General features: G+C 38.1%; 1 protein-coding gene, 1 non-coding gene and 2 pseudogenes across 2 annotated transcripts, besides 4 other annotated features; 2 read left to right on the top strand and 2 right to left on the bottom strand.

The window, feature by feature from the left end:
- On the bottom strand, positions 48,621-55,141 carry RPL6P8 (ribosomal protein L6 pseudogene 8; annotated as a pseudogene).
- On the bottom strand, positions 64,936-66,629 carry KRT8P12 (keratin 8 pseudogene 12; annotated as a pseudogene).
- Positions 67,575-68,774: an enhancer, noted in NCBI's record as "P300/CBP strongly-dependent group 1 enhancer chr3:160283422-160284621 (GRCh37/hg19 assembly coordinates)". NCBI's record gives its function as "activates an origin of replication core promoter dependent on BRD2, BRD4, P300/CBP, MED14 and CDK7 cofactors, with strong dependence on P300/CBP, by STARR-seq in HCT116 cells {active_cell/tissue: HCT116}" and the evidence as "EXISTENCE:reporter gene assay evidence [ECO:0000049][PMID:35650434]".
- Positions 68,032-68,101: an enhancer, noted in NCBI's record as "active region_20759". NCBI's record gives its function as "activates an Ori minimal core promoter by ATAC-STARR-seq in GM12878 lymphoblastoid cells {active_cell/tissue: GM12878}" and the evidence as "EXISTENCE:reporter gene assay evidence [ECO:0000049][PMID:35858748]".
- Positions 68,792-69,361: a silencer, noted in NCBI's record as "silent region_14857". NCBI's record gives its function as "represses an Ori minimal core promoter by ATAC-STARR-seq in GM12878 lymphoblastoid cells {active_cell/tissue: GM12878}" and the evidence as "EXISTENCE:reporter gene assay evidence [ECO:0000049][PMID:35858748]".
- On the top strand, positions 68,837-139,401 carry KPNA4 (karyopherin subunit alpha 4). Its single transcript, NM_002268.5, has 17 exons — positions 68,837-69,194; positions 97,568-97,612; positions 98,511-98,600; positions 98,718-98,747; positions 98,843-98,895; positions 102,851-102,946; positions 103,468-103,553; positions 106,369-106,455; positions 108,301-108,470; positions 108,564-108,608; positions 112,498-112,629; positions 118,828-118,956; positions 120,227-120,331; positions 124,537-124,608; positions 126,139-126,301; positions 129,356-129,450; positions 132,206-139,401. Exons 1-17 carry the CDS (start codon positions 69,126-69,128, stop codon positions 132,302-132,304), a joined length of 1,566 nt encoding a protein of 521 aa, NP_002259.1. The 5' UTR covers positions 68,837-69,125; the 3' UTR covers positions 132,305-139,401.
- Positions 69,412-69,581: a silencer, noted in NCBI's record as "silent region_14856". NCBI's record gives its function as "represses an Ori minimal core promoter by ATAC-STARR-seq in GM12878 lymphoblastoid cells {active_cell/tissue: GM12878}" and the evidence as "EXISTENCE:reporter gene assay evidence [ECO:0000049][PMID:35858748]".
- On the top strand, positions 119,172-119,501 carry SCARNA7 (small Cajal body-specific RNA 7). Its single transcript, NR_003001.1, has one exon.
- Positions 139,402-144,179: the final 4,778 nt, after the last annotated feature.

Here is a 144,179-nt window from a genome sequence, read left to right as displayed (position 1 = left end):
GAGGATGCCAGGAGCTAGGAAGACACCCTCTGAAGCAGATACCCTAAGAGTTCTGTGAAGGGTCTGAGGCCTGGGGTCCCCATATTTTACTAATAAAGACTGAGCCACACATTGCTGTTTTGTCACGATGGCCCAGGGAAATGTGGGTTAGTCATATAACATAAAGGACAATGCTTGAATTCTCTTATTCGAATGAGGAAAATATCCTGCTTTTATTCTGAGATGATCTATGAATCATAGATGACATAAATTAAGTGGAAACAACATTGGGAAGAAAAAAACCATCTGTCACTGTATATTTTAGTGAGTTTGATGATCAGGCAACAGAAACGCTTACCTCTAAACTAAGCCAGGTAGAAAAAGAATGTAAAGATAGTATACGTTTAGATAATTAAATGAGGAGAAAAGTTATTGAGGCAGGAAAAACAAAAGCTTGGAGAGATGAGAAAGTGAGGTGGTATAAGGAAATTAAAGGCTAATTCAGAAGTAATAACCAATTTTGTGAAATGGAAAGTAAAATTTTGAGCTTAAAAGGATAAGATACATATATGTATTTGAGATACATATATGTGTACCAGTTTGAACAATGAATGACATGAAATACTGCAAGTGAAAGTGATTTTTAGAAAGTTTAGAAACTTTAAGAAAATGAGCAGAACATAATGTGGCCCAGCTTACCCAGACACACTGAGGAAATCATATCTAGGGATGTCATGGATCAGACACATTTCAGGTGGTTAAGAAGGAGACCAGTGCTGGCTCATACAGGTTGAATTTCCAGAACAGCCTGCTAGGTAGTCTCCACTGTCAAGCCACCCTGTCACTCCATCTCCTAACTAATCTGCTTGAAACAGGCCTTTAATCACCATAAAACCTTCCACACCTTTCCATGTCTTACTAAGTCAACTCTGAACGCTGCCTGGCTCTCCAGCCACATACTTCCTGTTCAAACTTCCATCTTAGTACTCTCCACTACCTCTCTTTTCAGGCCTGCCTCTCCAGTGTCCCGCCTCTGGGCCTTTGCCCAAGATGCTGCCTGGGTCTGACATGTATGCTGTCTTCCGTCTGATGAGTAAAATGTCATCCTTCTATCAAGGTCAAGCTTATAGTTTAATTCCACCATGGGTCTTTCCTAATTGTTCCTTTCTGTGAACACCTAAAACCTAATTGCTCAATTCTATTGTCATGTATTATTCACAATTGCTTTACATGTATTAGTGCCAAGAAATGAAAGAAAGGGAAGAAAATAATTAAGAAAGAGAAGAGTGAAAGTCAAGAGGTAACTCCCACTTTAGATTCCAATTTGGATGTAGGTGCTGCTGGAAGGATGAAGGAAGCACAGCAGAGCGGTCCTGGGAGCCTTGGGTGCAGGAAAGGAAGCAGGATCGGTTGTAATGAGCACCCTGCTTCCCATGTCACTTAGCAATACATCTTTCTTTTTTAATAGTTTTTTTTAATGCCAGTTTTAGGTTCACGGCAAAATTGAGTGGACAGTACAGGGAGCTCTCAAATACCCATTTCCCTGACACATGCACAATCTCCTCCACTATCCCATACCAGCTGCACTGTGTCTGCACTTCTGACCTACAGAAAACTGTGAGATAGTAAATAGGTGTTTCTTTCATGCTACAACGTGGATGAACCTGGAGGACATTAAACTAAGTGAAATAAGCCAATCACAAAAAAAGGCAAATACTGTACTATCTCACTTACATGAAGTATCTAGAGTAGTCAAATTTATAAGAGTCAGAATGTAGAAGGGTGGTTGCCCCAGACTCTGGTAACTACCATTTTATTGTCACTTCTATGAGTTCAGTTGTTTTAGATGCCACGTAAAGTAAGAACATGAGATAGTTATCTTTCTGTGCCTGGCTTATCTCACTTAGCATAATGTTCTCTAATTCCAGCCAAATGAATAATGCTACAATGAACATGAGAGTGCAGATATTTCTTTGACAAACTGACTTTAAATTTGGGGGGTAAATACTCGGAAGTGAGGTTGCTGGATCATATGATAATTCCGTTTTGAGTGTTTCAAGTAGCCTCCATTCAGTTTTTTATAATGGCTGTACTAATTTACATTCTCACCAACAGAGTACAGGGGTTCCCTTTTCTCCACATTCTTGCCAACACTTGTTATCTTTCATCTTTTTGACAGTAGCCATTGTTACAGGTGTGAGGTGATATTTCATTGTGGTTTCTCTAATGATTAGTGATTTTGAGCATATTTTTCACATATCTGTATGTCTTCATATAGAAATGTCTATTCAGGTCATTTTTTAAAATTTTTATTGTTTTATTTTTTATTTTAATTTAAAGTTCCAGGATATATGTGCAGGGCAGGGGGAACCACATAGCTGACATCAGGAGGGAAAATGAGGATGCCAGGAGCTACGAAGACACTCTCTGAAGCAGACACCCTAAGGATTCTGTGAAGGGTCTGAAGCCTGGGGCCCCCATATGCAGGTTTCTTACATAGGTAAACATGTGCCATGGTGGTTTGCTGCATCTTTCAACCCATCACCTAGATATTAAGCCCCATTGCCTAGGTATTAACTATTTATTCTGATGCTCTCCCTACCCCTGTGCCCCCACAACAGACCCCAGTGTGTGTTGTTCCCCTCCCTGTGTCCATGTGTTCTCATTGTTCAGCCCCCACTTGTAAGTGAGAACATGTGGTGTTTGGTTTTCTGTTCCTGTGTTAGTTTGCTGAGGATAATAGCTTCGAGCTCCATCCATGTCTCTGCAAAGGACATGATCTCATTCCTTTTCATGGCTGCATAGCATTCCATGCTGTATATGTACCACATTTTCTTTATCCAGCCTATCATTGATGGGCATTTGGGTTGATTCCATGTCTTTGCTATTGCAAATAGTGCTGCAATGAACATATACATGCACGTATCTTTGTAATAGAATGATTTATTTATATTCCTTTGGGTTTATACCCAATAATGGGATAGCTGGATCTAATGGTATTTCTGAAATCGCCTTTGCAAAATTATAGTTGAGGAAATTATGCCAGTGAAGGAAATCAGACCTAACCAACTCCTATCTTGCTTCTAACCTTTAAGCTGTCCTTGTTTATTCCTGGGCATAGACCAAACTAACTTTGGGAAGGAATTCAGCTCATGGTTTGACTCTGAAACAAAATGGATAACAGTCCTTTCCCAAAAAGACCCCTTTCTCACCTGAGGACCAGTCTGCCTTTGCAGGACTAACAAATTAGCTACAGGATTAGAAATTACAGTTCAGGGGTCATGCAACCTCTGGCTCCAAGAGTCTGAACCTCCCCAGATTCCTTCTGGGGAGAAAATCACCATTGTAAAACCTAAGATCAGTGCTTGAGATATTTTTCAGACCCTGTACTTGATGGATCAGCTGAGACCACCTAGACCGGTAATCTGGCTCAACCAGTTCTGCCATCCCACCCAGAAACAGAACACAGCAAGAAAAACTCACTTTGACCCCCTATGATTCCATCTCCAACCTAGGCAGTCAGCACTCCCCACTTCCCAAGCCCCTGTCCGCCAAATTGTCTTTAAAAACTCTGACCCCGAATGCCTGGGGAGACTGATTTGAGTAATAATAAAATTCCAGTCTCCTGCACAACGGCTCTGTGTGAATTACTCTTTCTCCACTGCAATTCCCCTGTCTTGATAAATCGGCTCTGTCTAGGCAGCGGGCAAGGTGAACCCATTGGGCGGTTACCTTTCTGGTTCTAGGTCTTTGAGGAATCATCGCACTGTCTTCCACAATGGTTTAACTAGTTTACAGTCCCATCAACAGTGTAAAAGTGTTCCTATTTCTCCACAGCCTCGCCAGCATCTGTTGTTTCTTGACTTTTTAATAATCGCCATTCTGACTGGTGTGAGATGGTATCTCATTATGGTTTTGATTTGCATTTATTTAATAATCAGTGACATTGAGCTTTTTTTCACGTTTCTTGGCCACATAAATGTCTTATTTTGAGAAGTGTCTGTCTATGTCTTTTGCTTACTTTTTAATGGGGTTGTTTTTTTCTTGTAAATTTGTTTAAGTTCCTGTCAATGGTAGTTTAATGGGAATAGGATTGAATCTATAAATTACTTTGGACAGTATGGCCATTTTCACGATATTGATTCTTCCTATCCATATGCATGGAATGTTTTTCCATTTGTTTGTGTCCTCTCCAATTTCCTTGAGCAGTGGTTTATAGTTCTCCTTAAAGAGGTCCTTCACTTCCATTGTTAGCTGTGTTCCTAGGTATTTTATTCTTTGTAGCAACTGTGAATGGGAGTTCATTCATGATTTGGCTCTCTGATTGTCTGTTGTTGGTGTATAGGAATGCTTGTGATTTTTGCGCATTGAATTTTTATCCTGAGACTATGCTGAAGTTTTTTATCAGTTTAAGGAGCTTTTGGGCTGAGATGATGGGGTTTTCTAGATATAGGATCATGTCATCTGCAAACAGAGACAGTTTGACTTTTCTTCCTATTTGAATACTCTTTATTTCTCTTCCCTGATTGCCCTGGCCAGAACTTCCAACACTATGTTGAATAGGAGTGGTGAGAAAGGGCGTCCTTGTCTTGTGCTGGTTTTCAAGGGGAATGCTTCCAGCTTTTTAGCAATATATCTTAAGTGTTCAGAATCATGAAAAATAAGAAACTTACCACATGATGTTCCAGATAATGGAAGCATGCAACTTCTCCGGTCCCCACTCCAGACCTACTGAATCAGAAAGTCTGGATGGAACCCAGCAATCTGTTTTAATAGCACTCCAAGTGATTAAGATTACAGTAATGTTAGAGAACCACTGCTTTAGAGCACTGGAACTTTTCTTAAAAAGTACTCATTATATGTCACTATTTCTATAATAAATTACATACTTCCTTACTTTCTGGAACAGAATGTACTAAACATAAAGTGCTCTTTTCTCGTGGGGCCAGTCACCATGATGGACATCATTTCTTGTCCAGTGCCATTGTAACAAGTAGCACCCCAGACAGAACACCCAGGCGCCATGCTGCCAGGGCCACAGTCCACCTGGGCAACTGACTGCAACTGTCAATGTGGGTCCACTCAGCACTGATTGTTATCTATAACAATATTGGAGGAGTTCTTCGGTTGGGGCTTTATAAAAACAATTCAAGGACCAATTGAAACTGGCCGAACCATAGTATAAAAGAAAACCCAAGCAGTTCACGAATTATACCCACACCTAATACTACAACAAACACTGCGCAGAGGCATTCTGGTGTCATATTCCATTGTCTCTTCGCAAAAGAAGTGGTGGAAATTCTTAGGTAATTCTTAGGAAATGTTTCTGTTCTTAACTGGATTTCACTTCCTAGATTATCCAGGCTTTACTGACCCTCCTCAAAGTAACACCCTCTTTTCTTGTCACATATCAGTTTGCCCAACAATGACTGCTTTCTTACAACTCATTTAAAAGAATTCTCAAAATCGCCATCTACAGTTGCTCAAAAGTTCAGAGTTTTAGCAAGACATCTCCCTGGTTCATAGGTTTAGCTTTTCTTGAATACATTGTGCTGAACCTGCAACCAGCTTCTTATGCCTTGAGATCAGCACTGTTTTCCACATTCACAGCTCTTTGTCTATCAGTACTTCTGTGTTCTCCCATACTGAGGCTTTCAGTGAGATTTGTATTCAGTTCCTTTTGGGAAGAAATAGCTTCCAGATTGAGTCCAACCTGAACAGGATTTCCATAGATCCATGGATCTGAGTGTAGATGCATATGAAAATTTCACAGATATTGCCAAAATGCCTCTCAGAGGAGTTATACCAATGTTTCCCAGAAGTGTAGAAGGTGCCTGTTTTCCTGTAGCCTCACTGACAGAGATGGAAATTTCTTTTTACTATAGATATCTTAGGGTCTTATGACACCCTCACATGACAGTCACCATTAGAACAATTTCTAGCTTCTCTCTTTAGATGTTGACCCTTTCTCTCCGGCGCAGTTTTCTTTTTCAATTTAATTCAAAGAATTGAATTGAGAACTTACTTTGAAACTAGTTCTCACAAGTGTAAAATCAAAGAACTTGTAACCTTGCTATGATATTTGTAATAAACTCTTTTCTTTTTTAACTTTGAAGACAAGTCAAGAGTTTTAAAACTGAGATTTTCAGAAGGAAAATCTCACCCATACCTGACTTACATGATATTGAAACAACACTTTGGAATTTGAGTTTAAACATTAGAGTTCATGCTGGAATTAGTTAAGACTTTTGAGGTTTTGGGGATGGGATGAATATATCTTACATGTGAGGACATGGATGTGGGGGGGCCAGAGGTTTTGGCTGAGTGTATGTCCCCCCAAATTCATATGTTGAAACCCTACCACTTAATGTGATGGTGTTTGGAGGCCATGTCTCTGCTGATTGGTAGGATTAGATGACATCATGAAGATGGAGGCCTCGTAATTGGGGCTAGTTTCCTGATACGAGTCCATAGAGAGCTAGCTTTGCCCTCCACCATGACAGGACACAGTGAGAAGATACCATTCTTTGAATTAGGAAGCAGATCCTCACCAGACACAGAGTCTGCCAGTGCTTTGATATTGGACTTCCCAGCCTCCCAAACCATAAGAAATAAACGTTTGTTGATTAAGCAAAATAAACCAAGCAATATCAGAAGGAAAAGAAAATTCGAAGTGATTCCACTCCTATTTGTTTTACAGAATTTGGAGTCCTATGGTATCTGTTTCCATATTCCAGGACATCTCTTTGCTTCCATTCACAGAAAAACACTTATTTATTGTGAGTCAAGAGGCTTCCTAACATGCAGCACAGTCTTATTCTTCATTTCCAAGACAGCTGATGTTCAAAAGTCAACTATCTAACCACTATATGACCTGGAAATTTATTTGTTTAAAAATTACCTCTCATTCAAATATTACTTTGAAATTCCACATCAACTAGACTCCCTTAATTATCAGGTTGAGTTCAGTTTCAAGGGCCTCACATTGATTGAAAGTCCTTCTCTTTATATTTATTCATAAAGTAAATCTGGGGTTTTTGTTTTTCATCATTTTACTTCTTAGACAAGAAGGGACTGTTTAAGTTATTTTAATTTCTGAAAACATTTATTAATTCAGATAATTACAAGTTAACTTGTATTCACTTTTTAGAAATAAAAAAATTACCTTATTATTGCAGTGGCCTCTTATATCAGAATTTAAAATATAATAAATCAGTCCTGGTACGGTGGCTTACACCTGTAATCCCAGCATTTTGAGATGCCAAAGCAGGTGGATCACTTGAGCCTAAGATTTCGAGACCAGCCAGGACAACATGGCAAAAACCCTGTCTCTACAAAAATACAAAAGTTAGCCAGGCACAGTGGGGCACACCTGTAGTCTCAGCTACTTGGGAGGCTGAGGTGGGAGGATCGCTTGAGCCCAGGAGGTAGAGGTTGCAATGAGCCAAGAGTGTGCCACTGAACTCCAGCATGGGTGACAGAGTAAGACCTTGTCTCAAAAAACAAAATAAAGTAAAATATAATAAATCAATGATTATTTGAGAAATACAAATTTAAGTAACAGTGGGATCTTTTACAGCTATTAGACTGGCAAAAATCAGAAAGCTAGATAACACAAGAGTGCAGAATGGTGCAGCCATGCTGGCAAGCACCCTGCCACTTCTTGATTTGATTAAGTATGCTCCATAATTCGGTAATTCCAATCTTGAGCATGAATCTAAAGAATTTTCATATAGATCCATGAGGGAACATGTATGAAGATATTTGCTTTAGCATTATTTGTGGTGACAAGAAGTTGGAGGCAAATTAGTGGCCTGTCACAGGGAAAGTGGACAGATGAACTTGCAGATGCACACTATGGAGGTCTATACAACAATTAAACCACAGATTAAATGGATACATAGGAAAACAGATGGATCCTAAAAACATAATGCCTTACTACTTCATAAAAACATTAAGGAATATAATAGAAAATAGATCTAAATGTAAAACACAAGCTATACAAACTGGGTGGGAGGAAGTGGGGATGGTTAATAGGTACAAAATATAGTTAGATAAAATAAATAAGATCTGGTATTTGATAGTGCAAGAGGGTGAAAGCAGCCAACAATAATTTATTGTACATTTTAAAATAATTAAAAGTATAATTGAATTGTTTGTAATACAAAAAAAAGATAAATGCTTAAGTTGATGGAGACCTTACTTACCCCAATGTGATTGTTATGCAGTGTATGCCTATATGAAAATATCTCATGTATCCTATAAATATATACACCTACTGTGCACCCACAAAAATTGAAAATTAAAATAAATACATAATTAGAAGCTCTTTTGTGTTTTTGTTTGTTTGTTTGTTTGTTTTTTAGAGATGGAGTCTCGCCATGTTGCCCAGGCTGTTCTTGAACTCCTGGGCTCAAGTAATTCTCCCACCTCAACCTCCCAAAGTGCTGGGATTACAGGCATGAGCCACCCTGCCCAGCCAATTTCTTTTTTTTTTTTAACTGCTAAAAAATAACATAGGCAAGGACTGGACATGGTGGCTCACACCTATACTCCCATTTCAGGAGGCCAAGGCAGGAGCATTGCATGAAGCCTGGAGTTTAAGACCAGCCTAGGCAACATATTGAGACCCTATCTCTACAAAAAAAATTTTTAATTAGCCAGGTGTGATGGCACAAGCCTCTAGTCCCAGCTACTTGAGAGACTGAGGCGAGAGGATTGCTTGTGCCCAGAAGTTGGAGGCACCTCTACACTGCAATCTTGGCAACAGACTGAGACCCTGTATCTATAAAAACTAAAATAAAATAAAAATTATGATAACAGGCAAAAATCTACTCAATCTTCTGTATGCAATGACTTTTAGATATAACAACAAAAGTAGAATCCATAAAAAAATTGATAGGTAGGACTTCATTAAAATATAAAATTCTCTTCTCTGTGAAAGATGCTGTTAAAACAATGAAAAAACAAGCCACAGACTGGGAGAAAATATTTGCAAAACACATATCTGATACAGGACTTGTGTTCAAAATGTACAAAGGACTCAAATTCAACAATAAAAAGCAACTCAATTGAAAAATGGACAAACAATCTGAACAGACATCTCACCAAAGAATATATGCAGATGGCAAATAAGCATATGAAAAGATTCTCAGCAGTCTATGTTATCAGGGAAATACAAATTAAAACAACAATGAGATACCACTACATACCTATTAGAATGGCTAAAATCCAAAACACTGACAACACCAAATGGTAGCAAGAATGTAGAGCAACAGAAACTCGTTCATTGCTAGTGGTAATGCAAAATGGTGCAGCAATTTTGGTAAACAGTTTAGAATTTCTTACAAAGGTAAATATACTCTTACCACACAATCCAGCAATAGCACGCCTTGATATTTACCCAAGTGAGTTGAAAACTTATGTTCCTACAAAAAACCTGCACACAAATGTTTATAGTAACTTTATTTATAATTGCCAAAACTTGGAATCAATGGAAATATCCTTGAATAGGTGAATGGATAAACAAATTGTGGTACATCCACACAATAATATATTACTCAGTGATAAAAAGAAATGAGCTAACAAGCCATGCAAATATATGGAAGAATCTTAAACGTACATTGCTAAGTGAAAGAAGCCAATCTAAAAGAATGACATACGATATGATTCCAATTACAGCAGGTCCTCTAATTACATCATTTCATTCAAAGACGTTTGGCTACAATGTTGATGAGAAAAAAAAATTGATTCCTGGCCTAGGCCACTGTCCATGTGGAGTTTGCAAGGCTTCCCCATGTCTGAGTGGCTTTTCTCCATGTACTCTCGTTTCCCCTCACATTCCAAAGACATGCGCATTAGGTGAAATGTTGTGTCTAAATGGTCCCAATCTGAGTGAGTATGGGTATGAGTGTGAGTGTGCCCTGCAATGAGATAGAGTTCTGTCCAGCATGGGCTCCTGCCTTGTGCCCTGAGCTGCTGGGATAAGTCCTGGCTACCTGCAACCCTGAACTGGAATGAGTGGGCTGGAAAGTAAATGAATGAATGAATGAATGAATGAATGAATGCAAATTATTGTAAAATAAAAATTTGTAAAGTATACAATAATTACACAAATGCACAACAATAAATGATTCAAGACAAAAGCTCTCAGCGAGCTGTCATTTTTGCTGTTGTTTGTTTTTGAACTGTGTGATGACAGGAGGTGCTCCTTACAATTTTTGCTTTGCAAAATTATTTAATTTAGCCCATGACCACTATGACTGCCATCACTCATTGATTCACCAAAAATTGGATAAATAATTATCTTACTTGTTTTTATTACTCTGTCTTAAGTGTATGTGTAGCTCACATTTATTTCTATGTTTAATATTAGAAGTGTTTGGAGTCTTTATTTAGAAGTTTAGTGATTTTTTTTTTTTGTGACCAGAAATATGCCTTAGGAACTTAACTCTTGTAAATATCAATTACCCTATGGTAAAACTGGTTTTGGTATAGGTCATTTTGCTTAAAGTCACAGTTTCCAAGAGCCTCTTGACAACATTAGGTGAGGACTTAACTGTATACAACATTCTGGAAAAGGCAAAACTATGGAGACAATAAAAAGGTTAGTGGTTGTCAGGGCTTTAGAAGGGGGAAGAGAGATGAAAAAGTGGAACAAAAGGGGAATTTTAGGGCTGTGAAACTACTCTGTATGAAACTGTGATGGTAAATACAAGATATACATTTGTCAAAACCCATAGAACTAAATAACACAGTGAGCCCTAATGTAAACTATGGACTTTAGTTAATAATAATTCATCAATATAGGTTTATCAACTATAACAAATTCACCATACTAATCCAAGATGTTAACAATAAGGAAAATTGCCAGAGGGCCAGGGTGGTATATTATATAGGATCCTTCTGTGCTTTCTGCTCAATTTTTCTATAAACCTAAAACTGCACTAAAATATAAATATTAATTTTTTAAAAGTAAAAACAGACTGAACTATATAACAAAGTGCTGTTTTTATAACTGAGAAAGACATGCACAGAAAACAACAAAACATATTTTACAAAAACACATAAAAAAGTTATTCATTAAATATACTAGAATTGTGGTCTTCAGGGAGGTGGAGTATGGCAATAAAATATAGTTAGCAAAATAAGAGAGGAATGTTGACATTGCATGAACCAATAATGATAACATACCATGAACTGAATATGACCAAATTTGTCCTGTGAATTTGAAATCCAAAAAGAAAAAAAAAAAAAAAAAAAAAAGCAATGGTTCTCAATTTGAGCCAGGATATAGAGCTTAGAGAAGCTTAAAAAGAATGCACATGCTTCAGCTACATTTCATACCTACCACATCAGAAACTCCAGACTTGGAGGCCAAGTTTGTGCATTTTGCAGAAGTTCCTATATTAGCCAGGACACTTTGAGCTACAGAAACCCAACTTGAATAAGTATAAGCAATGAAAGCTCAGGACTATACTGGTTTTTTCAGCTTGGAAGTCTGGGGCATAGTCCAGCTTCAGGGACAGATGAATCCAGGAACTCAGGCAATGTCCTCATGCTCTCTCTCACAGCTGCCTGTCTCAATCTCTTCTACTGAAGGCAGGTTTTCATCCACGTAGAGGAGAAAATGTTTACTAACATTCCTGGTCATGTGGTCATCTCTGTTCTCTGAGGGGAAAGAGAGGAGTGAAATGGAGTGCTGTAACTGACAACCGTCAAGAGCCAAGGGAATGCAGTAGGAGTTCCCCAAAAGAAAAGATAGATTAGGCACACCAAACTAGAGATAATCATCATATTCTCCCAGTTTAATTCAGAATGACTCAAACATTCACTTGTAGGACACACTGAATCTTCATGATTAAAAAAAAAAAAAAAAAAGAAAGAAAGAAAAATTGCTGGAAACATTTCTGTTTCCCACCCTCTCTTGCTCAACCTGGGCTCTGCTGTCATGTTCTGTCTGGGAACTCACACCATCCCCTGCCCTAGGAAGGTAAAACAAACATCTTTTTAAACTTGCTATGTGTCTGGCTTACAGCTTTCTTTAGTAGGCTTGGAATTTTTAAAATGAAGGTATTTAGGACACCTGGGTGTGCTGTGCTTTTCCATATATATTATCTCATTTAATTCTCATGATACTGATAATGGTCTAAGACAAAGACCAGATAAGTTAACTTATCCAAGGTCAGAAAATATAAAAGTGAGAATTGGAATTTAAACCCAGGCTTTAAATCTCCAAATCTCATGCTTTGTCCAATGTGCAACAGCTTCACAGATAACATTAATAATAAAAATAATTATTATAATAAAAATTGCTAATAGTTTTTAAGTCCTTTCTATGTGCCAGGCAATGTTTTATAAATATTATCTCACTAATCCTCACAATAGGCTATGAGGAAGATACTATTTCCCCCATTTTATAGCTGGGAAGACTGAAGCTCAGATAAGTTATTATCCTAATCACATAGCTACTAGTGCTGGAGCAAGGAGGTAAAACTAAGTGCATCTCAGAAAAAGGCCAATTTCAAAGGTCACATGTTGTATGAGTTCATTTATATGGTATTCTTAAAATAACAAAATTATTGAGATAGAGAACAAATTAGCAGTTGCCAGGAGTTAGGGATGGTAGAAGTGGAGGAGGAAGAGTGACTATACAGGGATGGCACAAGGGAGATCTTTGTGGCGATGGAATAGTCCTGTGTTTTGAATGTGGTAGTGGTTATATAAATCTACATGTGATGAAATGATATAGAATCCTGCACATACATAGCACCAATGTCAGTTCCCTGGCTTTGATATTGTATTATAAATACAAAAGATGTAATCAATGGCAATGAGGAAAACAAGATGGGACCTCTCAACACCAGACGTCTCTATACTAACTTTGCAGCTTCTTGTGAATCTATACTTATTTCATTATTTGAAGGTGAGACTAACAGTTGAGCCAGATATAATCCCTTGGAAACTGACATGCCTGTACAAAATAAGGAATTATTATTATTGATCATATTAATATGGAAGTGTCAGTTCTCTAAGAAGATAATTTCAAATATATTTTGCTTCCAGCTATTTATTTATTTATTTAGAGAGACATGGTCTCACTCTGTCACCCAGGCTGGAGTGAGTGCAGTGGCACAATTATAGGTCACTGTAACCTCTAACTCCCAGGCTCAAGCAATCCTCAGACTCAGTCTCCCAAATAGTTAGGACTACAGGCATGTTCCACCACACCCAGCTAGTTATTTTTTTTTTTAATTTTTATTTCTATAGAGACAAAATCTTGCTAATTGCTCAGGCTGGTCTTGAACTCCAGGACTTAAGCAATCCTCCCGCCTTGGCCTCCCAAGGTGCTGAGATTGTAGGCATAAGCCATCATGCCTGGCTGCTTCCAGTTTTTTAATGCATAATAAATGTAGGCAACTTGCTTTGCTCCATGTGTGTGTACTAGACTCACCGATGCACCTCAGTAAATTTGCATGGCCCCACCTTCTACCCCCTACTTCTGCTACTTGAACTACCATCACCTATCTCCTAACACTACTTACTCAGCCTTCCTTGGGAATGAGGGTTGAACCTCAGCACAGTCTCCATTAGAAGGAGCCAACAGATAAATTTCTTCTCCAGCCATGGTTTACCCTGGCCCCAAGGATTTTGTATGTCTTCTCCAGAGAAGTTCCATGTAACTGAGCAAGTTGTATTCTTTGAGAGTTTGTGGCCAGCTTGATAACATACCACGTTGTATTTACTTTCCTTCCTTCTTTGACTCATTTCCATCTTCTCTCACCTTTCCTACCCTGGAATTTTACTTTCAGTAAACTTTTAGCAGGTAAAGTTTGCCTCAGGTTTTGTTTTCTAGGGAAGCTCGGCTGAAACAGTGTGTTACTGAAAAGGTATGCGCAAATTAAATTTTGTTAAATTGAATTATATTTTAAGTGCACATAAAGAGATTTTCTGCTTAAGATTTTTTAATGGAACAAGAAGATTTTTGTTCTTATAAATAAATTATCCTGTGATACTTACTTTTTTTGTAAGGCTAGATTTTTTTTTATCTAAACTTGCTAGGTTACCTACCTCAGTTAGTTTTTCTTTCAAATGGGAAATTCATTTAACAGATAAATACTACACAGATTAACAGTGTAATCTACACAGATTTTAACCCATAGAGTAAAATATATGTGATTCCATCAAAATATTGTTACAGGTGACAGGCAAATAAATGGCTGGTACTGAAACAAACACAATTTCTATATATATACGTATATTTTAAATGCTCTTCCCAGTAAAAATGAGCACTCTCAATGCCCAAATTTTGAACCCTAATATCATTCTCTAGTAAATGGAATCAGGGCTCCTTAGAGAAATAGCTGATTCTAGGGCTGGGGCAGGGAAAATGCAAAATAGAGCATCCTATAATGCTCAAAAAACAAATCCATGAGGGCATTCAAAGATATGGGAGCAAATGTGAAAGTGCTCCCAAAACAAACCTGAAAAGATTTGAGGGCAAGACCAGCCTGATCAACATGGTGAAACCCCGTTTCTACTGAAAATACAAAAATTAGCTGGGCATGGTGGCACACGCCTGTAATCCAAGCTACTCAGGAGGCTGAGGCAGGAAACTCACTTGAACCCGGGAGGCAGAGATTGCAGTGAGCTGAGATCGTGCCACTGCACTCCAGCATGGGCGACAGAGCAAGACTGCATCTCAATAAAAAAACAAAAAACAAAAAACATAGTGTTGGATTATAATCCAAAGTATAGAATAAATGTCTAGAAGTTCATGCCGATTTAAAAAATGATTAAATAAATAAATAAACAAACAAGGGAGAAGAGATAAATCTTCCTTCCATTGGAATTCCAGACAATTTTTGTAGATGCTCTTCTTCTAGGAGGCGAAGCTGAATCCCTTTTTCCCCCCTTGAATATGGGCTGAATTTAGCAATTTGCTCCTAAAGAATGGAGTATGGACAAGGAATGAGAGTTACTTTACAGTGGAGAAGTTGGACAGACACTACCTTAACCAAGTGATCAAAGTTAACACAACCAGTGTTGAGTCAAATTGGTAATATTTATTCATGCTATGATACGATAAGGATGGTACTTCATCTCTGTGGTCATCCTCCCCAAAACCTATCTTTCCAGTCTGACCAGAGAAAAAATCAAACTGAGGGACATTCTACAAAATATCTCACTATTACCCCTCAAAACTGTCAAGGTCATGAAAAATAAGAAAAACCCAGATAAAGGCAGGCTAAGGAGGCATGACTACTAAATGTAATGTGATATTCTAGACAGGGTCCAGAACAGAAACAGGACACTTGTGGAAAAACTAGTGAAATCCAAATAAAGCCTGGGGTTAATAACAACGTACTAATGTTAGTTTCTCCGTTGTGACAAATGTACTTTGTAATGTAAGATGCTAAGATTACCCAAGAGGGATAACTCGGTGAAAGTTATATGGGAACTCTTGGTATTTTCTTGCAATTTTCTTGTAAATCTAAAACTACCATAAAATAAAAAGTTAAAAAAACAAAAAGGCTCAAACTTACCAGGTTCTTGTATCATTAAAAAAACAGAAACTAGAAAGGAGAAATGTTTCAACAGCTTCAGTAGGAGAGAAGAAAATATGTATTGCTTATTTTTCACTTTAATTATTGTAAACTTCCTTTTTAAGAATAGTTCTATGATGGCATTACTTAAATATTGTAAATGAGTAAAGAAGATAGAGAGGTAAAAGAGGATAAAAGGCACAGCCAGAGATTAGGGTGAAGGCTGAAGACGCCAGCATGAGGGTTCAGGGCTGCCGAGCAGGCATAGCAAGCTCAGGGAGCACACGGTGGGGCTGAGCAAACAACCTCCTCAGCCTCCTTCTCTGTCAACACCAACCTTGCCCAACACTGTAACCCAGTTGGCATGAGCTCAGTGATCCAGAAAGAGACATTTTTATGTAGCAGAGAAGTCATTAAAATCTGGAAATGTGGTGTCTGCTTCCTCTCCATATCCCAGATTATCCAGAACTGCCCGGGTCAAAATCTAGCCATTGGTGAGTGGGGAGAAGCTAAGCCACTCAGGGAAAAGTTCTGGCAAGATTGTTTGCCCTTTCCTCCTCCAGGGGCTCACCATGGTGCTGTCCAATTTTCTCAGATGAAAGATAGTTAGAAATATACAATTTGCAGCATAATTTTCCCCTCACGGATGGTGGTACTGATTCATATCCAAAACCTACCTGGGAAAAATAATTATTCCTACAGTTAACACTGATTTTAATAGATCCCTGTGGCTTAAGTGACTACAAATTCTACTCTAAAGGCAAACATTAAATAAAAATTAAAAACATCGCTCACATTTACTTCCACATTAGAAACCAATAATTATATAAAGCCTTAATTTAAAAATACATTAGCTGATTTAATTATATCAAGCCAGTGAGACAGAATAGATATTATTTCCATTTTACAAATGAGAAGTGAAGAACTGAGTAATTCAGTAAATGGTTAAAGAGCATACAACTAGATAACCCAGGTTATCTAGCCTCAGTTCTTGACACTACCTGCCACTCCCCCTGGCTTTCATGCTGGTCACTTCATACTTTCAGCCTGCCCGGCACTGTCAGGTCCCTTTATAAGCTCAAAATCCAGCTTGAATGGGATGAAGGTAGATTGTGGGAATAAGCTGTGCCTTTCCCTCCAGCAGGCGAGCTTAACCTTACAGCTCTCACTGTCCTCATCATGTGTTGTCAAGCAATGGGAACTGGCCTTTTTTGCAACTTTACAAAAAACACTCCATTTACAAAAAGCACTGAGTTCCAGGTGCTGGAATTCCTCCAGGTGGAGGAGGTTTCTTACATGACATTTAAAACTTTCCCCTAAAAATGATATGATGTTTGAGATTGTGAGATTTGCTTTAAAATAATCCATGAGGGAGCAGAGGAGGAAAGGGGTACCAGTGAAACAGGGATGGCTGTATGTATGTAGATATGGCATATATACATAGGATATGGGAATGGCCCTATAACATAAATGCCAAAGCCAAGTGATAAGTACATCAGGCTTCCTCTACTATGATATCTCTACTTTTGTATAATTGAAAATTTACAGAATAAACAGTTAATAAATTAACAAACAAACAAATGAATAAATAACACCAAGACTAGACTCTGGGGAGAAAAAAATCAAGTATCTAAAATTTGAAGAACATAACTGCCATCAGTTAGGGTAGGCTGACCCATTTTAATAAACAGACTTTAAAAAAATGATCACTCAAATGGAATAGAGGCTTATTTCTCTCTAACAAAATGGTTCAGAGTAGGTGTCCCAAACTAGGGGGGAAAGGCTGTGCTCCATGAAGTTGTTCAGGGACACAATCAGACAGGGGTTATGCCATCTCAATATGTGGCTTCCGAGGTCACTTTGTTACCATCCTGGACCGTGAGGAGGAAAGGAGCACAATGCCCAGTCTCCTGAAAGCACAGTTTAGAAGGGCATGTATTATTTCTGTTCACATTCCATTAGCAAGAGCTGAGTCACATGAAACATTTAGCTGCAAAGCAAGCTGGCCAATGTGGCTCATGGCTTGACAGACTAGTTACAGCTGCAGTGGAAGAAAGCACAAATTTTGGTGGAGAACTAGCTGTCTCTGCTAAAATAATCTAATAAATTTGCCTACTAACATAGGCAGAAATCAATTTGTTATAAAGCTTATGAAACTTAAATTTCAGGGCCTCTCACTTATATGGGTCTCTTCCAAGGGCCTGTGAGGGGTCTGTATTAGTCACCAATTTTTGTATAACAAATTACTCTAAACATACCAGCTTAAAACAATAGATGTATTCTCTCACACTGTTTCTGAGAGTCAGTAATCTGGGAGCAACTTAGCTGAGTGGCTCTGGCTGAGGATGTCTCAAGAGGTTACAGTCAGGTTGTCAGCCAGGGCTGCAGTTATCTGAAGGCTTGACCAGGACTGAAGGATCTGCTTCCAAAATGGTCCACTGACTTGGTTGTAAGCTGGAAGCCTTAGTTTCTCACCACACAGGCTTCTCCCCAGGGCTGTCTGAGGTTTCAGACAACATGTTAACTATGTTCTCCCAGAGTGGATGATCCAAGAAATGTAGAAGTCATCATGTCTTTTATAACCTAGCCTCAGAAGTGACATATCATCTCTTCTACTGTATTCCATTGGTCTCACAAACCAACTGCAATACAATATGGAAGAAGAACCACACAAGGGTGTGAATATCAGGAGAGGGATAATTGGGGAAAAACTTTATAATTGGAGGCTGGAGCACATGGTCATATGTTTTTGTAACATTTGCAAATGTTAAGATATTTCTATAATATTTTTCTTAACAACTGTCTTGCCCAAATTGTTTAAGCTTTTGGTCCTACAAAACATGAATTCTATTCTTCTGTTATATTGCTTGACACTTTTCAAATGGCTTTAGAACTCAGTGAAACTATTCCACAAACCAAAGTTATAATAACTAAATTCTGAATGGAATGAAGCACTTTTTAAAAATGTTTGTTTGGGTTACTGTTAATATTATCTAGGTTGTGCACTGTTGATTTATAAACAATGCCAGATGAGAACTTAGGAGATCTGGATTCTAATCCAGATTCTATCTCTAATAAGCTAGGTGGTCTTCCTTTCATAAGATGCAGTCTGCTTTCCAGTCTGGCTTTTTTGTCAGTAATGAGGGTTTCCATTCACTGATCTATATAGGTCAGCTCTTTAAAACTCTATGAATTAATAATATGTCTCTCTATGCCTCAAATTCCTCATCCATAACAAGAGGATAACAGTACATACTTTATAGAGCTACAGTGATGATTAAATAAGGTAATCTACATAAAGTGTCTAGAATATGCCCAGCAAGCAACAAATGCTCAATCAATGTTAGCCATTCTTACTATTTTACCACTGGAAACTCGCCAATCTCAGGAAGCCTATTTTGAATGCTTTTATAGTATCATAGTAATTTGTAATCTCGATTTTTATCTTGAATGATTGTGTACATTTTTGTAAGTTGGCAAAAGCCAATAGGAAGCAATGTCAAGGATATAGAACATTTAGAACTCTCATACATTTATCAATAGAATAAATTGTTGTAATGACTTTGGTAAAACATTTGGCAGTGTATCTACTTAAGCTAAACATATGCGTAGCCTATGATAAAGCAAATTCTCTTCTTGCTACCAACCTGAAAGAAATTGGTGCTTACATCTACCAAAAGACATATATAAAAATATTTATAAATGCTTTATTCATAATAAGTGAAATTATTCATAAAAGGTGACACAACCAAAATGTCCTTTTACAGTAAAATGGATAAAGTATAGTGTATTCATACAATGGAATGAATATAGCAATGAAAAAATACTAGTGTCACCAAAATGATGTTGAGTAAAAGAAAAAAGCACAAAGAAATTGCATACTTTATAATTCCATTATGTAGAGTTCAAAATCAGGCAAACAAATCTGTGCTGATTGATAGAGGTCAAAATAACCTTTACCTTTGGGAGGATACTCATTGGAAGAGGGGGCAAGGGAGACTTCTAGGGTGCTGGAAGTGTTCTATACATTGATCTGATGGGGGTTATATAGGCATATACATAAGCAAAAATCAATCAAGCTTTAGATTTAAGATTTATACTTTTTATTGTAAGTTGTATCTCAATAAACCTTTTTTTTAAGTTGATAATGGTATAAAGAAACACACTGCTGGAGAGTGATTTAGATTTATTCAACTGTTGCATTTTAGCTAATGCTAAATTGTTACAATTATGGCTACTGGGCAGCAAGTACTGAACAATTATTTAACTATTACTCTCCTATCATATGCTACCCTATTAATTGTGTCAATTGTTCACTCATTTTACAAATACTTAAGTGCCAAGTACTCTGCTAGGTGATGGGACCATTAACAATGAACAAAATAGTCATAGCTCTTGCCTCCACAATGCTAGGTGCATTGAGATGAAATAGAAAAGTAAATCAAGAGTCACAATTGCATGTCACAAATGCATTATAGGGACAGTGGAAGGTACCTTGCCTGCTATTGGAAGACAAAGCAGGAACAAAAGCCCAGAGGAGAAAGACTTGTTGAAGAAAATAATATCCAAGTTAAAATCAGTACCATTGGAGAGACATAGAGTGTAATTTTATGGCACACTCTTCCACAGGCTCAAGAGAACATGGCATATTCTAGGACCTGAGAAAAGTTAAATATGGTGGACATAAAGCATGCTGGACAGGGAGCAAGGAGTGCAATAAATGATGCTAGAGAAGCCAGCCCGTGGAAGACACTGCAAGCCCTGTGAAAAGGGTAAAGGTATTCCATGGACAGGGAAAAGACATGACTCAACACGTAATCTGGATGTATTAGTCTGTCTTCAGTGTGAAGAATTAACTAGAGGGAGGCAAGATTGAGGGAATAGAAACTGGTTGGCAGGCTGTGGCAGTAAACTAGACTGGAGATGACGGTATCTAAAACTAAGACAGTACAGGAAAACTGAGACATATTAATAGCTTGGAAGTAGAAACAGCAGGGCTTGAAGACTGACTAAGCAAAAAAGAGATTGACAGTTGATGTCCAGTTTTTGGCTTGAGCAACCCTATGGACAGTGGTGCCATTCACCAGTACAGGAAATACAATGAAAGAGAAGTTTGCTAATTTGAGATATTTTGAGGAGGTAAGAGTAGGAAGCTGATGAGTTCTGTTTCATCCATGCTGTGTTTAAAGTGCTTAGGAGCCATTGAGTTAGAGATACTTAGACTGCAGCTGGTGCTTAGGAGAGGTGACTATCCTGAAGAAATAAATTTGGAAGTCGGCATTGTGCAGGCATTAATTAAAGGCGCTTAAGTAGAGAAAATCTAAAATCACCCTGAATAATATGTAGAGTAAGAAGAGAAGCAGATTAATTATAGAACACTGAGGAATCCTCATTAAATGATCAGCAGCAGCAAAAGAGGGTCCCTTAAAGAATACTGAGGAGAAACACAGAGAACGAGGAAACCAGAAGACTATGTACACAGAAGCTAAAGGAAGAGAGAGTCTTCAAAAAAACAAAAGTATTAGGTGGGCAACAGGATCACATGGTGCCAAGAGGTTACACAAGGAATGTCTTCGTGACCTTCACAAGAGCAGTAGCAGAGGATGTATATGCCAAATTTGAGTGGCTTAAGGACAGAATGTGAGATCAGGAGATCTGATTGTCAAACATCCACAACATCCACTCCTGCCCACCTCAAAACTGGGGGGTCCTATTCCCCATGCTGTTGACTGGTTTAGAAACATGTTAATTAGAGTCCTATTTTCAGACAGAGCACATTCTCACTAGTTTAAGTGGAAAGGGATTTATTACAGGGTATTGGTTAGCTTAGAGCATGTCTGAGGGAGCCCAGAAACCAAGCTTGAATGTTGCATAGCCAACACAGCCAGAAGAAATGATCAACCACACCATGGGAACTTTCCAGCAGATACGTCCCTGCTGCCACCACCTGCTGCTTGATACCCATGAACCCAGGATCTGGTGGAACCTCTCCAACAGCTGCAGTAGAAAAAAGCCTCTACGACCATGCCTGCCAGAAGAACCATGTGGCCTCTGCATTGTGATGTTCACTTCTGCCTGCCAAGTCTGTTGGAGGATGGGGGTCTGCCAGCAGAAACCATGAGCAACCCCAGCTACACTTCAAGAAAGTCTTGGAAATATAGTCTAGCTTTCCAGCTTCTAAAGCCCAGGAAGCCATGTAACAATGGGATTGGAAAGGTGTCAAATGAGCCAATCAGTAATATTTGCTGCTGTCCATCCCTTTGACTCACCATCCATTCACCCTTCTTCCCATGTTAAAATTTCAAACCACAAATTGCAACAACATGTTCTTGCTTTTCATAATTTAAATATTTCTTATACAAAAGAAGCTACATTCGTTGTCTCCCTTTGAGATACAGAATCTCATCAATTACTCCATGTATCTTTGGGTAATGTTTTTTCCTTTTCATGCTAAGTCACAACTCAGTGTTGATATTCTGAAATCTGTAGACTAAATTGTAAAGTTAAACACAAATGAAAAGAGCAAGGGAAAAAAAGAACGCAGCAAGGAAGAAAATAAGGTAGGTACTACAGATCATGAGACCATAGCTAGGATTTATAACTTCCTTCCTCAACTACTTATTCTATGCTCCCTTTGCCTTCAGCCAAAAGCTTACATGAATCATTTACCTGATGAGATTATCTAAACTTCCTTCCTAAAAGGCCTTTTATGACTCTGACATATAGATTCCTAAGATTTTGCATTGGCTTTTGCCACTAGACTTGGTAGTAGCAGAAGGCAAATGATGCCCTAGATTCCAAATATACTCCTCCTGGCATTCATTGTCTGGTAGAAAGTCTTCCCATTTAAAATAAGAATCAAGCACCCTAGCCAATATATGCAATCTTTTTCTTCCCTTGTTCACGAAGCATTAGGAGTCCAAAAAGATCAGGTGTCAGTCTCAACCTCCAGTTCAATGTAACCACTTTTGTGTCTCCTGATGGACCCATTCTTCCCTTGAAAAATAAGACTGTTAGACAAGCAGAATTAAAAGTTACAGGGACAGGAAACAAGAATTTAGTGGGAGATGTCACTCCTACTTCACATCCATTTGCTCCTGAACCAATATATTGTGGCCATGGAAGATGATATGCATTTATTGCATCCGGAGTGCTAGCACTACAACCCTGCAAGGTCATATTTCCCGGCTGGTACCTAAACTGGGTCTCCCAATTTACCTTCTATCTTTCTAAATGCCTTTCCACTTCTGGGTGATGGGATACATGGAGAGATTGGTGAATTTCAACAGAATTAATTAGCTCAATGCTTTACTTCATTTGCCAATAAATAAATTACCAGGTCAAAAGCAATCATTAAGGGGATATCAGTGAATTAGTTAGTAGATCTATGGATAATGACGCAGGTAAGAATTTTGCATGCAGGGAAAAGAAACCTGTATCTATAGTATACACATGTTGCAGTGAGAAAAAACTGCTGCCCTCTCCATGATGGAAGACCTGTGTAATCAACCTGCCACTAGATGACTGGTTCCTATTCTGGGGCTTGGGGTTGGACCAGGGCCACGGATATTCGTCACTGCAGCAGATATCATTGGTACTCAGGAGTTGAACTAGCCATATAAGCCCCAATGGGGGAAGTCAATGTTGAATCTATGCATAAACTCCTTCCCTGCTACTGTAGAAACTTTTTAAATGAGCCTATTGAACACTTAGATGTCTGAGGAAAAACCTTTTGTCCACTTAGTCATTGAGAATCTCCTCTACTGAAGGAGTCGTTTGACAAGTATCCCCATGGTACCCTGTTATTTTCATACTGTGGGCACAATTTAAAAACGTCCATCTATGCGCTTCTTCCCCTGTATCTTCTTACCACAATCTTTCCATCTTGTTCTTTCTGTGACCTGACTTAACTCAGCCCATGAATCAACATAAATCCATGCCTCAGACCATCTCCTTTCATACAAAATCAACCACAAGATGTTCCTTCCAAAACTCACATGTGCATCTGCTTACCAGAAGCCTGTTTTGTGAGAAAATCCTGACAATGATTTCTTTTTCCCTGAGAAGAGGAAGCATGGTCATCTGCTGGAAGTGCAGAGGAAGGTGACAGGATCAGAGATTTGAGAATTCAGGTTTAAATTAGCCACTCATGAGAGCGGTTGATTTGGAGAACAAAAAAAGGATTGGTGGGGGCAGTTTTGAAGGTGCCAAATTATATGGTTATATGATTTTTCTCCAGAAGCCTACTGTAAGTCACTGAAGACACAAAAACCACCACAACAAACAAATGCAACATGTTTATTGCAACCTCAAGAAGAGTCATTCACCTGAGTTGAAAAATAATCACTCGAGGCCGGGCGTGGTGGCTCACGCCTGTAATCCCAGCACTTTGGGAAGCCGAGGTGGGCGGATCACGAGGTCAGCAGATCGAGACCATCCTGGCTAACACGGTGGAACCCCGTCTCTACCAAAAATACAAAAAATTAGGCGGGCGTGGTGGCGGGCACGGTGGCGGGCGCCTGTAGTCCCAGCTACTTGGGAGGCTGAGGCAGGAGAATGGCGTGAACCCCGGAGGCAGAGCTTGTAGTAGCCGAGATCACGCCACCACACTCCAGCCTGGGCGACAGAGCGAGACTCTGTCTCAAAAAAACAGAACAAAACAAAACAAAACAAAAAAATAACTCATTTACAAAGCAATTTATTGGTAATTCTTGCTAAATCAAAGTTATTATTTAGATGTTAGATTTTTAATAGCAGTTTTTTGTCTAAGGCATAATAGTAATGTATAAAAATTATTTTTCCAAGTAAGTGCTATTTGAAATAATCATTGTCTTAGCCTGTTTGTGCAGCTATCACAAATTACCTGAGGCTGGGTCCTTTATTTTTTAAAAATGTATTTCTTTACAATTCTGGAGACTGAGAGGCACAAGGTCAAGATGCTGGCAGGATCGCTGTCCTGTGAAAGATGGTTCCTCATAGATGGCGCTGTCTGGGTGCTGTCACATGGCCAAAGAGTGGATGAGAACAAACCCACTCCCTCAAGCCCTTTCATAGGGCCCCAATCACATACATGAGAGCTCTGCCCGTATGACTTAGTCATCCCCTGAAGGCTCCTTCTTTTAATACTATCATATTGGTGATTAAGTTTCAACATGTGAGCTTTGGAGGACATATTATTTATTCAGACCATAGCAATTATCTTACAAAATCAATAAAATCTCTTGATAACAATAGTTGCCTGTAGGGAGGGAAACTAAGTGACTGAAGGACAAGAGTGGAAGGAGATTACTTTCACTAAATACCCCTTTGTAACTTTTGAATTTTATGCCTATACATACAAATACCTATAAATAATAAAAATAATGTCTATAAAAAGCCCCTTGATGTGTCCTGTTACCCACAAGTACACCCCTCTGCCAGGTGCTGACAGGGCAAAGCTCTATGCAACTGTGATCCACCCTATACCTATACCAAATGACACCTAATTGGTGATTTTCTAAGCCATTTGCTCAGCATCAGCTAACCAGAAAGATATTTTCCAAAATATCTATGGTAAGAATACAGATTACTTATTTTTTCCTTGTATTTTCCAAACTTTAGATGATGCTCATAGTCAGGGAAAATCCATCATAAATCTTTTGTCATTTGTTTGTTCATTCATCTTCCCATGTATTTGACCAAATTTTATTGAGTGTTGTGTGTGGATGTGTTACAGAAATTCATACGTGCTGTGTTCTAGGAAATGCAGAGCTAAAAAGAGGAAGCCTCTCGTTGCCTTGGTCTCTTTTAAATGAAGCAGAGTGTAAATAAGGAATGATTCCTGCCCTCCAGGTATTTACAGACAGATATATGGAAAAGCACCTAATAAAACAGAATGATTTAAAAGCTATATGCAGCTAGCAATGTGCTATGGGAGTAAGAAGAAGAAACAATCCTATGCATATTGGAAAATGTTTCACTGGACAAAAAGGCATCTGAATTAAGTTTTGAAGGAGGATTAGAATTTTAGAGAAGAGAACAAGATGGAAAGTGCATTTTGCGTTGAGGAAACAGCATGTGCAAAGGCATGAAAATGCATGGCAAGTGCCTGAGTCTGTTCAGGGTGCTATAACAAAATATCACAGACCGAGAGGCTCATAACCAACAGAAATGTATTTCTCACAGTTCTAGAGACTGGGAAGTCCAAGATCAAAGCACTGGCAGATGCAGAGTCTGATGAGGGCCCACTTTCTTATTCATAGAAGACACCTTTCACTATGTCCTCACATAGTGAAAAGGGTGGCTAGCTCTGTGGGGTCTTATCTTTAAGGGCACTAATTGCAATCATGAGGGCTCCACCTTCATTACTTAATCAACCCCCAAAAGCCCCACTTCCTAATACCATCACCTAGTTAGGATTTTTATATATTAATTTTGGGGATATTTAAGAATTGCAGCAAGTTTGGGAAGATGGTTGCTACCCAGTGAGATAAGAATGCTGTGTGCAGCCTGGCATGGTGGCTTACGCCTGTAATCCCAGCACTTTGGGAGGCCAAGGTGGGTGGATCACCTGGGGTCAGGAGTCCGAGACCAGCCTAGCCAACATGGTGAAACCCTGTCTCTACTAAAAAGACAAAAATTAGCCTGGCGTGGTGGCAGGCGCTTGTAATCCCAGCTACTCAGGAGGCTGAGGCAGGAGAATCGCTTGAACCCAGGAGGCAGAGGTTGCAGTGAGCCAAGATCGTGCCATTGCACTCTAGCCTGGGGGACAAGAGCAAGACTTCGTCTCAAAAAAAAAAAAAAAATGCAGTGTGCATGGAAATATTTATGGGAAAGGATGCCAGAAAGGAATGGATGAATCATGTTGCCTTGAAGAGTGAGGCATGTACTGGGAAGACCCTGAAAGTTTGTGAAAAGAAAGAAACAACTTCCACTTATGTTTCAGGACAATGTCATGTTTTAGGCAGTATGATGACATTAAGATCATAGGCTTTGAAATTAAGCATACCTAAATTTTAATCTTTTCTTGTACTTGCTAACAGTGTCATTTGGGGCAAGTCACTTAACTTTTCTGTTTTTTAATTTCATCAGGTCAGGCTACAGTTGACAAATGAAAGTAATCAATACTCAAATAGCACACAGTAGATGCTAAATAAATTATAGGTATCACACTTTCTATGGCAATGTGGAGGGTGTATTATCAAGGTAAGAGATTGAATGCACAGGCTATTCCATGGACTGATGTGGAGTCTTGGTGAGAGGTGTTGAGGGCCCAAAATAAATAATGACTGTGGGAATAGAAACGAGAGAACAACCATAAGACATTGGCATCTAGTGGACAGAGCTAGGGATCCTACAATATATAGGACAGCCCTCAACAACAAAGAATTACCCAGCCAAAAATGGCGGTAATACCAAGATTGAGAATCCCTTTATTAATGGAAAGAGGTCAGAGAACAAGTTGTATGACCTTTCTTTCCTTAGGAAAATTGTTTTTTTGAGACAGGGTCTCACTCTGTTGCCCAGGCTGGGGTGCTGTGGCTCAATCTCGGCTCACTGCAACCTCCACCTCCTGGGCCCAAGTGATCCTCTCACCTCAGCCTCCAGAGTATCTGGGACTACAGGCACACACCACCACATCCAAATAAGTTTTTGTACTTTTTGTAGAGATGGGGTTTTGCCACATCGCACAGGCTGGTCTGAAACTCCTGAGCTCAAGTAATCCACCCGCCTCAGCCTCCCAAAGTGCTGGGATTTACAAGCATGAGCCACTGCATCCAGTCCAATAATTGTTTTAAATTATGAAATATTTAAAACATATGTGCAATATAATAAACAGACACCTACATGCTTACCACCAAAATTCAATGCATATTAATAACATAGTTCTTCTACATCAAGGAGAAAGAAATGGAGCTGTGAGTTTGGATAATCCTTGAGAAGCACTCCAGCCCTCTGTGACTGAGAATCAACTGTATCTGATGGAAGAGTACTTACATATCCTCAGGTAAAGATCTTTCATTTCTTCACAGAACCTTAAAAATGTAAATTTTCTGAAAGGAATAATTTGTTAAATTAAGAGTAAGAATTTTCTATTCAGCTCTTTAAACAACAATATTAACAAATATTATTAAGATAGCATAATATCTAGGAAAGAAAAAAAAATTGAAGTTTTCTATGACAAAAGCTTTCAATCAAAGGGGCTTAACACTTCATAGGGACTCCATGGTTTTTAATTAAATGGAAGCAGAGATGAGAACCCAGTCTACTCTCACAAGCCTTTCATAGCTCCATCAAAATCTGACATTGGGCTAGGCATGGTGGCTCACACCTGAAATCCCAGCACTTTGGGAGGCCGAGGTGGGCCGATCACTTGAGGTCAGGAGTTCGAGACTGGCCTGGCCAACATGGTGAAACTCCATCTGTACTAAAAATATAAAAATTAGCTGGGCATGGTGGTGTGCACCTGTCATCCCAGCTACTCAGGAGGCTGAGGCAGGAGAATCGCTTGAACCAGGAAGCAGAGGTTGCAGTGAGCTGAGATCACACCACTGCACTGCAGCCTGGACCACAGAGTGAGACTCTGTCTCAAAAAAGAAAAAAGAAAAATCTGACATTGGCAAATGATTCAGTTTCAGTGCCTGCAGTCTGTATATTTTGCCATGCATGTTATTTCCCCCATAAGATGCCACAAATATAAATGAAAAAATTAAGTGGCTCCTTCAGGCTTTTAGTGACCATTACTACTTATGAGATAAGTAGAGATGTACAGACACAGGGAGGTCAGACAGACTTACACACCAGCCAAGGCATTGTTCCTGTAGTAGGCTGCTTCAAATTCACACCACAGTCCAGTTACAAGACCTACATATCAAGATCCTTTGAGTCACTCTTGGGCAGATGGTACTACAGATGTAAAATCTGCATAAGCCAAGGATTCTTTGTGTCTTTATTAAATCGTAGCACCTATCGTGACTTCTGTGATGGGTAATTTTATGTGTCAATCTGACTGGGCTAAGGGATACCCAGATAGCTGGTAAAACATTTCTGGGTGTATCTGTGAGGATTTCTGGACGAAGGGCATTTGAATCAGTGGATTGAGTAAGAAAGATCCACACTCACTGATGTGAGCAGGTATCATCCAATCCATTGAAGGCCCAAATAGAACAAAAAGGCAGAGGTATTAGGCTGGCCCCAGTGGCTCATGCTCACATATAATCCCAATGGGAGGCCAAGGCAGGAGGATTGCTTGAGGTCAGAGTTCAAGACTAGTATGAGCAACATAAAGAGACCCCTGTCTCTACAAAAAAATTTAAAAAATTAGCTGCTTGGGTGGCTGAGGCAGGAGGATTGCTGGAGTCCAGGAGTTCAAGGTTGCAGTGAGCTATGATCACACCACTGCACTTCAACCTCAGTGACAGAGTGAGGTAGAGTGTCTCTAAAAAAATTTTTTTTAAAGAAAAGCAGAGGTAGAACAAACTCACTCTCTTTAGTTGAGACATCCATCTTCTCCTGTCCTTGGACACTGGGCCTTTGGACTCTGACTGAGACTTGTGCCATTGACTTCCCTGGTTTTCAGATCTTTGGGCTGAGATAGAGCACCACCAGCTTTCCTGGACCTCCAGTTTGCAGATAGCAGATTATGGGACTTCTCAGCCTTCATAAGTCAATCCCTTATAATAAATTTCTTTCTATACATCTATATGTATACTATTTGTTCTATTTCTCTGAAGAACCGTAATAGAGCTTCCTTCTTTGATCCACGTCTGCCTAGGTACTCAGATCTTCTATTTACATGTGTATTTGTGATATGCATTTTCAATCAGCTGCCTCAAGCAGATTTTTTTGTGGATTATTTTATATCTGTGGTTTAACATGCTCATGTAACTATCTAAAGCTGTACTGTCCACTACACTTGTCAATAACCCACATATGATTACTGAGCATGTGAGACATGGCTAATCTAAATCAAAGTGTGCTCTAAGTGTAAAAAAAATAGGATTTTGAAGACCCAGGGGGAAAAAGGAAAAAATATCTCATTAATTTTATTACATTGATTACGTTGAAATTATTTTAGGTATCTTCAATTAAATAAAATATACTACTAAAATCTGTCTCATCTGGCTTTGTTATTTTTTAAATGTAGCTTTTAGAAAATTTGTAAAAATGTAACTTGCATTATATTTCTATCTGTAGAGCTTACCCTCCACACTTAGGCATTTTAGGATCAGATACACTCCATTTCAGACATACTTCTGATATGATATACATGGTGTGGAACTGAACATTCAGACAACATTTTCTACAGAAATATCTTTAGCTATTACATTATTAACAGATGATATTGTGTTAGATTACCCTGTGCTAGAATGGGAGATGTCCTATTCATGAGAGAAGTTCTATCAAGGAAGAAGTAGTTGTATCCATATTTCCCTAGCCAGGAACTGATGGAATCAATTATTAAAGGTCTCACTTCTGAATGTGTACATACATATGACCCCTGGAGGTAGAAGGGATAATCATAAGGATTCTTAAGATAAAAGTCATACTCAATTTTTTTTTTGTAGGTAAATAATTACATGTAAGAAGAGGATGCCATAATATCTACTTTTTCACAAAGCTTTGACCAAGTTTTGTGCTGAAAGTTTTCTCATCCATAAATGGTTGGGAAAAGAGTGTGAGATAAAAGCACTTCAGTTAAGAATATATAACTTGGAATCAACCCAAATGTCCATCAATGAAAGACTGGATAAAGAAAATGTGGCACATATATACGATGGAATACTATGTAGCCATAAAAAAGGATGAGTTCATGTCCTTTGCAGAGACACGGATGAAGCTGGAAACCATCATTCTCAGCAAACTAACACAAGAACAGAAAACCAAACACCATGTGTTCTCACCCATAAGTGGGAACTGAACAATGAGAACACATGGACACAAGAAGAGGAACATCACACACTGGGGCTGTTTGGGGGTGGGGAGGTAAGGGAGGGATAGTAGGTGATGGGTTGATAGATGCAGCAAACCACTATGGCACGTGTATCACTATGTAACAAAACTGCATATTCTGCACATGTACCCCAGAACTTAAAGTATAATTTAAAAAAAGATGCATTAGTTATCTATTGCTGCATAACAATATTACTATAAACTTAGTGACTTGAAACAACACACATTTATTATCTCAGTATCTGTGAGTCAAGCATTCAAGCACAACTTAGCTGGGTTCTCTGCAAGACTAAAATCAAGATGTTGGCCAAGGCTGGATTCTCATCTCAGTTTGACTGGGGGAAGATCCACTTCCATACTCACATGGTTATTGGCAGTATTCAGTGCTTTCTAGGATGACAGACTAAGATTCTCAGTTTTTTACTAGATGTTGGCTGGAGGCTGCCTTCAGTTTCCTTGTTACATGTCCTCTCCACAGGGAAGCTCACAACACAGCAGCTTGCTTCTTTAAAGGCAGCAAGAGAGAAAGCCTCTCAGCAAGAAGGATGTTACAGTCTTAATTAACACAATCACATACATGTAACCAAGTATATCCTATCACCTTTCTGTATTTTATTGGTTAAAAGCAAGTCACAGGTCACATACACACACACTCAAGGGAAGGGGAAAGTGTGAAGGCCATGGGGTAGAGAGAATGAGGCCCCGTTAGAGTCTGTCCTACAGATAGAGAACTGGCTTAGGGATAAAAATTAGGCAAAAATGTCATGGTGGTGTCCGAAGTATCTGTGTTAGGGTCATTTTAATTAATATTTTTCAAATGATTTGGGGAAGAAGAAAAATAACAAGATTTCCCAGTTTCCCAACAGAAATAATTTTCTAAATAGTGACATGTTGTGACGATGGGAATAAGCAAAGACTGGTCAATGGAAATCATGAGCTGTGGCAGTAGCAACACCATTGACAAGTGGGAAGTGGACTTATGTCTGAGAACCAAGACACAGAAGCAATAACTAGAACTGCACAACCACCTTGGTGGAGTCAAAGATAAGCTGCATCAGGGACTGGGGGCATTCAGGAAATGCTACCGAATAGAGTTTAAGAATAGCAGAGAAAAACATGCTGGCCAGCCCTGTAGCAAAAGGAAAGTGGGTGCATGGTAAAGGTTCTCTTCTTACAGAGATTCAAAAAACCTTCCAGTGAAAGGCCAGAGAAGATATATAGACTCTGTGACTGTCTTAAAATAGAGAGAAAGGGAAAAACTTGCTAAACCATAGTATATGGTGTCAATGCTCAGAAAAGATAACTCATTAATTTTTTACAGGTTCTGAATTAATTAAAGATATTTTAATACCCAAGATCTCACACATTAAAACTAAACCATTCTATGTTTTAGTGAGTAGCTGCCCTCATTTGCTTTCAACAATTATTTACTGAGCAGTTATTGTGCTTGGAAACACACTAGATGCTTCAAATACAGCATGAGCAAAAACAGGTGAGGTCTCTGCTCTCACAGAGCTTACAGTAATGGGAAAGATGAACACTGGATGAATAATTATACAAATAATGACATAATTATTACTGGTAAGTATTATAAAAAATGAGAATAGAGTGCTTTGAGGAAAACATATTAGGGGGATCCAGGATTGAAGGCACAGTGACATTCAAGCTAAAACTTGAATGATAAGTTTCCTGCCCAGAGATGGAGAAAGCAGAGGCCGGCAGAGGAAACGTGTTAGAAGACCCCAAGAGAAAAGAGTTTGAGGTTCACTGAAGGAGGAGGGAAGGTGACATGGCTGGGTCATGGAGAGCAAGACCTCAAAATGACAGTAGCAATCACATAGAGCCATGTCAAGGATGTTTGAATTTCTCTTAAGAGCACTGAGAAGCCACTGAAAGTTTTAAGCAGAGAAATGACATAACATGATGTTTCCTTTAAACTGTCATTCTCGTAGTTACTGGGGACTAGACTGAAGAAAGGGCAACAGTGGACACAGAACAGCCAGTAAAGTTTTCACAGTCATCCAGAGAGATACAAGGGTGGTTTGGATTAGGCAAATGGCAATGAAGATGGAGAGAAGTAGATACATTTAATAAATATTTTAAGGTAGAAAGGTCATTGATTGGACATGAAGTACCTTTCACAGCGAGATGGAATTTTCAAGGATGACAACCAGGTTTCTGGCATGAACAATTGGGGAACAGTTACCATCTATTGATAAAAGGAAAAAGTAGATGGGAATAGATTTGGGGAGAAATTCAAGAGGCTTCAGTTAAAAGATGAAAGATGCTTCTTTCTCTTGCTTATGGTAATAAAAGAATGTTGTAATTAGGTAATAATTGCACTATATGACCTTTGTTTTTCCATAAAAATACACACCAAGCATTAGGAGGTAGAATATATTTGGTACAGAAACAGACCAGGATGTTACAGGGCTAGCTTTGGACTTTTCCTACTACTTACGAATAAAAATGCTAATGACATCAATTTATTTTGGCAATGTTCCCTCATAATCAATTCCAGCAAGTTAGTGCTAAGCAAACCAAGCATTCTCAGTTGACCAATCTTACCCCTACTGATTCAGTAGCTGCCAAAAAGTAAAACCTTTGGTACCAGAACCAAACAACTCTTTTAGAGTTTGTAGAACACAAATTAAAATCATGAACAACCAAATATTCTGAACTCCTGTCCAATAATTAATACCTGTGGGTAACAGGCAACTGTTTTTTATGCAAGAATAAAGCTTATTCTGTCAACGTTATTACTGCAATATTTTACCATCAAGGGGATGTTCAGATTATGAATGTATTTTCTGTATTAACATTTTATAAAACTGATTTGTCCAAGGTTGTGTATATATATATATATATATATATATATATATATATATATATATTTTTTTTTTTTTTTTTTTTGCTTTTCCATGTTGTTTGGCCTCTCAGATCTAACACTATGAGACTGTAAGAAACTGTGCTGTGTCTTATCCACCTTTGACCTGCAGTGGATATTCACTGAATATTTGCTGGTTAGAGAAATGAATGTTTATTGTGTGGATTGTAAACTACCATTGAGATTAACAATGACTCTAAAAATGTAAAAATTAGACAGATGAATTCAATATAACCATGTCAAGATAAATGAATTGGAAGAAAATAATTCAGATCACACTAATAAAATATTGGGTTCTGAGCTATTCAAATACAACCAAAAATAATCCAGAACATAAATAACTTTTTCACAGAAAATATCTATCCTATGTTCTAAGATAGTAGCTTAATGCAATGAACTGTAAAGGGAGATTGATTTTAGAATTTAGTATTCAAATATCAAAGACAAGTGGGTATTGACCATGAGAAGACAAGGAATTTCTTATATGAAAAAAAAAATCAGATAACAGTGAATACAAAGATAAACATTTACAATTAGGTTTATAAAACTAGGAAATGAATTTCTCTGGTAATACATCTAACTCTGAAAAATCCTATTTAACCAAAGACGATTACTTTAAACAGTCATTCAAATTATATGACATTGAGGGAAAAGGAATATTCCATAAACTATAAAGTAAACTCAAATTGTTTCAAATCTCTAATGATTGTTATACTTATTACCATTTGTTTCCATAGTTTGGTTTCTTTAGTTTGGTTAAATTGTAACCTGAGTGGTACCTATTCAATGATCCACAACAGAGAATTCTAATTTTTATTGTGCAATCATTTCTAAACCTTGGATCCTATCCATTTTACATGCAACATCAGTGAAGAGTCTTAGGAAACCAATGCTATGTGACCCTTTCCAACAGTGCAGACGTTTATAGCCCAATTTGTTTTATTTTGTTTTGTCTAATCTTTAAAGACTAAGATTGAGTTGCAAAAAGGATTAATTCGTCACCTCCTTATCAACCTTAGCCACAGAAACTGTGATAGCCTCTTCAGAAGGAAACTTGCAGATTTAGGAATAGGTCTGAATAGGTCTGAAAGGAAGATTTACTTTTCACTGGATAATCTTGTTTTTTGTTTGCTTGTTTGAGATGAAGTCTCACTCTGTCGCCCAGGCTGGAGTGCAGTGGTGCAATCTCGGCTCCCTGCAACTTCCACCACCCGGGTTCAAGCAATTCTCCTGCCTCAGCCTCCTGAATAGCTGGGATTACAGGCATTCACCACCACATCAGGCTAATTTTTGTATTCTTAGTAGAGATGGGTTTCACCATGTTGGCCAGGCTGGTCTCAAACTCATGACCTCAAGTGATCCACCCACCTCTGCCTCCCAAAGTGCTGGGATTACCAGCATGAGCCACCATGCCCGGCCTATTTGATTTTATGTATTTATTTTTACCACATGCATGTACTACCTTACAATCACCATAAATCACAATTTAAAAACAATAACAACAACAGAATTAGTTACATGAAAAACACCCAAAATTACATAAGCAGTTTTTTGTATCTCTTTTGGAGATAGTCCATGTTTTTTCCAAAGTTCTACAGAATGTACTGATATTCTAACTATAAAATTCTCTGTTACGTCATCTAAAAACAAAGCTGAATGTCTATATAGTCAACAGAAACAAGTTAATTCTCTGCATTCCCAGGGTCATGATGCCAAAAATAAACTAAACTCTCCAAAATTCAAATCTCTTTAATCAAAAGTTTTGATTGTACCCTAACGACTCTTTGTTCAAACTGCTAACAAAAATAAAATGGGCTGAGTTGAATTGAGTTAAATTGTCTCTTCTCATCTCAAACTCCAAAGAATGTACCATGAGTTGGGAAAAATGCATGTTTTTTAAAAAGCAGAGAATCTAAACAGGTCATGAAAGGATTGAGTCACCAGGTAAGAGAGGATGGCTACGTGTAACACTGAAGTTAAGGTGCTAGGAAAACAAAGCAGGTGAAACTCACCCTGGGTCTAGAGTCCAAATTCACCCAGAAATGAGCCTCAGACAAATTGGCTAATGCTATCTGCACTCATCTGTGGCTCGGTTGTACTAGCAAATTACCTTATTAATAAATAATAAGCAAACAGATCTAGGTCACCTACATTTCCTTTCTTGGTGAGGTAGGTCCACTTTAGGGTTCCAAAGTCCAGATCAGAAATTGTTTTGAAGATGTCTGAATCAGGACCTAGGACTTACACGGCCATCAAAATCTGGTTTAAAAATGTCCTATCAGCTCGATGTTGGTTCAAAGAAATGGCACAAGTTATGAAAAATTTTAAAACAACTTGCTGACAAAGCCACCCTTTTTCCCTTAAGATTTTTCAGCATTCATTTAACTTGATATTTTCTGCAAAAAATTGTAGGGATAGGAGAGTTTTCTGAGACTATCTATAGCACAGCCTCTGCGCATAGCTCAAATCTCTCTCCGATTGGCCTTAATATCCCGTATTTGTGGCTTTCAACCAGGATTGGATGGGCTTGGCCTGAGTACTATAGTTTGGAAAATCTGCCACAGTGATTTGAATACATGGAGTCGGCACCTATTTACCTCCAGTGTGCACACTCACAGATGCACACACACTCAGGATTTATGTCACTATATCTCAGGTTTTATCCTATTCCATTGTAGTGCCTTCTCACAATAGAATAACATATCCACCATGGAACAGACTTTATCGAGCTTGAATTTCTTTCTGAAAAAAGTCAAGATAGGATCTTTCTTTCTGTTGCCTAGGCTGGAGTGCTGTGGTGCCATCATGGCTCACTGCAGCCTAAAACTCCTGCGGACAAACAGTCCTCCCACCTCAGCCTCAAGAGTAGCTGCGACTACAGGTGTGTGCCAACCAAGCCCAGCTAATTTTTTTAATATTTTCTAGAGAAGGGTCTCACTACGTCGCCCAGGCTGTTCTCAAACTCTGACCTCAAGCAATCCTCCCACCTCTGCCTCCCAAAGTGCTTGAATTACAGGCATGAGTACAATGCCCTGCCAAGCTGAATTTTCTTGGTTTGTAAAACAAGTGATATTGAATAGGCTTTTTTAAATTACACATGCTCTCTCACCTTGAGAATGATTTGTTGTAAGTTTACCATTCAGTGTTTCTGCTAACAGCATCCTTTCTGTCACCCAAGCTGGAGTGCAGTGGCGTGATCTCGGCTCACCATAACCTCTGCTTCTCAAGCTCAAGCTATTCTCCCACCTCAGCCTCCAAAGTAACTGGGACCACAGGTATGTGCCACCATACCCAGCTCATTTTTGTATATTTTTTAGAGACTGTGTTTCGCCATGTTGCCCAGGCTGGTCTCAAACTCCTGAGCTCAAACGATCCACCAGCCTTGGCCTCCCAAAGTTCTGGAATTACAGGCGTGGGTCACCGTGCCTGGCCTGCTAACAGCATCCTTTTCTTAAACGTATTCCTCACATCTTTACGATGCCAAAATTCCAATTTATAATAATGTATATGTGACATTACAAAAGGTTGTTCTGTCTACTAAATTTGGGGTAAGTTTCTACATAAGTATAATGTCTCCATAATACATTGTGACATTTGTTGCCCCATATTAAATTCACTTTTTTGGTTTTGGCTTCCAAAAAATTGTATTCACTTTGCACCAAATCACATTTAACGTAGTAAGGAGCCACAGTCTTTGGATTAAAAGTGCAGGGCTTGAGATTTAAATTTTAATTTTCTACTGAAGCAGCCACAACATTCTAAAATTAATTTTTCATATTTTATTTAGTTATCTTTACTACAATCACTCAACAATATTTATTATTTTAAAATATTTTAAAGCCACTTTTAAAAGTAAAGAAACTCAGCTCCTTCATTAATAACACTGGAGGTAGCTCCAGTAGGGCCTGAGGTGTGGTTCTCAGTAGAGCCGGCCCCTCGAGTGGGAACCCAAATTCTGCTACTGTAATTTTTAATCCATTCTTGATTTCTGCCACTTCATTTTTGAATTTGAATTAATTTTATTCTTTCATTCATTATATAATTTTCTTAACGTCTTTTACTTCATTTTGAAATAATGCAGTACTTTGGACCTGTTTTTTGAGTATGTCTTTTTGGCATACTTTTATTGTATGTATAGATGTTATTTTACTCTTTTTTCTTTTTTTCTTATACATCCCTAATCCAAAAATCTGAAATCCAAAATGCTCCAATATCCAGAACTTTTTGTGTGCCAACCTGATGCCACAAGTAGAAAATTCTACACATAAGTACTTACCACAAACTTTGTTACCTGCACAAACTTATTTAAAATATTGTTTAAAATCACTTTCGGGTGATGTGCCTAAGGCATATATGAAACATAAATAAATTTTGTGTTGAAATTTGGGTCCCATTCCCAAGATATCTCATTATGTATATGCAAATATTCCAAAATCCAAAAGAACCCTAAATCTGAAACACTTCTAATTCCAAGCATTTCGGATAAGACATACTCAGCCTTAACAACTTTGTATGGAATCCGACCTCAATATTTCTCTGTTGTTCATTTTCATGTGAATTTAGTTTTCCAGAACTTTAAGGAGGAAGGTTGATTCAGACAGCTTTTATAACCTCGATTGTTTAAAATATGGCAGTTCATTCTCAGAGATTCCCTGACTCTATTCCCCTCTCCCACTTTAGTCTGGGCTTCTCTTTCCTTCCTCATTGTTCCTATCCTGCTACATTTTGACTGCAATCTCAGCCATTTCTTCTCACTATGAGGTCCTAGTCCGGAAGTGAGACTGGTGGGTCAGTTTCCAAAGTTCATGAGATTAAGCCACTCGGGATCCTATAGGCCTTACCTGAAGATTCCCGCAGTTTCTTAGCTCTTCCATCCACTAACTATGTGACCTTGGAAAAATTATTCTACCTCTCTGGGCCTCTATTTCCTCATTTGTAAAGTGGAGCTCAAATAATAAGATAATGAATTTTCATTTGAGATGCTTAAAACATTGTTCACATTAAGTGAGCACTTTCTGAAGGTTTGTTTAATAAGCAAAATATTCGTCTAATCCTTATCTATTAATTCACCTTGAAGTGTAGAAGCTCTCAGGTAAACTGATCTAAACCATCTGCCTCCTCAGTGCCTCAAGGAGCCTACTCAGGTGTTAGCCATAGTTAAAGCTTTAATTTACCCTATCAACATATTTCACATTATTGGGAGGATTATTTTTTATTAATAATTAAAATTTTTGTTTGTACCATACTATGAGATTGAGGCTAGAGATTGGGGCTATGGGGGTGTGTAGGTGTTTTTTGTTTATTTGTATGTTTTTAAATTTTTGTTTTTATTTTATTAATAACAGCAAAATTTAAGTGTATGATATAGTATTGTTAACTATAGGCACAATGTATATTTTTATTTTGTTTTATTGATGCATAACAGATGTACATAGTTTGAGGGTACATGTGACAATTTAATACATTCATATAGTTTGTAAAGAATATATCAGTGTATTTGGGATATTGATCACTTTAAATATTTGTCTTTTATGCTAGAAACATTCAAATTATTCTTTTCTAGCTATTTTAAAATATACAATAGATTATCATAGACTATAGTCACCCTACTGATCCCCTAACACTAGGTCTTATTTCTTCTATCAACCTATACATTTGTACAGTTTTACCATTAATCAACTTCTCTTCATCCCCCCCCCATTACCCTTCCCAGCCTCTAGTAACCATCAATCTACACTCTATCTTCATGAGATCCACTTTGTTTGCTCTAACATATGAGTGACCACATGCAATATTTGTCTTTCTGTGCCTGGCTTATTTCACTTAACATATGACCTCCAGTTCCATCTATGTTGCTGCAGATGAAAGGATTTCACTCTTTTTTATGACTGAGTAATATTCCATTGTGTATATATAGCACATTTTCTTTATCCATTTATCCATTGATGGGCACTTAGGTTGATTCTGAATACTGCCGCAATAAACATGGTAGTGCAGATGTCTCTTTGATATGTTGATCTCCTTTCTTTTGGATATATACTCAGCAGTGGAATTGCTGGATCATATGGTAGTTCTATTTTTAGTTTTTTGGGGAACCTCTATACTGTCTTCCACAGTGGCTGCACCAATTTACATTTCCACCAACAGTGTATGTCGGTTCCCCTTTCTCCACATCCTCACCAGCATCCATTATTCCCTGTCTTTTGGATAAAAGCCATTTTAAGTGGGGTGAGATGATATCTCATTGTGGTTTTGCATTGCATTTCCTTGATTATTAGTGATGTTGAGTATTTTTTCATATGCCTGTTTGCCATTTGTATGTCTTTGGAGAAAGTCTATTCAGATCTTTTGCTCATTTTTCAATCAGATTATTTGGATTTTTGCTAGTAAGTTGTTTAAGCTCCTTATGTATTTTGATTATTAATGTCTTGTCAGATGGGTGGCTTGCAAATATTTTCTCTTATTCTGTGTATTGTCTCTTCACTTTGCTGATTGCTTCCTTTGCTGTGCAGAAGATTTTTAGCTTGAAGCCATCCAATTTGTCCATCTAATTAAATTTAAATGCTTCTGCACAGCAAAAGAAACTATCAACAGAGTAAACAGGCAACCTACAGAATGGGAGAAAATTTTTGCAATCTATGCATCTGACAAAGATCTAATATCCAGCATCTACAAGTAACTTAAAAAACAAACAACCCATTAAAAAGTGGGCAAAGGACATGAACAGACACTTCTCAAAAGAAGACATCCATTCTCCCAACAAGCACATGAAAAAAAGCTCAACATTACTGGTCATTAGATAAATGCAAATCCAAACCACAGTGAGATACCATCTCATACCAGTCAGAATGGCAATTATTAAAAAGTCAAAAAATGACACATGCTGGCGAGGTTGTGGAGAAAAAGAAACACTTTTACACAGTTGGTGGGAGTGTAAATTAATTCAACCATTGTGGAAGACAGTGTGGCAATTCCTCAAAGACCTAGAACTAAAAATACCATTCGACCCAGCAATCCCATTACTGGGTATATACCCAAAGGAATATAAATCATTCTATTATAAAGACACATGCATGTGTGTGTTCATTGCAGCACTGTTCACAATAGCAAATACGTGGAATCAACCTAAATGCCCATCAATGATACACTGAATAAAGAAAATGTAGTACATACACTGTTCTACAATAGCAGCACTGTTCACAATAGCAAATATGTGGAATCAACCTAAATGCCCATTATTATACACTGAATAAAGAAAATGTAGTACATATACACCATGGAACACTATGCAGCCACTAAAAGAAATGAGATCATGTCCTTTGCAGAGACATGGATGGAGCTCGAAGCTATTATCCTTAATAGGTACTTAATCTTTTTTTTATATACTTTAAGTTCTAGGGTACATGTGCACAACGTGCAGGTTTGTTACATATGTATACATGTGCCATGTTGGTGTGCTGCACCCATTAACTCATCATTTACATTAGGTATGTCTCCTAATGCTTTCCCTTTTTAAGGAACCTCTAAACTATTCTCCATAGTGGTTGTACTAATTTGTATTCCCACCCACAGAGTACAAGTTTTCCTTCTTCTCCACATCCTCGCCAGCATTTGTTATTGCCTGTCTTTTGGATATAAGCCATTTTAACTGGGGTGAGATAATATTTCATTGAAGTTTTGATTTGTATTTCTATGATAATCAGTGATGTTGAGCACGTTTTCATATACATGGTGTCAGTTGTATGTCTTCTTTTGAGAAATGTCTATTCAGGTCTTTTGCTCATTTTAAAATCAGATTATTAGATTTTTTTCTATAGAGTTGTTTAAGCTAATTATATACCCTAGTTATAAATCCCTTGTCAGATGGGTAGTTTGCAGATATTTTCTCCCATTCTATGGGTTGTCTCTTCACTTCGTTGATTGTTTCCCTTGCTGTGTAGAAGCTTTTTAACTTGACGTGATCCCATTTGTCCAATTTGGCTTTGGTTGCCTGTGCCTATGGGGCAACCAAATACTCAAGAAGTATTTGCCCACTCCAATGTCCTGGAGAGTTCCACCAATGTTTTCTTTTAGTACTCTCATCATTAGATGTCTTAGATTTAATTATCTAATACATTTTTATTTGATTTTTATAGACAGCAAGATATAGGGATCTAGTTTCATTCTTTGTGTATGAATATCTAGTTTCCCCAGCACCACTTATTGAAGAGACCATCCTTTCCCAATGTATGCTCTTGGAAACTTTTTCAAAAATTAGTTCACCATAGATGCATGTATTTATTTCTCAGTTATCTATTATTTCCCACTGGTCTATGTGTCTGTTTTTATGCCAGTACCATGCTGTTTTGGTTATTATCCTTCTGTAGCATAATTTGAAGTCAGGTAATGTGATTCCTCCAGTTTTGTTCTTTTTACTCAGGACAGCTTTGGCTATTCTGGGTCTTTTGTCCTTCCACATAAATTTTAGGATTTTTTTTCTATCTCTGTGAAGAATGCATTGGTATTTTGATAGGAATTGCATTAAATCAGTAGATTGCTTTGGGTAGTATGAACATTTTAACAATATTGATTCTTCCAATTCATGAACATGGAATGTCTTTCCACTTTTTTGTGTCCTCTTCAATTTCTTGCATCAATGTTTTACAGTTTTCATTCTAGAGATCTTTCACTTCTTTGGTTAATTCCTAGGTATTTTATTTTATTTGTAGTGTTTGTAAATGGGATTACTTTCTTGATTTCTTTTCCAGATTGTTTGTTATTGGCATATAAAATGCTACTGATTTTTGTATGTTGATTTTATATCTTGTAACTTAACTGAATTTTTTTATCAGCTCTAATAGTTTTTTGGTAGAGTCTTTAGGCTTTTCCAAATACAAGATCATGGCTATTTGCAAACAAGGATAATTCAACTGCTTCTTTTCCAGTTTGGATGCCTTTTATTTCTATCATCTGATTGCTGTAGCTAGGACTTCTAGTACTATGTTGGATAACGGTGGTGAAAGTCAGCATCCTTGTCACGTTCCACAGGAAAGGCTTTCAGCTTTTTCCCTTCATTATGATGCTAGCTATGGGTCTGTGGTATATGGCTTTTATTATGTTAGAAATATACTCCTCAGTATATATCTAATATACCATGTTTTTTTTAGAGTTTTTATCATCAAGGGATGTTAAATTTTATCAACTGCTTTTCAGCATCAATTGAAATAATCATATGGTTTTTGTGCTTCATTCTGTTGATATGATGTATCACACTGAGTGATTTACATATGTTGAACCATCCTTGCATCCCTGAGATAAATCCCACTTGGTCATGATGAATGATCTCTTTAATGTTGTTGAATTCAGTTTGCTAGTATTTTGTTGAGGACTTTTGCATCAATATTCAACATAGATATTGGACTGCAGTTTTCTTTTTTTTTGATGTATCTTTGTTTGGTTTTGCTATCAGGGTAATACTACCTTGTAGAATGTGTTTGGAAATATTCCCTCCTCCTCTATTTTTTGGAATAGTTTGAGTAGGATTGGTATTAGTTATTCTTTAAACGTTTAGTAGAATTCAGCAGTGAAACCATTGGGTCCTGGGGTTTTCTTTGCTTAAAGACTTTTTATTATGGCTTCAATCTCATTGCTTATCATTGATCTCTTCAGGTTTTGAATTTCTTTATGGTTCAATCTTGGTAGGTTTTATATGTGTAGGAATTTATGCATTTCTTCTAGATTTTCCAGTGTATTGGCATATAGTTGCCCATAGTAGCCATTAATGATCCTTGGAATTTCTGTGGTATCAGTTGAAACATCCCCTTTTTCATCGCTGATTTATTTGGATCTGCTTTTTTTCATAGTCTGGCTAAAGATTTGTCAATTTAGTTGAACTTTTCAAAAAAGTTTCCTTTTTGTGTTGAAAAGTTGTTTCATTTATTTTTGTATTGTTGTCTTCATTCAAATTTCATTTATTTCTGCTCTGATCTTTATTATTTCTTTTCTTGTACTAATTTTGGACTTGGTTTACTGTTGCTTCTTTAGTTCCCTAAGATGCATTATTAGGTGGTTTATTTCAAGTTTTTCTTCTTTTTTGATGTAGGCATTTATAGCTATAAACTGCCCTCTTAGTACTCCTTTCACTGTATCTCATAGGTATGTTGTGTTTTCATTATCATTTGTTTCAAAAAATTTTTCAATTTCATCCTAAATTTCTTCATTGACCCACTGATCATTCAGGAGCATATTGTTTAATTTCCATGTATTTGCATATTTTCCAAAATTCCTCATTATTAATTTCTAGTTTTATTCCATTGTGGTCAGAGAAGATGCTTGATATTATTTCAATTTTTTGAATGTTTTAAGACTTGTTTTGTGACCTAACATATGGTCTATCTTTGAGAATGATTCATGTGCTAAGGAAAGCAATGTGCATTCTGCAGTTATTGGATAAAATGTTCTGTAAATATTGATTAGGTCCATTTGGTCTATAGTGCAGATTAAGTCTGAAGTTTCTTTGTTGATTTTCTGTCTGGAAGATCTGTCCAATGCTGAAAGTGGGGTGTTGAAGTCTCCAGCTATTATTGTATTAGAGTCTATCTCTCTCTTTAACTCTAATAAGAGCTAAAGCGAGCTTTATATATCTGGGTGCTCCAGTGTTGGGTGCATACTTACTTGCAATTGTTATAGTCTCTTCCTGAATTGACCCTTTCTCATCATATAATGATGTTTTTTGTCTCTTCTTATAGTTTTTGTCTTGAAATCTATTTTGTCTAATATAAGTATAGCTACTCCTGCTCTTTTTTTTTAGTTTCCATTGACAGGGAATACCTTTTTCCATCCATTTATTTTCAGTCTGTGTGTATTTTTATAGGTGAACTGTGTTTCTTACAGGCACCAAGCCTATATTGTGTCTGGTTTTCTGATCCATCCAGCTATTCTATGTTTTTTGATTGGACAGTTTAGTCCATTTATATTCAATGTTATTATTGACAAGTAAAAACTTACTCCTGCCATTTTGTTATTTGATTTTTGCTTTGTGGCCTCTCTTCCTTATTTTATTCCTTCTTGTCTTCCTTTTAGTGAAGGTAATTTTCTCTTATGGTATGATTTCATTTCTTGCTTTTTATTTTTTGTGTATCTGTTGTGTGTTTTTTGGTTTGAGGTTACCATAAGACTTGCAAATACAATCTTATAATCCATTATTTTAAGCTGACAACAACTTAACACTGTTTACATAAACAAACAAACTAGCAAAAAGAAAGTAAAAGCTCTACACTTTTACTTCATCCCCATGCTTTTTAACTATTTGTTATTTCTATTTATTGTACTATGTCTTGAAAAGTTGATGTAGTTATTATTTTTAATTGATTCATCATTTAGTCTCTCTACTTAATAGTTGTTTACACACCACAGTTACGGCGTTATAATATTCTGTGTTTTTTCTGTATACTTAATACTACTAGTCACTTTTGCACCTTTAGATTATTTCTTATTGTTCATTAACATCCTTTTCTTTCTGTTTGAAGTACTCCCTTTAGCAGTTCTTATAGGACAGGTCTGGTGTTGATAAAGTCCCTCATTCTTTTGTTTGTCTGGGAAACTATTTACTTCCCCTTCATGGTTGAAGGATATTTTCACCAGACATACTATTCTAGGGTAAAAGTTTTTTTCATTCAGCACTCTAAATATGTCATGCCACTCTCTACTGGCCGGTAAGGCTTCCACTGGAAAGTCTGCTTCCAGATGTATTGGAGCTCCATTGCATGTTGTTTGTTTCTTTTCTCTTGTTGCTTTTAGGATCCTTTCTTTATCCTTGACCTTTAGGAGTCTGATTGTTAAATGCCTAGTAGTTTTCTTTGGGCTAAATCTGCTGGTGTTCTGTAACCTTCTTGTACTTGGATATTGATATCTTTCTCTAGGTTTGGGAAGTTCTCTTTTTCCTTTGAATAAGCTTTCTACCCCTATCTCGTTCTCAATCTCCTCTTTAAAGCCAATAACTCTTAGATTTGCCCTTTTGAGGCTAATTTCTAGACCTTGTAGGTATGCTTCATTACTTTTTATTGTTTTTTCTTTTGTCTCCTCTGTGTATTTTCACATAGCCTGTCTTCAAGCTCACTAATTCTTTCTTCTGTGTGATCAATTCTGCTATTAAATGACTGATGTGTTCTTCAGTATATCAATTGCATTTTTCAACTCCAGAATTTTTGCCTGATTATTTTTAATTATTTCAATATCTTTGTTAAATTTATCTTATAGGATTCTGAATTTTTTCTCTGTGTTATCTTGAATTTCTTTGAGTTTACTAAACACAGCTATTTTGAATTCTTTGTTTAAAATGTCACATATCTCTGTCTCTCCAGGATTGGTCTTTGGTGCCTTATTTAGTTTGTTTGGTGAGGTCATGTTTTCTTTGATGTTGTTGATGCTGGTAGATGTTTGTCAGTATCTGGGCATTGAAAAGTTGGGTATTTATTGTAGTCTTCCCAGTCTGGGTTTGTTTGTGTCTGTCCTTCTTGGAAAGGCTTTCCAGGTATTTGAAACAGCTTGGGTGTTGTGATCTAAGTTCTATCTGTATTAGGGGAAACTCAAAGCCCAGTAATGCTGTGGTTCTTGAATACTCATAGAAGTACCACCTTGGTGGTCTTGAATAAGATCTGGAAGAATTATCTGGATTAACCAGGCAAAGACTCTTGTTCTCTTCCCTTTATCCCAAACAGAGTCTCTCTCTCTCTCTCTCTGTGCCAAGCCTCCTGGAGCTGGGGGTGGGGTGACACAAGAAACCCCTGTGGCCACCACCACTGGGACTATGTTGGGTCAGACCTGAAGCCAGCACAGCACTGGATCTTGCTCAAGGCCTGCTGTTACCTGGCTACCACCTATGTTTGCTCAAGAACCTAGAACTGTACAATCAGCAGGTGGTGAAGCCAGACAGGCTTGTGTCTCTCAAACCATGACACCCTTCCCAGTCCTCCCTCTGCTTTCCATAGGCAGAGGAGTCTCACTCTGTGGCCACCATTACCACAGGCCCACAGGGAATACTGCCAGGCTTCCACCAATGTTCACTTAAGGCCCAAAGACTCTTCAGTCAGCTTGTGGTGAATGTTGCCAAGCCTGGGACTCACTCTTCAGGAAAGTAGGCTCCCCTGTGGCCCAGGTCAGGCCAGAAATGCCATCTAAGAGCCACACCTGGAATTAGTGTCCCCAAGAGCCTGCCTGGTGCTCTACCCTCCTGTGGCTCAACTGGTATCTAAGGTGCGAGACAAAGTTCCCTTTTACTGTTTTCCCTCTGCTTTTCTCAAGCAGAGGGAGTCTCTCATTATAGCCACTAAAGCTGGGAATGTGCTATGTCTCATCTGAAGCTGGCAATTCTCAGAGTCTCAACCACAGCCCAGAATACCTGGATATTGCTACTAGTTATTCAGGGCCCAAGTGCTCTTTAGTCAGCAAATGATGATGGGTCCTGCCATGGCTAGGTCCTTTTCTTCAAGGCAGCAGGTTCCCTTCTGGCCCAAGGTGTGTCTAGAAATGCTGTCCAGGAGCTAGGGCCTGGAACGGTGCCCTCATGACTATGCCCATTACCCTATCCTACTGTGGCTGAGCTGTTATCCAAGATGTAAGACAAAGTCCTCTTGTTCTTCCCTCTCCTTTCCTCAAGCGGAAAGAAGGGATCTCTATCAGACCTGCAAGCTGTTCAGCCTGGGGTTGGGGGAGGAGTGGTGCAAGCACTCCTTTAGCTGCCCTGGCTGGTGTCTCAGTAGGTCATGTGCCCCCACCAGTCCACTGGCTCTGAGCCCAGCTTGGCACTAAGACCCACCTAGGAGTTGTATTCCTTATGGCCTAGAATGTCTTTCAAGTTTATTTAGAGCCCCAGAACACTCCAACACTCAATGAAAAGGCTTACCAGAACTGAGTTCAATGAAAAGTCTCACAATCACTGCATTCTCCCTCCCCAAGCACACAGATTCTCCACACCATGCAGCCACTGCTGGGGGACCAGGAAACAGCAATTAAAGACTGTTAAAGACTGTTTTTCCTGACCTTTTCAGTGCCTCTTTCAGTAATGTGAAGTTAATACAAGGTACTGTGAGTGCTCACCTAATTTTTTGGTTCTTATGAAAGTGTTGTGTGTGTGTTTGTGTCTGTGTGTGTAGATGTTAAATTTGGTCTTCCCATGGGTGGTGGACAAGACAATTATTGCAACCTTCTATTCTGCCATCTCACTCCACCCCTCTGCCAGTAGTAAGTGTTAGAGTCGGACGTGTGATGCCTCTAGTTTTGTTATTTTTGCTCAGGAGCGTTTTGGCTATTTGGAGTGTTTTGTGGTTCCATAGAAATTTTAGAAGTTTTTTCTATTTTGTGAAGAATGTCACTGGTATTTTGATAGAGATTGCATTGAATCTGTAAATTGTTTTGGGTAGTATTGTCGTTTTAACAATATTAATTCTTCCAATCCACAAGCATGGAATATCTTTTGTTTGTGTCCTCTTCAACTGTTTTTATCAGTGTTTTATAGTTTTCTTTGTATAGATCTTTCATTTCTTTGATTAAGTTGATTCTTAGGTATTTTATTTTATTTGTAGCTATTTTAAATGGGATTGCTTTCTTGATTTCTTTTTCAGATTGTTCACTGTTGCCGTATATAAATGCTATGGATTTTTGTATGTTGATTTTGTATCCTACAACTTTATCGAGTTTTGTAATAACTTCTAACAGGTTTTTGGTGGCATCTTGAGGTTTCTCTAAGTATAAGATTATGTTATCTGTGAACAAGAGTAATTCGACTTTTTCCTTTCTAATCTGGATGCCCTTTATTTCTTTCTCTTCCCTATTGATCTGGCCAGGACTTCCATTACTATGTTGAATAAAAGTAGTGCAAGTGGCAATTCCTGTCTTACTCCAAATCTTAGAGGAAAGGCCTTCAGTTTTTTCCATACTAATGTTAGCTGTAGGTTTATCATATATGACCTTTATTATTTTGAGCTATGTTTCTTCTATGCCCAGTTTGTGAAGGCTTTTGTCATAAAGGAATACTGAATTTTATCAAATATTTTTTCAGCATTTATTAAAATAATCATATGGCTTTTGTTCTTGGTTCTGTTAATGTGACGTGTCACATTTATTGATTTGTGTATGTTGAACCATCCATGCATCCATGGGATGAATCTCACTTGATAATGGTGAATTATCTTTTTGATGTGTTGCTGATTTTTTTAGTGTATTTACAGATACATTTAAAAAAACTAGAAAGTCAAATTCAACAACACATCAAAAAATTAATTAGGTTCTTCTTAAGATATTTAGAACACCAATTTTTGAGAATAAATTTCATTTATCTGGGAAAACACAGATCATAGGTAGCCCTGGAGCTAAGGAATCGCTTTGATTTTTAGTAAAATTTGCAAGTCCACTGCTTTCTGATCAACCTTGCACTGCTCTGTAATCTCCTTTTCTTTTTCCTTTGTTGATGATCTCACCTTCCCAGTGTCTGGGCTTCCACAGCTTCTTCTTCTTGAAGTAAGTATGAGTAAGATGTTTTAGGATTTTCACATTGCTGATAACAACTTTTGTGGAGGTGGCAATGACAAATTTCTTGTGTGTTCTTCATAGAAGAACTCAACTGAGAACCAAAGATCCAGTCACAAGTGAGAAGCCACTGCCCAGCTCCTTCACGAAAACCACCCTCTTGCCTCTGTGGTGCCCAGGGGGGATGGACAGAATAGTCCTGGGAGTGATGCTGCCTCGCAGTTTTCTCCGTGCTGACTGAAAGATTTTTGGCTGTGGCTCAACAGCGTTCAGCGCACATCTTCAGTAGGATAATAGCTATGCATTTTGCAAAGTGTAACCACCTGAGTACCTTCAACTTTGTCACCACCAACTGCTTTTGTATTAAACCTTCTCCTTTTTCTTTTCAATCTTTGATTTACTGGCTGAATACTTCCTCTTGTACATAACCTTTCCACAATACATAGCAGATTGGGAATATCTGCCAATTTCTCTGATGAAGACAGGACTTCAGTTGCAATGAGGCTTCCCCTTTTTGGCCTTTTCTTACCCTTTTTCACCTTGCCATTAGCAACAGCCTTCTTGGCTTCAGGTTCCTTCTACTTAGTATCCAGCTTCTCAACTTTTTCACCCACCGTCTTGCAAGATGGGAAAGAGAACTTGCTAGTACTTTCTTGAGGACTTTTTTTCCTGCGTCGATTTTCATAAGGGATATTGGCCTGTAGTTTTCTTTTTGTTGTGTCTTTCTCTGATTTGGTATTAGGGTAATGCTGGCCTCATAGAATGAATTTGGAAGTATTCCCTTGTCTTCCTTTTTTTTTGAAGAGTTTGAGTAGAATTGGTATTAGTTCTTCTTTAAATGTTTAGTAGAATTCAATAGTGAAGCTATGAGGTCCTAGGCATTTCTTTGATGGTACACTTTTTATTACAGCTTTGTTCTCATTACTCATTATCGGTTTGCTGAGGTTTTCTATTTTTTCATGGTTCAATCTTGGTAGGTTGCTGTATCCAGGAATGTATCCATTTCTTCTAGGTTTTCAAATTTGTTGGCATATAGTTGTTCATAATAATCTCTAATGATCCTTTGCATTTCTGTAGTCTCAGTTGTTTCTGATTATTTATTTAGCTCTTCACTCTTATTTCTTCTTAGTCTAGCTAATGGTTTGGTGATTTTATTTATCTTTTCAAAAAAAATCCTTTTTGTTTCATTGAACTTCCATAATTTTTTTAGTTTCAATTTCATTTATTTCTGCTCTATCTTTATTATTTCCTTCCTTCTACTAATTTTGATTTGTTTTGCTATTCTAGTTCCTTGAGGTGCATCATTAAGTTGTTTATTTGAGGTTGTTCTACTGTTTTGATATAGGTGTTTATTGCTATAAACTTCCCTCTTAGTACGGCTTTGTTTTATCCCACAGATTTTGGTATACTGTATTCTCCTTTTCATTAACTTCAAAAATTTTTAATTTCCTTCTTAATTTATTCGTTGATCCATTTGTCATTCAGGAGCATGTTGTTTAATTTCCACTTGTTTGTGAAGTTTTTGAGGTTTCTCTTATTATTGATTTCTAGTTTTATTCCACTGTGATCAGAAAAAGGTAATTTTAAAAATTATTTTTATTTATTATTTCTTTTCAGAGACAGGGTCTTGCTCTGTTGCCCAGGCTGGAGTGCAGTGGTATGATCACGGCTCACTGCTGCCTGAAGCTCCCAGGCTCAAGTGATCCTCCCACTTCAGCCTCTCAAGTAGCTGGGACTACAGGCAGGTGCCATCATGCCTGGCTAATTTTGTTTATTTTTTGTAGAGATGGAGTCTCACTATGTTGCCCAGTCTGCTCTGAAACCCCTAGGCTCAAGTGATCCTCCCATCTCAGGTTCCCAAAGTATTGGGATTGTAGGGATGAGTCACCTCACCTGGCCAGGAAAGATACTTGATATGATTTCTACTGTTTAAAATTTGTTCAGACTTGTTTTGTGGCCTAAGATATGGTCTGTTCTGGAGACTATTCCATGTGCTGATAAACAGAATATGTATTCTGCAGCAGTTGGGTAAAATATTTGGTAAATAAGTTAGGCCTATTAGGTCTAGTGTGTAGTTTAACTCCAATGTTTCTTTGTTGATTTTCTTTCTGGATAATCTGTTCATTACTCACAGTAGAGTATTAAAGTCCCCACTATTATTGTATTGTGATCTATCTCTCCCTTTAGATATATTAATGTTTGTTTTATATACTTGGGATCTCCTGTTTTGGGTGCATAGATATTTATAATTGTTAAATCCTCTTGCTGATTTGACTCCTTTATTATTATATAGTGACCTGCTTTGTTTCTTCTTACAGTCTTTGATTTGTAGTCTGTTTCATCTGATATAAGTATAGCTACTCCTGTTCTTTTTTTGTTTCCAGTTGCATAGAATCTCTTTTTCCACCTCTTCACTTTCAGTCTATGTGCATCTTTATAGGTGAAATTGGTTTCTTGTAGGTAGCATGTAGCCAAGTCTTGGTTCTTTATCCATTCAGCCACCCTGTGCCTTTTAATCAGAGAATTGAGTCCATTTATATTCAGTGTTATTATCGGTAAGCAAAGACTTACTAATGCCATTTTGATTCTTATTTTCTGGTGGTTTTGTACCTTCTCTCCTCTTACTTCCTTTCTTGCTGTCTTCTTTCATGGCTAAGTGATTTTCGCTGGTAGTATTTTTAATTCATTGTTTTTTATTTTTAGTGTATCTATTATAGGTTTTTGTGTTGTGGTTACCTTGAGGATTATAAAAAGCATCTTGCAGACATAAGAAATTATTTTATAGAGATGGCAACTTATCTTAGATCACAAAAAATAGAATAAAAACAAAGAAAATAATTTAAAAAAAATTTACATATTAACTCCATCCCCCTCCCCCTCTTGACTTTTAGTTGTCTCAATTTATGTGTTTTAAATTGTCTATCTCTTGACAGGTTACTGTAGCTATTATTGTATTTGACAGATTTGTCTTTTGGGCTTCATACTAGAATTATGAGTAGAATGCATACCACAATTACAGTATGAGAGTATTCTGAGTTTGTTCATGTACTTAGATTCACCAGTGGGTTTTATAGTTTCAAATTTTTTTTAGTTTTCTTTTCTTTTTGTTTTGTACATTAGTACAAACAAATTGTTTCAGGTTGAAGAGCTCCCTTTCATATGTCTTGTAAGGTGAATCTGATGGTGGTGAATTCTCTCAGCTTTTGTTTGTCTGGGAAAGACTTTTGTCTCCTTCATGGTTGAAGGATAAATTTGCTGGAGGCAGTATCCTTGGATGGCAGTTAAAAAAAAAAACTCCCTCACTTTAAAAATGTTATTCCACTCCCTCCTGGCCTATGTGATTTCCATTGAGAAGTCTGTTGCCAGATAAACTGGAGCTCCTTTATATGTTATCTGCTTATTTTCTCTTGCCACTTTCAGCATTTTTCCTTTGTCCTTGTCCTTTGAGTGTTATTATATGCCTTGGGGTAGTTTTATTTTAATCAAATCTGTTTGGTGTTCTCTGACCTTCCTGTACCTGAATATTTATGTCTTTCTCAAGTTTTGGAAAGTTTCATTTTATTATTGCTTGGAATAAGCTTTCCACCCCATGCTATTGCTCAACTCCCTCTTGAACACCAATAATTCTTAGATTTGGTCTTTTGAGGCAATTTTCTATATCTTGTAGATGATCTTTGTTGGTTTCCTTTTTTTCTCCTTTCATTGTGTATTTTCAAATAGCTTGTCTTTGAGAGCACTGATTTTTTTCCTCTGCTTGATCCATTTGGCTGTTGAGAGCTTCTAATGAATTTTTCAGTTCAGCAAATGTATTTCTGAGTTCCAAGACTTCTGTTTGATTTTTTTTATTATTTCAATCTCTTTGTTAAATTTCTCTGATAAACTTCTGAACTGCTTTTCTGTGTTATCTTGGAAATCACTGAGTTCCTTAAAACTGCTGTTTTAAATTATTGGTCAGAGAGTTCACATATTACCATCTCACTGGGGTCAGTTACTGGTTCCTTGCTTTGTCCATTTGGGGAGATCATCTTTCCCCATTTGCTGTTGTTTCTTGTGGATGTACATCTGTGTCTTTGCATTGAAAGATTATTTATTCCAGTCTTCTTTGACTAGCTTATTTTGGTTTTTATATTTGCTCAGAGGTTCTTAACCACTAGGTTGCTTCCTCCTTTTCAGTTCTATGTGGCTCCTTAAGCCCAGCTTCACCTCAGTTATAGTAAACAATCATAGCACTGCCCTTCCCAAACTGGGGAAGTCCTAAAGAAGATATTTTGGCAGTGTAGAAGGCTGGCTAGTAGTTTGTGCCCAGGGGACCTGTGGAACAAATCTCCTACAGCATGTTGCTGCTGAGCAATCATTCTCATCTGGTGTCCCCTTTAGCTGAGTTACACAGCAGAGTTTTCAGGGCTGCATGGTAGTACTGCCTCCTCCCTTTGTCTCTGCCTATTCTCAGGGATATTTCTCCCTTTAGGCACTCACAATGTGCCCTGTGGTTAAAGCAGGCACAAGTCTCCTGCCAGGGAACCCAAATTGATGAGGAAGCTGGTTGTCCACTTCAGTCTCACTTTTTCCAGTGTAGAAACTGTGTCGGGGAAGAATTTTCGCACCCTTATTGCTGGGCCAAATGTGGGGCGGGACATCATAGATGTGGAAGTTCTATTCTCTGTCTTCTCAGACTTTTTTCACTTTTCTGTGGGCGCAGGAACTGTCTCATCTTCATATTTGAGTTCTGGGATATTGCTAGTGATAATCTTGGAGCTGTACATTTGTTTTTAGTTTTCTGTGGGGGAGAGTGAAGCCAGCTTGCTGCTATGCCACCATTTTGGATCTACGCGTTATGTTGGTCTTTAACAAAAGATTCGAGAGAAAGGAAAGCTGTTTAGTGTTATCTTATTAAGAACACAAATGCTGTTCATCTCCAATGTTGAGTGGGAAGAGGTATTTCTCATTATATCTGTTCAATTTTCCCTTTTCTCTAGGCTTTCTAGGGACTTAGAGGTAACTTTATTTGCATGTAATCAAATAAAACTTCTCAACATCTGATACTATTAGCAACGGTGGCAAACAATCCGTTTAGAAAGTCTCTGGAAAACCTTTTCTTAAAGTTCAGAGTATTGTTAAAGGTTTCTGAAATTTTAATTTTTTACAACTTATGATTCAATGCTGCAAATTTCTATTATCTATGGTCAGAATACACCACTTCTCTAACCTGTTGGATCTCGTCATTTCCTCTTTTTTTTTTTTTGAGACAGAGTCTTACTCTGTCACCCAGGCTGGAGTGCAGTGGCGTGATCTCAGCTCACTGCAACCTCCGCCTCCCGGGTTCAAGCAATTCTCCTTTCTCAGCCTCCCGAGTAGCTGTGATTAGAGAAGCACGCCACTACGCCCGGCTAATTTTTGTATTTTTAGTAGAGACGGGGTTTCCCCATGTTGGCCAGGCTCGTCTCGAACTCCCGGCCTCAAGTGATCCACCCACCTTGGCCTCCCAAAGTGCTGGGATTAGGGGCGTAAGCCACCGCACCCGGCCTTGTCTTTTCCTTTTTAAGCAATTTTTCTCTGTTTTAGAACATATAGATACAAAAAAACTAACCAACCATATTTTTAGTATTTAGGTTGCCAAAAAGTATTTATCTATATCATCCTGGGATTTGTCTGGAAAAAAATATGATCAAAAAAAGAAAGGAGGTATTCATGACAACTGTAATGTGTGATGTTGGTTTGAATCCTGAACTCGAAATTTTTTTTCTTCTTTTTCTATAAAGAATATTTTTGGGAAAATTGATGAAATTTAAATGATGTCTATAGATAAGAATTTCATGTCAATTTTCCTGATTTAGATAATTAGACTGTGATTATGGAAGAGAATGAACTTGAAGCATTTGGGGTAGAAACATCATGTCTGCAACTCAACTCTGAGAGTTCAGAGAAAGAGAGAGAGATGCAAGAGTAAATGTGTAAAATGTTAACATTTGGGGAACTTGGATGAAAGGTATATGAGAATTCTTTGTACTATTCTTTTACAACTTTTTTGAAAGTCTGAACTTGTTTTAAAATAATTTTTTTAAATAGTCAGGGATTAAGAGCAGAAAGTAAGGTCAGTGTCCTGAAGATCTCTTTGAGCACTTACAGGATCCCTAAATGGTACACATGGAAAGTAAAAACCTTATTAGCTTAAAAGAAAAGATGGGAGCTTAGAGTACCTCATATTTGGCTAAAAAGGCCAATCCAAAATTACTACCTAAAAGGTACTCACTTTGATAGGTACAATGATGTTTAATTTAATACACTGCCATTCCATATTAGCAGAATCAGTGATATCCCAGTGAGCTAATAACACAGGCCAAGACCATTAAAAATTGCAGGGACTATCAGATTAGCAGAGATGCAATTGAGTTATTATGCTCAGTTAGCACGTGGGGCAACAAACATGCTTGTACACTACTGGTGGGATTTAGATAGGTATAATCTGGTATAATCATTCTGAGGAGCAACCCAAAAGTATTATCACATTTTAAAATGTTCATAAAATGTTCTTACCCTTTGACTCAGCAATTCTACTTCTAGAAACTTATTCTAAGGAAATAATAGGGCAAATCCACAAACAAGTATATTCAAATATGTTCACTCTTTGTCACAGCAAAGAACAGGAAACAATTTATGTCCATCAGTAGGAGACTGGTTAAATAAATTATGGTTTATCTATACCAGACAATATTCTTCAGAAATCACAAAGTATGAGATAAATTAACAGGAAGCAATGTCCCTAATGTGTTAAATGAAAAAAACAGGTTTCAGAATGGCATATGTACTATGATTCTATTTACATTTACCTTACTTGTTATATTAGTCTGTTTTCATGCTGCTGATAAAAACATAACTGAGACTGGACAATTTACAAAAAAATAAAATAAAAAGAGGTTTTTGGGACTTACAGTTTCACATGGCTGAGGAGGCCTCACAATTATGGCAGAAGGCAAGGAGGAGCAAGTCACATCTTACGTGGGTGGCAGCAGGCAAAGAGAGAGCTTGTGCAGAGAAACTCATTTTTTAAACCACCAGATCTCATGAGATCCATTCACTATCATGAGAACAGCACGGGAAAGACCCGCCCCCATGATTCAATCATCTCCCACTGGGTCCCTCCCACAACACGTGGAAATTATGGGAGCTGCAAGATGAGATTTGGGTGGCGACACAGAGCAAAACCATATCACTTGTTTACATTTAAACTGGAAATATTATATAGACAGTTTTAAGGAAAAAACTGAAGGAATGCATGTGAAAAAAGAATTGTGGGTAGGTAAGGAGTACAAGATACATACGCTACACTATAGGTACACTGATACATGGTACTACGTATATGCTACACTAAATATGGCAGACTACATATTTGTAAGGACCAGTGCAAAATGAAAATGTTGAGCCACCAATTTAAAAACAGAATTTCTAAGACAGTGACAGCAGAGTTTTAAGCCATGCATGGAGCTCTGTTTGGCTGTATGAGTCACGTGTCCATAAAGCCAGGCCTGACTATACATAACACTATACCCTTAGATATATGCTGTACTATATATTACACTATAAATTACACTCAGTATATACTAAGATATACACTACAGTAAAGGGTTGCATATGAGTGGTGGGTAGAAACACACATGTGGTTTATCCTTCCCTTTCCTTCTTTGTTATTATCTTGAGTAATAAAGTCAACACAAATTGTATTTAAATTATCCCTAAAAGGAGTTAGCATTTTAAGGGTGCCAAGATCAACGATTTGCCAGAGTACCCTTTGGATCAGTTCACATGTCACAAGAGTGCCTCCAAGAGGACTGACTGAAATCCAGCGAGGAGACAGAGATATATGGCTCTGCTCACATTTCAAAACAGAGCCTATAATCCTGGTGTGTGGTATTACTAAAGACTTCTGTGGCAAAATTTAACTACTCTTAAAGAGTTTTCCATTCTAATGACTATCTCGACAATAAATGGAGGGTAATTTTTTCCTCTTTTCATGTCACAAGTAGAAGCATAAGAAAAAAGTAAGAAGATAAATATAAAACAACAGGTATTTCTTATCTCTAGAAATTAAATAGCTCTTCTAGGTCACTTGGGTACTGATATTTTTCTACTGCTCTAAATGGCTCTATGATATCCTTGACTTAACCAAATAGTAGTGTTACTAGTTGTTAATTGACTTGATCTGTCTACAAGTTAAACGTTTCCTCTGATGCTTCTATTTATAAGCAGAACTAAAAACCTGGGAAGTCTAATTTGGGATCAGTATGGTAGCTATGTTCTGCCATGTAGAACATCAAGTTTGATTAGGCAGATCTTAGGTTTGTAGCCAAAAACAAGTGCACAAGACATTCTAATATCTAATGGGCTCTAAAGATGATCTAACACTTACCAGGCTCTTATTCTCATTAGTTATATGAATAGCAACGTTTAACAAGCCCTAATGAAAGTGTTGGGATAAGCATGTAGGTGAAAGACAAGTGTTTCCAGGATTCAACACTGTGGGAAAGCAGGAAGAAAAACATTAAAAGATTTGTTGTTAAAGATTTTGTCTGAAGTCCATCATAAGGTAACCAGTGGTAACCAAGCATAAATGGCACAGCAGGAACTATAAAACTTTGACTTCATAGGCATCTGGAGAATCTGTTGAAATTCTATTTGAGAAGTTCTCCAAGAGACTTCAGGGTTTTTTATAACATGGTGACAGACTATAAATAGAAATCTGATAAATCCTATGAGGTGTGTATTTCAAGACTAAATCCCATGCCCTAGAAGTATTCAATCTTACACTATCTTTTAACTCATGTTACACAATTATAATCATGTGTGTATACATGGTACCATATATCACATATAATCTATGCTCAGTAATAAAGAAAAGCAACTAATAAACACATCAGAATCCTACTTATATGAGATTATCCAAGGCAATCATCTGTTTTAGGACATCAGTCTGTCTTCATTAAAATTATTAAAGACACTTATATTCACGAGAATTAATTTTCACCAGTCTGATTAGCACTCTAATTATTATCACATTTCGAAACAGAACCCATAATTCAGGTGTGTGGTATTACTGAAGATAGAATTATATCATTTTCACAAATACAAAAAAGAGCTCTACTTAATGCATTTGCCCTTTGTTATTTCCACAGATATTTAACTGCTTTTACTTTAAATATCTAAATATTACAATCACTTTTTGTTTTAAATGATTAGATGCACATGTGTCTTACAAGAAAAATGTTCTAACGGTATCCTCTGAAGGCTAATGGGCTATGACTCGAGAAGTATTGAGGTTGGAAAAACCACCTGATGGGAATATTGAAGTGAAAATTCAAGCACAAAATGGATGATTGATCTAGGTAATATTTATACTTTCTCCCAACTCTGAAATATCACGAATATGAAACAATTCTTACAAGTCTTGAACAGGGCAGAGGCATTGGGAATGAAAAGTAGGCAAATGTGAGAGACTCTGTGAAGATACTTAATCATTACAATTTGGCATTGATTGAGTGTGGGATGCAAAAGAAAAGGATGAAAAATCAAAGTTGCTTAATGTTTTCAGCTCAAGTAACTGTGTAGCACCATTAGCAGAAATAAAAAAAGGATTAATAATGAACAGTTTTCTTTTTTTCCTTGTTTTGATTGTAAAGGAATCCCCCTGAACAGGGTGACTAAAAACAGAGAAGCTAACCCAGTAGTTCCGTTTTGTTTGTTGGTGTCAGAGATAGTTCCAAAAGGTCAGTCCAGATGGGGCAGGAAACTCCAATCCTCCTGACTGGACCTCTAGGGGGAGAGCCCTGAAAAGGAGACTAGTAGAAGGGAAACAGAGAATCTGGCAAATGGGCTAAAATTCAGAAACAGAGGAAGAATAGTTAATGGAGACAATCTGCCTCTTTGAGAATTGATACAAGAATGAGGACAGGCTTGTTCCTTCAAGGAGCTAGGGAAGGCAGTGGCAGAGTATATGAGATTTAAGCTAACACCAAAAAACTCAGAATAGACTTTGCATGCTCAATGGAGCCAGTCTTGGTGAAGAATGCCATAAAGAAAATAGCATTTGAGAAAACTCAAGAGGAAAACTAGAAGCAGAGAGAAACCCAGGAAAGTAGTACATACATCTATTCAGAAAGTAGTATGGAACTGGGTATTACTGGTTTGTTCAATGCTGTCCTTGAAACACTAATCGTTTGGTACATTTTTTCAAGCAAGAAATCTATAACAATGAATTTACACACTCATTACTTTTTTTTTTTTTTTTTTTTTTTTTTTGATGCAGGGTCTCACTCTTGTCACCAAGGCTGGAGTGCAGTGGTGTGATCATGGCTCACTGCAGCCTCAACTTCCCAGGCCCAAGTGATCCTCCCACCTCAGCCTCCCAAGTAGCTAGGACTACAGGCTCATGCCACCATGCCACCATTCCACCATACCCGGCTAATTTTTTCTTTCCTTTTTTTTTTTTCGTAGAGACAGGGTTTCAGCATGTTGCCCAGGCTGGTCTCAAACTCCTGGGCCCAAGCGACCCACTTGCCTCGGCCTCCCAAAGTGCTGGGATTACAGTTGTGAACCACCATGCCCAGCTGACATGCAGTATTTTGAAGTGTTGCGTGATATATGATCTATTACTATGATGCCTAATTAACCCTTATTTTAACTCTGTTCTTATCTTAATGCTGAATCTATCTATAATGAGCTCTGTTGGGCCAGATTTAGTAGTTGTCAAAGTATATTCTAGGAACTGAAACATCATTAGCATCCTCTGAGCTCTTGTTAGAAATTCACATCTTCAAAGGCTGTCCCAAATTTACTGAAACAGAAACCCTGAGGATAAAGGCCACCAATCTGGTTTTTAACCTTCCAGGTGATTCTAATGCATTCTGAAGTTTGCAAACCATTCCCTTGGGCATTTCAGAACTAGACCTCTTCAGAGATCCAGCTGAGATCAGTGTGATAGGCCAGGGTCTATCTAGAATGGTCCACTAGAAGTCGCAGGGGTTTACAGCTAGGCAGGGCTGGACTCCAACTAGGGTTCCAGTGAGAGGTGACAGCGTGCTGGCAGTCCTCACAGCCCTCGCTTGCTCTCCGCACCTCCTCTGCGTGGGCTCCCACTTTGGCGGCACTTGAGGAGCCCTTCAACTCGCCGCTGCACTGTGGGAGCCCCTTTCTGGGCTGGCCAAGGCTGGAGCCGGCTCCCTCAGCTTGCGGGGAGGGGTGGAGGGAGAGGTGCGGGCGGGAACTGGGGCAGCGGGTGGTGCTTGCGGGCCAGCGCGAGTTCCGGGTGGGCGTAGGCTCGGTGGACCCCGCACTCAAAGCGGCCGGCCAGCCCCACCGGCCCTGGCAGTGAGGGGCTTAGCACCTGGGCCAGCAGCTGCTGTGCTCAATTTCTCCCGGGCCTTAGCTGCCTTCCCGCGGGGCAGGGCTCGGGACCTGCAGCCTGCCATGCCTGAGCCTCCCCCCGGCTCCGTGGGCTCCTGTGCGGCCTGAGCCTCCCCGACGAGTGCCACCCCCTGCTCCACAGCGCCCAGTCCCATCGACCACCCAAGGGCTGAGGAGTGTGGGCACACGGCGTGGGACAGGCAGGCAGCTCCACCTGCAGCCAGGGTGCGGGATCCACTGGGGGAAGCCAGCTGGGCTCCTGAGTCTGGTGGGGACGTGGAGAACCTTTATGTCTAGCTCAGGGATTGTAAATACACCAATCTGCACTCTGTATCTAGCTCAAGGTTTGTAAACACACCAATCAGCACCCTGTGTTTACCTCAGGGTTTGTGAATGCACCAATTGACACTCTGTATCTAGCTACTCTGGTGGGGACTTGGAGAACCTTTGTGTTCCACACTCTGTATCTAGCTAATCTGGTGGGGACGTGGAGAACCTTTGTGTCTAGCTCAGGGATTGTAAACGCACCAATCAGTGCCCTGTCAAAACAGACCACTCGGCTCTACCAATCAGCAGGATGTGGGTGGGGCCAGATAAGAGAATAAAAGCAGGCTGTCCAAGCCAGCAGCGGCAAGCCACTCAGGTCCCTTTCCACACTGTGGCAGCTTAGTTCTTTCTCTCTTTGCAATAAATCTTGCTGCTGCTCACTCTGGGTCCACAGTGCCTTTATGAGCTGTAACACTCACCGCGAAGGTCTGCAGCTTCACTCCTGAGCCAGCGAGACCACGAACCCACCAGAAGGAAGAAACTCGGAACACATCCGAACATCAAAAGGAACAAACTCCAGACATGCCGCCTTTAATAACTGTAACACTCACCGCGAGGGTCCGCGGCTTCATTCTTGAAGTCAGTGAGACCAAGAACCCACCAACCAATTCCAGACACACTAGCACCTGTTAGTTGTGTAGGTTCTTGAGCAAATTACTTCCCTTCTTTGAACCTCAGGTTCCTCATACAGAAAATGGAAATGTCTACCTTTAAAGGTTGCTATGCACAGTGAAGTTTATGTACCTCCATGGTAATTAGGAGTGCCAGCTCTGGTGTCATGCCCAGTTCAAATGCCAGCTACTGTGTGATCTTGGGCAAATTACTAAACTTCTTTGTTCTTCAAGTTTCTCGTCTGTAAAGTGAGTATACTTAACTCATAGCGTGGTGGTGAGAATTCAATGAGTTAACATACATATATTGCATACATACATTATCTATATAAAGTATTTTTTTTATTATTATTTGTATTTCTGCTATTATAGGCAGGTAATAGTTATTGAGCACTTACGTGGCAGTCAGTCTTTTTTTTTTGAGACAGAGTCTTGCTTGTTGCCCAGGCTGGAGTGCAGTGGCGTGATCTCGGCTCACTGCAACCTCCCCCTCTCCGGTTCAAGTGATTCTCCTTCTGCCTCAGCCTCCCGAGTAGCTGGGATTACAGGTGCTTTTTATGCCTGCCAGCCCGGGTGCAGTGGCCCACGCCTGTAATCCCAAAACTTTGGGAGGCCGAGGCAGGCGGATCACTTGAGGTCAGGAGTTTGAGACCAGCCTGGCCAACATGGTGAAAGCCTGTCTCCGCCAAAATACAAAAATTAGCTGGGTGTGGCGGCTTGCGCCTACTTGGGAGGCTGAGGCAGGAGGAAAATCACTTGAACCCAGGAGGCGGAAGTTGCAGTGAGCCGAGATCGCGCCACTGCACTCCAGCCTGGGCAACAGAGTGAAACTCCATCTTTAAAAAAAAAAAAGACTGACTGCCATGAAAGTGCTCATTAACTATTACCTGCCTATAATAGCAGAAATACAAAATAAATACAAATAATGATAATAAAATACCTAAACCTAGAATACAGTAGGTGCTCCATATTTGGTAACAACTGTCATCACTGTCATTATAGAATTTTTTCCTGTAAAGTATAAGGTTATAAAAGGTTCCAATACATGGATATTGCCTCATACTTTCATATATTCTTTACATTCTAATGTCTTGCCTCCCCTCTGAATAACCTCTGTGGATTATATCAATATCAATTTCCTTGTTTTGATAATGTAGTACAGTTATACAAGATGATACCATTGGGAGAGACTCAGTAGAGGACATATGGGATCTCCTTGTACATTTTTTTGGAACTCCTGTGAATCTGTAATTAGTTTAAAATAAAAAGTTTAAACAACAAAAAAAGATAGGGGTAGAGAGCTTGTCTGAAATGAGACTATTGGGCCTGGAGGCTGGGCCTATAATTCTGTTTTTCTCCAATTAAATAGTTAAAATTAACTTAAAAAAAAAAACCTAAAGAAAAACTAGATTCATCCCTCTCAATCAAATTAACATCAATGGTTAGGCGCAGCAGCTCACACCTGTAATCCTAGCACTTTGGGAGGCCAAGGCAGGCCGGTCACTTGAGGTCAGGAGTTTGAAACCAGGCTGGCCAACCCAGTGAAACCATGTCCCCACTAAAAATACAAAAAAGTTAGCCGGGCATGGTGGCAGGCGCCTGTAATCCCAGCTACTCGGGAGGCTGAGGCGGGAGAATCACTTGAACTTGGGAGGTGGAGGTTGCAGTAAGCGGAGATCACCCCACTGTACTCCAACCTGGGCAAGAGAGTGAGACTCTGTCTCAAAAATAATAATAATAATAACATCAATGGCTAGCCTTTTAATTTATCATCTTTTACCAGGGGCTTCAGTCAAAATTATCTGCCTATAATAGCAGAAATAGAAATAACAATAATAATTTTAAAAGAAAACACTTTGCATAGATAAAACACCTAGACCTAGAACATGGTAGGTGTTCAATATTTGGTAACAATTGTTTCTCCAGGCTCCCCAAGTTATAAGTCAGAAAAGTCTGGCAATGAAAATGAATGAATGAAGTCCCTACTACCTGATCAACTTTGTTTTCCAGAGAAAATAAAGGTATATTACCAAAGGCTTAATATTTTTCTCTCAAAAAAGCAGCAGTCCAACTGTAACAAAAACAATTATATTTTAGTAAGATTTAGCAACATATAAAATTCCTGAGGCTGGGCGCAGTACCATGCCTGTAATCCTAGCACTTTGGGAGGCCGAGGTGGGTGGATCACAAGGTCAGGAGTTCAAGACCAGCCTGACCAACATGTTAAAACCCCGTCTCTACTAAAAATACAAAAATTAGCCGGGTGTGGTGGCGAGTGCCTGTAATCGCAGCTACATGGGAGACTGAGGCAGGAGAATTGCTTGAACCCAGGAGGCAGAGGTTGCAGTGAGCCAAGATCGCACCACTGCACTCTAGCCTGGGAAACAGAGTGAAACCCTATCTCAAAAAAAAGAAAAAAAAAAGTAAGAAATTCCTTCTTTTTTCAGCCAACACTACCCAGGCTTTTGCTCCGGAAATCAAACATAATCTAAGGTATTCCCCCAAACAGTAACAGAAACCATAGGATCCATATTACAAAGAAAGATTCTATAATCTTCAGTTTAATGCATATATCATGAGAAGAGTCTAAACTGCTTAACAAGTATAATTATTTTTGAGATTGCATTTGATCAACCAAAATCCTGTGTAAGTCTTCACAAATCCTTTCACAAATGTCTGTTGCAGAACAGTTTCTTTATTCAGAAAGTGACTGAAAGAGAATTTCATGACACACTGAAAGCAAGTATCTCTATAATATTTTAGACTTTCCCAATACCAAGAGTGATTACAAGTCAGAAGATCATTACCTAACACCAAATAGCCTATTGCAAAACAGGTCTCAGATACAGAATAGGTTTTCTGGTGTTTGGTTATAACAACTATACTTCATATACATAAAAAAGCATTTTTGTTATATAGTCTGTTAGTTATGTACTAAATGTTTGTGTTCCCCCAAAATTTATGTTGAAATCTTAAGCCCCAATGTGATGGCGTTAAGGGTGAGGTTTGAGGGAAGTAATTAGATCATGATGGTGAAGCCCTCATGAGTGGGATCAGTGCCCGTATAACAGAAATGAGAGCTTGCTCCCTGGCTACTATCCAATATACAAGGATACAGTAAGTAGATAGCCATCTCCAAACCAGGAAGTGAGTTCTCACCAGATACCAGATCGGCCTTAATAATGGACTTCACGTCCTCCCTAACTGTGAGAAATAAATGTTTGTTTAAGCCACTCAGTTTGTGGTAATTAATTATCACATCCCAAATTAAGATAATATTGAAATGGTTAATAATTCTGCATTTTACTTCCTTAGTTCAGCAAGTTAAATTGAAACCTTCTAATCAGTTAGATCTACCATATCTTGCTAATTCAATTACCAATCAGCATGTAGAGCTATTACCAACTCCCTGAAGGACTTCTTTGCCCATTTGATAAATTATGTATCTTCTATCTGGGAAGAACTGTAAGTATAGACACTAAACATGTAAACTTGGCAAACGAGTAGTGACAATTTCAAGTAATAAATTTAAGCCAATAGACTAAGAATTATAATTAAGGATAATTGTTTAACGAAGTGTGTCACAACTACTTTTAAATACATAGGGGGTTTTGCCCTGAAATGTATGTCTGATTTATTCCCTAAACTTTCACCCCAGAATGAGCTTGATATCAAATCAAGAATTTATATAAATAGAAGGAACTCAGTAAACTAGAAGCAATAACGACTCAATCCACAATTTTTTTTTTTTTTTTTGTGGTGGAGCTAGCTGAGGTTTTATTTTGGACCAAAAAAAAAACCACAATTGTTTTCTAGCTGGAAGCATGGGCAAGGGGGGTCCCCAGACAGTAAACTCCCCCACGGGTGGGTTGAGCCTCAGGTGGGGGGTCTCCTGTTGTCTGTGCTTCCCCACACAGCAGCCTCCCTCCTGGAGTCTGTGGCAGCCACGGGAGGGGCAGACTAGGAGGAGCTGCCACAGTTGTTCACTTGGGCAGGAAGTCAGAGGACTCAGACACCAGCTTCCCATCGCGGGTCTCGATCTTCTTCACAACCACGGCCCTGGTGGAGCTGGTGCACCTGAAGGAGCTGAAGCCTGTGCCAGAGCCAAAGCTGGAGCCCAGGCCATAGCTGAGGTCACGAGTTGTGAGGCCCACATAGGCCGAGCTCAGATCACCTGCATAGCCGCTGGTGGTCTTCGTATGGATACTCATGTTCTGCATCCCAGACTCCAGCTGGCTCTCCTAGCTCTCCCGCAGCTTTCTGTAGGTGGCGACCTCCATTTCCAGGCCAGCTTGACTTTCATCAGCTCCTGGTACTCACACGTTGCAGAGTGGCCTCCAGCTTGGAGAGCTTGGCATTGGCATCCTTAACGGCCAGCTCCCCACGATGCTCAGCATCTGGGATGGTGGCCTCCAGGGAAGCCCCCTGGCCTTGGAGGCCCTCAATCTCAGCCTGGAGCTGGCTGATGTTCCGGTTCATCTTGGAGATCTGAGTCTTTGTATGCCGCAGGTCATCCCTGTGCTTCCTAGCCAGCGTCTGCAGCTCCACATACTTGATCTGGTACGTGCTCTCAGCCTCAGCCCGGCTGCAGTTGGCAACCTCCTTGTACTGCCTCTTTACCTCAGTGATGATGCTGTCCATGTCCAGGAGTGGCTGCTGTCCATGGACAGCACCACAGACATGTTGGAGATCTGGGACTGCAGCTCCCGGATCTCCACTTCATACAGTCGGCCCTTCCAGGTGAGACTCCAGCTCTACGTTGTTCATGTAAGTTTCATCCACATCCTTCTTGATGAGGACAAATTAATTCTCCATCTCTGTAGGCTTATTGATCTCATCCTCATACTTGTTCCTGAAGTCCTCCACCAGCCCCTGCATGTTGCCAAGCTCCGCTTCCAGCCTCAGCTTCTCCTGGCTCCAGCAGCCGCCTAAGGTTGTTGATATAGCTCCCGAACATGTTGTCCATGTTGCTCCCAGCCATCTTGTGCTGCTGCAGAAGGCTCCACTTGGTCTCCAGCACCTTGTTCTGCTGCTCCAGGAACCATACCTGGTCTGTGAAGGAGGCAAACTTGTTGTTGAGGGTCTTGATCTGCTCCTTCTCCTGGGTGTATACAGCCTGGATGTTGGAGTCCACCTCCAGGTTAAGGGGGCTCAGCAGGCTCTGGTTTACCGTGATGGTGGTGATGCCTCGCATACTGCTGGCCCCACCATAGCCTCCGCCCAGGCCACCCCAGAAGCTGCACAGTGAAGCTCCCCACTAGGGAGAAGCTCAAGGAGCTGGTGCAGGCACTGGGCCCACTAGTGTAGGGGTGGCTGCTGAAAGCCTGGGGGCCAAAGGTGGACACCTTGTAGGACTTCTGGATCACCCTGATGGACATGGTGGAGGCAGGAGTGGAGGCAGCAGGCTAAACCAGGTGGAGATTCCAGAAGGAGCAGAGAAGCTGCTTCTTGATCTCAATCCACATTTTTATCAAGAGGGGTTAGCTTGCTTTTCAATTTAAGTGGAGGCCTGTGGCATTTCTGTAATACTTAAAGGCATTTTTTCTGGTTTTCCTGACTTCTGCTTTAGGGGCATATGTTCTTGCATTTGACAAATAGTCCCTGAGTACTTATGTGCCAAGTACTATTAGGTGCTGAGTATACAGTAGTGAACAAAACAACTATGGTTCTTGACTTCAGAGAGCTTACTGTCTAGGGAGGAAGACAGATTTTAGATAAATAAAATTATAAATTGCGGTTATTTCCTATTTGTATTGCATCTTTCTCAGCTGGTAACTAATTACAACTCTTTTTTAGGAGTCTTCTGCAGAGAGAAAACTCGGGTTGTTGTTTAATCATCAGAGACACTCAGTTGTAGCTGGAGACATGAAGACATATAACAGACACGTCTATAAACTTCATCATGAAAGCTACCATGAAATGTATTCCAAGAAGTACAAAATGTTCATCTATTGATATGTTGACAAGATAACTTTTACTCATAGGGTGGGAATTCGCTGGTAATTTGTTTTCTTGAACACTGCTTATGATAAAATCCATGATGGCGCAAAATACATACATACTCCAGCTTTTCAAGTGAATTTTCTTATCCTAAACTCATTTTGAAAAACACCAGTGCTCTGGTATGCAAATACAATGTTACTTCAGTTAAATGAGTCTTTGAAGAATAACAGTTTATAATGAACATCATCATTTGTATTTAAGATCTGTTCTAAATTTATATTCAAGTTAACCTTCAGTGTGAGTTATTTCCAGGCACAGCTTCTGTTGTCCATAGCCCAGTTGATGGTATATAAAGTACTGACGACTTTAAAGGTACTACTCTGCTTCCTAAGTTTTTACCTTCCTTTCCCCCACTACAATATCCTCTCCAAAGTGATCCCTAAAGTACTCCGGCTCTTTTCATTGCCTCTCCCCCAAAGGAAACTCAGTTGTTCATATCTGTTAAACCCACTAACTTCTTCCATTTTAACTTAAAAAAAAATTCCCCTCTGTTGCCTTTAAAAGTGTTTCCTTAGGAAGATCTGCATTTTAAACACTTATCTGCACGTTGTTCTACTAAAAAAATATACTAGAAAGGACCGAGAGTCAACGATTCTGAAGGAGTTTGTATCAGGGTCTCTTCTCCCTACCTCGTCAAGTTTAAACACACCCAACGCCTCGATTCCTTGCTTCCGACCCGAGTTGCTGCTTTACATATCCCTGTACATTTGAGGTGTTATTCGTTGATATTTCAATATATTTTAAAATAATTTTCCATTTCTGTTTTGTTAAATTTTTGAATACGTTCTTTTGTATCTCGTGTCATTTCTGCCTCTGGTAACGTTGTCCTTGGTATCCTTGGAACTCATTTCCTTTCTCAACACACAATATTCCCTGTCAGCTGCCACGGGCCCCGCCCTCCAGAAGTTCATACTTTGTGGTCAAGCAGCTTCTTTAACTTTTTAAGACGAATTACCTAGGAAGTGCTATTGTCCCAGGATCACCAGCTCTGCCTAAATTCCTAACTGTTGCGGGTGCTTAGTCACAGAAGATGAATCAGATTCGTCTAATGGGCCCTTTCCTTTTCCACCCACCTTTCCTGTCGCTTTCCGCTGAGCCTCCTCAACTCACGTCATCCCAGCAGGTCCTGGCCCCCAGACCCGGCCCTGGACGGCACGGAGCCCCAGCCCGGGAACGCAGCTGCGAGCGTCCGACCGGGAGACAGCGAAGCTCAGATCTCTCTGCAAAGCGAACGGAGAGCGCAAGGAATGCCCAGGAAGACAGGGCGCGCCCGGGGAGAAAAGAACGTTACTTTAACGCAGCCTCGACCCTGAACCCCCGGCATCTAGGGCTTCCTGGACGAGTGGAGCAAAACAACTCGCCCTGCTGCGTTCCCGGGCCTCTCCTTCCCCTTGCTGGTTTCCCCTTAAGTCTACTTCTCTATTGCTTCCAACCCCTCTCTCCGAAGGCACGTGGTCCTTCCCCGCCTGCCCCCGCCGCACCCCTCCGGGCCCGGAGCCGGCTCCTCCCAGCGTCGTTCGCTTCCCCTTTCCGTTCGCTCTTTCCGCCCCGGCTCTCCATCGCCCCTTCTGATTGGTCGAACGCACCGGAGCCTGGTTAGCCAATGGGCGAGCCGGGCTGGAGGCGATGGGCGTGGCCGCAGCGCCGGGGCCCTCAGATCGAGGCTGCCTCCCCCTCTCAGCCGGCAGCACATTCCGTCGCCTTGCCGCCGCCCGGCCCCACAGTTGTCTTTGCCGGAGCTGCAGTCGCGCTGGGGTTAGGGCGGGGGGGCGGGCGGGGAGAGGAGAAGGCCGCGGCGGAGGCAGGTGAGAGGAGGAAGGAAGCGGCGGCGCGGCGGGCACAGCAGCTCAGGCGGCGGCCCGGTTCCTGGGAGTGTCGGTGCGGCGCGTTGGTTGGGGCGGATCCCGCGGGGCCCGGGCGGGGGAAGGAGTCACCGGCCCGGCCATGGCGGACAACGAGAAACTGGACAACCAACGGCTCAAGAATTTCAAGAACAAAGGCCGCGACTTGGAGGTAAACTCGGGGACGACGCCGGAGGGGTGGGGGCTGTGGGCCTGGGGCCGGTCTCCGCCGGGACCCCGAGTGTGGGGATTAGGGGCGGGAGCCGCCTCCAGGCCTCGGGGAATGGCGCTAGGGGCCGGCCCGTCTGTGACGCCTCTGCTAGCGCGCCGGGAAGTTTATGTCGGGCCTGCTCCGCCTCCGCCGGGGAGCGAGGTGCCCGGGTACGGCCGGCGCGGCCTAGGCCTGCCCGGCGGAGCCGGCCCGGCGCGGGTGCGAGGGGCCGGGCCGCGCGGCGGGGAGGCCGGGCGCGGCGCGTGCGGAGGAGGCGTGCGTGTGCGGCCGGTGCTGCCCCGGCCGGGCCGCGGCCCCTTCCCCGGCAGTGGCGGAGATTCCGGCTCTCGCTCGGGCACCGACGTCTGGCGCCGCGGGAAGGAGGGCGGTGGGAATGGGAGGGTGAGCGTGTGGCGACCGAGTGGGGCTCTGAACTTCCTCAGCGAGGCCCGAGGCGTCTCCACTTAAAGGCATTTTTTCTGGTCTTCCCGACTCCCGCTTTACCCCTGCCTCCCCCCAATATCCAAACTACAGGACAACTTCTCCGTTGAAAAAAACACCCCCGGCGTGAGAGGCCATCCTGGTGATCCTAACAGTGCCTTCCAGCGGCCTGTGTTTTACTCTGGATATAGCTGATTCAAGATGTGGCTCACGGTGTGCCCTCTTCCAGGCAAAGGATACCCCTTATTTCAGCTTGTCCACAAATCTCTTTACCCCCTCCTGAGAGGAGACCACCAGCTGCATTCTTACATATAAAGTCTAAAGGGTTATACAAAGCTGTCATCCTCTAGTCTACAGTATCCTTTCCCTCCACCTGCTGGTGGTGGTAGTGGGGGATGGGGTGGGCTAGGGAATGGCACCATCACGTTTGATTATTTAAAAAGGAAAAAAAAAGCTTCATTGTCTTAGATACAGCTGCTCCCGAGATTGTCTACATAAGGTGTATGGGTTAAATACACACATGCACACACGCATACCCACACACCCCACTGAGATTTTTGATAGAAGACTTCTTCCCTTCAGCTTTTAAGAGTTTAGATAAATAGATTTAATACTTCCCTTCTGCATCTTAATCACGAGTTTAGCTTTTAGGGAAAGTGGTCAAGCAGTATTTTTTATGTTGTTCTCGGTACGTTTTCATAATGAAATCTTCAACTTCCCATGGCATTTCTGAACTTGAGAGTCTGCTTGACTGAGATATTTTTTGGGCTTTTTACAAAGCTGTTAATATTATCTTTAAAGTAGTTCAAGCGTTTTAGTGGGTTTCATAATTTGAGGGACGACTAAGTGTCCAGGGATGTTAATTCTGTGGTTCTTTTAAGGTTAACATATTACCATTGTGATCCCTTTTTTTAATGCAAAGATGTCACATCTTTATTGAGATAATTTGCATGCCATAAAAATGAGCTTCTTAAATAACAATGATTTTTCAGTAAATTTACTTGTTTATGAAAGAATGTGGTGAAAATGTTTTTTACTAATATGAATACTTAGAATGAGAAAAAATCACAAATGATAAAACTTAAAAACTGGTAAGTACCACAAAATTACAGAATCCAGAAAAATAGCAATTAGGTGCTTGACAGATCCCTATAACCCTTTTTTCCTCTACATTTCTGGCTTCATTTTTCTGGCAGCTTCATTGAGATGTAATTCGCATGCCATACAATTCACCCACTTAAAGTGGCTTTTAGTGTATTCGCAGTTTTGCAACCATCACCACAGTCCATCTTAGAACATTTTCACGGCCCCAAAAAGAAACCTGTACTCATTAACAGTCACTCTCCAATTCCCAACTACCCCAGCCCCAGGCAACCAGTTTTTGTCTTCTTAGATTTGCCTATCCTGGACATCCCATATAAATGGAATTGTACAATTTGTGCTCTTTTTTAACTGGCTTCTTTCACATAGTGTAATGTTTTCAAGGTTTATCCGTGTTGTAACAAGAATGTATCAATGTTTCATGGCCGAATGATCCTTATGGCCGAATGATCCAATGATCCTCCAGCTCATGGATATACCACATTTTATTTATCCCTTCTTCAGTTAATGAACATTTTCATTGTTTCCACTTTTTTAGCTATTTTACATAATACTACTAAGAACATTTTTGTGTGGATGTATGTTTTATTTCTCTTGGCTATATACCTAGGAATAGAATTGCTAGATCATATGGAAACTTACTTTGAACCTTTGGTGGAATTGCCAGACTTTCTGAAGTTATCCTTATTTTTTAAATTGATGTTTCCTCCTACCTCATATCTTTTGGCACTTTAGTCAAAATCAGATTAAGTCCTGAGGCTGTATTAGAAGAATATTGTGATGTGTGACTTTTAAAAAATAAGTATATATTGACATTAGCCAGGTTTTTTTGTTTTGTTTTGTTTAGAAATTCATAGTGCCTTATGGTTGTCCTCTGATGACTTTGATATCCTTGTGCATACATTAGGGGTAGGAATATTTTCACTTCCACCTAAGGAAATAACATATGATTCTAATAGAAAGTCATACTTTGTCCACACTGTGACTTACTCAAAATCACATATGCTTGTAATGAGATAGAAACATTCTTTTTTATATTTAGAGAACAGTACAGTGGTCTACTTTGTGTATTTGTTACTTACATATCTGGTCTATCTCTCTAAGCACTTATCAGCCTACTTACATATATGCTGTATCTCTCTAAACACTTAATCACCCTTTAGATATGGTTACTACATTGTGTTACATAATGTCTGTAGAATACAGCAAATTCTGAGAAAATAATTGCTTTTTGATTTGGATCTTATGATGACATCTATTTCATGGGAAGTCTTCAGAAAGAAGTATGGACCAGTGAATTTAACTTAATCCAGTATATCCAAAATACCATGCAACATCTAATTTGTGTAAAATAATTGAGACGTTTCATATTATTCCTTTCATACGTTCAAAATCCAGTTTGTATTTTACGGTTATGGCATACCTCCACTTGGACTAGCTGCATTTCAAGTGCTTAATAGCCACATGTGGTTAGTGGCTACCTTATTGGAACAGCCCATGTACAGAGTATAGCATTTAGGGAGAGGTAATTGTAGCATATTATGATCTAACAGTTTATTTGATTAGAAATGATGAAGAATACAGAGTCCTAGAGTTTAGTTTAATTTGATCTCTAACTTTGTGTATGACCTTGGGGAAAATCGCTTAGTCTTATGGTTCTTTCATCTGTAAAACTAGAGGTACTTGACATCTGCTTCATGAGTGTTGTGAAGATTAATAGGTAATGTTAGGAAGATGCCTGGCAATTCTCTGAGCGTTTTATCACCTTCAGCTTTTCTTTTTGGGGGAGGGAAGGGATTTAACAAGATTCAGTATAATTGATTCTCTTACTCCCTTATTTTCAGTGGCTGTTTTTTCTCTCTGCTTGTATAACTTGTTACATTGAACAAGTAATAGGGAAAGGTTTTAATACAGAGACATGTAGCTGCTCATTGAAGGGCAGTTTAGGCACACCAAATTAGTGATCCTTTTAAAGTTGTAATTTCTGAGTGTTAGAGTTGAAAGTTATTCATAGATTTCAATCTGATATTTGTTCCTACCTCTCTCTACCATTCTGACTCCTCTAAAATGTGGTCATGTTAAGTTTCTTGAAACACAAACGCACCAAAGAAGGCATATGTTCAGTATCCATTTAAAATAATTATCAGGAACTATCAGATGATATTCACCATGGCGTGGCTGCTTCTTACAGTGTTGTAGAAGATCCCCAGTCTTAGTTTGAGAATAGTAACCATAGAAAAGAGGGTATATACAGTGCAACACAGGAAATGGGTAGTGACCAAACTTGAAATAAAAAACTTGTCAGGATAAAGTAAATTAAGCTCATATAATTTATGTTTTTTAAAGTAGAGGGGAATTTTCTTGTAGATTTCCTAATAAACCTGCATACTTTTTATGAAAGTTCTGAGTGTCTAGGTTCAAATAGAGCATAAAATATAACTAGATCTTTTAAAAACACAACTTTAAGAAAACAACTTACCCTAAATATAAAAGAATATTAAAATGCTACATAATTAGAAACTTGTGATTATCCACACAAACATAAAATATGAAGTCAGCTTGAACTTTAAAAAAAGGTGCTTGGTTGGCAAGAGTTTAATAAATTGATCAGCTGTTTTGTTGTTTTGAAAGAGCCTCAGTGATTTGTTAAAGTGTACAGAGTGAAAAGCATTGTTAAGGTATTAAGTCTTGTTAACTTTTAGAGACTGATCTCTCTCACCACAAATCTTGGAACATATTTACTATACTTAAAATAACTACTGTCTAATTTTTCACATAATAGTCCAAGCATGTGACAATATGAAATATCTGATAGAAATATAGTTAGGAATTAAATGACTGTTTCTGTACTTCTTGCCAACTTTCCTGGTTTACAAGGTAGCCAGTTTGAGAATTGCTTCATTGATAGTTTTCCTGGAGATACCAAGATGCCCTTATTTTTCGTAGTCACTAAGTATGTCAAATGAATGTACAAGATTGGGAAGAATTGTAGGAGTGATTTAGATTTCAAAGAATGAAGCTACTTTAGAAAAAAAAATGCAAAGGTAGTTTTTAAACATTGATTTCTAATACCTGATAGTGGTTGTGGGTCCTTAAAATATTTTTAAATGTTTTCTGGAGTAGCATTCATCTATTTGAGGCCTATAATGATGAATGAAACAAGAGCATGTCATCAGATTTAACCTTGATCTCTGATTTTGGTACTTACTCGCTGATTTAGTTTTGGAACAGAAAAGAGGAATATGACTGAAGGGAACTTTCTGAGCACCTACTGTATATGCTTTTAACTGTATTCACATTTCTCTCAATCTTATACATATTGAATTTATTTTAAAGAAGAAATTTTAAAGAAGAAACTCTTGTGCTTTTGATTTAATAAGATAACATTTAAGGGAATGATTTTAATTCAGGTGTGTCAGAGTCTGTTCTTTTTGTACTTTACCATATTTCCTCCATTTGACTTCTTTCAGCCTTAATGCCAGTCTCAAATTTGATGAAAAGGTTCTATGTGAAAGCACTGAGCATAGTCCACGGGGTATAATAGGTATTCAGTAAATGTTTTCTTTTTTTCTCAGAGGGTTTTTGGAAATTGTGGGTCACTTGTAGACTTTCAAACACTAGAAAACACAGTTTGTTTTCTGTGCTTTTCATTTAGGTTTGGTAAAAGACAGGGTTGGAGTTCTTCCTTTTTCTGTGGTTAATATGAGAACTGTATATTGATATCTATAAAATAAGGACATTTTTCAAAACCAAAAATACATAATGAGAAGAATGGCCATGTTGAACCTTTTTTTCGGGTCTTAATGTTTGGCTTAAGACAGCTGAATTCTCATCTGTTTCTGCATTCAGTCTTTTGTGATACACTGTTTTGGTCGAAGTGTGTGAAGAATGTCCACCTTCACACAGACAGACAGTTGAAAAAGGAAAGTATGTTATGTTTTCATAGGCTTTTCAGGATAATTATGGAGATTAAGTGATACTACACCGTAATTCTGCAAGAGGTAGTTTCTTAAAGATAGTTGCAATGTAGAATCTGAAGCCACATGAGTGAACTTTTCTTACACTGTTACATTAAAATCTATTGGTCTGTCTTGCACTTCAGATGTAACATTTACCCATCTTTTACTGATGCTTTTTGTAATACCATGCATTGGATTATTTGGAAAACATTATGTCACTGAGTTATGCACGTCTTCCAAATGCTAACATATTTTATTCAATAAAAAATTCATGATTGTTAACCACACAATTCAGAAAAATCTTAAGTATTGAGAATCTGTCAGGTTCACAGAAGTGGATACAAGTTTTCTAAAATTCTAACTTTCTCTGGGAAGCTCAATTTTTTTTTCTTTTTTTACCATGCCTCTGGGACAAGTTCAGAGGAAGCTGAAATTTTATCATTAGCAATAAATGCTATAAATGGTTATCGTTGAAGCCATAGACTCACTTTGCTCATTTTTGTGAAAACATCTTCCAACCATTAAGTCTGAATAACCATAATTTGTCTGTCAGTCGTTTTTTCAAGTAAAAATAGTGTTCCATGAAAAAAGTGGCTAGGTCAGTTCACAACTCAGTTGCACAAGTACTTTTTCCTTGAGACAGTCGTCCTTAAGTAGAAGTTGGTATGCAGCAGAAGTGGCTTATATGTAATCTTCATTTTTTTCACACAATTAGAAAAGGCCAATATTTAATAAAAGTAATCATTTTTTACTGTTTCCTCAAGGAATTCTTAAGTGAGCTGACTTTTAAACAAATTTTAGATGTGAAATCAGTGACAACTATTGCATCTTGATGTCATTACCTTAATTCATTCTAAAGCACCAGCAGTCTTACCCCTATGGCATCAATTCAAGTGTTAATACAATTTTTTTTTTAAAAAAAGTATTAGTATTATCATTAGGAAAATAGTTTTGACCCTGTGTACTCTCTGTAAAGGTCTCAGGACCCACATAGGGGCCCGTGGACCATGCTTTGAGTGCCACTCTTTTAGTTTACCATTGCTTCTTTTGCACATGAGTGTCACTTTTAATTAATACAGGCTCTTAAAGGACCTTATAGTATAGGGGTTAAAAGACATGGACTGTAGAGTCACTTAGGTCTGGGTTTGAACTCTGGTTTCTCCACTTAGTAATTATGGAGGCTAACTTAATTATGTCTAAGCCTTTGAAATGTTTAACAATGCCTAGCATAAAGTACATGCAGAGTAAATGGAACCTCTTACTATTTCTGCCAACTTACATAGTCATACATTGCATCCAAGTAAACCCCTATGTTCCATATCAGAATAACATTTTGCTTACAAAATTCCTCTTGTACCTCTGTGTGCCATAATCCAAACCACATCATACAAATTTGGGAAGGCTTCTTATTCCCCTTATTTAACAGTCACCTGAAAACCTACTTTCTCCCACATACTTCAGCCAAATTGTCACATACATACTAGTTTATGACTTCATTTCTTTAATCCTATGTTTTAAGTGGGTTACTAAATGCTTTATGTAGATTTTGTCACTGTTTTCTCAAAACATTGTAAATATAATCAGAAAACAACTATAATTCACACTATTTAGTACCCAGAATGAAAATGATTTAAGGTCATAGATATTTGTTGGTAATACAAGATTAAGTTGATTATTAAAGATGCTAAACTTTCCCAGGCACAGTGGCTCATGCCTGTAATCCTATTGCTTTGAGAGGCTGAGGCAGGAGGATTGCTTGATACTGGGAGTTTGAGACCATCCTAGGCAATATGGTGAGACCTTGTCTCTACAAAAAAATAAAAATAAAAAATTTAGCTGGATGTGGTGGCACACACCTGTAGTCATACCTATTTAGGAGGCTGAGGCAGGAGGATCGCTTGAGCCCAGAAAGTGGAGGCTGCAATGAACTATGACCATGCCACTGCACTCCAGCCTGGGTGACAAGAATGAGGTCTCATCTCAGATAGATAGAAATTTTTAAATGCTGACTTATTTTCTATTACTGTTTATTTACTATTCGGACAAAATTTAGTCACCTGTCATTTTTTCCCTAAATTTTTATTTACTTTAAACTTAATGTAAATTAGATTTTAACTAATGATGTATTTTGACAAACATGGAATTTCATGAATTTTTTTACTAACAAAAGTCGGAATCCTAAGATAGTATGTTTTTTACTAGTTCAGTGATGGACATATTGTCTAATATTAGAAGGTAAATCATAGTCTATCTCAGTGTCCTGTTCTTTAATAAAAACTTTAGTTTGCACATATCTACTCTTTATGTTTTTTAAAGTATGTCTTTCTGGACCCTTGAGGTAAGTGTTACATAAATTTATTTAGTTGAGTAGTTTTATCCCGAAAGACCTATGTTAAGTGGTCTCTGCTTGGTTGTATTAAATGGCCCTGTCCTGTTTGCCACCTGTTCTTCCTCTTCACACTGGCTTTTTAGCCACTTTAAGCTGTTACTGGTCCAGAAAAACAAGCAAGATAATACCTTAAGGTTTTCAAATAATTGTTAACATCACTCCTTGTTCTTTAGTAGGTGTGAAACCCAAATATTCTCCAGCTCTTTTTAAAATAGTGCAGAGGATTTGGTTCCTTGAGGCCGGGAGTTTGAGACCATCCTAGGCAGTATAGTGAGACCTCATCTCTACAAAAAATAAAAAATTTAGCTGGGTGTGGTGGCACACACCTATAGTCCTACCTATTTAGGGTAGGTTTGGTTCCTTATTTCACTTTTGAATATTATGTGGAGATGTTCATTTTACTACAGATATATCTATAGAATTGGGTTCATTGTTGATCAGCTGTTTCAGACACCTTAAATTTGTTCACGTTTTTTCTCTTAATGTTGTGAATAATTTTTCCCAATTCCCTTTTTATTCTCCAGCTTTAAAACAATGACAGTACAGGTTGAGCGTCCAAATCCAAAAATCTGAAATCCACAATGCTCCAAAATCTGAAACTTTAAGCACCTACGTGATGCTTAAAGGAAACACTCATTGGAGCATACCAGATTTTGGATTAGGGATGCTCAGTCTCTAAGTATTATGCAAACATTCTAAAATCCAAAAAAATCCAAAATCTGAAACACTTGTGTTCCCAAGCATTTCACATAAGGGATACTCAATGATGAAAAGTTTAATTAAGACCAATAAACAAATAAAAAATAGGATCCGCCTCATTAGTCATTAGGGAAACACAGCTCTAAAGCATGATGAGATACCACTTTACACCCACTAGGATGGCAGTATATAAAAAGAAAATAACAGGTGTTGGTGAGGATGTGGAGAAAGTGGAACCCTCATACATGCCTGATGGGAATGTAAAATGGTACGGCTGCTTTGGAATGCAGTTTGGCAGTTCCTCAAAAAGTTAAACAGTTAACATGTGACCCAGCAGTTCTACTAATTAGATATAAATCCAGGAGAATTGCAAACATAATGTCTGCACAAAAACTTGTAAATGAGTGTTCATAGCAGCATTATCCATAACAGCCAAAAGAGGGAAACAACTTGGCTGGGCGCAGTGGCTCACGCCTGTAATCCCAAGCACTTTGGGAGGCCAAGGCGGGCCGGATCACCTGAGGTTGGGAGTTGGGAAACCAGCACTACCAACATGGAGAAACCCCGTCTCTACTAAAAATACAAAATTAGCCAGGCATGGTGGCGCATGCCTGTGATCCCAGCTACCTGGGAGGCTGAGGCAGGAGAATCACTTGAACCCAGGAGGTGGAGGTTGCAGTGAGCTGAGATCGGGCCATTACACTCCAGCCTGGGCAACAAAAGCAAAACTCCTTCTCAAAAATAATAAATAAATATAAATAATTTAAATAAATAAAATAAAAGAAGGAAACAACCCAAATACCCATTAACTGATGAATGCACAAAGTATGGTATATGCATACAATGGAGTATTGTTCCGCTATAAAATGAAGTATAATAGTTCACCCTTATCTGCAGTTTTAGTTACCTGCAGTCAACTGTGATCAGAAACTAGGTGAATATGTGATACAACAAGATATTAATATTTAGAGAGAAAGAGATCCCACATTCACATGACTTTTCTTACAATATATTGTTATAATTGTTCCATTTTATTATTATTAATCTCTTACTGTGCCTAATTGATAAAGTAAGTTTTATCATAGATATGTAGGCATAGAAAAAAACATACTACATGTAGAGTTCAGTACTATCTGCAGCTTCAGGCATCTACTGGGGGTCTTGGAACACACCCTGTGCAGATAAGGGGGTGACTATTGTACTGACACATGCAACGGTATGGATGAACCTTGAAAACATTATACTGCCTGAAAGAAGTTAGTCACAAAAGATCACACTCTATAATTCCAGTTATATTTGAGAGGATATAGTAAATAAATAAATAAAACTAAAAACTCTTTTTCCTACACTGTCCTTTCATACAGTCACTCAACACAATACTTCTGACACCAGATGTGTGGGGGTTTTTCCCCACACACCAGCTAAGCAGTCAGTTCTGCAACGGACGCCTGCTGGGTATCCACTGATTCAATTTAATTCTGACACTGTCTACCTGGAGATAACATCAGATTTCAGGTTGAGAGCTCAGTCCCATGGGAGTGTCCCCCACTTCAGATGGAATCACAAGCACAGGTTATGTCTTCTGCCTCTGACTGACTGGCTATACATAGAGTTCGCACTACCTGCTCCTTGGGTTCAATTAGCTTGCTGGAATGGCTCACAGAACTCAGGGAAGCACTCTCCTTATGTTTGCTGATTTTTTAAAATAAACTATATTACAAAGGATACAGATGAACAGCCAGATGTGGTATGCGGGAAGGGGCACTGAGTTTCCATGCTGTCTAGGCACCAGCATGTGTTCTGCTATCCAGAAGCTCTCAGAACCCATTTTGAGTTTTTATGGAAACTTCATAATGTAGGCATGATTGATTAAATCATTAACAATTGGTGATCAGCTTAACCTTCAGCCCCTTTTCCCTCCCCAGAGGTTGGAGGGTGGGGCTGAAAGTGCCAATTCTCTAGTCATGTCTTGGTCTTTCCAGTGATCAGCCCTCATCCTGAAACTATCTAGGGCCCCCCCGAGTCACCAGTCATCTCATTAGCCTTCAAAAGACACTCATCACTGCATAGATTTTAAGGATTTTAGAAGTTGTATGTCTGGAAATGGGATGAAGACCAAATATTTCACAGTATCACAATATGAAATGTCCAGGATAGGCAAGTCCATAGAGACAGAAAATAAATTAGTGGTTGCCAGGGGTTGGGACAGAGGGAAAAGGGGGAATGATTGCTAGTGGGTATGGGGCTGATTTTTGTGATGTTGAAAGTCATCTGGAGTTAGATAGTGGTGTTCAATGCACAACTTTGTGAATGTACTAAAATAACTGAATTGTATACTTTAAATGGGTGAACTATATGGTATGTAAATTATATCTCAAAGCTGTTACATTAATATTAAAAACAACAATAGAAAACGTAAGAGATGAGTGGGAGTTGTGACAACTTTCCAGTATTTGGGGGTCACAGTTGAACTCTAAGCAGCTCTTTTTCACTGACTTTCCCTTCTACCCTTCCCTGTATTGAATTCATTTGTTAAGCAAATATTTATTCAGCATCTGTATTGGAGGTTCTACATAATGCAGGCTGAGTTCCTATTCTTATGAAGTTTACATTCTAATAGGTCCAGATCTGTAAGATCTCTCAGTCAGCCTTAAGCTGGCTCTGTGGGTAAATTCAATCAGTCTGAGCTAGATTCCTTATGTTTCTTTCTTAAACTCAAATTTACAATGAGTATTACACCTTAAGTTTGAAGAGGAAGAAAAGCCTAAATGTTTTGTATCTGATATCTCCTTGAGATTTATGCAAAAGCTTAATTTTTAATGTGGGAACACCTAGGATTGCATCTCTTTCGTTATTTGCCATTAGGTAAGTTTAATAATTTTTTTCAGCCTCCATTTCTGCATCTGTAGAATTAAAATCCTATCCTAGTGGGGACTTGTTTTGAACTAGGCTTTTAAGAATGCAAGGAACATATCCTTATTCAGACTAGGTCAAGTAGGGATGTTAGGGAAGTTCAGGGACCAGTTCTCATATTATCCAAGACATGTCAGGTAGGATTGTCTTGATGGTAGGTGTTCATGGATCTGCAAAGTTCTGCTCTGCCAGCTGCTGTCAGCTGCTAAGTTTTATTTTCCCTTGCTACTGACTGTCTTAGTCTTTACGTAATTCTATGTTAAATTACTAAGAGATAATCTGACTGAGCTAATAAGCTGTGCCCAAGCTGAAGCAGATTGTTTTTACTCCTGGCCTGCTTACGGATTGGCTTTTCCCGAGTCAGGTGCTTTCTTCCCAACTCCCACTACCAGTCTTCTGTGGTGTGAGGAGTATAGGGGTATCACATGAGAAGTGTAACATCATTTGACTGCTTCTTCAGGAGCACCCCCGGAAAGAGCAGTTTCTTTTAGACAAGGTGGTAAATATGACATTATGTTAGTTAATGTCCACCTCCGTTCTTACTTTCCTGTTAACTTTCTACTCACTGTCATAATCTGGGGCAAAGCATTATTGTCTCATCTCCAGAGTGGTTACCTTGTTTCTGCTATTGCCTTTCTCCAGTTCATAAAATAACCTGCATGTTTTTTAAAAAATAATAATAATAATAAAGTAAATCAATTCTCACCTCTCCTGCTTCATTAGCTTCTGACCACATTTAGCTTCCATACTCCTTACTGAGAACTTCAAGGCCATACCAAATTTGGTCCTTGTCTACTTCTCCGTCTCACTCTACTATCTGCCTTAGTTACTTATACTCTTATTCATTTATCTTCTTTTAATTCCACTAACACATTAGTGGTGTTCTCCTCTTCACCCCTTCACACATGCTGCTCTGTCTGTGAGAATGCTTTCTCTGCGCCTCCAGTCCCCGTCTCTTTCCTTCATTTACATGGTTATTTCTCATCCTTTGAATCTCGCTTCAAAGTCATTTACTCACAGAGGCCATTCCTGAAAAAGTTAATTGCAAGTTAAACCCCCCTGTTTTCCTTAAGAGCACTGATGATATATTTGTGTGTTTACTCAATGTTAGTTTCTCCCGTCAGACTATAAGCTCCCTGAAACTTACCTATTTTGTACACCACTATATTCTTAAGTCTCATTACAGAGCCTGGTATGTAGTCAGCATTTAAGTAAATATTTGAGGGAATTAAATGAAATTTTTTTTTTAAGAAAACAGGAGGGTACTCTGATTAGAATTAGTAACTAAATTAGAATTTTTATTTTTAAGGTTATCTTGTGTATTATATAAATTTATGGAATACAAGTGCAGTTTTGTTACATGTATAGATTGCGTAGTGATGAAGTCAGAATTTTTAAGTCAATTTTTTCTCTTGATAGAAGTAATGCATGATCATTGTAAAAACACTTTTTGGAAAAATAAAAATAATCTTCCATATTCTCACTACTGTTAGTCTTTTGGATTGTTTCCTTTTTCATGTGTACATTTTTCCAAACATATTTGAACTTAATTTGAATTCTCATGAGAGTAACTCATTAGAATACAGCAAAGGTTTTCATCCTTGGCACTATTGACGTTTTGGGCCAGATAATTTGTTGGGGGATGGGGGAGTGTCCTGTACACTGTAGGATGTTTAGCAGCATCTGTGGCCTCTACTTACTAGATGTCAGTAGCACATCACCCCCCCCCCCCCAGTTGTGACAACCAAGAACAGTCTTCAGAAATTGCCAAATATCCCTTGTGTGGCAAACTCACCCCAGATGAGAACCATTAGAATACAGTTACTTCAGTAAACTTCCCAGAACATCATTGCTGTTTTCACTTCTCAACCCAGAAACCTTCAGTGGCTTCCTATTATCTCTAAGAGGCACTGAAAAGTTCTTAATTAGCTAGGCATTTCAGGCTCTCAATTTGGTTTAACAGATATTTGAGTGTTTGCTGCATAAATGCTAGTAAAGGTATAAAAGTGAAATTACTTGTCCAAATTAATTCTTACCTTTTTAGTTGATAACTCCCCATCCAACTAACTTCATCTCTGACTCTCTACTTCAGGCAAGTGAACCCACCTCACATTTAACATTCAGTTCTGCTTTTTCTGTATTTGCTTTTGTTGGGTCTCTCCTGGAAACACCTTCTAGTCTCCCCTTTACCTTGCCGTTTCTTATTTGTGCTTCCAGATAGAACTTAAACCTCCACAACTCAGTTAAGTTTTCACTAATCACATCAATTCATATGAATCTTCCCTTTCCTGAACTCTTAGAGCAGTTATTTATGTACCTATATTCTGATATTTTCTTCTGTAAGACAGTGTTTTTACTTTTCATATGTTTTTGTAGAGAAAAGAGTATTACAAAAGGATATGTGTGGCTTGTATGCCAACAACTTGGATAACCTAGATGAAATGGATAAATTCCTAAAACACATAACCTGTCAATACTGAATCATGAAGAAATAGTAAATCTGACTAGACCTATAAGTAGTAAGGAGATTTAAAATCTCCCAACAAAGAAAAGCCCAGGATCATTGGCTTCACTGGTGAATTCTACCAAACATTTAAAGAATTGATGCCAGTCCTGCTCAGACTCTTTCAAAAGATGGAAGAGTTCCAAACTCAAGGCCAGCCCTACTCTGATACTAAAACCAGAAAAAGACATTATAAGAAAAGAAAACTACAGGCCAGTAGCCTTGAGGAAAATGGATGCAAAAATCCTCAACAGAATACTGGTGCACCAAATCCAATAGCACATTAAAAGGATCACATACCATGACCAAGTGGAATTTATGCCTGGGGTGCAAGGATGGTTCAACATATGAAAATCAGTATGATACACCACATTAACTGACTGAAGGACAAAAATGACACAGTCATACCAGTTGATGGAGGAAAAGTTCAGTACCAGACTTTGACAAAATTCAGTGCCCTTTCATGATAAAAACACTCAAACTAGGAATAGAAGAAAATTATCTCAACATAATAAGGGCCATATATGAAAAGCCCACAGCAAACAACATATTCAGTGATGAAAAACTGAAAGCTTTTCCTGTAAGATCAGAAATAAGGCAGTGGCGGTGTGTGCTGGCTCATGCATATAAGTCCAGTGCTTTGGAAGGAGGCCTCAGTGGGAGAATCACTTGAGCCCAGGAGTTCGAGAGCAGCCTAGGCAATATAGCAAGACCCTGTCTCTACAAAGAAAAAATAAAATAAAAACTATCCAGGCATGCAGGCATGCACATGGAGTCCCAGCTACTTGGAAGGCTGAGGGGGGAAGATTGCTTGAGCCCAGGATTTTGAGACTGAAGTGACTGCCACTGCACTGCAGCCTGGGCAACAGAATAAGACTCTTTCAAAACAAAACAAACAAGGATGCTCACCCTTGGCATTTCTCTTCAACATAGTACTAGAAGCCCTAGCTAGAGCAGTTGGGCAAGAAAAAGAAATGAAAGACATCCAAATCTATAACAAAGATGTAAAATTATCTCTGTTCACAGATGACACAATCACCCTAAAGATTCCACAAAAATGATTAGAACTAATAAATTTAGCAAAGTTGCAGGATACAAAGTCAACATACAAAAAAACAGCTGTTTCTATACACTAACAGTGAACAATCTGAAAAGGGAATTAAGAAAATCTCATTTCCAATAGTGTCAGAAAAAATACTTAGGAATAAACCTAACCAAATAAAAGAAAGGCTTATATGCAAAACATTGCTGAAAGAAAGAAACACAAATGGAAAACAATCCAATGTTCATGGAAAACTTAATATTGTTAAAATGTCCATGATACTCAAAGCAGTCTAAATATTCCATTGCAAGCCCTATCAAAATCATGGCAGCATTTTTTACAGAAATGGAAAAGCAGTCTTCATAAGGTACCACAAGGACTCTGAATATCCAAAACAATCTTGAGAAAGAACAAGCCTGGAGACCTCATGCTTCCAGACTGAAAGACATATTACAAAGCTACTGTAGTCAAATCAGTATGGTGTACTGGCATAAAGACATAAACAGTGGAACAGAATAGAGAGCCCAGAAATGAACCCCTGCATATTCGGGCAAATAATCTTTGACAGAGATACCAAGACTACACATTGGAGAAAGGATAGTCCTTTAACAAACGGTGCTGGGAAAACTTGATATCCACCATGCAAAAGACTGAAATTGGACCCTTGTACTATATACAAAAATCAACTCAAAATGGATAAAAGACTTAAACATAAGATCTGAAACTGGTAAACTAGAAGAAAATAGAGAAAGTTTTATAACTTTGGTCTTGGCACTGATTTCTTGGATAAGACACTTAAAAGCAAAGCTATAAAAGCAAAAATAGACAAGTGGAACAACATCAAACTGAAAAGTTGATGTGCAGCCAAGGAAACAATCGAGTGAAAAGACAACCTGCAGAATGTGAGAAAATATTTGCAAATGATGTATCTGATAAAGGATTAGTATCCAGAATATATAAAGAACTCCTAAAACTCAACAATAGCAAAAACCAACAACCCTATTTTAAAATGCGCAAAAGGCTTGAAAAGATATTTCTCTAAGGAGGATAAACAAAATAGCCAGTAAGCACATGAAAAGATGCTCAACATCAGTAATCATTAGGGAAATGCAGATCAAAGCAACTATACCATCTCCCACCCATTAAGATGACTACTATCAAAACAACAAAAACAAAATAACTGTTGGTGAAGATGTGGAGAATTCAGAATCTTGTGCATTATTGGTGAGAATGTAAAATGGTGAAGCTACTATGAAAAACAGGATGGTGGTTCCCAAAAAGTGAAAAATAGAATTATTATATGACCCAGCAATTCCACTTCTGAGTATATATCCAGATGAATTGAAAGCGGGAACTAAGATACTTGTACACTCTAGTTTATAGTAGCAGCATTTGCAGTATCCAAAAGTGGAAGCAAAAGGTTATTTAATGTATAAAATAGATAGATAAAATGTGTATGTACATACAGTGGAATATTATTTAGACTTAAAAAGGAAGGAAATTCTGACATATTACAACATGGATGAACCATAAGCATTATGCCAAGCGAAATATGCCAGTCACACACAAAAAAATACTGTATAATTCCACTTATACAAGGTACCTAGAATAGGCAAATGCATAGAAACAGGAAAAGGAATAATGGTTGCCAGGGGATAGAGGGAAGGAGATAGGGAGTTGTTTAATGGATGTAGTGTTTCGTTTTTGCAAGACCAGGATAGTTTTGGGAGATTTGATGCACAACAATATGAACATTCTTAATGCTGCCGAACTCACTTTAAAATAGTTAAAGTGGTAAAGCTTATGTTATGTGTTTTTTACTACAGTTTTTCTGAAATTTTCTAAATTTTAAAGTGGTTAAGATAGTAAATTTTATTGTTATGTATATATTACCACCACCACCAACAACAACAAAAAAAAACCCAGAGCACTAACAACACCACATGCCGGTGAGGATGTGGAGCAACAGGAACTCTGATTCATTGTTGGTTGGGAAGGCAAAATGGTACAATCACTTTGAGAGGCAGTACAAAACTGAACATACTCTTACCATATGACCCAACAATAGCACGCCTTGGTAATTAACCAAATGAGTTCAAAACTTATGTCCACACAGAGCAGCTTTATTCATAATTGCCAAAACTTGGAAGCAACTAAGGTGTCCTTCAGTAGGTAAATGGATAAATTGTGATATATCCAGACAATGGCATATTAGTCAGTGCTAAGAAGAAATGAGCTGTTAAGCCATGAAAAGACATGGAGAATCTTAAATGCATATTGCTAAAAGAAACAAGACAATCTGAAAGACTGTATACTCTATACTTCCAACTATATGACATTCTTTAAAAGGCAAAACTATAGAGACAGTAAAAAGATCAGTAGTTGCCAGGGGTTGAGGGTGAGGGAGATGAATAAGGAGAGCACAGAGGATTTTAGGGCAGTGATAAAATACTGTTTGATACTAATGGATGCATATCATTATACATTTGTTAAAACCTGTAGAGTATGCGACACCAAGAATGAACCCTAATGTAAATTATGGACTGTGGGTGATAGTACATGTAGGCTCATCAGTTGTAACAAATGTACCATTCTGGTAACAGGATGTTGATGTAGGGGGAGGATTTGCCTGTGTGGGGGCAGGGAATATATGGGAACTGTCTGTACTTTTTACTGTTTTCCTGTAAACCTAAAACTGCTTGAAAAGTAGTCTTTTGTGTGGCATGGTGTCATTCCTGTAAAAATCCTAAATATATAAAATTGGTGATATGCAGTAGAAACACCAAAACACCCATGAGAATCTAATCAGGCAATTAATTAGGAAAATGGTTGCATTTGGCAGAGAAAAATAAGGGGAGGAGAGGATTGTGAATAAAGGGAGATTTTAGCAGTATTCATAACACTTTAAGATTTTTATTTCTTCAAAAAAAGGCAAATATGACAAGATAACATTAATACATTGGATGTCATGAAATTTGTTTGTATATTTGACATTTCATAGTTGGACTTTTTAAATTCATCTTATAGAATTGGTTAATTTGGGATTGCACATGTCGCCTACATACTCCACTGACTAGTTAGTTGAAGGGAACCATTATGGTCAGTTTACACAGATTTAGTCAAAAGCTCACCCTGGAAACATCACCAGAAATGGGAATCGCTTTGCAGTGTGGCTTAAGAGACCAAAGAAGGGCCGGAGAGTGAGTTTCATTTCCATTTTGAGAAAATTTAATGTTTTGTAGATACCAGGGCTCAGTTTTAGTTTTGTAACTTATTCAGTTCAGTACTATACCACAATAAATGAGACGTGGGTTAGAAGCTCTAAGTCTTGAGTGGTATTTTAAGCATATTAAATAGTGTGCAGGGATGGGAATAATGGTAGCAGAAACAGACCAGAATTCAGTAGATGAGGGGTGGGGAGCGATATCGGAACCTTTGTTTATCCAAACAAAGGTTGGTGATTAACCATATTAGTTTATAAAGTAAATGTACGTTTAGTAATCCTCATCTTATTTGACATATCCCCAACACTGGATGTAGTTGATTGTGGTTCCTTAAAAAATAATATTTTCACTTGGTTCCATATTCTCACAGATTCTTCTTTTTTTCTGAGATGGAGTCTTGCTCTATCACCCAGGCTGGAGTGCAGTGTTGCGATCTCGGCTCACTGCAACCTCGGCCGCCTGGGTTCAAGCGATTCTCCTCCCTCTGCCTCCCAAGTAGCTGGGACTACAGGCATACACCTCCACACCTAGCTAATTTTTGTGTTTATAGTAGAGTCAGGGTTTCGCCATGTTGCCCAGGCTGGTCTTGAACTCCTGACCTCAAGTGATCCACCCGCCTTAGCCTCCCAAAGTACTGGAATTACAGGTGTGAGCTGCCATGCCTGGCCTTGCACAGATTCTTGACTGCCTTCTATCTCACTGATTTCTCTCTTAGTCTTGTACCCCTTATTTTGTGGTGCCTCAGGTTATGCTCATTTTGCAGATAATCTCATCTGGTGATCTGGTTTTAAATATTTGGACACTGACAACTTTCCAAATTGATATTTTTAGTCTCAGCCTCTTTCTTGAACTCAAGATTCAACAGACTACTTGACATCTCATTCGATGCATTATCAGTACCTTAAACTTAGATCTAAAAGTGATATTACCCCCCAAAACTTGCTGATCAGTCAGTCTGCCCCATCTCAGTAAATGGCAGTTCCATCCTTCAGTTGTTTGGATCAAAAACCGTAAAATCATTGTTTCCTCTCCTTGACAGTTCTATCCAGTCTGTTAGCAAATTTTGCAGGTTCTGTCTTCAAAATATATTCAGACTCATTATGTTTTATGATCCCCACTGCGACCACTCTGGTCCAAGATATTATCTGTTGCTGGGATTACTGCACTTGTGGTATATTCCCAACACAGCAGCTGGAGTAATTCTCTTTTAAATCAGAACATGTCTCTCCTCTCTCCTTTGCTCATCCCCCAGTGGCTTCCTAGCGCACTTCGAGTAAATGCCAAAATCTGTGCAGTGGCTAGCCTCCATTTCCTACCCCTCTTTGTTCATTGCATGTCAGCTATCCACCTGGCTTGATCACTCTTCTCAAGGTCTTTATTTAAAAATGTCCTTCCTGGCTTTATATTTTTCTGTCTAATACCACTGAAACACTATACATTTTAACTTTATTTACAGTCTTTCACACTAAAATGCAATAAATGCCATGAAGACAGAGATTTTGTCATTTTGTTCTGTTTTCTCCTTAACACTCAGAACACTTGTGGTCAGTAAACATGTGTTGGGTGAATGGTTTCCTATGCACATGCATACATCTGTTTAGTATGTGAACATAACTAGAGGGCTTTTAAAATAGTGCTTTGGCAAAGTAATTCAGTAATTTACCTTTCAATGAAGATTTTTCTGTTGCTAAGTTTAATGTCTTTGACATAAGTTCACAAAGAAAAAGAATATTTTGAAAGTAAACACTGAAGAGAAAAAGAGAAGGAAAAATAGCTTATTTGAAGGAATATGTAATAGAAGTAGACCTAGAATGAAAAAGTAATGTGATGCAGTGTAAAGAATATTGGACTGGATCCAGGATATCTAAGCTTTGGTATTCTTGAAGTCGCTGGGCCATAGTTCCTTTCTCCATAAAATGAAATAGTTTAAATGATTTCTATTCTCTCCAGTTACAAAATCCTATAATACTATTTGCTTAAATTTTTCCGTAAGAAAACCATGAGTTTGAGTTTATTATGTTCTTATAACATAGAAGGAAAATGTTCCTCAATCTCTCTTGCTTACACATTTGGTATAGTTTTGTAAATGGGAAAAAAAAAACTATTTTTCTCATCTGAAAATGCACCAAATCAGCAGAGAAATCAGATTCCTTCAAGCAGTAATATAAAAGCTTGGGTTCTATTGACCTTCTTAATTTGGGTATATCTCATTTCTTCTCTTACTCTTCTTCGGTAATTTTTCTCAGTGTCTTTTCCCATGAGTTGAGTTTTCTTCAAGTCACTCAAACAGTTTGTGAAATTTTATTTCTTCTGTTAAGGATTCAAAGTTTTTTGTTTTTTGAGACAAAGTCTCTCTCTGTCACCCATGCTGGCATGATCTTGGCAGGGAGTTTGAAGAGAAGTGATCATTCTTGGTAGCATTTGATCAATTCCCTTATAACCCATTAATCTTAGAGTACCTTCCTTTGTGCTCATATAAAACTTATATATGTGTTTGTTTACTAGAGTAGATTTATTTATAGGTTGTCCTCAGTCGCCTTCTATAAGTGATTCTGAAAGTTTATCTTGCAGTGTTTCCCAACCCTGAGAAGGTTATATGTGTCTCACCAAACCTATGGTCATTTCTAACCTCTTTTCTTTCCCTGTTGAACACCATCTGTTTGCCAGTGCGCACATATACATGAACACACACACACAGTTTGGTAATTGTCTCTGCTACCAAAACTAGCTATTGAAAGGTCAAGGAGGCCGGGCACAGTGGCTCATGCCTGTAATCCCAGCACTTTGGGAGGCCGAGGCAGGTGAATCACCTGAGGTCAGGAGTTCAGGACCAGTCTGGCCAATGTGATAAAACCCCGTTTCTACTAAAAATACCACGCCACACTGGGCGTGGTGGCGGGCACCTGTAATCCCAGATACTCGGGTGGCTGAGGCAAGAGAATCACTTGAACCCAGGAGGCGGAGGTTGCAGTGAGCTGAGATCGCGCCATTGCACTGCAGCCTGGGCAGCAAGAGCGAAACTCCATCTTGGGAAAAAAAAAAGGTCAAGGATTCCCATGTCCTTTTGGCATCACAGCATAACTTAAGGCAAGAGAAGTGCAAGATATGAAAACACCAAGCAACTGTACCAGAGCCACAAAATAGCTCTTGTTTATAATTTTGAGTTATGACTTTTTCATGATTCTTAGCATAGAAACTACATTGCCATGCATAGTAACTACAAATGACAATTACATATTTTTTGACATTGTTTTCTAAAGTTGAAAAAATTGGCTGGGTATGGTGGCTCACACTTGTAAATCTAGCACTTTGGGAGGCCAAGGTGGGTGATTCACGTGAGGTCAGGAGTTCGAGACTAGCCTGGCCAACATGCTGAAACCCTGTCTCTGCCAAAAATACAAAAATTAGCCAGGCTTGGTGGTGCACACCTGTAGTCCCATCTACTCCAGGCAGGAGGATCACTTGAACCCAGCAGGCTGAGGTTACAGTGAGCTGAGGTCGCGCCACTGCACTCCAGCCTGGGTGACAGAGTGAGATTCTGTCTCGGGGGAAAAAAATGATACAGTTTTTGAGGCATAAAAGATCTCAGAGATCCATTGAATTCTCTTTACAAGTGAAGGAATTAATACCCGTAAAGGTCGTGACTTGCCTATGATTTCATTAAAGGTAGAGCTGGGACTAGTAGCCATATGCTAGTAGAGTAGTATAACCATATACTAGGAAATCATCCTGGGAGGAGATGTATGCATTTATTTTCTCTTCTATCATATGTAACCTCGTGCAAAAGATAGAAGAATATAGAGAACTCTGGGAATTCAGATTTTTCCCTTCTTTATTTTGTGACTTTTCCAAATAGACATGTATAACTTTTTAATTTAATACATTTTCCTGTTGTTTGAATGTTGAAGAGATAGTGAAACTCTAATCCTTTTCTTTGGAGTTAACACCTAACAGTTTCTTACATTTTGGCAATTTTTAAAAATTATATTTATGTACTAATAAATTTTCAATGCTTACAGTTTAGATATGGATCATTTTAAAGTATGGAATCTATAGACTAGAATTATTTCTTAATATTGCTCCAATAGCTTGCCTAGATTAAGTCTGACCTCCTACACTCAATGTATTTTCAGACTTCTCTTCACTTATGCTCAGTGTCCATTAATCTTATCACTTCTTAAAGAGATAAGAACTTGATTCTGCTTGAGAAGACTTTTGCCCATCACTAGTAGAACTTCAGGCCTTTAATACTAGTGTTAATAAGTGCTACCTGTGAGAAATAAATCTACAGATTGAAAATTTGAACTAAACTTACTTCTTAAATGAACTTTTCTAAATGAAGGATTGTAATATGGGTTTTTATCCTTAGGAGATATTAATTATTGACCCACTTGAGTAAGCATTTAACAGTGTTAGGCATTTAAACTTTCCCTTTTATTGTCATAATGTAATTTATTTGCTAATTACATGCAGTTTGCCAACATAAATACTATTTGACAAAGGCATGAATAAGCACCATGATGGTTGCTGCTGCAGAGAGAGAGAAATAAGAAATAGGAAAACATACTTTTCTAGTTATGCTGTTTTAGCTTTTGGTTCACCATGTAATCGGGTTGAACAACTGTTTTACCTACCAAATGTGTTTGGGTTGTGATGATAATTTGGGTTGAAATCACCAGTAACTCACTTTTCTCTAGAAAGTATAGCTTAGCTTTATGTTATGTGATTGATTTGTCTCCTTGCCTACCTGTTCATTTCTGGCTTCTGATATTCTTCAGCAGATTCCACACATGCCATCTTTCATAGTTCTCTCTTTTTGTACATGCTATATTTTCTACCTGGAATGCCTTTCTCTAAATGGATTGCCGTTCAGTCTTAAAAATTAAGCTTACATGTTATCTTTAGTAATTACCCTCTTTACTGTCAGAGTGCGTTGTGTGCATGTTATTAATACGTGTATTAAATAAGTACAGTCAAGTAACATGTTTAGAATGGTGTTTGGCACTTGCTGTTTGCTAAGTTTGGGCCTTATTACTATTTTACTAAGTTATATTTCTGTATCAGAAGAGTGCTACCTCCTTAAGGGCATAGATATGCAGTGTCTGGTCCATCTTTGTATTTCTAATGCTTGGCAATTAGGTGATTAATAAATGTTTGAATGAATGCTTTCCAGGAGTCTCTAAATTAGTAATACTGTTAACTCATGTTGGGGAGGGAAGGCGTGTGTGTGTGTGTGTGTGTGTGTGTGTGTGTGCGCGTATATAACTTTTAAAAACCGCTTTATTACCTCTCATAAAATTCACCAATTTTAAGTGTAGAATTCAATGATATTTAGTAAATTTTCATAGTTATGCAACCATTATCACAATTCAGTTTTAGAATATATCCTAGTCACCACACAGAAGATCTCTCGTGCCTGTACAAATTTTTTAATTCTTATTTTCTTTTTTTTTTGGTAGTGCTGTTACCTAAGTATTAACCTTCCCAAGGTATCAATGAAAGTCAGGCTGGGTGAAATAAAATGAAGACATTGTATTTCTTATCTTTGTATTATTTAGAAAGAATTTTCTTTAACATTTTTCTCTAGTGAGATTGAGTCCTAACTAAATCCTAACTTTGCTCAAGAAAATTTAAAATATCCAAAATTGTACAGTAATTACTATGTCATATTTTAAACTAACAATTTTTAGGGCTTTAAAGAAAAACCATGTGTTGGTAAAACTGACTTGAAAATTAGCAGGAATCAAGTAGCCACTAATCAGAAATTAAGGAGCAATTAAGTGGAAAGAAAATACTAGAATCTACACCTCATTAAAGCAGGGTAAGTGTTTAGTCCCTAGTGCTTAATACAGTGATGGATGCATAGTAAATGTTCATTAAATACACAAACTGCATTCCTTTTAAATAGAGCTAGCATTCTGTTTTGACTTGCTTAAAATTTTTTGTCAATTTCTTATCCCCTTTTGCCTGAATTTATAATTTTATAACTGTTTGACAAGCAAAGAAATATAAAATACCTGAGTGATCTGCCTAAACTCTACCCACCTCCTTTGAGGAAATAGCAGCAACAGTCCTCAACCTCCCCCACTTACAGTCGCTGTCCTTTATATAGCTCTCTGGCCTATACATAAGCCTTTGGCCAGTTTGTCAGCTTTCTGGAATTCTAATTGACACCACTGCTTACTGCATCAGTGTAAGTCATGTGAATTCACAACTAATATATTTTCATGTAGTATACAAAGCCTGCTCTTTAAGGACAGGCTTAGAAGTCTTATATATCCCTTTCATGGGGTCCCGAAGAACAACTATTGTTTGGAGTAAAAAACATGCCCAAATGCTGCCAGGCTGTGGTGCATAGGGTGTCTTTCTACCAGTTCATTCATTCTCTACCTTGGAGAGGAAAAGAAAACCCTTGCTCTATAATGAAGGGATTGTCAAATCTCTTATTTTGCAAAGTTTCTGTGAAAGTGGTAATAGCCTGGTCTTATGTTGTTACTACAGTGCTAAGTTGGTTTGATAAATGCTTTATTAGTAGTTTCAAATTATCAAAAAACCTCCAGACTTTGTTGTAACAAATGAGTATCAAGTAAAAAGAAAATCTTTCGGGTCAGGCGCGGTGGCTCACGCTTGTAATCCCAGCACTTTGGGAGGCCGAGGCGGGTGGATCATGAGGTCAGGAGTTCGAGACCAGCCTGGCTAACACGGTGAAACCCCATCTCTACTAAAAACACAAAAACTTAGCCGGGCGTGGTGGCATGAGCCTGTAGTCCCAGCTACTCAGGAGGCTGAGGCAGGAGAATTGCTTGAACCCAGGAGGCGGAGGTTGCAGTGAGCCGAGATCCCGTTACTGTACTCCAGCCTGGGCGACAAAGTGAGACTCCGTCTCACCAAAAAAAAAAAAAAAAGAAAAGAAAAAGAAAATTTTTCGTAAATCTCTGGATTTAATAAATGAGATGTAATATAATGGGAGAAAATTTTTTGGAGTAAACAAAACATTTATGTAAATATGCAGTATGTAGTTGTTTGGGATTTATTTAATAGTATGCTCTAATGAAAAGAAGTTAAAGCCCATTATACCTTAATCCTCCTACTTTAGATGAAGTGATTGCTAATAAAAACTTTCCTTAGACTGGAAATACCCAGTCCCTCAGAAGTCTACCTTATTTATTTGTTGAACAGTCTTAAGTAATGCATCCTACAGATATTGTTTTCTGTGCCTGAGACATAGGTCATAGTTTTTTGTTACTAGAATTGCTTATTGATTTCATATTGTGATATTATGCAAAGCTCATTGTGTTGGTAATACTACTTTTGCTTTAGTGTGAACCATTGGCTCTCCAATTCACTTGAACTCTGACTTCGAGAAGTGTGGAAAACAATATGGCTTAGTGGTTAAGTGGCTTTGTGTGAGACTGTCTGGGTTGTAATCCTAGCCACCTTTGGACAAACAATCTAACTTCTCTAAGCCTCAGTTTTCTTATTTTTAAAAAGAAATAAAGGGTTGTTTTATTCTTACCTCATAAGGCTATAATGATTATATGAGATAGATGTTAACACTTACCGTAGTATTTAGCTAATTATTTTTACTCATTTTGCAGCCTATTTTGTTATTTTAACATTGACTCCTGGTGTTTTAAAAAATCTATATCTGTACCAAATAAAGTTGCATAGTATATTAGAAAGTGATAAATGGTATAGAGATAAATAAGGCAGGGAAGAGAGAGAGAGAGAGAAAGTACCCAAATAGAGAGTTGGCAGATGGTCAGGAAGGGAAAAGCCTTCCCATAGAGGTAAGGAACTGAGCACTGCAGGTAGTAGGGGAAGAGCATTCCAAACTGAGGAAATAGCAGCAGCAGTAATACTAAGCTAACACATACACTGCTGTGTACCAGGGACAGTTTAAGTACTTTACATATTTTAGCTGATTTAATCCTTAACAGCAGTCCTGTAAAGAGGGTGTTTTTACTATCCCAATTTTATAGATAAGGAAACTGAAGTGCAGAGAGCTAGTAAGTAGTATGGCTAAAAAAATTGAACCCAGGCAGTTTGACTTTGGAGTCCATCTTCTGAGAAGTTACTGTATAGTGTATTAGTTAAGGCCTTGCTACAAGAGACTTTACAGTGTGTTCGAGAAATAGCAGAGTTGGTGTGAGTATAGCAGAATGAATGAAGATAATGGTAGGAGCTAAGGTCCAAGCAGTGGTATTTAGGGAAGGAATGAGGTGGGAAGATTTGACTGGACGTAAGCCACTGTAAAGACTGGGCTTTTAAGTCCGAAGTGGAGCGTGTGAGAGTCTTTGGATATTTTTGAACAGGAGGATGATATGATCTGACTTTTTACAAAATATTTTTTACTGATTCCTTGGACCTTTCCTTCCTTGGAGTCTATGGGTAGAATTCAGGAGGGCCCCTGGAATTTAGAAGAAATTACATCTTTATTTTCACTAACTTATAACTGAAGCAGTGTTTCCTTCACTCAATGTAGCCAGTTAACCATAGTAATATTAGAATTACCTGTGACTGTTACCACCAATAAAAATCACCTCTTTGTTGCATTTATGGTCGTCATTACTTTGAAGTTATAGTAGTTACTAGACCCACTGCTAGATCCCATTTAATGTGATAATAAAGAAGCACTTACATTACATTTTTTTATATTTACAGCTCTTTTTTTTACATTTATGTATCAAGATAGTTTCCTTTGTAACTAAATATGTATATATATGTACATATATACACACATATATACATATATATACATATATACATACATATATATACATATATATATATAGTGTGTGTGTGTGTCTGTATTTAAAAACACTATCTGAGAAAGTATCCATTGATTATACCAAACTGCCAAAGGAGTCCATGGCACATAAAAATTAAGACTTCCTATGAGGATTACTCTGGTTGCTGTCATTATACTAGACTCTGGAGGAAGACAGAGGGTAAGAGCAGGAGGGCTACATGTTAGGAGACTTTCACAGTTATCTAGTTGAGAGATAATGGTACGTTGGCCCAGAATAGTAGCAGAGGAGGCAGTGATATGTGTTTGGATTGTATGTCTTGAAGGTTGAACCAACAGGATTTGCTGACAGATTGAATATGTAATGTGAGAGAAAAATAATCAAGGATGGCTCCAAGGTTTTTGGTCTTTGCAGCTGCAAGGATGGAGTTGCCATTTGCTGAGATGGCAGGTGGAGTGTATTAAAGATCAAAAGTTCAGTTTTGGATTTAAGTTTGTGATATTTATTAGACATCTAGTATGACTTTCTGAGTTGTTACCGCTACGTAATACACAGTCATTAGAAAGAATAAGGTGAACCTGTATGTAAAAACAGATTGAACTTATATTGTTTCTGAACATTTGAATGTTTTACAGTGAACACACATGCCTGTAGTAAGTAACTTAAAAAATGAGAAAAATATGTTTAAAAGTAAAAGAATGGCCATGGTGTGCCATAGAAAATTGGGTGACCATGAAAAATAATAAAATAGGTCTTTATACACCACCATGGAATATCTCTAAGTTCTATAAACAAAGTAAACCAAAACAAGGTAAAAAACAGGATAGATAGACGTGTCAGAATCATGGTAAATCTAACAGTGTTTTCTATGAGATAAGGAAATTGTGGGTGAGCAGGAGGGCTCCTTTGGCTTTTTTTCGCTTTTTTTTTTTAAATAGTTGAATTTACTAATCTTGTACGTGTGTTATTTTTTGTAATATCATCGGTTCATATGAGGGGTGAGATTATGGGCTCTTTTATTCTTTGTACCTCTGTATTTTTATAAACCTTATATTATAGTTTTTAAAATTGTGATATAGCCAATATTGTATTAATAATTTCAAAGAGATTTTTCATGTTTTGCAATATGAATGGGAAATGAAGATTGAAAATCATCTACATAGTATGATTTTTATTATGAGTAAGATTTGACTTTATATCCATATGGCTAAAAGAAAAGATTAGAGGTGTATATTGAAATGTTAATAGTGGTTTTCTCTGGATAATGGAATTTGAGGTGATTTTAAAAATATTTTCCTTTAATTTTTTTGTAGACTATGAGAAGACAACGAAATGAAGTTGTAGTTGAATTAAGGAAGGTGAGTCTGATTAATATTGGGTACTTCTAAGCATAATTCTAACAACATTATAGCATTATATACAAGATGCCAAATATATATTATGTTTTTAGGTAAAATGTATAACCTATTGTATAACTAAATTTTATTTACTAAATTTAGTTAAACTTTTTAAAATCTCAACTGCTAAGCATTTTTCTTTAGAAAAAGGAGAGATTTTGACTAAATTTGACAGGCTTTTGAAGTTGAAAGGATACAACTAGTTACTTGTTCATTATGCAAAAACAGATATAAAGAACTTAAAGTATAAGTCATTGAGATACAGTTGTATTAAATAGTTCTGCTATTAATGGGCAGTAGTAAGTCCCTGAAAAGAACTTGTTGCAAACTTCTTCAACTTTTAAGTATTATAGTTGAGAATATATTTATAAATTTGCTCCAAGCATTTTAAGTGAAGTTGAAATGGCCCTTGATTTTTGTAAGACATTGTTGGTTTTTGTCTAACTTTGAACTGCCCAACTTCTGCTTTGACTTTGCTTTTAGGTGGTAAAGAGGAGCTCCCAGATCATGTATAAAATGGTTTAGTACTTTTAAATAAATATTTGTGTTTGGTTCTGGCTTAAACTGTACACTATATTTTTTAGTCAAACTTTTGTTTTTGTTTTGTTTTGTTTGTTTTTACATAGTTCACGGTTCATTAAAAATGTAATATTTGGGAACTGGGACTCAAATTAGTGTTGCGTGAGTGGTTAATTCACAGTTTGGTTTAATTTTTTACATTTGAATTTTACTTTTAAAAGGCACTTCATATTTCAGTTTTTAGGCACAGGATTGCCTGAGCTTTGTATGAAAGTATTCAGGTTTTCTTTTTAACTCAAATTCTCTGTTTGGTTTTTTTTTTTTTTTTTTTTTTTTTAAGAATAAAAGAGATGAACATCTCTTAAAGAGAAGGAATGTACCACATGAAGATATCTGTGAAGACTCTGATATAGATGGTGATTATAGAGTGGTAAGTCATTGTTATTGTTATTCTGGTAACTTAAAAGTACGAGTGAAAGATTTCACATTAATAAGAGAATTTTAAGGTGACTTTTTAACTGAGTTTTCTCTTTAACTTTTTTCCCAGCAAAATACCTCTCTAGAAGCTATTGTTCAAGTAAGTTGGATTTTTTCCCTCTCTTCATTTGCATTTCTTGTCCTCAACAGCTAATCGTGATATATTTACATCATAAATTATTTTATTTTTTATAGAATGCTTCAAGTGATAACCAAGGAATTCAATTAAGTGCAGTTCAAGCTGCTAGGTAAGTTGAATTTGGAAGACATGTTTAGATTTTACAACTTACACAGGGGTTCTATTTTGAATTTTTACTATTGAGTAGTCCCTGTTAATCAAATTTAACTTGATGACAAACAATAGTAAATAGTAATAGATCAACTAAATTTATTTTTTTAATTCTGTGGTTTAGAATATTAAAATTGGTGACAGTTTTTTAAACAATTTTTATTTTTAGTTGAAAGTGTACACTGAAGGTTTAATATACATAATGCATACAGATGCCAAGGAAAGTTGATTTAACAAATTAATGCCATAGAGTAAGAGAAAAACATTATTTGTAAAGCTTTACCTTTTACTAATGAATAGGTTTAATTTTATAAAGTCAGATTCTTCAGATCCTTACCAGGTATCTTAATTCTTCTCACAATCCTCATATTGATCAAACAATAAATCCAGAATTATAATGTTACTATGTCAGTGTACATAGACAAGTAGATGTAGATTAAGATTAATGACGGCCGGGCGAGGTGGCTCACACCTGTAATCCCAGCACTTTGGGAGGCCGAGGTGGGCGGATCGTGAGGTCAGAAGTTTGAGACCAGCCTGGCCAACATACTGAAACCCCGTCTCTACTAAAAATACAAAAATTAGCCCAGCATGGTTGTGGGCACCTGTAATTCCAGCTACTTGGGAGGCTGAGGCAGGAGAATCATAACTCCATCTCAAAAAAAAAAGAGATTAATGACTGCATACACTCCCAGTGTCTTTCCAGGTAGGAAATACCAAGTTGTTTGAACATTTCTTTTTTTTTTTTTTTTTCTGAGATGGAGTCTCACTCTGTCGCCCAGGCTGGAGTCCAGTGGCGCAATCTCAGCTCACTGCAACCTCTGCCTCCCGGGTTCAAGCATTTCTCTGCCTCAGCCTCCCAAGTAGATGGGATTACAGGCGCCCGCCACCATGCCTGGCTAATTTTTGTATTTTTAGTAGAGACAGGGTTTCACCATCTTGGCCAGGCTGGTCTTGAACTCCTGACCTTGTGATCCACCTGCCTCAGCCTCCCAAAGTGCTGGGATTACAGGCGTGAACCACCATACCCTGCCTGTTTTGCACATTTCTATTGTAAAACCTATGCTCTCATATTTTAAGGGAAGAGGCAGAAAAATCTATTACTGAGACCTTTGTATTAATAAATAGGTTGGGGAAGACATGGTTGTATCATAATGCAATTTAGTGGTTGCTTTGTATATTTATGAATATAAGAATAACACCCTATGTTGAGTTTATCAGTAGGAAAGAGACAAGTAAGAAACTGATCCTAGTTACAGAATTTGAAAGTGGAAAAAGTTTGTAGGTCTATCCAATACCTTATCCAGTGCTGCACGAATCTGTTTTATATTTATTAGACTTTTCCAGTATTTGTTTATTCACCTTAAATAACTTAGAACTGATAGGGAAGTTATAAAATTACAGTATTGTGTACCAGAGGTAAAAGAACTTCTTAGAGAGGAATTCTTTATGTAGGCAGAAAAATCTCAGAACCATTCACATTGCAAAATAGCAAATTAATGTTTATAGGAAGAATGATTAAGAAATCGATTATGCTCACCATTGTCAGAGTTGAATATTGGATAGTTTTGGGACAGTTCTTCTCAACATGCAATCTGCAAGAAAATTAAAGCCCAGTGTACCCTAAGAGGTTTTCAAAGTATGATCTGTGGATCACTGGGAGATTCCAAGACAATTTCATGGGTATGCAAGAGCAAACTGATTTTCAAAATAATTCTAAGACTTCATTTGCCTTTTTTTCACTGTGTTAATGTTTACACTGGTATTGCAAAGCAACTGTGAGTAAAATTGCGGGCTCCTTAATGCAAATCAAGACAGTGGCACCAAACTGGTTTTATATTATATTTTGTAAAAATTATATTATTCACCATTATGTAAAGAATAAAAGACATTTCTCTTCTAAAATATCCTCAGTGAAGTGTAAAAAAAATTTTTTAAATTAAATTTTGACCCTTGATCTCATGAAACCTTGTTTGAGAAGGCTGGGTTAAGACTTCTTCGAAGTGGTTTTTTTTTTTTTTTTAAATTTCCACTTAATGCTAAGCACTGTGCCATGTGTTGAGGAAATAGCATGTGGTATAATTCTTTCTCTTTAAGAACTTTATAAGCTAATTGGAAAGGCAAAACTGTATTTTAAAAAATAGGGGGCTGGGCGCGGTGGCTTAACGCCTGTAATCCCAGCAGTTTGGGACGCCGAGGCCAGGGGATCACTTGAGGTCAGGAGTTTGAGACCAGCCTGGCCAGCATGGTGAAACCCCCGTCTCTACTAAAAATATAAAAGTTGGCTGGGTGTAGTGTCACATGCCTGTAATCCCAGCTACTTGGGAGGCTGAGGTGGGAGAATTGCTCGAACCTGGGAAGCAGAGGTTGTAGTGAGCCAAGGTGGCACCACTGCACTCCAGCCTGAGTGACAGACTGAGACCCTGTCTCAAAAAAAATAAGTAGTGATAGCACCAAACGTAGGGCTATGCTGTATAAATCCTCTTGAAATTCAAAGATGGTGTTATGTAAAACATAGAACTTGAAATGGACTTTGAATAGAGTTTGAATACATAGAAGACCGGGCATTTCAAGTGAGGGGTTTAGGATAGGTTCAGTCTTATTTCAGTTGAAATGCTGTGACAGACAACTAACCTATTGTTTAGTTACACAGAATAAGATTAGTTATAAGATGGAGCCAACTTGTGAAGTAGTTTAAAGCTAGGTCAAGGAGTTTACATTGATAAAGGTAGTAAATAAGCAGCCATCACATAGTTTATATAGGGAAATGATTTGGTTAAGCTTTCATAAACATTGCTTTTATATAGTAATACAGGGTGTTCCAGTGGGTAAAGATATGATTAGGCCACACTGAGGACTTATCAGCTAAACCTGTAGTCTCCCACATGTGAAAATAGACACTAGGTTTTGTTTTTATCTTATAAGCTCCATGAGAGCAGTGATGTGTCTGTCTTTTTTACCTCAGATTCTCTAGCATCTCTCTGGCTGTTTTCCTATCAGTTGCTGTGCTTATTCCATTTCTCTTTAGTTGCTGAGATGAAAATGTTGTTGAACTTTTATGGCCTTAAATTTGGTGTGTAAAGTAGAAGGAAGAATTAGGGACTAATATCAGCTATAACATATTTCAGCAGACTACCTGCTTTTGTCATTTGACTCTCTTGTGACCTAGTGTGAATAATTTTGGATATTTTGGTGACCTCTTAATTCCTTTCTTAGCAAGGTAAAAGCTGTGTTGAAGAAATCTGCCCATTTTTTTCTCTGAACTCAAAATTATGTCCAAAAGTAACATGTATTTTTTAAAAATTAGTTTTCTTTTTATAAGTCACAATCAGGACTTTACTGAGGGAATAATAATGTTGTACCATTAAAAGTAGTAAAGTGGCCAGGCTCCGTGGCTCACGCCGGTAATCCCAGCACTTTGGGAGGCCAAGACGGGTGGATCACCTGAAGTCAGGAGTTCAAGACCAGCCTGGCAAACATGAGGAAACTCCGTCTCTACTAAAAATACAAAAATAGCTGGGTGTGGTGGCGCACGCCTGTAATCCCAGCTACTCAGGAGACTGAGGCAGGAGAATCACTGGAACCCAGAAGGCAGAGCTTGCAGTGAGCCAAGACTGTGCCACTGCACTCTAGCCTGGGCAACAGAGTGAGACTCCATCTCAAAAAAAAAAAGGTAGTAAAGTGGTTCATATCTACATTCTTATTTTTCTAATTATTTGTCATCTCTATAAATTTAATTTGTATATCTTTTTATAAATTTAGAGAAAAGGTTGCATTATATAAATTGTTAATTTCAGAGAAGGCACTTGTACCAAATATTCAGATTTATGTTAATATTTGTCAAATATGAATTTATATTTAATCATAATATTGTATGTTATTAAGTTTCACAGGAGTGTTTTTATCTCTTACAGGAAGCTTTTGTCCAGTGATCGAAATCCACCAATTGATGACTTAATAAAATCTGGAATATTGCCCATTTTAGTCCATTGTCTTGAAAGAGATGACAAGTGAGTACATTATTTATTTTTTTTTTTTTAATTTAGAATGTATCCTTTGGAGAAGACAAGACTCTAGTAATTAGTTTGATCTTTAAAGAAAGAAGAAAAGGGCTATGGGATGGAGTTGAAAAGTCAAAGTGAAAAGCAGTGCAAGGTTTGTTAACACCAAGAGATGAAGGTAGTAGCCAAAAAAGGAACTTGAGAATGATAAATTTAACTTTTATGCTTTGAAAATTGGCAAGAACTAGTTTGACCAGATAGGTACTTGAGAAAACTGTTTGGGGAGTAGTATGCAAGTATCTTAAAAAAGATTTCTTACTAAAAATCAGGATGCTGGAGGAGGTTGTATGCTTTTTATACTGAAGAGATGTTTTAAACAGTTGTTGAGGGTTAAAAAAATATGCTGGATGGATAGATAACTTTTGAAACAAAATATTTAATGCATTTTAAATGGTAGAAGGAAGAATGGTTAGATATTTGGCCCAATGTAAAAATCCCTGCTGTTTAAAAATACTTGTTTTTTTTTGTAGTCCTTCTTTACAGTTTGAAGCTGCATGGGCTTTGACAAACATTGCATCTGGAACTTCTGAACAAACTCAAGCAGTAGTTCAGTCCAGTAAGTTGGTTATTAATAAACATAATTGTGATTTTTTTTAAAAGAAGTCGGTAAAAAATAGTGATCTTCCCAAAAGACTATGGCAATTTAAATTATAAAATAATAGCTACTACGTAGTTATTGAAATAGGTCAACTTAAGTATGTTACTTTAATCTTCTTATTCTGGTGACTGATGTTTTTTGTATTTCCAAAAATTCACTTGATTCCTTTCTAAATATGAGAACATTTCCTAATTATAGTAGCAGATTACATTATTATTGTTACACTTTATTTATAGGACATCAGTAGAAATAAAGGAGTTTTTCCTGTTGCCACATTGCCTCTCAGCCTCTCTTTTTTTGTTTTTGTTTTTTTGTTGTTGTTGTTTTTCTTTCTCAGACAAGATCTTACTCTTTTGGCCAGGCTGGAATACAATGGCACAATCTCAGCTCACTGTAGCCTCGGCCTCCCAGGCTCAAGAGACCCTTCCGCATCAGTCCACCAAGTAGCTGGGACTACAGGCATGTGCCACTGTGCCTAGCTAATTTTTGTAATATTTTTGTGTTTTTTGTAGAGACAGGGTTTCACCATGTTGCCCAGGCTGGTCTCTAACTCTGGGCTCAAGTGATCAACCTGCTTTGGCCTCCCAGTGTGCTGGGATTATAGGCATGAGCCACCACACCGGGCCTCAGCCTCTCTTAATGAGATTTTTCTCTTTTTTTTTTTTTTTTTTTTTTTTTGAGATGGAGTCTCACTCTGTCGCCCAGGCTGGAGTGCAGTGATGCGATCTCGGCTCACTGCAAGCTCCACCTCCCGGGTTCATGCCATTCTCCTGCTTCCGTCTCCCAAGTACCTGGGGCTACAGGCGCCCACCACCACGCCCGGCTAGTTTTTTGTATTTTTAGTAGAGACGGGGTTTCACTGTGTTAGCCAGGATGGTCTCGGTCTCGATCTCCTGACCTCATGATCCGCCTGCCTCGGCCTCCCAAAGTGCTGGGATTACAGGTGTGAGCCACCACGCCCGGCCATATCATATATTTTAAAGAAATCTTCTATAAAGTAGTCCTAGTTGAAAGAATGGCTCGAATTTTTTTTTCATTGTTATTATAATAGGATTGCTTTTTTTTGTTTCAAGAAATGTAAGTGGAAAATTATTGGAAGTAAGAACCCGAGTGTATTGTCTTCATGAATAGTATTTGATTGTTCTACCAAACAAAGAAATTAATAATTTTAAAGAAGATACTTTTAAAATCCTCTTTAAATATGTAAGCAGCATACTTCTCTGAGCTTATTAAAAATGTAAGCACTAATTTGTACATTTTGAAGGGGAACAAAGATGTTATCCAAATAATCATTTTACTGTAGACACTTATGTTGTAATATTACTTAGAAAAGATAATTACCTCACATCCTATTAAAACTGGTTTGGTTTTGGGTTCAGGTGGTTTTTATTGTGGTTTTTTGGTTTTGTATAGCTGACTCTTAGGAAAATTTTTGGTTTCATAACAATGTTTTATTCCCTCTCACACTTTTTCCTTTCTGTTATGTATGCTCTCTAAAGATTAGAAAGAGGCTTAGAATTTTTTTGACCCTGCTAGTCTGCTTTAATATACCAAAAATAATAAATAAATAAATAAATGAGGTTGGGCATGGTGGCTCATGCCAGTAATTCTAGCACTTAGGGAGGCTGAGGCAGGCAGATTACTGGAGTCCAGGAGCTAGAGACCAGCCTGGGCAACATGGTAAAACCCCATCTCTACAAAATGCAGGAAAAAAAAATTAGCCGGGCTTGGTGGCATGCACCTATAGTCCCAACAACCCAGGAGGCTGAGGTAGGAGGATCACTTAAGCCAGGGGAGGTCAAGGCTGCAGTGACCTGTGGTGACACCACTGAACTCCAGTCTGGGCAGCAGAGTAAGGCACTATCTCAAAAACAAACCCATAAGTGAATTACCTTTTATGATATTACAAGCATGATTGAGCTACATATACTTAAATAGTGCTTTTTAAAGTAATATCAGAAGGAAAGAAGAAGAATCATTTGTTCAGTGCAGTATTTTGTTCAGATACAGACCTATCTCTGTTTCCCATCCTGTTGAGTAACAGAATCACTTTCTGATTCGGAAGATCCCACATGGCCCAGGAATCACTGGCCTGTCTTAAAGACCCACATGTTGTTAACATAAATTTGTGTTCAAAAGTTACTTCAGGCCGGGTGCAGTGGCTCATGCCTGTAATCCCAGCACTTTGGGAGGCCAAGGCAGGCAGATCACTTGAGGTCATGAGTTTGAGACCAGCCTGGCCAATACGGTGAAACCCTGTCGCTACTAAAAATACAAAAATTAGCCAGGCATGGTGGCTCACACCTGCAGTCCTAGCTACTTGGGAGGGTGAGGCAGGAGAATCACTGAAGCTTGGGAGGCAGAGGTTGCAGTGAGCCAAGATTCCACCGCTTCCCTCCAGCCTGGATGACAGAGTGAGACTCCGTCTCAAAAAAACAAAAAAAAAGTTACTTCAATAATGTACTTTTTTTTTTCAAACTACAGATAATCTATAAGGAATTAATCTTGAAATTAATTCCAGGTTTAATTGTTAATGAAATTTCACAAGCCTAATTTAACACTTGTCTGGATAACTCATTTTGATACTGAGTAAATAGTCACTGGTCAAAATTCTTCCAATGATGCTATTCCAATAAAATTCATTTAATGAGGTTATATTTTAAGTATATTTTTATAGGTTCCCTTTTTTTTGAGGTCTCAGCAAAAAAATAAAGATTGATTTTTGGTTTATGGTATCTTCAACCTTAAGTATTGTTATTTTTTCTTCCATCAGATGCTGTGCCACTTTTCCTGAGGCTTCTCCATTCACCCCATCAGAATGTCTGTGAGCAAGCAGTGTGGGCATTGGGAAATATCATAGGTTTGTATAAAACTTGTAATACTAGTCTAAAAATTGTTATCATATACTAAGTAATAAAAATAGCTACTAGTAATCCAAAAGAGAAAACAGTTTGCCTTCAGTACTAGTTTTTGTGAAATAGCTTACAGAAATTTGAACTGTATTACTGTAAAAGCATAAAGTCATAGTAAATAGAATTTTTGTTGCTTAAGATACCATTTTTTTGGTATATAGTTAGCTCTTAATTATTTGAATAATTATGCAAGATGTATACAATTTAGACCTTCTGTCTCATGCTAGGATCCATTTTTTCTTCCCCTAACCCCCATGTTGATCAGTGGGGTCCCTTTTTATTTCTCAGCTTTCTCCATCAAAGAAAGTAACAAGAAAAAAGACAAAACTTAAACCAATAATTTTTCTCCGTAATGACAGTTCTGAGAAGAGTCTAAAATGAAATTTTTTCTCTCTTGCAGACTTCAGTACATTAGAATTTAGTAATGTATAAAATATAGTAATATTATTTCCTGTCACCATGAATCAACAAGACATAACCATAGCCTTTTGACAGTCTGGTTAAATATTTAACACTGTGATTACTATAACTTTCAGGTTCTCTCTGATAAATAATTGTAAGGAAAATAAAGACAATTCTGATATTTCAAGGATTTGTTTTTTTAACTAGAGCCTAAACTCAAAAATTCAAAGAACTATTCTCCAGTAAAGGATGGAAAAAATCTGAATTGTATTGTGCCCCAGTATAGCTCAGAGACCTAACAGTTATGAGTGGGGGCTGAGGTACTGTTTGTAGGGGTATTGCTAATCTAGTGAAGGAGAATGATTCTAAAGATTATTTTTGCCAAATTCTTTATTCTTGCATGGAAATAATCATTGTTGCTTTGATATGCCATCTCTTTATTGCCCTTATACAGGGCCAACATGAAAGTAAAGAGTGGTTATGAGTTTTTAAGGGAGAATTTCTCTGTAAACCATTCTTGACATTGGGTTTATACTATTAGGAATGCTATTGTTTCTATATCCAGACTCCCTCACTCTTTTGCTTTTATACCAAATGTTAGATTTAGAGCTATTATACAGCATCTTGATCTTTCATTTTTTTATTCCAGTGACATTCCGTAATTAACATGAATATAAAGATGCAAAAAGAACAAACATTTTATCTCCAGATATTATAGTGCAAGGGAAGGTGCTTTCACTTATGGTAACATTTCAACATGGCTTCATATTAGAAACTGCAGTGATGCTTCAGATACAGAAATTAAACTTGGCAGTTCTCTGCAGCAGTGGTTCTCAAACCTTAGCATGCAATCAGGACTACATGGGGTGCTTGTTAAAACACAGAATTCCAAACCCATAGAGTTTCTGCTTCAGGAGGCCTGAGCTAGAGCCCAATAATCACATTGAGAACCACTATTCTAGCACTGGTTCACCCTTTTCTTCTGACATAGTTTTCTAAGTGTATAGAGTAATTTATAGTTCATAACCTTGATGCTCTGATACGGGATCATAAGTACAAATTCAACAAATATTTTCTTGATACATCTTTTTTATCACATGAAAGTTTGTTAAACCAAGAGTATTGTTGAGAGAGAAGTTAAAAGCAGCAGTTTAATTAAGTGAGCAGCAAAATGCTGAAGATGGGAATAATGTGCAAAAGAATACCTTATCACTTTATGTTGCCTCTCTTGGCTCAGAGACCTTGAATGTGAGCCTGCTTGTTATTGTCTAAAACTGAACAGTGTATCTGGATAAAATACATGAAGCAGCATATTCCCAGTGCTTTGTGTTTTCTGAAAATGCTTACTGTCAGTATGTTTTATTGAGTAAATTAATCCTTTTTTTCTACAGGTGATGGGCCCCAGTGTAGAGATTATGTCATAAGTCTTGGAGTTGTGAAACCTTTACTTTCCTTCATAAGTCCATCTATTCCTATAACATTCTTAAGAAATGTTACTTGGGTTATGGTCAACTTATGTCGCCACAAAGACCCACCACCACCAATGGAAACCATTCAGGAGGTAAACACTTTTAAAAAAAAATTAAAAGAGATACCATTATATATATATTTTTTATTTGTGTATGTTTTTAAATCTACATATTTCTCTCCTCAGATTCTTCCAGCCCTTTGTGTTTTAATTCATCACACAGATGTAAATGTGAGTAAATGTGTCCTATTATATATTTATGTATGTATGTATGTATTTCTAGGGCTTCCCCTGTGACATAGGGGAGAAATATTATACTAACACATTGTGTCAGCATACTATCAGATTTTCCCATTTCAAGAGTTATTTTATATTAGATTAGTTATTTTATAATATTTTAATATTTACTCTATGTTTATCTATATCACAAAATATAATACCAGTTAAGAAATCAAGCATAACTGTTATTTTGGTGTGGACAATATTGTATGTATGTGTATATATTAGTGTTATAAAAACTGACATTAAAAGTTTTTAAAGTTGCCAGATAGTGGTGATTTCTCTTACTAAGATCATGTCTTTAATTGTTCTTGTGCTTTTTACAGAAGGTCATTTTGACAGTTTGGCCAATGAAAGCACACACAAATAGTGCTATTTTTGTTTTTTGAAAGATGAAAAAGGAAAATGTTTGTGCATGGATTTGTATTCATATACACATACCAAACCATGGACATCAATTGCCCTTTAATTCCATTTTTATTCTATTTCTCAGTTACAGTGACTGGCAGTGGCTTCATTTATCAAGATAACTTGATTATCCAAACAACAGGAAAAAAAAATCAGTGCAGGCAAGATTTTAAACATAGCAAATATATTTTGCTTATTTTTACTAACACAGATGGCAGAGGAAAAAGCAACTCAGGGAGTATGAATGAGGTGGAAAACTGCCCTGAGTGCTTGTAAAAGCCAGACCAGCCTTTGGTGTGTTAGAGAAACCAGGAATATAATGGGTAAGGGAAAACACATGAATGAAATGTTTAGCAACAATCAGGAACTCATGTGGTTCTTTAAAAACAGTTTGGCATGGTGACCAGTGTTGGACAAGCTGCTTCATTTCTTTACAATTTAAAGGCCTATGCCTTTTGGCCAGAATTTAATTTGTATGGAACAAATTAAAATTAGAATTTTACTGTATCAAACAGTGACATAATATATAAAATTCATTAGATGAACATGATCTCTGTGGTAGAGTTTTTGTTTGTTTTTAGCCCCAGATAGTTTAGGATCTTAAAAAATGTGTAAGTAATTTTTGGTTTTGGCTCCTTAATAGCCAAGTTCTTTGATTAAATTGTGAATTTCAATATTTTGCTTTGAAAGATTTACAAGAGGCCAGGTGTGGTGGCTTATGCCTATTGTCCCAGCACTTTAGGAGGCTGAGGCAGGAGGATCACTTGAGTGCAGGAGTTCGAGACCAGCCTGGGCAACATGACGAAACCCTGTCTCTATGAAAAATACCAAAAAATTAGCCAGGCATAGTGATGTGCACCTGTAGTCTCAGCTACTCAGTGGCTGAGGCAGGAGGATCTCCTGAGCTGGGGAGGTCAAGGCTGCAGTGAACTGTGATCATGTCACTGCACTGCAGCCTGAGTGACAGAGCAAGACCCTGTCTCAAAAATAAATAAATAAATAAATAAATAAAACGATTGGCAAGAAAGATTTAACTTCAAAGTTTATACCTCTACTAGAAAACAAGACATCTTGGTTGACTTTATTTAGAGATAGATTGTGTTCTTTCCACCTATTTACTCCAATCTAGATGAGACTGTGACTCCATTTTCTTGCCTTTGATGTATCTTGAAGAATTTCTCAAGCCTGTTTACATTGTTCTTTTTAGTAACATGATTAACAAATAATATTGCTTACTAAATAATGTGTTAGAAGTTTGATTTGAATTATGATTTTGATCTGAGCATATTAGTGACATGTCCTTTAAAAACATGTATCTAGCTTTTATATACAGTTATGAGCAAGTAACTTGAAATTTTTGGCCTATGTCAACAAATTTTAGCATATGTTAATATTCCAGAAAAGAAACTCAGTTACATTTGCAAATTGAAATTTAGGTTTTTTCACATATATTGATACCATTTTTTTATGTGAATTCTTTTTTTTTTCTTTTTGAGACAGAGTCTCGCACTGTTTCCCAGGCTGGAGTGCAGTGGCATGATCTCCACTCACTGCAACCTCTGCCTCCTGGGTTCCAGCGATTCTCCTGCCTCAGCCTCCCGAGTAGCTGGGTTTACAGATGCCCGCCACCACGCCTGGCTAATTTTTTTGCATTTTTTAGTGGAGACAGGGTTTCACTATGTTGGCCAGGCTGGTCTTGAACTCTTGACCTCGTGATCCACCCACCTTGGCCCCCCAAAGTGCTGGGATTGCAGGCGTGAGCCACCACACCCAGCCTGTGCGAACTCTCATTTGATGTCTTCTTTTTACATTAGAAATATCCTTAGAGCTTTCTTGAATTTCCTAAGAAACAATGGCAAAGCATTATTTTCACCTTTTAGGAGTTTCGGGGTGTCTTTTTGGTTTTTTTTATCTTATTTTTTTATTTTCTCTTGGGTGTCCTAAGCATAACATTAGTTTACAGTTTTACGATTTTTTTAAAGTCAGGGTCATAAAAACAAGAAAAAATAAACAATGCCGAATTGTTTCTGTTTTTCATAGAGACGGGGTTTCACCGTGTTGCCCAGGCTGGTCTGTAACTCCTGGGCTCAAGCAGTCCACCTGCCTTGGTCTCCCAAAGTGCTGGGGTTACAGGCGTGAGCCACTACTCCCTGCCTAGTTTATTGTTTTAAAGGTTTTACACTTCTCCAGCTTGTCTTGACACAGAGTTCATATTCTGGAAAGGCTTTGGAAGTAGTTTTAGGCACAATTATTATTCCCATGTCTTTGTCAATAATTTGTGTATTTATTTGCAGCAGTTACAGTTGTTTGTCATACTGCCCTTTGGTCATAACTTCTAATTAGGACCTAACGTACTAGGAAAGATCAAACACATGGCCTGTTGTACTTAAAGATGTAATCGTTAAAAAAAATGGTAGGCTACTTAGTAGAAGTTGATTACACAGGCTTTTTTTTTTTTTTCATAAGTAGCAGCTGTAGTGAAGTACGTATTTTTTGTTTTAATTACAGGTCTCACAGATTGACCTATGATTATTTTAATGTCTTGATCTGCAGCTGTAGGGGACTTCCACTATTTAAGAAGTTGCTGGCCGGGCGCAGTGGCTTACGCCTGTAATCCCAGCACTTTGGGAGGCCGAGGCGGGCGGATCATGAGGTCAGGAGATCGAGACCATCTTGGCTAACACGGTGAAACCCCGTCTCTACTGAAAAATGCCAAAACTTAGCCAGGCGTTGCGGCATGCGCCTGTAGTCCCAGCTACTCGGGAGGCTGAGGCAGGAGAATGGCATGAACCCGGGAGGCGGAGCTTGCAGTGAACCGAGATCGCGCTGCTGCACTCCAGCCTGGGCGACAGAGCGAGACTCCGTCTCAAAAAAAAAAAAAAGTTGTCTCCAGTTCTGTAAGGCAAAACAAACTGGTTGGAAAAGATTAAAGTATTTTATACTACAATATGAATACTTGGGTTATTGGCTTTAGGCATATCTACATGGTACTTACAATACTAGAGAACTCCTTGAATATATTCATCTAGCCCAGATGTTTTGAACAACTGTGCATGTTGGATACATGTAGTCTTTCCAGCTTTATACATGAGCCACAATGTTTTTGGACCTGTTATCCCTCAGCCTTTGGGAAAGAGAATGTCTTTTTCTCCTGTTTTATGAGCTGTGTAGTGTGCGTGTGTATCTTAGTGAACTAAGATTGGATACTAATCTGGGATCAGAATCCTGAATATGGCTAAAAGATGTACGTCTTAGTACAGACATTTATAGATGATGATGTTTAATACCGTAGCGATCAGATTCCAATGAATTAAACTGAGAGAAGAAAAGAAGGAAGAAGGTAGTTGAACAATTTTAGAATGGTTGTTTGGTCAAGAATTACTAAAATGAGAAAATATTTAAAAGTTGTTTGAATTTTTATTTTATTCATTAGATACTGGTAGACACAGTCTGGGCCCTCTCTTACCTTACTGATGCTGGCAATGAACAAATACAGATGGTAATAGACTCTGGAATAGTTCCTCATTTGGTTCCTCTGCTCAGCCACCAGGAAGTTAAAGTTCAGGTAAGTTTGTTCTTAGTTAAATTATAAGTATTTCTTACCACTAATTGCTTTAAGCATGGCATTCAAAGATGGACAATTTCAGTAGTTTAAAGTATATTCTTAGCATAACAACAAATCTGTGATGGAAAGGGGAAAATAAATAATAAGATGCCATTGTAGATTACTAATTTCTTTTTTTAAGATGGGGTCTCACTGTCACCCAGGCTGGAGTGAGGTGGCGTGATCTCAGCTCACTACAACCTCCACTTCCTAGGTTCAAGGAACATTCTCCCACCTCAGCCTCTTGAGTGGTTGGGATCACAGGCACACACCATCATGTGTAGCTAATTTTTTTCTATTTTTGATACAGTCAGGGTTTTGCCATGTTGGCCAGGCTGCTCTTGAACTCCTGGCCTCAAATGATCCTTCCACCCCAGCCTCCCAAAGTGCTGAGATTACAGGTGTGAACCACCATGCCTGGCCGGATTACTGATTTTTAATGTAGACCAGGGAAGTTCATTATAGCAACATGCATGGCATCTGAAACAAGTATTGACAGACACTTATTTTTTCCTACTCCTCTTCTTTTTGTTCTTCCTCTTTCACTTCCCTACTTCTTTTTTTTTCTTCCTTGCCAACCATCCTTATTTACTCACCTGGCAAGTTTAGTTAACTCTTATCTTCATTGGTGCTGAAATAAGGGTACTCTACTGAAATGTGCTGTTTAGGGACTTTCTAAATTGTTGCTTTTCACTTATTTAAATTTATTTTTTATTGTTTAAATTCTTTCACATAATATTTATCCCAAAGAATTTGCATTTAGAAAGAGCCAAAAACAGAGTGTGAGAAGTTCTCAGAGATATAAGCAGTAGCTGTTAAGCTACAGTTGTAATGGGGGAGACGCAGCAAGCTCCCTCTACCTTTCTGAGGTAAATAGTATATTTTAATCTGCTAATGGCTTAGAATCTGTAAAGTACAATAATCGCATAAGAGAAACCGTTAGTCTGTAGCCTAAGTCATTATGCCTGAACATCAAAATAAACTGTGTGGAGCTGTTTTTAATTTCTCCTGCTCAACCCCTGGAGATTTCTGTTTCAGAAAATATTTCTTAGAAACTTGAGCTTTAAAATGCTCTTCAGGTGATACTGATACATAGTCAGATTAGAGACCCTGTACCTTAAAATTAAAGCACTTTAAAGAAGGAACACTTAGCTAAATACAGAAAGAATTAATATAATTGGCTGGACATGGTGGCTCACGCCTGAAATCCCAGCACTTTGGGAGGCCGAGGTGGGCAGATCACAAGGTCAGGAGACTGAGACCATCCTGGCCAACATGGTGAAACCCTGTCTTTACTAAAATACAAAAAAAAAAAAAAAAATTAGCCAGGCATGGTGGCATGTGCCTGTAGACCTAGCTACTCGGGAGGCTGAGGCAGGGGAATCACTTGAACCCAGGAGGCAGAGGTTGTAGTGAGCCAAGATTGCGCCACTACTCTCCTGCCTGGCAACTGAGCAAGACTCCATCTCAATAAAAAAAAAAAGAAAAAACAATAATTTGTCATTTAAGGCTATTTATGACTTATCTTAAATATTCTTGCCATATGTTTATCCTTAAGTTTGTATTTATTTTGTGTGGTACTTATGTCTTGGTACAGAATTTTGGTTTGTATTTTGTTTTTTGTTTTTCCAGAAATAATCTTCAGTTTTCATAATGGACTTCATTAAGGATCTGTAGGGCTTGGAATTTACCTTTAGCCAGTGCTCAAAGAAAGTTGAAATTCTCTACTCTACCTGACACCTTATAGAGATTTTCTTATACTTTTCAACTTTCATGCCATAATTTCATAAAATAAAATAGTGTAATGGAACCCCATGTAGCTTTTTTCTCTGTACCTCTACTCCTCCAAATTTATTTTGATACAAATTCCAGATATCATTTTACACAGCTTGCAGCTCTAAAATTTAAGCCTATTTTTTTTTTTTTTTTTTTTTTTTTGAGACGGAGTCTCGCTCTGTCGCCCAGGCCGGACTGCGGACTGCAGTGGCACAATCTCGGCTCACTGCAAGCTCCGCTTCCCGGGTTCACGCCATTCTCCTGCCTCAGCCTCCCCAGTAGCTGGGACTACAGGCGCCCACCACCGCGCCCGGCTAATTTTTTGTATTTTTTAGTAGAGACGGGGTTTCACCTTGTTAGCCAGGATGGTCTCGATCTCCTGACCTCATGATCCACCCGCCTCAGCCTCCCAAAGTGCTGGGATTACAGGCGTGAGCCACCGCGCCCGGCCGCCTATTTTTTTTAACATAACCACAATACCACTAGTAGACTTTTTAAAACCTTAATGTTAAATATTCAGTCAGTATCTGGATTTTATTTACTGCTTCATTATTTTTTCACAATTTTACCAAATCAGTATCCAGATAAAGACCACACATTGCATCTGCTTGCTATATATTTTAAGCCTCTTACTGTGCAACTTTCTTCTCCTTTCTTTTATCTTTCCTCTTTTCAATTTATTTGTTAAAGAAGCTAGGCTACTACAAAACATTTTTGGAAAACATTAAAGAAGACCTAAATAAATGGAAAGACATTCATGTTCATGGATTGTCTAATATTGTTAGGATGACCGTGCTTCCCAAGTTTGTCTACAGATTAAACACAATCCCTATTAAAATCCCATGTGCTTTTGGTTTTTGGCAGAATTTTACAAACAGATCTTAAAATCCATATGGAAATATAAGGGGCCTAGAAATAGCCAAATGATCTTGAAGAAGAACAAAGTTTGAGGACTTCTCATTTTCAAAACACTGCAAAGCTACAGTAAATAAAATTTTGTGATACTGGCATAAATATAGACATGCAGATCAATGAGATAGAATCGAGTTCAGAAATAAACCTATGCATTTTATGATTAGTTGATTTACTTTTTTTGTGTGTGTGTGTGAGAGTCTTGCTCTGTTGCCCAGGCTGGAGTGCAATGGCATGATCTCGGCTCATTACAACCTCTGCCTCCCAGGTTCAAGCAGTTCTCCTGCCTCAGCCTCCCAAGCAGCTGAGATTACAGGTGCCTGCTACCATGCCCAGCTGATTTTTTGTATTTTTAGTAGAGATAGGGTTTCACCGTGTTGGCCAGGCTGGTCTCGAACTCCTGACCTCAGGTGATCCACCCGCCTCGGCCTCCCAAAGTGCTGGGATTGCAGGCGTGAGCCACCGCGCCCGGCCAAGTTGATTTTCAATAAGGAAGCCAAGCCAATTCATTGGGGAAAGAATAACCTTTTCAACAGATGGGCAAGAACGACTGGATATCCACAAGTAAAATAATGAAGTTGGACCCCACTTCATACTACATGCAAAAACTCAGAATAGGCCGGGCGCGGTGGCTCACGCCTGTAATCCCAGCACTTTGGGAGGCCGAGGCGGGCGGATCACGAGGTCAGGAGATCGAGACCATCCTGGCTAACACGGTGAAACCCCGTCTCTACTAAAAATACAAAAAATTAGCCGGGCGTGGTAGCGGGCGCCTGTAGTCCCAGCTACTCAGCTACTCGGGAGGCTGAGGCAGGAGAATGGCGTGAACCCGGGAGGCGGAGCTTGCAGTGAGCCGAGATCGCGCCACTGCACTCCAGCCTGGGTGACAGAGCGAGACTCCGTCTCAAAAAAAAAAAAAAAACTCAGAATAGATCAAACACCTAAATATAAAATCTATAAATTTAAACCTCTTAGAAGAAAAATACAGGCATAAATTTTTATGACCCTAGATTAGACAGTGGTTTCTAAGATGTGACACCACAAGCAACCAAAGAAAAAGAATTGATAAGTCAGGCTTCACAAAACTTACAAACTTGTGTGTGCTTCAAAGAACACCATCAAGAAAGTGAAAAGACAACCCATAGAATAGAAGAGAATAGGTATTAGAAAATTATGTATTGGCAAAGGGATTTACATCTAAAATATTTAATGTATAAAGAACTGTTACTACTCAAAAATAGACAACTCAGTTTTTAACTTGGCAAAATATTTGAGTAAGCAGGCTTCTAAAGAAGATATAACAAATGGTCAGTAAGCACATGAAAAGAAGCTCAACATCATTAGTCATTAAGGAAAGGGAATTAAAGCCACAGTGAGATACTACTTCACACCCACCAGGATGGCTATAGTTAGGAAGACGATAACATACTTTTGGTGAGGGTGTGAGAAACTGGAATTCGTATATACTGCTGGTGAGAATATAAAATGGTACAGCCGCTTTGGAATATAGTTTTGGCAGTGCCTCAAAAAGTTAAACATAAGGTTACAATATGAACTGGCAATTAATTACTCTTAGGTACATACCCAAGAGAAATGAAAATGCATATCCACACAAAAATTTATACACAAGCATTCACAGCAGCGTTATTTGTAATAGCCAAAAAATGAAAACAATTTGAATGTCAGCCAATGAATGGTTAAATAAAATATGATACATTCACACAGTGAAATATTATTTGGTCATGAAAAGGAACAAAGTATTGATGCATGCTGTAACACGAACTTTTAACAACATTATGTGAAATGAAAGAAGCTAGACAAAAAAGGCCAAATACATTTTGATTTTGTTAATATGAAGTGCCCAAGATAGCCAAAATCTTAGAGACAGGCATAGTGTCTTCCAGGGACCTAGGGATGAAGGCAGTGTGGGAGTGATCACTAATGGATACAGGTGTTCTTTTTGGGGTGATCAAAGTGTTCTGGAATTAGATACTAGTAATAGTTACACAACTCTGAATATACTAAGAACTACTGAATTGTACACTTTGAAAGGGTAAATTTTATGTTATATGAATTTTATTTCAATTTTTTAAAAAATTTGGATCATTTGTCATGTAGAAAGGAAAATTAGAGGAGTAAAAAGCTTTACTTAACAGGAAATGACCTCATGCAACCACAGAAAAATAATTGATAATTCAAATTCATACCATAGTGAAATCTCATGTTAGGCAGGTATCTTCTTTCCTTCAGAAAGGCACTATGTTTTTTGTCTTTTTGTTTTTGACAGGGTCTTACTCTGTTGTCCAGGCTGGAGTGCAGTGGTATGATCACAGCTCACTTCAGCCTGGACCTCCCAGGCTCAAGCAATCCTCCCACCTCAGTCTCCCAAGTAGCTGGGACTACAGGCTCGTGCCACCACACCCAGCTAATATTTTGTAGAGACAGGGTTTTGTCATGTTGCCCAGCCTGGTGTCAAACTCCAGGGCTTAAGTGTTCCACCCACCTCAGCCTTCCAAAGTGCTGGAATTACAGGCGTGAGCCACTGCACCTAGCTGTTTTTATTTTTATATTTTCAACACTAAATCTAAAGTTCTGTCTTTTTTTTTTTTATGGCACTATCTAAAATTATCCTTCTTGTTTATTGACTCCTCTCTTACAATAATATAAGCTCTGTAAGAGCTGGAACATGTGTCTATCTTCACATCTCTGTTCCTACATCAGTGCCTGATGCTAAGTGCTCAAAAAGAATAGGTTTCTTGGAGCAGGGTGCAGTGGCTCATGCCTGTAATCCCAGTACTTTGGGAAGCCAAGGCAGGCAGATCACCTAAAGTCAGGGGTTCGAGACCAGCCTGGCCAACGTGGCAAAACCCCATCTCTCCTAAAAAAAAAATTACAGAATTAGCCAGGTATGGTGGCACGCGCCTGTAATCCCAGCTGCTCAGGAGGCTGAGCCAGGAGAATCGCTTGAACCTGGGAGGTAGAGGTTGCAGTGAGCCAGGATCGAGCCACTGCACTTCAGCCTGGGCGACAGAGTGAGACTCCGTCTCAAAAAAGAATAGGTTTGTTGGAAGAAATAGTGAATGAATGCATTTGTCTTTTATAAGGTACCTAACATGCCTTTTAATAAGGAGTGTTTCAGCTGGGCACAATGGCTCATGCCTATAATCCCAGCACTTTTGGAGGCTGAGGCAGGCAGATCCCTTGAGCCTAGGAGTTCGAGACCAGCCTGGGCAACATGGTGAAACTCTGTCTCTACAAAAAATACAAAAATTAGCCGGACAGGGTCGTGCACTGCTATAGTCCCAGATACTCTGGAGGCTGGGGTGGGAGGATCACTTGAGCCTGAGAGGCAGAGGTTACAGTGAGCTGAGATCGCACCACTGCACTCTACCCTGGGCGACAGAGCAAGACCTTGTCTCAAAAAAAAAAAAAAGGATTTCACATAGAATGTCATCTCATTGTGCATTTCAGACTGCTGCACTTAGAGCTGTGGGCAACATTGTTACTGGAACTGATGAGCAAACACAAGTAGTTTTGAACTGTGATGCTCTTTCACACTTCCCAGCACTCCTGACACATCCCAAAGAGAAAATTAATAAAGTAAGTACTATTAAATACTACTTAATAGATAGCACTTAAAATGTTAACAGTTTCTATTTGTAAAATTAGAGTCTTAGAAATGTCTGTAATATTGATTCTTAATACAAACTGTCATTTAGACATCAAGAGAAAATAAAAATTTTACTCTCCATAACAAGCATTAATAATTTTTTCATACATAAAACCAGTTATGAAAAGTGCAATTTTGGCTCTCTTGGAAATGATGAAATAGAGATAATTGGGTGTTGAATGTTGTATGACTGGAAATTTTTAATATGTATATTATGTAATTCTTATAAGTTTAGTGTTTTATAGGTACTTAATAGAGAGTGTGTATGCATGTGTGTGTGCTTGTGGTGGCTATGGAAAGGGGGCACTGACTGGTGATGCTGATATTGGAGTGCATCTGAGGCTGTTGTAGAAATAACATGGGTTGTTGATTACAACATTGCCAATGATTATAACCCAAGAACAGCTCACCTAACTAGCCTGGCACCCTAAAATCTCTAACAGGTTCATTAAAATGGTCCTGTGATCTGATCCAAAAGAGCCTAGTATACATTAGCTAATACTAATATTTTTTAGAGTAAAACTTATTAGTTATCTATGATTATAACGCGTAAGGCCACCATTATTTTGTCAAAAGTAGCACCAACTGTGATGTAAAGGGTAACATAAAAAGATTAAGATAGGCCAATAAAACAATCAAATATCTGGTTCCACTTTTCCTTGAGAGAAATTATGCAGTGAATGACTATTACAAATAAGTATACTAAAACAATGCACTTTGTTTTTTATGTCTCCATTGTTGTGGATAATTGATATTTATCTACTTTGGCTAAGATTCTTCATCAGAATAGAATAGAGAATAAAGCACATTATGTGAGGGAAGGGCACTGAATCTTATTTACAGCTGTTTTAGGATTTGTATTTGTATTATACTCATTATTCATATTTGCTCATTCATTATTTCATATTTGCTCATTCAAATTTGTTCAGCCAAGCTTCTTTTGAGCCACACTGTTTGGGAGCATTGTTTTCAATAATTCTTCCGAAGGGTTAGTTCATTGTGATTTGAATTAGGTCCATTAGCTGTTTGTCCAAAGAAAATATGGAAAGGGGTGTAAAGGAATTGAGATTCCTGAGATTTTTATTATGGAGCTCATTTCGTAGTAAAATCATTGGGACAGTGTAGTGAATGCTTTTTTACTTAGTTCAGATGCAGATTTTATTTTTTAATGAGAAATATTCAAATGCTCTTGTTCTACAGGAAGCAGTGTGGTTCCTCTCCAACATCACTGCAGGAAATCAGCAGCAGGTACAGGCAGTAATTGATGCCAATCTTGTACCAATGATAATACACCTTTTGGATAAGGTAAGAAAATCATGTTATATGTATCATTTATCTGATGTAAGGGGAAGGGGATTTAAATCTGAGACATTATGTGAATTTATACTTTCTGCTTAATTAGAAGCCATACAGTGGCATAAATATAGTAAAGTAATATTAACATTACGACTTTTGAACCTAGCCATTTTTATATACAAGAAACTTTTTGGGGGGTGGGGGGCAAATCCTAGCCCTTTCTGTGTATCATTCTTTTACCAAAATTGCCATTATCCTAGGCCATACTAAACTTTCATATCGTTACTGTTGATAATAAATGCTTACATAGTATTCTAAGCACTTTACATACATTACCTCATTGAATGACATTAAGCCTATAAGATTAGGGATTATTCCCACTTGATAGATGAAGAAACCCTGGTATAGACAAATAAATTGTCCAAAATCAAATAGCAAATAAGTATGCTATTGTATGCCATATCATCTCTCATGCTCATATTAGCATTTGGGAGAAACAGTTTATCGCAATTACAGCATGAGGCTGGGTGCAGTGGCTCACACCTATAATCCCAGCAGTCTGGGAGGCCAAAGCAGGAGGATCACTTGAGCCCAGGAGTTCAAGACCAGCCTGGGCAACATAGGGGGACTCCATCTCTACAAAAACTTTTTTTAAAAAAGAAATTAGTTTGGTGTGGTAGCATGCGCCTGTGGTTCTAGCTACTTGGGAAGCTACGGTGGGAGGATCATTTGAATCCGGGAGGTTGAGGCTGTGGTGAGCCATGGTCATGCCATTGCATTCCAGCCTGAGTGACAGAGCAAGACCCTGTCTCAAAAAAAAAAAAAAAAAAAAAAAACCACAAAGTAGAAGAAACAATCACAGCATGAGGGTTCTGAACACTGATCTGTAATTAAAGAGAAGATAAATCTGTTTCTCTGTGTTTCCTGTAAATCGAGTTCAGTTTTTTAGGCAAGAATATGTCATGCACAACTCTATTTCCTAATGATTCACATGAGGAGACACAGTCTGTCTTACATGTAGTGATATTAAGATTGTTGAGTGATCTGAGGTGTTACAGCCTATTCCAGCTGATGGTTATAAAGTTATCCATTAATCTTTCACCTATGGTTTTTAGGTAGCCATTGATGATCCTTGTTAGGATCCCTTGTTTTACTAGGAGTTGCAAAATGGTGACTTTCTAATTCCGTCATTCTTTGTGTATTGGCCATGATTCTTTAGTAAAGAACTTGTCTTGTTTTTTGTTTTGTTGTTTTTTTTTAGACGGTCTCGCTGTCACCCAGGCTAGAGTGCAGTGACACGATATCAGCTCACTGCAATCTCTACCTCCCGGGTTTAGGCGATTCTTGCGCCTCAGCCTCCCAAGTAGCTGGGACTATAGGCGCACGCCACTACACCCAGCTAATTTTTGTATTTTTAGTAGAGATGCGGTTTCACCATGTTGGCCAGGCTGGTCTCCAACTCCCCACCTCAAGTGATCAGGTGTGAGCCATCCATGCCCGGCCAAGAGCATTTCTTTATCAGCTATTGTTTATTAATACTTTGAAATACAGTTCATTTAGGATAGGCAAGATAAATGTTTGATTCTTTGTCCTTATCAGTCATTTTTTAGAATGACTCGTTCCCTAATAACCTTGAAAGCAGACCAGAGTAGATTTTTTTTTAGTGTCATTTGGAAATTATGAATTTTTAAAATATATTTTGCAAGTTTTAATACCTTTTAGTTGTTACTCTTTTTGATACTCTGTTTGTTCCTGACCAACAGGAACCTCTTAGAATTGGTGACCTGTATCTTTTATGTTATCACTAGTTTTTGAGAGCTACACCTTTTGGATATGACATGATTCCCAGGCCTATCTTACATGTTTTCTGATCTAGAACTGGAATTAACTATTTTTCTATGGTATCTTGATTTTGTTTTGTAGAGAATGGTGTTTAAGGATCATATTTCAGCTATAAAGGTGATCATTGTTATAATGTTGTCATTTTTTCTAGGCCTGAATCAACAAAATAAATGATAGGCATTGTAGAAAGTGAAAGATGATGAGTTCAGGAACATGAGAGTTCATAAAAAATGAATCATGAATGAAAGGGAGCTATTAAATATTATTGGATATTTAAGATAACAGGGTTTTTAATTTTTATTCCTATGATTTTATATTTACATCTCTTTTATGCTGAAAATCTTCCTAAAAACATTAGCATAATTACTTATTTTTCTTACATTTTGGTATGTATAGATCTGTGGATACATGTCAATATACATTATTTTTAAGTACATCATTGATGATATATATCCTAAAGACCATAAAAAACTCCTAATTTTCAGCATGAGACAAAAGAGATGCAAATATATTTATATATATATATATAAAAATAACAAAGCCGTATTGCCCCTGACAACATGACTACTGAATGTACTTTTAAGATTTCTTTGACATTTGTTTGCCCTTAGAATATATTTCATCAGTAATGTACTTAAAAAAATGTCAGTCCCATAGCACTATATAGAGAGCTTCTTTATTCCTTGTTTTTTTTTCTTATTCCTTGTTTTTCTTATTCCTTTCATAGCTACATAGTACTGCATTGTACGGATGCACTATAATGTATGAAGTCAATCTATTAATGATGATATTTGAGATGTCTCCAGTGTTTGTTGTTAAATAGTACTTTAAAGAATAGTGGCCGGGTGCAGTGGCTCACGCCTGTAATCCCAGCACTTTGGGAGGCTGAGGCGGGCAGATCATGAAGTCAGGAGATCGAGACCATCCTGGCTAACACAGCAAAACCCCATCTCTACTAAAAATACAAAAAATTAGCCAGGCATGGTGGTGGGCGCCTGTAGTCCCAGCTACTCGAGAGGCTGAGGTAGGAGAATGGTGTGAACCCAGGAGGCAGAGCTTGCAGTGAGCCAAGATTGCGCCACTGCACTCCAGCCTGGGTGACAGAGCGAGACTCCATCTCAAAAAATAAATAAATAAATAAAAGAATAGCTTGTGGCTGGGCACAGTGGCTCACACGTGTAATCCCAGCACTTGGGAGGCTGAGGCGGGCAGATCACTTGAGGTCAGGAGTTCAAGACCAGCCTGGCCAACATGGGGAAACCGTGTCTCTACCAAAAAAAATACAAAAACTAGCCAGGCGTGGTGGTGCATTCCTGTAGTCCCAGCTACTCAGGAGGCTGAGGTGGGAGAATAACTTGAACCCAGGAGGTGGAGGTTGCAGTGAGCCGAGATTGCGCCACTGCACTCCAGCCTAGGCAACAGCGAGGTCCTCTCAAAAAAAAAAGAATAGCTTGTAAGTTTTTTTTTGATGTTTTTGCCCGATTATATTTGGGATTACTAGATCTACAGATAAACATATATGTAAATTTTGCTATTATAGGGCTAATTCCCCTATAAGAATTATGCCATTTTATACTACCAGCCTCACACACAAATATTTAGATTTTCTTATTCTGATAAATATGAAAGGAGATATGGATATTTTAATTTGCATTTCTTTTATTTATGTGGTTTTTTAATACATCATAAGCATTTTTTCAGGTTGCCACTTGTCTTAATATTTAATAGTTGCTTATTCAGTAGATTTACCATAATTAGACAATTATGCTTATTGAGAATTTTAGTTGTTTTTACTTTTTGGCTATTATGGTGCTGTGATAACCATATATAGAAAGATATTATTACTCTGCTTTATGTTATTTTCTTGGTAAATTCTCAAAAATGAGATTATGAAGTTTATGTATATGAATTTTTTAATGACTTTTAAATATTTCTTCGCTTCATATTTGAAAAGGCAATGTATAACATCTTTATCATAGTTTCATTAATGGTGGGTATCATTTTTGTGTGTAAAAGCTTTGTGTGTAAAAGAATATGTTCGTTTACGTGACTTTGTAGTGAAATTGTAGATTTTTAAATTTTTTCTTTACTATTTTTATTTCATTTTATCATCAACTTCATTTAATCTGATAATATTAGATAATAATATCAACTCAGTTTGTTTCCAGGAGATTTCACAGAAAGGTGTCTCCATGTATTTAGGGTAGATTGGGAATAGTTCAAAGACCTGTCTTAATAAGAAAAAATGATATATACAGAAAGACTAAAAGGAGACCTTGGGAAATAAGCAGTTGAAAAATCATCACAGCAAACATTTTTTCCAGTTTACTCTATGTGGCAATTTTTATAGCCTTTGTTTTGCCTTTTTACAGGGGGATTTTGGCACTCAAAAAGAAGCTGCTTGGGCCATAAGTAACTTAACAATTAGTGGAAGGAAAGATCAAGTAAGTTGAGCTTTTTAAAATTTATTTCTCAAAACTGGTAAAATAAAAGTACAGGTAATATTGATTTAGATTTGAGTAAGTTATAATTTAAAATAATAGCAACACCCTGGGAGGCCAAGGCTGGAGGATCACCCGAGGCCAGGGTTTTGTGACTGGCCTGGGCAACACAGTGAGACCACATCTCTATTAAAAAAATAAAATAAGAGCAAGATAACAGGTACTAACTTTTATATAACAGGTATATAACTTTCTTTGTCACATAGAAGTATCACCTTGACTTCCTTTCGTCATACTTCATAGAAGTGTTCTTTTTCCCAATTTATTGGCCTACAAGAATTTTTTAATCCATGGTAAAATTGAGGCCCCTATAGTCAGGAGTTTTTTGTTTTGTTTTGTTTTTTTAACAGTATTAGGAATGAACAGACTTCTTAAGTTAATATGGAAGAAACTGCATCACACATTCTCCTAACAAATGAACAACAACAACAAAAAGTAAAAAGACAGCAACAATAACAAATTCATCAGCAGCAAACCAAACAAGGAATTAAAAGCTCAACCAGATGGCTAGGACTTAGGAACTAGGGTGAGGAATGTAAGATGCCTAGGAAAGAGGCACCCACTCTCAGGTCGTGCGGGTGACAAAGCTTAACATTGTGCCAACTGGCAAAGGAAAAACAGTTTTAAAGAGGTTAGATCTGTTTCACAGAGTAGGTAAAAAGAACAAATTTAGAGCTGAATAGCAATAAATTGATAACTGTAACAAAAAGGCTGCAGACTGGTGGTTTTCAGTGAATTCACATAAATACAGAGCAGAACAGGAATATTAATATAATGCATGGAAATTATAACTAATGAAATACTGAAATCATTGGAAAATATTGTGAAATCAATAGAATAGTGAATTGAGAGGTAGCCAGGCACATGTGAGCCACTGGATGCTGTCACATTGAGCCATTGTAGTTTTTTGAAACTAGTATCCAGGCGGGATGCAGTGGCTCATGCATGTAATCCTAGCATTTTGTGGGGCCAAGGCAGGAGGATCTCTTGGGTTCAGGAGTTCAAGACCAGCCTGGGCAACATAGTGAGACCCCCGTCTCTATATATTAAATAAATAAATAAATCCTGCGCAACATAGTGAGACCCCATCTCTCTATATTTAATTAATTAATTAATTAAATTAAAAATAGCATACAGCCTCCATTAACAGCCTCCTTAACTGATTTCATAATTTCTTACTCTTAAAGGGAAAAATCTTTGAAGGAAGTATTTCTTATGGCAAAGAAATGTTTAATATGAAGTTGAGTGATTCCTTTATTTTAACTTTACGTTGTTTTTTTCTAAGTTCGGGAAAAAGGAAACTAAATTTAAAAGAAAAGGAGGTTAGATTAATAATGTGGGCACACTTAACATGAGAGAGATGAGGTCATATTTCTATACTCGAAATTTCAAAATCAGAATTATTCCAGTGAGATAACATGGCACACAAAGTTTACCTATATTGCATTATTTTATGTTGTTTTTATTCTTCAGGTGGCTTACCTTATCCAACAAAATGTTATCCCACCTTTTTGCAACTTGCTGACTGTAAAAGATGCACAAGTTGTGCAAGTAGTACTCGATGGACTAAGTAATATATTAAAAATGGCTGAAGATGAGGCAGAAACCATAGGCAATCTTATAGAAGAATGTGGAGGTAAGTTTATTATAAGCTCTTATTCCACATCTTAATGTTCTCTTTGTAACTACCTTTATTTGCCGACTAATATAGCACATCTATATTTTTCTGTCTTAGATATTCAAGTAACAGAATAAAGTAAATATTGTATTCTATATGTGCAGTCCTGCTCAGCCTCTTGCATATGCTTAGGTAACTGAATTGCTGCCATATATTGAACAGGCACTGTGATAAGTTACTGGGAAGACAGTGGTAAACAAGACACAGTCCTTGCCCTCAAGGCATGTAGTCTAGTCTTGATAAATATGAACTGATTTAATGTGCTAATTACCCTAATAGAAATGTACAACAAAATGGGATGCCTAATCCATTCTGGAAGAAGCAGGAAGTGCACCTGAGCTGGATTTTGAGAGATGAATAAGGATTAATAAGGTAAAAAGGGATGAAAGGTGTTCCAGGCAGAGATAACACCATGAGCAAAGTCTGAGGTCAGAAATAGCATTCAGCAAATTATAAGTAGTTCAGTGTTGCTGAATCACACAGTATGGGGTAGAAACTATGAAGAGACAAAGCTGGAGAAGTAACCAGCCTCCTATGAAGGCTTTTTTTTTTTTTTTTTTTTTTTGAGACAGTGTCTTGCTCTGTTGCCCAGGCTGGAGTGCAATGGCACAATCTCGGCTCACTGCAACCTCTGTCTCCCAGGTTCAAGCGATTCTTCTGCCTCAGCCTCCTGAGTAGCTGGGATTACAGGCGCCTGCCACCACGCCCAGCTAATTTTTTGTATATTTAGTAGAGACGGGGTTTCATCATGTTGGTCAGGCTGCTGTTGAACTCCTGACCTCAGGTGATCCACTCCCCTTGGCCTCCCAGAGTGTTGAGATTACAGGTGTGAGCAACTGCGCCCGACCTCCTGTGAATCTTAACAAGCTTTATGGCACAGTAGATGTTTTATTCTTTAGGGCAATAGTTTCGAAACATGGCCATGTACCAGAGCCTCCTGGAATGTAAACAATACATATTAGCTTTCAAGTCTTAGAGTTAATATATAGACAGAACATGAAAATTTCAAATGTGGCTGTGTAACACAGTGTGTTATCAATCTGGATAAGCATAAATATAAAGGTATTTCTGACAGAAGTTGAAAAGTGAATGAAAAGAGAGGTAACTGCAAAAGTAGGAGAACCCATAACTTCAACTAAATGGGAATGGTGAGCGGCTTCAAAATTAATGTAGTAAGAAATAGATATATTTAAAGTTACTAAAGTGACTCATAGAGCAACAACAATAAAAAAATCTATAACTGTCGAGTTAGGAACAAGAGATGGGGAATAGTGTTACAGAACTAATTAGGGATTAAGTAACAAAAAATAACAATAGGCATACTTAATTATTTTTACTACTTGATTTTTTTAACTTGTAAACATTTTAATTACTAAAATATCTTTATACATTCAAGTAAAAATGTAAGTTCTTGAACATTGCCTACCTCACTGGAGGTAAGACCCAGGAATCCCCAGTGGATTGTGCCATAGGAGTGGCAGGCCATTGGTGATTCATCTAGGGGATGGGGTGCATTCAGGTGGAACATGGATATCTGGGGAATGAAGCCTTTGGAGAAAGGAGGCAGGAAGAGACCAGTTAAGAAAGTATTTATGGCCGGGCACAGTGGCTCACACCTGTAATCCCAGCACTTTGGGAGGCCCGAGGCGGGCAGATCACCTGAGGCCAGAAGTTCAAGACCAGCCTGGTCAGCATGATGAAACCCCGTCTCTACTAAAAATATGAAACATTAGCTGGGTGTGGTAGCGCACACCTGTAATCCTAGCTGCTTGGGAGGCTGAGGCACGAGAATCATTTGAACCCAGGAGGCAGAGGCTGCAGTGAGCCAAGATCACGCCACTGCACTCCAGCCTGGGCAACAGAGTGAGACTCTGTCTCAAAAAAAATAAAATAAAATAAAGTATATAGTGGCCAAGCCACAATAAATGAAGGCAGTAATAATAGAGACAAAGGGGAGATGAGGAGATTTAAAGTCCAGTGGATGGACTTTCAAGTTTTTGAGGTTTGATTGTGGGATATTGAGGGAAAGGGGAACTTGGGCTTTCTCTTAAATTTCAAGCTATTGTTGATTATCACCAAATAAGAATACAACTGTAGGATGAACCGTTTAAATGAGGAAGGCAAATAACAAATTGTGTTTTGGACAGTTTGAGTTTTAGGTAGCTATGAAATTTCCTGGTAGAATTACACAAGCATTTTAGTTTTATGCATGTGAAGCTCAGAAAAGAAATGAAGCTATAGATTTGCAAGTCCTCAGCCTATGTGTAGTAGCCAGATTTTTTAATGGGAAGATCACCAGAATGAGTGTGTAGGTGAGAAGTGAGCCTAAGATAACTTTCTCCATTTAAGAAATGGATAGAGGAAGTACACTCATGAAGGGGCAATTTCACTTTTTTCAAAGACTTTAAAATTATTTTTCCTCTAAAGTAAAACAGGATCCAATTTGTGTATCAACAAGTTAAGTATATACTTTTTAATGTTTCTGCCTATAATTTAAACTCATTAATGTTTACAGGGAAAATTCTCTTTTCCCCTGAAATACTGTGTTAGATCTTCATCATTTTCCAGTAAACTTAACAGGTATCTTAAGCATCATATTTATTAATCACCAGTATTTTAAATTTATTTTCATACGTGCTCACTAGAAAAACTTGGCAGGTGCTGGAAAGTAGGAAGATTCCGCTTTTTACTTAAATGGAATTTTACATGTTATTGCTGGTTATAAACATTGGTTATGTATTCTGATGAATAGGCAGATGTCTCATTACTTATTTATACACTTATTTGTACATTTACAAGCAGTTAGACACTCAGGTTGTTGATTTTAAGATAAATATGCTGTATCTTTGTGCATAAAATTTTTTTATATTTAAGATTCACCTTTAAATTCCCAAAAATTATAATTCAAAAAATTTGCGATTCAGAAATTGGATTATGTGTTCCAAAGATTATTCTAACTTGTCACTGCTCTTTAAATATTACTATTGTTTCACATTGCAAAATTTCTTGCAGGGCTGGAGAAAATTGAACAACTTCAAAATCATGAAAATGAAGACATCTACAAATTGGCCTATGAGATCATTGATCAGTTCTTCTCTTCAGATGATGTATTTAATAATTTTGTAGTTTTCTTAATTTTATATATAAACATAGATCTGGATAAAGTAATATATATAGTAAGCTGGGGGACATACATGTGTATTTGTTTGGAATGGAATTAAAATAGATGTATGACAGTAATGTCACCTGCTTTGAAAACAAATATTTCAATATTTTAAGATCCCTTCAGGGCATATTAGCTCTAATGGCAAGAAATAAGGACTTTTTTGACCAAACGAGATGAGTCAGACTTTATTTTCACTTGGTGTCTTTATAGTTCTCATTTTTTAAAATTGTTAATAGCATACCATATTTATAAACAAAACAGTGATACTAGTATATCCTGTAATAAGTTCTTTATGACAGTAGTTAATCCACACTTGATGGGTTGTCACTGTTTTTATTTCATGGCCAAAAACAAATACGAAAATAAATAAGATGGAAATAAAAAGGTAAGGCACTATATAATGTAAGGTATAGTATACAAAAATATCTTCAGATTGTTAGTAATAGTAGTGGAAATTAAAGTATTAACTTATTTTTAGTATTTCCTCTTTGGAAAAGTAAATCTAAAATTAAACCAATTGCTCCTTAGAAAATTTTATAGTGGTTCAGTGCAGCCACCAGAGGATTTCTTTAATGATTTCTCAGCTTTTCAAAGAATAAGTCTTTTACTGCATGCCTTTCCATATTATCAAAAAGAATAGAATGTTATTAAACATTTTGTTAAGTATGTATAGTTTGAACATTAACTTGACAAGGACAATATTAGAAAAGAAAATTATAGACTATTTACTTACAGTTGTTTAAGCTTAGTCCTATTTAGAATATAATGCCAGTTAAATAAACCAGAAATAAAATTAAGAAAAGTTTTTTTTCTTTCTTTCTTTTTTTAAAGACGGGGCCCAGGCTGGAGTGCATTGGCGCAGTCACAGCTCACTGCAACCTCCCCCTCCCTGGCTCAGGTGATCCTCCCACCTCAGCCTCCCAAATAGCTGGGATTACAAGTGCTTGCCACTATGCCCGGATAACTTTTTAAGTCTTTTGTAGAGACAAGGTCTCCCTATGTTGCCCTGGCTGAGCTTGAACTCCTGGACTCAAACAATTCTCCCATCTTGGCCTCCCAAAGTGCTGGGATTACAGGCATGAGCCACCACGCCCAGCCTGGCATATTCTTTTAAGAGTAACTTTGATCGTATGTCTTGAAGTTGGATTTTTGAAAATCATAATTTGCAATTTGGTGACTAATTGTAATAGCCTCATAATTTCTAATACCTCAACATGTAGTTTTCGTTCTTGACTTAGATTGTGAAAAGAATAATTCAGATGATATACATAGTTATAGGAAGTACACTACAGGTTTGTAATATTGTGGAATTTCCAAAAGGAGCCTTTAGATGCAAAGCATATAGAATAATGTATATAATAATAATAATAACCATTATTAGCAGAACTATTATAGGTGGAGTATCCCTTACCTGAAATGCATGGGACCAGAACAGTTTTGGATTTTGGATTTTTTTGAATTTTAGAATATTTGAATTATTTCTACCACTTGAGCATCTGAAATTCAAAATGTTCCAATGAGCATTTCCTTTGAGCATCATATTGGTGCCCAGAAAGTTTCAGATTTTGGAATATTTTTTGTTTTGTACTTTCAGATTAGGGATACTCAATCTGTATTTTACTATTTTAAGCCCAAATACCATTTGTCTCTAATTGCTATTGAAAGATATACCAAAGATTCACTTTCCAAAAGTGGTGGCATTAGATTTTTTTTTAATGTGATTGTCTTTATGTACTTGCCCGGGGTTTTTTTGTTTTGTGATTTGTTTTGTTTTGTTTTGTTTTGTTTGAGACAGAGTTTTGCTCTGTCACCCAGGCTGGAGTACAGTGGCACAATCTTGGCTCACTGCAACCTCTGCCTCCCAGGTTCAAGGAATTCTCCACCCTCAACCTCCCAAGTAGCTGGGATTATAGGCGCATGCCACCATGCCCAGCTAATTTTTGTATTTTTAGTAGAGATGGGGTTTCGCCACGTTGGCCAGGCTGGTCTTGAACTCCTGACCTCAGGTGATCCACCCGTCTCAGCCTCCCAAAGTGCTGGGATTACAGGCATGAGCCACCGCGCCTAGCTGTACTTGCCCAGGTTTAAGGGAAATTGTAATGAGACCAAATTTTGCATCCTCTCTTTGAGACTTAGGGCCATCATTACTGTTCCTTCATTCTTTTGGAAAATGCCCGTCTTACATATTCTCTTTTTTCTCATTTTGGCATCCCTTAAGAAAAAGTCTTGGGTAGGCACTGTGGCTCACACCTGTAATCTCAATACTTTGGGAGGTCAAGACAGGCAGATTGCTTGAGCTTAGGAGTTTGAGACCAGCCTGGGCAGTATGGTGAAACTCCGTCTCTACAAAAAATACAAAAATTAGCCAGGCGTGGTGGTGCACACCTGTAGTCCCAGCTACTCGGGAGGCTGAGGTGGGAGGATCACTTGAGCCCAAGAGGTTGAGGCTGCAATGAGCTATGTTTGTGCTACTCATCTCCAGCCTGGGTGACAGAGTGAGACCCCATCTCAAAAAAGAAAGAAAGAAAAAAAAAACCTTCTATAAACTGTTTCAATTTTCTAAAGGATGGTAAGACAGTGTTGGCATTCATCATCTCTCCAGACCTTTTTTTAAGGGTAATGGGATTAGTACTATAATACTGTTTATATATATTTTAAAACTAATTATCACATTCTTTTTCTTTTTTTTCACCTAGATTGATGAAGACCCTAGCCTTGTTCCAGAGGCAATTCAAGGCGGAACATTTGGTTTCAATTCATCTGCCAATGTACCAACAGAAGGGTTCCAGTTTTAGAAAGATGTTGTGGAAGTTAGGTACAATGCAGCACTGAGATATATATATATATATGTGTGTGTGTATATATATATATATATACATATATATAAAAAGGTTTGATCCATCAAGCTTGGCTCATGGGATCTGCTGCTGCATTAAATCGGGAAAGAAAATGTGAAGATTTCATTTGGAATCACAGAAAATGCCCAAATGAGGTCAAGATGGCGAGTGGGTGCGAGTGAGAATGAGTGGCAAAATGTAATGAAAACTTTACATGAATGCTTATTTAGGTTGTTCAAAGTAAAAAGGGCTACAGGTCACAGATCGTCAGTGCCTGAGAAAGAACATTGACTTACTCTATATCAATTGAGGGGAAAGTGCAGTACCGTCATCTTCAAGCCTTGTAAGCATAAAAGAGAATAGGCTGCCCATATAAGTCAAAGGAAAATGAGCCCAGGCCTTGCTATGAAGCAGTGTGTGAATGGACAATGTTGAATGAATGTCTGGCTCAGTGATGGAGAGCCAGGTTCATCTTTGAAATCTAGGGCTCTTCACTCATGAAGCAGACTCCTAGTCCTGGAGTGACTGTGTACGAGAGCGTGGTTGTGGTGCTGTATGTGAACGCATGCAAGCTTGATTCACCTTCAGGGGGCTGATAACCTAGTAAATCATCAAAATGAGATCATAAGTGTTAATGTACACTGGACATGAAAACAAAGACTGGTTTAGCAGCAGACATTGGTTTACTCTGCAGCCTGTGTTTTCTGTTTCCCCCTTTCCCACCTCCTTCCCCCCACCCAATCCTTTTTTTTTTCTTTTTTGCTTTTCTTTTCTTTTTTTTTAGTTTTTATTTACTTTACCTAGTATGCCTTTTTTTAGTTGCTTCTCAAGTCAGAAAACTTTTCAGGAAGGTTTCCCTGTGCATTTGCACCAGATGAATGTTTGATGCTATGAAAAGCTTTCCATATCATCAAAACTAATTTGTGTAGATTTTTGCATGAAAAAAATCATAAATTTCCCTCAAAATAGACTGTGTTGCAGTACACAAGTTGCCATAATAGTATAAAACAGTAAAATGTGCTTAAAAGGCCATCCTTTTCATTTTCAGAGATAACATAAAGATCTTTGCATGAGGTAAATCTACAGCATAGTTCATTTTTAGATTTTGTTGAGTCCTGTAAAGAAGAAGAAGAAAAAAGTTTCAGTTGTGGTAGAATACCGTGCTGTGTTTAAATGTTACTTGTTTTCAAACTTTGTTTTCTATGAAAATGATATGGAAACTTCTAAAATGGAATTTGGTGCATATGTACTGCTGAATAAAGACCGATGAAGAGGTTTGAGTAGATGTACAAATCAAGTAATGGTTTGAACACCTTTAATAATATGCCTAATCTGTTCAATTGTTTTAGAATCTTTTTATCTTAGATGTAGGCAGCCATGAACAATCTATTTTGAGCCACTTTAGGGAGAAAACTTTGTATTTTTAAAACTTGCATAAAAGTTATGCAAGTGGTTTTTATAAATTGGAATAATACCTCAGTTTTGAGGTTATGCACACTAAATTAAATGTGACATAAATTAATTTGTACAAAAAGAACTCTTTATAAGGTGGCTCATTGTAGGAAATCCTGTGCCTTCCCCTTTGAGCACAAGTGTTGCATGAACAACAGTTTGCTATAAGAAACATACCAGATTAGCCACCATTAGCATCTATATCTACTTTGTGTTTAAAAATCAACTGGTAATTCTGAAACACTGTAGAATGGATAAAAATTATTTTGTGATCATAACTCTTTGTTGAACTAGAGTATTTTTGCAGCATTCCTTGTCATCAGAAACATGGTTAAAGTTTAAAACTAGAAGCAGCAGAAAACTAGCTTGTAAAATTTATCCAAGTAGAGTGCAGGCTAGGCTGTCTTGGGGAAATAAACATTAAAACTTAAAGCAATGTTTTACATGGGGTGTGTGTGTGTGGTGTGTGGATTTTTTTTTTTTTATAAAGTTAGAGTATAATTCAATGGCTTACATTAGCTTCCTGTCTTTTTACCTAGAACCAGCATAATAAGAAATTTCTTTGGTTCTGTCATTTCAGTATGGACATATTAATATTTTAGCCCACTGAGTTTGTCCAGTTGACACCATCAGTGCTTCAGTTTTCTCTCTATCCAAAGCAAGGTTTTAACTTTCCTTCATTCTCCAGTAAAACAGACCGAGACAACTTGAACTATATTTTGAGTATTGCTATATCTTCAACATATAGCTCCAAATGATGGATTGTATACAAAGCATAGTACAGAAGGTTTCAGTAATTGGAAGGTGAACACAGCAATGCTTTACATAATTTGTGTTTTTTAGTAAAAAATATTGGATTCAAAGTAAGCCAATGAGCTTGTATACAAATTTTATATACAAATTATTGTATAGAACAGTGATATGGAAAATAGGTAAGGGTGATATTAATATCTCTGGGTATAAGGACTACCTTATCGTTTAAATATTTTATTTCCATCTATAGCCTAATATAGAACATTGATTTTCTAGTAGAAATTCTGGGAAGGGCTTTTCTGTCTCTGAAATTGATTCAGTACAGTTGACAGTTCATCACGGTTACCTGGTTAAACACTTTTTTTTTTTTTTTAATTCTCCAGTGATCTAGGAAATTGTTTCATTTTTAACACAGGCTTATTTCTGATGGGGATGGGGGCATAGAATAATATGCCTAATAAGCTAAACGTTCTTAACGTTTCATGTCTTAAACTGTCTTTTTGAACATTGAGACCACCTCAAGTGCTGTAAAAATAAGAATGTTATATTAGGGGTGTGTGAGACGCCCTAGTCTAAAATCTATCTTTAAATATATTTCCTTTGTAATTTTCAAAGACTTCAGTAATTGTGTGTTATGGTGGAAATAATACTTTCCATTGGTCCACATTGCTCTGGACCAAACCTGGAGCATTTCTATAATTAGAGCTATCTATGAATCATTAAAAATGGATCTAGAATAATTTTGGGGAGAGGGAGTGTATCATTTAGTTTAGGCTTACCTCAGCAGCACTTCATAGGGTGAGGAGTTGTTTGTTTCTTTAAAGGTATAACTGCATTGTAAAATGACTGGGTTTATTGTAACAGTAATTTATGGGGGCACCCTTTTTGGATTCTCCATTGCCTCAGTTTCCTCAAGGAAAAAGTTACAGAGATTAAGCTAAATTTTGAATTTAGAGAATAACTGCTGTGTAATTTTGGTATAATTACCATAAATTTAGTGTCTTAAAACACAACATACATTATTTCACAATTTCTGTAGGTCAAGAGTGTAGTTAGGTTTTCTGCTCAGGGTCTCACAAGGCTGCAATAAAGGTGTCAGCCAGAGCTGCAGTCTTATCTGAAGCTAGGGGGTCCTCTTTTATGCACATATGGCAAAATCCATTGCCTAGCAACTGAAGAAATCATGGGAACTTCTTCAAGGCCAGCAAGAGAATCTCTGATCTCAGGGAAGGCCTTAAGCGCTTTTTTAAAGGTCTCACCTGATTAGATCAGGCCACCTACCCACCAGGGTGATCTCCCTTTTGATTAACCCAAAGCCAAACTGATGAGGTACCTTCATTACCCCTGCAAAATCCCTTCACCTTTGCCCTGCATTGTAGTCCAATCACAGGGGTGATACGCATCATATTCAAAGATCCTGTTCACAGTCAAGGGAGGGGGTTATATGGAGTATGTATACCAGGGAATCTTGGGAGCCATCTTAAGAGTTCTTCCTATGACAAGGACTCAACTATTTAGAACTGGAACAATTTACAAGTGATAGCCTTATATAGTTATCATAGCAAGCTTATTTGGGGATCAAGGTTGCCTCTGAGAACCTAATGAAAACTGGACCAGCTTCCCCAAAAAGTGTATATACATGGTAGTTTTTCATACAGTTTTAGGGGATTCATAAGAGTCCATGAATTACAGTCTGTCCCAACCCTTCCCTTTAGATGATGAGTTGTTGAGGTGACTTGCCCAAGGTCACACAGCTACTAAGGGCCAAATAAAGCCCACATCTCAACTCCCATACTGCCCAGGGCTTCTAATTACTATTCTAAAGGTAATCTAAATTCATTTAAATTTGTGAACCAATGCAAAAAAATGTGAATGTAGCTTTTTGGATATTTTTTTTGTTTACTAAGGAATGGGTAACATTGTTATAGAAGCTTGCCTAAGAGTTTTGAAATTAGTTGACCTTTTTGAGTTTCCAAAATTGAATCTTCCATTGTAGCTATTAAAGTGAACTATAAATAGGCCAACTTTAATTGTTAACTCCTCGGGTTTGGTGGATTATCTACCATTTATATATAAAATTTCAGTTAGAATCCACCATTGGCGTTTTGAAGGCCAAGATAGCTGAGTATCTTATCCTTTTTGTAACTTCTTGATTATTTTACTTATTGGCAAAATTCATTAACTGTCAGCCAATAATTTAATATTATGGGAGGAAAAAATTTTGCCCAGATATCTGAGGCAATACTCCCAAACACTAACAAACTGATGCCTAACAAACTTGACATTTTGAACACTTAAAGTTTTCCCTAAACTTTTTAATAAGCACATTAATAAAGTATGCTTTTAAATATATATGTACAATAATTTTTAAAAGTTGCTGCAAGATGCCTTCAAATCAATATGCACGTTGGTGGCATTAGTGCAGTCTTCTATTTTTATTTTTTTGAGACACAGTCTCGCTCTGTGGCCCAGGCTGGAGTGTAGTGGCGCAATCTCGGCTCACTGCAACCTCTGCCTCAAGGGTTCAAGCAATTCTGCCTCAGCCTCCTGAGTAGCTGGGATTACAGGAGTACGCTACCACGCCTGGCTAATTTTTGTATTTTTAGTAGAAATGGGGTTTCACCGTATTGGCCAGGCTGGTATTGGAATCCTGACCGCAAATGATCTGCCCACCTCGGCTTCCCAAAGTGCTGGGATTACAGGCGTGAGCCACTGCGCCCAACCAGCCTTAATTCTTAATAAAGGAAGTTGAAAAATAATGAACATTGGTAAAACTATTCTAGTGTGATCAGAAGCAAATTTGGACTGTAGTGTCAAATTGATAAAAAACTAAGCACACCAATCATGTATAAGAAAAGTAGATTTAACATTTTTTTCCCTAAACACTTAACCCAGAAGTTAACAATAATCTTGAAAATTCCTTTTAAATCCAGGCCCTTTAGGTGATGGCAGTTTGACTCAGGATGTCCAAGTCCAGTGTATTTTCAATAAAATTGACTTGACAGCTACTGCTCTGGGTGTAAGAGCAGTTGACTGTGAGGAAAAGTAAATGGTTCTACAGATTCTTTATGATCTACCTCCCACCAGAGGACTGCAGTACTCCCTTGTTATTTATATTTTCTGCCCCAATTTTTGCCTTCTCCACAAATTTTATACCTTTTGTAGCTGCCTACTCCAGATTACTTCACCTTTCCAGACTATCAGTTCTTCCACTTTTATTCTTCATAAAGAAAATTCCAATAACCTGTTTCACTTAGGTTTTTCTATTACTCTTCAAGCATGAATCCTAATTTCCCTGACTATATCTTACCTCTGATCTCCATAACTGATGGATTCCTATCCTAGACTATGTTACTCTAATATTACCCAAGATTTTCTCCAGCCTGTTTTTACTCTTACTTTGAAACAGCTGTTTAAAATGACTCGTAATCTGCTTAAATCTACATGCTTTTTGTGGTTCTCAATCCAGTTACCTACCTTCCAGATAATTCCCTCACTGTCCTGTCCTCTCCATTCCTCTGATGTTTAAGCCCTGTGAGCCACCTTTCCCCCATCCTTTGTGCATAGTTACCATTTTACTCTTTCTTGTTGCCCAGGCAGGAATGCAGTGGTGCCATCTTGGCTCACTGCAACCTCCACCTCCTAGGTTCAAGCGATTCTCCTGCCTCAGCCTCCTGAGTAGCTGGGACCACAAGCGTGCACCACCACGCCCGGCTAATTTTTGTATTTTTAGTAGAGATGGGGTTTCACCACGTTGGCCAGGCTGGTCTCGAACTCCTGACCTCAGATGATCCACCCTCCTTGGCCTCCCAAAGTGCTGGGATTGCAGGCGTGAGCCACCGCCTGGCCACCATTTTACTCTTTTTAGGTACAGTAATCTAATATCCAAAGTCTTGGACTCAGCTAAAGAGGGTATTTACCTTAAAAAAAAAAAAAAAAAGACTCCATCTTTTGATTCATAATTGTGGTGGGGGCGGGGAATCAAGACAACCTTAGTCACTTTGGTATTACCATAATTCTTGTCTTTTCAGGGTTGTCCTGTTCAGCTGCATAAAACATCATGTATTCTAGGTATTTCCTACCTTCACTTACATTTTTACTTGCCGATGTGCTGCCTTCATAAATGGGTATATTCCGCCACACATCTAGTAAGCCCCCAATGCAGTACACAATGTGTATCACTGATAAAACTCGCACTTCTGCCATGTCAGTATTATATTCAGTTGAGTGGTCTTTAGCATAGTGGCAGTCCTAGTCATCCTAACCTTTTAGTTAAGGTAAAATTACATATGTTTATAGAACTCATATAGACAAGCTAGTTTTTAAAATCTTCCTTTTAACCAGTTTAGGATGATCTAGGATAGCTAAGTTACCTACATGGTGACTGTTCGGTCTAATTCAGAAACAGAAGTACTAAAAGAATACTAAAAAGTTTTTACCCATTATCTCTATCCCTGTTTTCTTTTTGCAATTCTCAGCTGCAGGGAGCAAGAAAATACACAGCAGATAGGAAATGTTTGTTTGCATCCTGGCTTTCTCAACCGCACTTTACGTCCTTGAATATTCTAGATATTTACTCCTTCAAGAAGTCAGGAGTATATCCAGGCCTACCTATCATCCTTGCCATCCCCATTAACCCTCATTTTTCAGTATGTGTTTTACATTTATGGTTATTTTTCAGTCTATAGTATCTGTTCACTCATTGCTCTATCACATCTGAGTTTCTCCGTCTTTCTTTCCACTAGATTGTAAGCTCCTTAAGGGCAAGGTCGGCATATAAGCAAAGTTCTGTAAACACCGTGAAGGTACCATGAGTTCTATGGGTACTCAATAAATGCTTGTGATAATGATGCAATTTCTCAGATGAACTGATTGTAGTGACTACCTCTAAAAGCCTTCAATCTACAGTTTTTAAATTTGTCTCATTGCATCTGAGTTTTAGAAAGCCTTCGATAGAAAGGGAAGATACTTCATAGCTTGCCAGATGAATGCCCATTTCCTTATTTCCTTTTCCTCACTTTTGATATTTTGCCCAGTGTCTGGTCTGGATATCTGACATCCATAAGGGTATTGAAATGGATCCTTGTGTGGTTTTCAGATACCAGTTATATATATTATGAAGCAGAGGTAACCTAATATTGTCTAACACTATTGATACAGTTTATATTTTGGAAATACTGTATGGATGATTTATTGAAATAACTTATAATAAGATATTTTACAAGGAAATATCCAAACCACAAAGTTAAGTGATTGCTGTTTTGGTCAGTCAGCTATAGTATGAAATTATTAGAATGCTTTGGTTTATTTATGTATGTGAAGTTATTTTATCCCTATGTGCTTCAGTTTCTTCATCTGAAAAAATGGAAAATAGTAATAGTACCTACTCATATGGCTTAAGTGAGTTAATTCATGTAAAGCATGCAAAATAATTATAGGTAGATAATAAACACTCATTTATAGCATCTAGGGGAAATTCCCTTTAAAGTTTGTTGCAAGTAAAGGCAGAAGCTTTATTCATTTCTACCTTTGTCAAATATCTGAGAACCTACATTGGGTTAGGCAGTAAACCAGGAGCTAGGGATAGCAAACCAATTAAATGTAGCAAGCGCTCTCAATTTAGTTTGCTGGGAGAGACACAGTCATAAATAGGCAAATAAAAAGAAGTGATAAATAAATGGTAAATGAAAGCATGATAAAAGCAATGATAGATGTACATGATGCATTAAGCAAACTCCACTGCTTTGGTACTGCATCAGAGCATTTGATGGCATACACACAAAATTTAGACTTGGTATCTGTAAATTCATTACCTCCAAATTCAAACTTTCTTCAACTATTTAGAAGTCAATTTTTTCAAGCCTATAACTCCTTGCTTCCCCCTCTTAGTAGATGCCCTTTCCTATTTCAGTGGGGGGCAGTGGCAAAGAGAAACTTTATGAAAGGAACTCTGTTAGTTCACTTCCAGCTTAGAAACCCATTTAGATATCACCCCACTCCTTACTGTTCCATTAGAGGAGCTTTCCTGATAACCAAGGCAGTCTTAGTGTCTTGAATCCTATCTCCTGCTACTTAGGAATCTCTCACTGTGAATTAGATTTTTCTCTCCTTTATATTCAACTATGCCCCTTCAATGTGATTGTACCCACTAACATTCAAATATGCTGAAACTTTTGTTATCTTAAAGCTCAGCACCCAGCTACTACATCCTCCCCTTACTATCACAGCCAAAGTTCATGTAAATTTGCTTGTTCTCTCCAGTTGCTCAAATTCCATTCACTTCTCAACCCATCCCGGTCTTTGATTTGCCCCCATCACTCCATAAAGCCCTTGAAAAATCACCAGCCTACATGTTACTTAATTAAGTGAGCAGTTTTTGTCTTCATCTTGACTCAAACACTAGGCACTTCATGACTCCCTTCTAGATTTTCACAACACCACATTGTTTTTCCTCTAACCACTGCCACCTTCCTATGCCCTCAGACCCCTGGCCAGCAATTTTGTCTCCTTTCTAGCACATCTTTTTCCCTGGTCATTAAATGTTAAGAGTTTTTCAAGCCTCAACCAAGTTTCTCTTCTCAAACTTCTTTTATTCTTTTATTCTATGATGACCACACTTCAGTGATCATCTGTGACATACTACTGATCCCTAATTGAGTACTGGCTTTCTCTGAAATCTCCATATTGCCTCCTTGAAATGTTCACTTATCTGAAAGGCAACCACAACTCTTGTTCAAGATTAAGCTCATGTCTTTCTCTTCCACCCCCAAACATGATCCTCTTGCATTGTTCCCTATCTGAGTGGATGTCACCTGCCCTCACCCTAAAGTTCTCCAAAATGGCTCTTGCATTCCTTCACTTATTTCCATTTCCACCTCCTTAGTCTGACCATCATCTCTTTTCTTGAACCATTGTAAGTCTGTTAAGAAGGTCTCTCACAGGCCGGGCGCAGTGGCTCACGCCTGTAATCCCAGCACTGTGGGAGGCCGAGGCAGGCGGATCACATGAGGTCAGGAGTTCGAGACCGGCCTGACCAACATGGAGAAACCCTGTCTCTATTAAAATTACTAAATTAGCTGGGCATGGTGGCGCATGCCTGTAATCCCAGCTACTCGGGAGGCTGAGGCAGAAGAATTGGCTTGAACCTGGGAGGCGGAGGTTGCAGTGAGCTGAGATCACGCCGTTGCACTCCAACCTGGGCAACAAGAGCGAAACTCCGACACACACACACACACACACACACACACAAAAAGATGGTCTCTCACAGCCACTCTGACCGTCTTCCTCTGATGTCTGCAATGAAGACAGCGTGATCTTTCTGAAATCAAATCTGAGTGTTCAGATCATTCTTACTGTTCATATCTTTTCACCTTTCTTAGAATAAAACCCATCTATTTTTCTCCTGATTAAATTATTGGAAATTGCAAGCATATGCAAAATTAGAATAAAATAATCCACCTGTATGCATCACCCAGTTTTCACAATCATCAACACATGGTCCAGCTTGTTTCGTCACCAGCCCACTCACCTTTCATGTCTCCCTAGGATTATTTTGAAGCAAATCCCAAACATGTATCTCTAAAAAAACTTTTTAAGCGTAACTACAGTACTATTATCAACCCTGTTAAAAATGAACAGTTCCTTAATACAAGTAACTTGTGCTCACATATCCTTGATTTAAGTAAAAATCATTAACATGGATATGGTCTTTCATTTTCTGGCCCCTGCCTACTTCTCTAACTACTTCTCGCACATACCACTCTGCTCTGTGTTTCAACTGCACTGGCTTTTCAGCTCTTCCTCATTTAATACAATTTCAGAATTCATTCCTTTTCTTTAGAGCACATTGAAGTTCACAATTAAAATTCATACATTACTAGATTATAACAGGAACTATATATCACATTGCTTGGAACATAGAGCACAAATATTCTTTAGATGATTAAATAAATGGATTTGTGAGGAGAAAGAGAATGGATACTTAGCCCAGAGTTGGGGGAGGTAGGACCTCCTGAGTGACTCAGGACTTAACAAAATGAAGTGGAGACAAGAGCATTCCTCTGTGAGCAATGTCAGGGAAGGGAAAAATGGAATAATTTTTAGTCTAAAAGTTCACAGCAGGTAGTGGTGGGAACGTGGCAGACCAAGCAACATGTAACATGCTTTGTTTAGGAGGAGGGACTTAGGAATTTTAAGTATGAGAATATTATTTTCAAAATTGGACTCTTAAATCACTGTCATCTTTGTTGAAGATGGATTTGGGAAGATATTATAAGAATAGAGGCAGGAAGATGGATTAGGAAGCTTTTAGAGCAATTGGGTGTGAGATGGGGGTCCTGAATAGGGGTTGAAATAGTTGAATTAGAAAAGAGGGATGACACAAAATAGAGAAGTGTGTCTATTTTCAGTTTATTGCCCCACCATCTCCAAATCCACTCTTCTTTGCCCTACTTTTTGACACTGGAGCTGAACTGTGTAAGTATTTTTCCTTTACTAGCTGGCACAGTGTTAAGCTTTGTCAAAAGAGAGCACTAGGGTGACACTACAGACTATGTTGTGGCAGGAAAACTCTTTAAAGTTCCCATTGTCCATTTTTACTGTTCACCGTTGTAGCCCAGTTGTCCTCAGGGACTGGCTCCTGTGCTTTTAGGCCACGCTCTCTCAGTGGCAGATGCTTCCACAACAAGCCACTTCCACAGCAATGTATGCATGTATGTGTTGTATAGAAGAATTGAAAATGTATTTATGGCTGGGCCCAGTGGCTCACGCCTGTAATCTCAGCACTTTGGGAGGCCAAGGCGGGTGGATCATGAGGTCAGGAGTTCAAGACCAGCCTGGCCAAGATGGTGAAACCCTGTCTCTACTAAAAATACAAAAATTAGCCGGGTGTGGTAGCAGGCACCTGTAATTCCAGCTACTCAGGAGGCTGAGGCAGAGAATTGCTTGAACCCAGGAGGCGGAGGTTGCAGTGAGCCGAGATCGCGCCACTGCACTCCAGGCTGGGCGAGAGAGTGAGACTCCATCTCAAAAAAAGAAAAGAAAATGTAATTACAGTAGGAATTTCATCCAAGGAATAAACGTTATAAGAAATTGTTGTGCGAGGAAGCTGATGCCTGTAATCCCAGGGAAGCCAAGGCAGGAGGATCGCTTGAGGCCAGGAGTTTGAGACCAGCATGGGCAACATAGTAAGGAAAAAAAAGTACCAGATTAAGATGAAGAAAACTTTAATACTGCAGGAAATCAATTTAATCTCAATATACAAACTCTTAAAACTCAGTTAAGAAAACAACCTAATTGAGCAAAAATTTGCATAGACACTTCACAAAAGATATGATGGTAAATAAACATATGAAAAGATGTTTAACATCATTAATCATGAGAGAAATGCAAATAAAAACTACAAGATACTATTACACACCTATATTAGATGGCTAAAATTTTAAAAACTGCCAACACCAAGTGCTGACAAAGATACAAAGCAATTGGAACTCTCATACATTCCTGATGAGTGTGCAAAATGGTCCATTCTCTTTGGAAAACAGTTTGGCAGTTTCTTAGTTAAGCATGCAATTTGCCCTACAGCCAGCAATTCCACTCCTAGGTATTTACTCAGGTGGAGTAAAAACTT

Source organism: Homo sapiens, chromosome 3 (assembly GCF_000001405.40).
Source record: "Homo sapiens chromosome 3, GRCh38.p14 Primary Assembly".
NCBI classification, from domain to species: domain Eukaryota; kingdom Metazoa; phylum Chordata; class Mammalia; order Primates; family Hominidae; genus Homo; species Homo sapiens.
This window is presented reverse-complemented; position numbering and strand designations above follow the sequence as displayed.

Coding starts and splice junctions, on each gene's coding strand:
- KPNA4 (NM_002268.5), top strand. CDS start 69,126: ATGGCGGACAACGAGAAACTGGACAACCAACGGCTCAAGAATTTCAAG. Junction 69,195..97,567: donor ACAAAGGCCGCGACTTGGAG/GTAAACTCGGGG, acceptor ATTTTTTTGTAG/ACTATGAGAAGACAACGAAA. Junction 106,456..108,300: donor GGCATTGGGAAATATCATAG/GTTTGTATAAAA, acceptor TTTTTTCTACAG/GTGATGGGCCCCAGTGTAGA.